This window comes from Salmo trutta, chromosome 31, assembly GCF_901001165.1.
Source record: "Salmo trutta chromosome 31, fSalTru1.1, whole genome shotgun sequence".
In the NCBI taxonomy this organism is placed as follows: Eukaryota; Metazoa; Chordata; class Actinopteri; order Salmoniformes; family Salmonidae; genus Salmo; species Salmo trutta.
Genome location: NC_042987.1, coordinates 8,089,058 through 8,232,365, shown reverse-complemented (window position 1 = coordinate 8,232,365; position 143,308 = coordinate 8,089,058). Strand labels below are relative to the sequence as shown.

Genomic DNA, 143,308 nt, shown 5'->3' with positions numbered 1-143,308 from the left:
ATGGTGGCGGTGGGGTTATGGTGTGGGCAGGCATAAGCTACAGACAATGAACACAATTGCATTTTATCGATGGCAATTTGAATGCACAAAAATACTGTGACCAAATCCTGAGGCCCATTGTGAGGTGCATGTTTTTTAACGTGTCTGTGACCAACAGATGCATATCTATATTCCCACTCATGTGGAATCCATAGATTAGGGCCTAATGCATTTATTTCAATTGACTGATTTCCTCACATGAACTGTAACGCAGTCAAATTAATGAAATTGTTGCATGTTACATTTATATTTTTGTTCAATATAATTACACTTTGGATGGTGTATCAATAAACCCAGTCAAAGATACAGGCGTCCTTCCTAACTCAGTTGCCGGAGAGGAAGGAAACCATTCAGGAATTTCACCATGAGGCCAATGGTAACTTTGAAACAGCTACAGAGTTTAATAGCTGTGATAGGAGAAAAATGAGGATGGATTAACAACATTGTAGTTACTCCACAATACTAACCTAAATGGAAACCTGTACAGAGTGTAAAAAATATTACAAAACATGCATCCTGTTTGCAACAAGGCACTAAAGTAATACTGCAAAGAATGTGGCAAAACAATTAACTTTAAGTCCTGAATACAACGTGTTATGTTTGGGGCAAATCCAAAACAACACATTACTGAGTACCACTCTCCATATTTTCAGAAACAGAATGGAGCTAAGGCAAAATCCTAAAGGAAAACCTGCTTCAAACTGCTTTCCAACAGACACTGGGAGATTAATTCATCTTTAAGCTCCCGAGTGGCGCAGCGGTCTAAGGCACTGCATCTCAGTTCTAGAGGCGTCACTACAGACCTTGGTTTGATCCTGTGCTGTATCACAACCGACCATGATCAGGAATCCCATAGGGTGGCGCACAATTTGCCCAGCGTCATCTGGGTTAGCGTAGGCCTTCATTGTAATTAAGAATTTGTTCTTAACTAACTTGCTCAGTTAAATATAGGTTAAATAAAAAACGTAAAAGACAAGGACAAATCTAAACTGGAGTTGCTTACCAAGAAGACAGTGAATGTTCCTGAGTGGCTGAGTTACTGTTTTGAATTAAATCTACCTGAAAATCTATGGCAAGGCCTGAAAATGATTGTCTAGCAATGATCAACAACCAATTTGACTGAGCTTAAAATCCAGGTGTGGAAAGCTCTTAGAGACATACTCAGAAAGACTCTCAGCTGTAATTGCTGCCAAATGTGCTTCTACAAAATATTGACTCAGGGGCGTGAATACTTATGTAAATTAGATATTTCTGTATTATATTTTCAATAAATTTGCTAACATTTCTAAAAACATGTTTTCACTTTGTCATTATGGGGTATTGTGTGTAGATGGGTGAGAAAAACAAATATTTAATCAATTTTGAATTCAGGCTGTAACACAACAAAATGTGGAATAAGTCAAGGGGTATGAATAGGAAGGCATTGTTGATGTATCTGGTTTTCGAAACACAATATGTTCTCCAGATGGTCACACTGTATGTATGGTGAACTTATTTCATACTGTATGTGCTGTGAACTTCTTTCATACTGCATGTATGGTGAACTTCTTTCATACTGTATGTACTGTGAACTTCTTTCATACTGTATGTACTGTGAACTTCTTTCATACTGCAAGTACTGTGAACTTCTTTCATACTGTATGTACTGTGAACTTCATTCATACTGTATGTACTCTGAACTTCTTTCATACTGTATGTACTGTGAACTTCATTCATACTGTATGTACTCTGAACTTCTTTCATACTGTATGTACTGTGAACTTCATTCATACTGTATGTACACTGAACTTCTTTCATACTGTATGTACTGTGAACTTCATTCATACTGTATGTACTCTGAACTTATTTCATACTGTATGTACTGTGAACTTCTTTCATACTGTATGTACTGTGAACTTCTTTCATACTGTATGTACTGTGAACTTCATTCATACTGTATGTACTCTGAACTTTTTTCATACTGTATGTACTGTGAACTTCATTCATACTGTATGTACTCTGAACTTCTTTCATACTGTATGTACTGTGAACTTCATTCATACTTTATGTACTCTGAACTTCTTTCATACTGTATGTACTGTGAACTTCATTCATACTGTATGTACTCTGAACTTATTTCATACTGTATGTACTGTGAACTTATTTCATACTGTATGTACTGTGAACTTCATTCATACTGTATGTACTCTGAACTTATTTCATACTGTATGTACTGTGAACTTATTTCATACTGTATGTACTCTGAACTTCATTCATACTGTATGTACTGTGAACTTATTTCATACTGTATGTACTGTGAACTTATTTCATACTGTATGTACTGTGAACTTATTTCATACTGTATGTACTCTGAACTTCATTCATACTGTATGTACTGTGAACTTATTTCATACTGTATGTACTGTGAACTTATTTCATACTGTATGTACTGTGAACAAAATAATGGGCTCCCCTTTAGAGTCTGGTTCCTCTCACGGTTTCTTCATCTTTTTATTTTATCCAACCTCCAAGGCCTATAGTAGATAGGTTTTCCTTGCAATTGTCTCCTTTGGCTTCTCTTTCATTAGTTGCCTGTGAACTGTGGAGGATACATGTAATTGCGTGTTTGTGCTCTGACAATACTTTCTATTTTCCCCTCAGGGGATGAATCAATTCATATTGAATTACACCTAATGCTGATAGATTTATGTAGACTGTGTTAGATTTTATATCACACATATCACTGTAGAGAGAGATTACCTTTCATGTGCGATAAAACAGTATTCAACAATATAAACAATAAAGATTAGGGAGGAAACTCTTCCTTAGTTGTTGTGCTTTATGTGTACAGTACATAGAGTACATATCCCTTGGCATAACATAGTGTTATCCCCACACTCCTAGGCTTTTAACTAGTGGAACTTGACAGGTATGGATTGCCCATGAAGTAAAAACCGAGGTGATGGCAAGCAAGCAATCAGGAAATACTGTATCTTATCCACCAACGTGTGTGTGTGTGTGTGTGTGTGTGTGTGTGTGTGTGTGTGTGTGTGTGTGTGTGTGTGTGTGTGTGTGTGTGTGTGTGTGTGTGTGTGTGTGTGTGTGTGTGTGTGTGTGTGTGTGTGTGTGCGTGTGCGTGTGTGCGTGTGTGTGTAGGGTGGTGTTTCTACTGCTGTCGTCAGGGTACATCGGCCTGCGGATCTTAGCGCTGGAGGAGCAGCTGAGTTCCCTAGGGGCCCTGCCTGAGTTCTCCATACACCACAGAGAGTGAGCAAACACACACTCACCATGGGGTAGTTTTCCACAGATTACTGTTCCCTGTCGTGATACTATCAAGCACCTCAAAAGAACTCCAAACTTTTACATGAAAAAAGGAAGCCACTTCTCAAATGAAAAACCATTCAACTATTTATGGTGAAGCATGCACGCATGAGGATAAGGCAAGCTAGCTCAAACTGGTTGTGTAGACAGAGTGTTCCCAGACATCACGGCTACAGTACATCAGCAGCAGGAATCTCAGGAGATTAGAAGATAAACGGCCCTGGAGGAATGCCACTTGTTTTTCCAGAAGTCACTCCACTATTATTATACATAACCCTAACTACAGGAACACCCCTTGTGTGAATTTGAGTCTTCCCTTTACTAATATGTGTCCTCTCACTGCTCCTTCCTCATTCACAGATACAGGTACAAGGAAACGTAGTCTGAAGAAACATACAGCAGGAAGAATAAAGAGTGTCCAAAGCCACAGTACAACAAACTACGCAGATCCACTTACTGTATAAAGGGTCTCAATTTCACGTCATCTTGTGACTTGTGAGATGGACCATTGTTAATATATTCAGTATTTATTTGTGGATCCTCCCGATCTGTTGAGGAGACAGATCACTTAGAATCTACGACTCTAGCGCCCCCTAGTGGTGTTTCTCAGAAATGTGGAAAATATTGACTTCACACAAAGAAACATGCCTTTTTATCTTTTTCTTGGTAGCCTATATTTCGTAGAATTTGATTTCAGGCCGTCGCAGTCCACTCCTAAAATAAATTGTCTTCCTGCTTTATATGTTTGTCTCAGCTCAACTGTCTTGCTTATTGTCTTGCTGTAAATTGTGTTATTTTTTTAAGTAATTAAAGTCAGCAATTACTTTAATCTCAAATTTGCTTGCAAATTCATTTTAGAGAACTTGTCTAACTTTCAGTGGCACAAACAGGCCAGCAGGGGGCATATTCTCCTCAAAAACAAATAAAACCTACTGTACACAATTATTAGTGTAGTATACTTCCAATCTATAAAATCATGTATTTGAAAAGAGGCTACTTGTAAACATTCAAAGTATATGTTTTCTTCTTAATACCGTTCTTGAATGTCACCCTATTAACTAAAATGGATTGATCACTGGCCTAAAGCAGTTTCTCTGGACCCCTGCAAGGTCGGAGTTCCGCCCCTCCCCTCCCTAAAATAAAATAGAATGCGTCAGCCAGACAGCCACTCACAAAGTATAGACTACTAATTGCTGTCCATGGTGCTGAAATTTCAACATGTCTATGCAGCTGCCTATCGAATCGATTCTAGGCTTTCTGAGGTGCCAGGGCATGTTGCCTAGAGCTTTGCTTTAGCTAATGGATATTATTGTTAGTCCTATTTGGTCATCATTCTCTCATACTAAGCCTAAACATTTCATGAAGCTATAGCCTCCTACATGGTGTCTGTTGGCTGGAGGCAATGTCTCTGTTGGCTGGAGGCAATGACTCTGTTGGCGGCTATAATGTAATTACTTATTCTATAATTAAAGTTGGAAATTCTAACATTGCAGATTGTAAAATTGATTTCCGATGCAACAGCATACTAATCAGTTACCAATATATTTTTAAAATATACAACTGTCCTGTATAGCCTAACTGAACATGCTGACATGAATTGTCCTTGCGCTCTCTTCCGGCTTGGATAGAAAGTTGTGCAAAACCAGTCTATTACCCCTTAAGAATCATACCTTTTTTTTCAATTTTCGCCTAAAATGACATACAGTACCCAAATCTAACTGCCTGTAGCTCAGGACCTGAAGCAAAGACATGCACATTATTGATACCATTTGAACACTTTGAAGTTTGTGGAAATGTGAAATTAATGTAGGAGAATATAACACATTAGATCTGGTAAAAGATAATACAAACAAAAACATCATCTTTGAAATGCAAGAGAAAGGCCATAATGTATTATTGCAGTTTAGGCACAATTTAGATTTTGGCCACTAGATGGCAGCAGTGTGTGTGCAAAGATTCAGATAAACTAACTTTCACACATCTAGATGGCCGGTGTGGTGGGTGTGGAGCCAGAGACAGCAGGGGTTCAAACTGTAGAACCCAGTTCCTACATTTGAATATAACATTTATTTTATCCAACAAAACTATACTACATTTTATCTTTGGGACCCTCAGAATGACAAATCAGAGCAAGATTATCTAAGTACATTATTTACCTTTAGAGGTGAATGTATCAAACCAGTTGCTGTGATAAAAGTTTTTTGTTCTTGTGCACTCTCAACCCATTGCATGGTATTTTTTGACTGTAATAGTTACTGTAAATTGGACAGTGCAGTTAGATTAACAAGAATTTAAGCTTTCTGCCCATATATACGACATGTCTATGTCCTGGAAAGTTTGCTGTTACTTACAACTGTCACGCTAATCACATTAGCGCACGTTAGCTCAACCGTCCCAGTATAAGGACACCCATCATGTAGTGGTTAATGCCAACTAATACAGACCTGATACAGGACAATGACCCAAAACACACCTCCAGGCTGTGTAAGGGCTATTTTACCAAGAAGGAAAGTGATGGAGTGCTGCATCACATGACCTGGCCTCCGCAATCCCCTGACCTCAACCAAATTGAGATGGTTTGGGATGAGTTGGACCGCAGAGTGAAGGAAAAGCAGCTAACAAGTGCTCAGCATTTGTGTGAACTACTTCAACACTGTTGGAAAAGCATTCCAGGTGAAGCTGGTTGAGAGAATGCTAAGATTGTGCAAAGCTGTCATCAAAGAATGGGTGGCTATTTGAAGAATCTCAAATCTGAAATATATTTTATAATTCCATGTGTTATTTCATAATTTTGATGTCTTCACTATTATTCTACAATGTAGAAAATAGCAAAAATAAAGAAAAACCCTTGAACGAGTAGGTGTTCTGAAACTTTTGACCAGTAGTATCTGCTGAGCACCTGTTGGCTGCTTTTCCTTCACTCTGCGGTCCAACTCATCCCAAAACATCTCAATTGGGTTGAGGTCGGGTGATTGTGGAGGCCAGGTCATCTGATACAGCACTCCATCATTCTCTTTCTTGGTCAAATAGCCCTTACACAGCCTGGAGGTGTGTTTTGGGTCATTGTCCTGTTGAAAAACAAATGATAGTCCCACGAAGCACAAATCAGATGGGATGGCGTATTGCTGCAGAATGCTATGGTAGCCATGCTGGTTAAGTGTGCATTGAATTCTAAATAAATCACAGATAGCGTTACCAGCAAAGCATCCCCACACCATCACATCTCCTCCTCCATGCTTCAAGGTGGGAACCACACATGCAGAGTTCATCTGTTCACCTACTCTGCGTCTCACAAAGACATGGCGGTTGGAACCAAAAATCTCAAATTTTGACTAATCAGACAAAAGGACAGATTTCCACCGGTATAATGTCCATTGCTCATGTTTCTTGGCCAAGCAATTCTCTTCTTTATTGGTGTCCTTTAATAGTGGTTTCTTTGCAACAATTTGACCATGAAGGTCTGATTCACACAGTCTCCTATGAACAGTTGATGTTGAGATGTGTCTGTTACTTGAACTCTTTAAAGCATTATTTGGGGCTGCAATTTGACACTGGTAACTCTAATGAACTTATCCTCTGCAGCAGAGGTAACTCTGTGTCTTCCTTTCCTGTGGCGGTCCTCATGAGAGCCAGTTTAGCACTTGATGGTTCATCATAGCGCTTGATGGTTTTTGCGACTGCACTCGAAGAAACTTTCAAAGTTCTTGAAATGTTCCATATTGAGTGACCTTTATGTCTTAAAGTAATGATGGACTGTCATTTCTCTTTGCTTATTTGCGCTGTTCTTGCCATAATATGGACTTGGTCTTTTACCAAAAAAGGCTATCTTCTGTATACACCCCTACCTTCTCACAACACAACTGATTGGCTCAAACGCATTAAGAAGGAAAGAATTCCACAAATGAACTTTTAAGAAGGCACACCTGTTAATTGAAATGCATTCCAGGTGACTACCTGATGGAGCTGGTTGAGAGAATGCCAAGAGTGTGCAAAGCTGTCATCAAGGCAAACAGTGGCTACTTTGAAGAATCTCAAATATAAAATATATTGTTTAACACTTTCTTGGTTACTACTTATTTCATAGTTTTGATGTCTTCACTAATATTCTACAATGTAGAAAATAGTAAAAATAAAGAAAAACCCTTGAATGAGTGTGTCCAAACCTTTGACTCGTACTGTATATATAGATATAATTGTAGTTCTTGTTGTTGCCTGTTTTGCATATTATTTTGGCATTAGTACGTATCACAAAATCAGTTTGCAAACAATGTAAAAAAAAAAGCATTGAGTTAATAAATCTGCATACAAACCTGGTCTAGTTTTTGTTTTCCTGAGTAAGGCAGCTCCAAAATGCAGGTGTTTCAGCGTAGCTCAATGTTTTCTGTGGTGGTGGGGCAGCCAGTGGAAAATACAGAGCATTGGGGTTGGTAATGTTCTCTAGTTGCGTCGTGATTGGCTCAGTGTTTGGAAGGAATTAGTGGCTAACTGCAAGAGTTGCAAAGCAATCACAAGCCTGCTATTCAGTGGTCTGGGTTTAAGGGTCTCTTTTCCAAGCTTAAAAGGTTTAACATTTACATGCCATGGGCCAGAAAAGGTTGAATACATTGTCCATGCTGTCAATCCAGCATGACTTCTGCCGTGTTCAAAACAACTAGCAACTCCGGAACTGGGAAATCTCAGACTTCAGTGAGTTCAAGAAAGCTGGGAACTCGAAAAAAAATAGCTCAGACTGGGAAAATAAGTTTTCAACGGTCATCCAACTCGGAATTCCAAGTTGGGAACTCAGGCCTCTTTCTAGAGCTCCGATCTGAAGATCACTGACGTGATGATTTGACCTTTTTTTCAGAGTTCCCAGTTGTCTTGAATGCACCATAAATCCATAAATCCAAACAATATTTTACCACAAGAAGGACAGCCGTGACACCTTCCTGTTCAAGTGAGCACAGCACAAGGTGAGTCCAAACATGTATTGTATGCTGCTGCATAAATTATTTAATATGCCAGAGAGATATGTATACTGTAGCTAAGAAAGTAACACTAAGTGTATGTTGTGTAGTAAGCTGTTAGTAGCCCATGTGCCTCACCCTAATAATTTGGTCTTTTTCCCACACATAACTTAGCCTATAGCCTGTTTTAGAGAAATGCAATCAATGAATATTGAAAGAGTTTCATTGTCTGCTTATATGCCCTCTTTATTTATCCTACGGTTCTGACTTGGTGTACTGGGAGAATACTGTAAGAACAGCCCATGTTCTGAATTCTGTCGCTGTACATTTCAAAAGTGCTGAACAAATAGTTATATTGATTACGTCCGTCCTAGCTCGCTCGTTGTCTTAATCGAAATTACAGATTGCCCCTTATGCCATAGTTTGTACATCTCAAACGCCAGTAGAAAGCGCATTTGTTTAAGCAAGTCAGCCATATCAGCTATGTTTTTTAAAAAGGCAGTAAATTCGGGTGAATGAACTGTTTCAGTTATAGTGTCACCGTTATAGTGCAATTATGTATAGTTTAGTGTTGTGTTGTGTAGTGGCTTTGCTGGCATGCATCTAAAAAAATTGTTGGGAGTATTTCCCATCAAGATTTACAATAAAGTGGTGATCCTAACTGACCTAAGATAATTTTTACTAGGATTAAATGTCAGGAATTGTGAAAAACTGGGTTTAAATGTGTTTGGCTAAGGTGTATGTAACCCTCCGACTTCAACTGTATATATAACTAGGAATAAAGTGACCAGGTAACAGGATAGATAATAAACAGTAACAGAAGTGTATGTGATGAGTCAAAAAAAGTCGGTGCAAAAAGGGTCAATGCTGATAGTTAAAGAGTTATCCAAACAGCTACCCGCACTAACTATTTAGCAGACGTATGGCTTGGGGGTAGAATCTGTTCAGGGTCCTGTTGGTTCCACACTTAGCAGAGAGAACAGTCTATTACTTGTTAATGAACAATGCACTGTAATTACGACATTCATTCACAAATTATGTGATTTGTTTTTACAACCTAGAGTCATCAAATGATCAACGCAGGCTCATATTTTTGTACATAATTGTTCTTTATTGTTTTTTTCCCCCCATTGTCAATAAAAAGGTCAAGGTTCAGTCCCATTAATTAATGTCATTACATAGTTTCAATTTCAAAAAAAGAAAAGATAAAATTACAAATCATAACAAACATAGAATAGGTGAAGTACAACATCCATGTATAAACCACTTCCACATGTTCTAACCCCACCCAGCATTTTCCCTATCCAAACTCTAGCACAAAACTCAAATCAATACTTTAGTTTCAGTAATAAAAAAAACAATCAATACCCCAGTTTAAAAAGCACTATATCGTGCAATGCCTTGAGTTCTACTTTGTCCTCTGGCATCACACACACAAAGTTATATTCCCCACCCAAACATTTGCCCAGCAAAACACAAATAATGGACATGCATACAGTTGTCAAGGTATCGCTACCTCACTTTCATTATCATAGGGTCAAGAGAGACTATTCTCTATTCAGTCTCAAGTCTCAAAGAACCACCATATTCATTATTCCCCCTTATATTCAGACACCTTCTTAGCAAGAACCACCTAGGGTACAATAATGAGAACCGGAACAGATCTAGCCTCATCCTAGAACCCTGGCAAGTCTAGAACCCTGGTGAGTCTAGAACCCTGGCAAAGGAGGCTGAGGAACTTCCACCACCTTAGGTTGGGTGACACACAGCATACAGTGAAAATGGAATAGATCCTTGTTCAAAATGATCATGGAAAAGCAGCCCACCTACAAAGTGCCACTTTCACCCAGGATGACTGCAGTGTTAAGTAGTGTTGTTCAGCATACACTAGCCTTTGTCCCTTCAATAGAGAGGTACTATTTTAGACAGTAACTGCAGTTTTCTATGACTAGATCATTCCTAGAGTCCTTGCTTCGGGTCTTTCTGGTGGGAGGATCAGTTAGTCAACAATACTAAAATAAACACAAATGTACATATTATATTTAACTACACTTTGGATGCTTTGTACAATAGTCCTGAACTTAAGACCTGCTTATCATGCTTGCTTGTGCCGTGTGGTTGTTTGTGGACTGATGTGGTGGAACCTGCACCACACTAACAGTGAGAAGCTCGTTTACGGCTTGGATCAGATGTGAATAATTCTGGCACCATAGAAGAGCTCCTATACACCACAGATATCATACCATCAGTTCATGAAACCGGCATTCCTGTTGGCTCCATCTATGTTATGGAACCTATTTATGATTCGACGTTTCAAACAGAGTTTAAGTAATGGCTCGACTCAATCCGTAGTGCTGGAGACCTGCGTTACAGCCCGATAGAAACGTCCAAGTAATGTTCCTGCGCTTGCGGAGACCGCATTCACAGTAAAAGCGGCATATGTCGGCTCCAATCGGAAATGACCTTCACATTTCAACCGTGCTACAGCGCTGAACCACAGTGATAAGGATTGAATCAAGCCCTAACTCTGTGTCTATCTGTGGCTCTGCTATACACTATAAAAATGTTATTACTTTGAGAGAAAATGCATTAGCAAAGATTGAGGATAAATGTGAATTAAGGAATGTGTAATCCTTTCAGATCTCAGAAAGTCAGTAAAAGTGTTATATTTATAAGACTCGATAACACAATTTCTTTACCATCAGGAATAGAAAAGGTCTGTCATCCTGTGTTTGATACAGATAAGTAGCAGCAAACCAAACAACCATTTCGTACATGTACGATGTAAAATGTAAGACGCATGAAAAAACATGTTACTTTGACAGAAAATGACAGTTTAGATGGCTTCGCGGACATCATCCACCGCAATTGATCATCAGTCCTGCTCTCTCCATCCTCAAAACAGTAAACTGAACCATCTTCTCAAGAGCTACAGAGAAGACCGTTTCTAAAATGAAAACTAAAAGATTTTCCAAAGGCCTCTCAAACCTGTTTTGTTGTATAGGCTTGATTGATCTTCATTCACAATCTATCAAGACAGACACAGAGGTCTCCTTACAAAAACAAACTTTTTTTTTAATGGTATTTTCTAGCCTGATTCCAGATGTGTTTGTGACTACAAATCTATATTCATCTAAGGCTTCAGAGACATCAAAGTCTCCACAACCCGTAGACTTCAGACACATTGGATAATATGGATGGGCAACAGTCAAACAAATTGTAAAATTAATACTGCGGTAGATCTTCATTCCTTGCCCTCACTCAGTTATCAAAACCTTAAACTAAGAAGTTAAAACACAGGCTCACAGGAGAGAAGACTTTCTCTCCTGCGAGTCTGTTTTAACTTCTTAGCAAGCGGACAGGGGCAAGTGGACAGAAAATAACTGGAATTTGAGAAAATATTATTTCTCAAATGACTCTAAAGGCCAGTTCTCCCCCTCTCTGGATTGGTGAAAGCAATCCAGAGAGGGAGATGTCTCTTTTAAGAGTGACGGGGAGAAATACAAACAAAAGCAGACAGACAGCTGTCCACTGTAGACACAGGGAGGAGTAATGACAACTCAGGTCCATACAGATAGCATTTTCAACTGAGTTGTACATACATACATACATGTAACTGCCAAAAGAAAGGAAACACTTTAGTAAATGAGGGATACAAAGTATTTTGAAAGCAGGTGCTTCCACACAGGCGTGGTTCCTGAGTTAATTAAGCAATTTAACATCCCATCATGCTTAGAGTCGTATAAAAATGCCCAGTTGCCCATTATTTTGGCTACCATAGCTAGAAGAGATCTCAGTGACTTTGAAAGAGGGGTCTCAAAGAAGCATAGGTTTCTTTTTTATTTAACTAGGCAAGTCAGTTAAGAACAAATCCTTATTTACAATGACAGCCTACCAAAAGATAAAAGGGCTCCTGCGGGGACGGGGGCTGGGATAAAAAAAAAATACAAATATTGGACAAAACGCATTTAAAAAGGGGTTGTGGTTGTGTGTTCCAGACACTTGTAGAATCTTTGCCAAGGCGCATTGAAGCTGTTCTGGCGGCTCGTGGTGGCCCAACGCCCTATTAAGACACTTTGTTGGTGTTTCCTTTATTTCGTCAGTTACCTATATGTACACAGAGAAGACAGTTTGTAGGTGCGCACACATATTCAGCCTCAGGAAGTCTCAAGGAACACGTACCCAAAGTCGGACAGTCGTGTCCATATCAAAGAGGTCATTCATTTCCATGAGTCAACACACATACCCTAAACGCACACACAGATTTACAGCATACTGGATGCTCCTCTTCAGGTACTGTAGGTTGATGACTTTGTACAGCTCCTGACAGACACAGACACACACACACACACACCCTCTCCTCCTCTCTCAGGCGTGTGCTGCAGCCAGGTCTTGGTTGATGAAGCGCCGTAGTCTCTCCAGGTATTGGCTGTAGACCTCTATGTCGTTGTGTCCCGCCCCCTCCACCCAGAGAGGCTCCACGGCCTTGGGACAGCGCTCAAACAGAGCCAGGCCGTGGGAGAAGTCGATCACCTCGTCCTCCGTCCCGTGGATGATCAGCACCGGGGATGGGATCTTAGACACCTTCTCTATGCTGCAATACATCGGTTATAATCAGTTAGTAAGCAGTCTACGAGACCTTGTCCTTGTTTCTGCGATTGCATTTGTGTATGATCGTTTTGTGATGTGTTTTTTGGGTGAGGAGTCCAAATATTTATTTAATCCAAAAGATGTGGGCCTTTATGACAATTTCTTTTGTCCTGGATCTAAATTAAGCATTCTAATGTTTTTTTTGTGTGTGCATGTGTGTCTTACTTGGGGAAGGCATCAAAGCAGTAGGTCTTCTTGGTGTCAGGGAAGGCCACTCTCATGCCAGAGGTGAGAGGGGAGTGGAGCACCACAGCAGCACACTCAAACCTGGACGCCAGGTCCACCGTGGGTACCGTGCCAATACTCTGCCCATAGAGGATGATGTTCTCTGGGCTGATGCCATACCTGACACACATACGCACAGAGACAGAGAACGGAGTAAACAAATACAGAGAGGACCAAAATAGGCCTACTTGCTTTTCCAACAAGCTCTCACAGTCGCACATCGGAATTAGACGTTCACCCATGTTTCTTAAATGTCAGGGTTAAGGTTAGGCATTAACTCCAAATGGTTAAGATAAGGGTTAAGGTTTAGGGTAGGTTTTAACAAGATTCTATCGCTGGATTCAAACTTCCAACATTTGGAATCAAATGCAGATTCTTACGCCCATCCGGCATCCCCTTCCTCAATGCTCAAGCAAAACCAATTTGAAGGTAACAGTGCCCCTAGTGGCCAGCTTCCAAGTCATCGCTCAACAGCCTCAGACATGGATGGATGTCGAATACTGACCTGTATCACGGGTGACCTGGCTGTGGTATTCACAGTGTTTGCTAGGGCTGTCCCCGACAAAAAATTGATATCGTTTGACCGATAGTCATCTGTTATTTTGACCAATCAATTGTTAAAAAAAATGTAAAGTATATTTTTTCCCTATATAGACAGATCCTATGTGTTTTAATCTAATCAACTATATGCTTGTCTGATGCTTTAAGTGCTCTGTTTAATAAAATAATTAAGCCATACAGATGAATGAATAGAGGGAGTCCAACCACAATTGATTTGATTGTGGTGGTCTCAGAAATTCAGATGGCAAACTCGGAAAGGGGGAATGTATGGTTGCTCAGGAGGTAACGGGGAAGTCAGATGTGCACCAAACAAGTGCTGTTAGATTACAATATCATTTTTGGACCGTTTAGAACAATGAAAACATGAAATAAATTTAAAGCGGAACCAGAAAGTCTGTTGTAAGGTCATTTTTTGGGGGGGAAAGCCTTTATTACAGCAAAGACTAAAAACAGACACATGCATTCGTGAATGCAATCGCCGGCATGGAACGATATATTTATTGTTTACACTAATTATATAAAGATGGCTTTGTCATTTTATTTGAAACCTAAAAAAAAAGGCTTGATTGCATTTCAAATCATGAATGACTCGTATGCTGTGTGATGTCATGAACGAAAGAATGAATGATTGATACAGTAGCCTATATAAGTATTGAAATATAGGCCTAAGTAAGTTACGGCATTAAGCCTAAACAGGATGCGCTCTTAGGCCGACAACTTGATGGTGGTTATACAAGGCCGCTCTAATAAGCCCACGAATAGTAATGACATTACTTAATATTATAATGATGATCCTACTGGTAATAATAACAATAAGGTGATCAAGAAAATATCATTATTATAAATATTGTTTTTCTGGCAATTTGGAACAGTGTAAACAACGCTAAAAAAAATAAGTAATGCCAGAGAGGCTGTTCTGATGAAAAAAAGTTCAAAGCCTTTATTACAGCATAGCAAAGATTAAAAAGAACCACATTTGTGAAATAGTTTATCCAACATCTTGTGGTTGCGTGAGGCTCGGTGCTCACGGGATCAGTAGGCTATTAAAACAAACACTCAAACAGGCAACAGAAGCAGGATCTGTCTTACTTCTGTAGATATGGATGATTTATAAAGCCAGGCACATTTAACAGTTAGGCTGTTGATTACAGACCTAATTAAGTTGGGGTTTCCTCTCGCTTCACTGTTCTTAGACAATTAAGTTAAGGGCTGTTTTCTCTTCTCCTAACTCTGCTGCTGCTTCCGCCGCATCGTTCTCAACACCAATATGCTGGGTAACTTTGCTATTATGCGCATAGCAACAAGGTCTAGGAAAAGGCAACAATTTAACAGCGCACTGATGTGTTTCAGAACAGCGGACAGCGACCGCTACCCGACGTGGAAGAAAGCGCATTTGTAATAAAATTATATAATTTTTTTGTGTTGCACCATTGTTCTTACGTAATATAACCATATACAATTTCAGTAGCATGTCTTAGAGTGATGGACTGTGCCATCCCCACGGCCTCCACAATGGATTAGTTAACTCAGGCAGACGCGAATTAGACATGAAAAAAATATATATATTTTTGCTACTGCTCGACGAAAGAAATCTCAAATCTCAGACCAACAGCCTATCGACCAAACAATCGACCAGTTGACGAAATGGGGTCAGCCCTAGTGGGTGCAGCCTCAGCCCAGCACTATATAAGGAAGTTTCACACAATTTTGAGCTACAGTTTCATTCAGAGTTTGATTATTTGTTACATCACATTTTTTGCCTCCCATTTGGTCCGGTTCATTTCACATTGCCAAATATCAAACAAAAAAATCCTAAACAAAACCATATGTCCATGCAAGTCATTTGTTTATTTGACAAAAACGCTCACGTTAAATCCATCTACTGTGCCTTCGGAAATTATTCAGACTACTTGACTTTTTCCACATTGTTAGGTTACAGCCTTATTCTAAAATTGACTACATCGTAAAATTTTTTCTTATCAATCTACACACAATGACAAAGCAAAAAACAGGTTTCAGAAAAAAACTGAAATATCAATATTACTCAGTACTTTGTTGACGCACCTTCGGCAGTGATTACAGTCTCAAGTCTTAGGTATGACGCAACAAGCTTGGCACAACTGCACAGCTTTTTTCAGGTCTCTTTGAGATGTTTGTTTGGGTTCATCCGGACTCTGGCTGGGCCAGTCAAAGACATTCAGAGACTTGTCCCGAAGCCACTCCTGCGTTGTCTTGACTGTACTTAGGGTCGTTGTCCTGTGGGAAGGTGAACCTTCACCCCAGTCTGAGGTCCTGAGCCCTCTGTAGCAGGTTCGTCAAGGATCTCTCTCTGTACTTTGCTTCGTTAATTTTTCCGTCGATCCTGACTAGTCTCCCAGTCCCTGCCACTGAAAGATGTCCCCACAGGATGATGCTGCCACCACCATGCTTCACCGTAGGGATGATGCCAGGTTTCCTCCAGACGTGACGCTTGGCATTCAGGCCAAAGAGTTCAATCTTGGTTTCATCAGACCAGAGAATCTTCTTTCTCATGGTCTGAGAGACTAGGTGACGTTTGGCAAACTCCAAGCGGGCTGTCATGTGCCTTTTACTGAGGAGTGGTTTCCATCTGGTCACTCTACCATAAAGGCCCGATTGGTGGAGTGCTGCAGAGATGGTTCTCCCATCTCCACAGAGGAACTCTAGAGCTCTGTCAGAGTGACCATTGGGTTCTTGGTCACCTCCCTGACCAAGGCCCTTCTCCCCCAATTGCTCAGTTTGGCCGGGCAACCAGCTCAATTAAGAGTCTTGGTGGTTCTAAACTTCTTCCATTTATGAATGATGGAGGCCACTGTGTTCTTGGGGAACTTCAATGCTGCAGACATTTTTTGGTACCATTCCCCAGATCTGTCTCGACACAATCCTGTCTCTGAGCTCTATGGAAAATTCCTTCGACCTCATGGCTTGGTTTTTGCTCTGACATGCACTGTCAACTGTGGGACCTTATATAGACAGGTGTGTGCCTTTCCAAATCATGTCCAATCAATTGAATTTACCACAGGTGGACTCCAATCAAGTTGTCGAAACATCTCAAGGATGATCAATGGAAACAGGATGCACCTGAGCTCAATTTCGAATTCTCATAGCAAAGGGTCTGAATACTTATGTAAATAAGGTATTTTTGTTTTTAATATATTTGCTAAAAACTTGTTTTTGCTTCATCATTATGAGGTATTGTGTGTAGATTGCTTAGGATTATTATTATTTTTAACATCCATTTTAGAATAAGGCTGTAACGTACCAAAATGTGGAAAAAGTCAAGGGCTCTGAATACTTTCCGAAGGCACTGTATGTTTATCTTGAACCATCACTTGTGAGACCCAATCTTCATATTACTTATGCTTTGGTCTTCCAACAACATGCGGGATGAAACAGCGCAAAAGCCCCCGTAACTGCGGCATGAACGGGCTATATTCAATAGCCTATCCGCGGTATAGTCCCCGTCTCCCCTAATCTACATATACTCACAGAATGTTTCAGAGATATCAAGTTATAATGCTGTGGGCTGCATTTCAAAACGCTCACAGTGAAACAACCAATAACACTGTGCGACTCTGGTTCCTTTCCTTTGTTTGGTCCGGACTGCGTTCTCACCTGCAGCGAACCGCATCATGGTACGAATTGAAACGGACCAAGACCACCCTTTCTGAGCAAACCAGTGTGTTGCTTAGTGCACTCCGGAGTGCGGGTAGTGTGTTCCCACCAGTCCAAACGAACAAAATTAAGGGGGAAAACGCAACAGGGTTTGGGGGAAAAAAACGCTCCAAACAAATTCGGTGTGAAAGCCCCCTAATTCAGCTGATCAAAGGTCTTGATGATTAGTTGACAAGCGGGTGTGGCTGTGTGTGTGTGTGTGTGTGTGTGTAACAGCTGTTTACCGGGAGCGTAGGGCGTGCCAGGCAGCGTCTATGTCAGCGTAGAGGTTCTTCTCTGAGGGTTTGCCGGTGCTGACACCATAGCCAGAGTAGTCGTAGGAGAAGATGTTACAGTTGATACGCGTGCCCAGGCCAATGTAGAAGCTACTCATCTGACCCAAGTCTACTGCATTGCCATGGGAGAATAGCAATGTGAACCTAGGAGAGAAGGAGGTGGGGGGGTGAGAAGGTGATGAGGGAGGGAGGGAGGGAGGGAGGGAGGGAGGGAGGGAGGGAGGGAGGGAGGGAGGGAAAATGAAAAAAAGGTACAATTTAAGAGAACGTAAAATAGAAGGATGATTTACTATACAATAGAACTTAATAGAACACTATCATACTTAATGCATTTCTATAAAACAGAACAACCTGCACAGATGTCTATTTTTAGGGATAGACACTATGCACAGAGAGAAACAAACGCCATCTCTTTGAAAACAAACAAGAGAAATGTCACAGCCCACCAATTGATTAACACTGTTCTAACTTCTTCTTCCTCCCCTCCACTCACTCACTCACCTGGCATTGGGGGCACAGCGGATGTACATGCAGCCCACCCTGTTCCCCCGGCTAGACCTTGTCAAGAACACGTCCGTCATGTCCAGCTCTCTCTGGGTGTACTGGAACTCTGCCCTCTCTGTCAGGTGGAGCTTCCACCTGCCCTCTCCTCCTCCTCCCCCTCCTCCTCCTCCTCTGTCTCCCCCACTGCCACCGAGCCGGGAGCGCAGGCCCGGAGCCCCCAGAGAGGGGGGTGCACCCCCAGGTGTGGTCCCGGCTGCTGCCGCAGCTGTAGCCTCCGGGTCAGGCAGCATGGAGTAGGTAGGCTCTGGAGGGAGGAAGGCCAGCTTGGCTGCGATGCGGCTGGGGCAAGGAGGGCAGCAGAACAGGCAGCATAGCTCTCTAATAGACAGGCCGTTCATCTTCTACTGGGGGGAAAGAGGAAAGTGTGTGGGGGGGGTGAGTGTACTAAACAGCTTGCCTAGCCGTATATATGACACACTGATGGATGGAGCATCTGATGGTGAAGAGAAAATATTCTACCTGTATTAAAGTTCCGCAGGGACTTGGAATGAGATGGCACAAAGGTGCCAACACCACCTGATCAGGTCACTCAGCAGGCTGGATCAGTGGGCAAAAAGAGTACCATGAACACACAGTACAGACCTGCTCAGTTAGCTAGCTTACTACCACATTATTCTGTAAGGTGGGACAATCAAAGTGAGGTTTGAACCAGTGACCCTGTGGATACATGCTATACGGTCCTGACCTCAGTCTTGGCTGACGTTGGATGCCAGCCTTGCATACATAGGAAGCCGTAGCTACTATTTAGTTAACAATTCAAGACAATTTCAGAATTCACAAGCTAACGTTAACTAACTATAGTAACGTTAGCTCATTTACAATGTCCTAAAAATGCACATATTGTGTGTATTCACGTTAACTAGCAAGCTACAGCAAGCATGAAAGGCAATATAATATCTAGGTAACTTTAACTTCGATATCATACTGCATATTATGGTGAAGTACTCAGTAAAACACTGATGTTCAACAATGAGGATAGTTAAAGCTAGTTAACATTAACTGACTAGCGAATTAGCTTGCTAAACTAGCTATATTGATTGTGATGCGCCCTAGCTAACCCTGCTAGATAGCTACCGGTACATAAAGTTAACGTTATGTGTCGAAAAATATAGCTTGGGAAACGAGACGATATTTAGCCAGCTAAATATGCGGCTAATGTTAATGCAATAACGTTAGCTAGCTATCGGTAAATAACTTGCCAGGTGGTGTAGCTAATGCTAGTTGGTTAAGCTAGCTAGCTATGTCAAAACATCAATTAGCTAGCTAACGTTAGCTAGCTTAAGGTTGATTTACCTCTTCACGATGGGTTTGCGGACAAGATAAAATATTCCTGTCTATCAAAAAAGAGCTGCACAATACCTCGAAAATTCTTCTTGAGCCCTGACATGGGTAATGTACTCTGTATAATTTGATATGCGTCTGTCATTTGTAGATTGGCTAGATAAATATCATGACAACTACTTATTTTTTTCCACAACCCTGTCCGACTAGACCCGGAAGTGACGGAGGAATAGGGCGTAGCCCATTGCGTTCATTTAGCGCTTACAATGTTACATTTTACAAACTTGTCGTTTTCACTGATTACATTGTGATACTATATATTTGCACTGGAAAAGAGCAGACCGTGTGTGTGTTTTACTATCCCTGTGGGACTTTTGGGGTTAGTAAAACAAGGAACATTTTCCCTAATGGGGTCTTTTCCCAAATCCCCATGAGGACGATGGCTATTTTAAGATCAGGTGTTAGGTTTAGGGTTAGAGTTAGGGTTAGAATTAGGGTTAGTGTAAGGGTAAGGGGTTATAGTTAGGTTTAGGGTTAGGAATTAGGTGTGAGGGAAAGAGAGAGCGAGAGGGTAAGAACCTTAGGTTTGGTCAGTGTGTTTCCTCTGGGACCTTAATTAGAGAGGGACAGGTCAAAAAGTACAAAACTGCCCCTTTTTGCTAAGAAGGGTTCAGCATTTGTCAAAATGTACTTTTGTAGCAGGTTTAGAAGAACACACACAGCAGGTTAGGATAATTAGGTTAAGGTTAGGGAAAGGGTTAAGTTTAGGGTTAGCTAAAGTGCACAAAAAGATATCTGCTTTTGACTTCAAATTTAAAAGCTGTTTCCCATCTAGATATGACCCTTAGACAAGTGCGTGGATCAGAGCATTTTACCCGAAGGGTGTGGTGTCATTGCTTTGCTGTGTCTGTTGGAGAACTAAACACAGCCCCCCAAATAACCCAATTGTGTTTTTTCCATATCCAATCTTTTCTTCTGACTATCAACGCTCAGTTTTATATGTGACCCACTATCAGATGTGTACATTCACACCGATGTAGACTCTGAAGTAGCGTTTAAGATGCTGATTTCCTGTTACTGTTCCTTTACATTTTGGGGTGGTTGTCATGCTAATGAAAGGTCATGTGTAACAAACAAAAAACACTTCAGAACAAAACAAATCAGATTTCAGTGTCCATACTGCATGAAGTTACATATGGAACATCAGAATTGTATCAGGATTGAGATCCGTATGGATGTGGTATACAGCACCAGTCAAAAGTTTGGACACACCTACTCATTCAAGGGTTTTACTTAATTTTTTACTATATTCTACATTGTAGAATAGTGAAGACATCAAAACTATTGAAAAAAACACATAGAATTATGTAGAAAGCAAAAAAGTGAAATAAAATATATTTATATTTTAGATTATTCAAAGTAGCCACCCTTTGCCTTGATGACAGTTTTGCACACTCTTGGCATTCTCTCAACCAGCTTCATGAGTTAGTCACCTGGAATTCATTTCAATTAACAGGTGTGCCTTGGTAAAAGTTCATTTGTGGAATTTATTAATACGTTTGAGCCCATCAGTTGTGTTGTGACAAGGTAGGGGTAGTATATAGATGATAGCCCTTTTTGGTTCATATCATGACAAGAAAAGCCCAAATAAGCACAGAGAAACTTTAGTCCATCATTACTTTAAGACATGAAAGTTAGTCAATACGAAACATTTCAATAATTTTTTACATTTCTTCAAGTGCAGTCGCAAAAACCATCAAGCGCTATGATGAAACTGGCTCTCATGAGGACCGCCACATGAAAGGAAGACCCAGAGTTACCTCTGCTGCAGAGAATAAGTTCATTAGAGTTACTAGCCTCAGAAATTGCAGCCCAAATGAATGCTTCACAGAGTTCAAGTAATAGACACATCTCAACATTAACTGTGCAGAGGAGACTGTGTGAATCAGGCCTTCATGGTCGAATTATTGCAAAGAAACCACTCCTAAAGGACACCAATAAGAAGAAAAGACTTGCTTGGGCCAAGAAACACGAGCAATGGACATTAGACCAGTGGAAATCTGTATTTTGGTCTGATGAGTCAAAATTAGAAATTTTTGGTTCCAACCGGTGTTTCTTTTTGAGACGCAGTGTAGGTGAACGGATGTGCATGTGTGGTTCCCACTGTGAAGCATGGAGGAGGAGGTGTGATGGTGTGGGGGTGCTTTGCTAGTGACACTGTCTGTGATTTATTTAGAGTTCATGGCACACTTAACCAGCATGGCTACCACAGAATTCTGCAGCGATACGCCATCCCATTTAGTTTGCACTTAGTGGAACTATCAATTGGTTTTCAACAGGACAATGACCCAACACACCTCCAGGCTGTGTAAGGGCTATTTGACCAAGAAGGAGAGGGATGGAGTGCTGCATCAGATGACCTGGCCTCCACAATCACCTGACCTCAACCCAATTGAGATGGTTTCAGATGAGTTGGACCGCAGAGTGAAGGAAAAGCAGCCAACAAGTGCTCAGCATATGTGGGAACTCCTTCAAGACTGTTGGGAAAGCAGTCCAGGTGAAGCTGGTTGAGAGAATGCTTAGAGTGTGAAAAGCTGTCATCAAGGCAAAGGGTGGCTACTTTGAAGAATCCAAAATCTTAAATATATTTTGATTTGTTTAACACTTTTTTGGTTACTGCATGATTCCATATTTGTTATTTCATTGTTTTAATGTCTTCACTATTATTCTACAATGTAGAAAATAGTAAAAATATTGAAAAACCCTTGAATGAGTAGGTGTGTCCAAACTTTTGACTGGTACTGTATATCGGATGTCAAAAGATCAGATTCCATGTATGTTTTTGCTGTTTACACATGGGGAAAAGATCAGATGTGTATCAGATATTAAAATAATTGGCAAAGTATCTTAATTGGGCTGCCTGTGTGAACACAGCCATGGTGTCTGTTGGATAACTATTTTGAGAACCATCCGCTTTTGAAGAAATGTGTGGTCAATTGAGATATGTGTTTATTTTCTTTAAAAGTGTTTATGTATTGAAATTTGACAGACTATGTATTGCTTTGAAAGTTATGCCACTGCAGTAATGTCTTTTAATTTTCAGTTTATTCTAGCCTATGTGTTTGGAGAGATTTTAATGGGGGGTCCAAGCAGTATATTGAACCCTTCCTCCGCTGAGGTAATTGACTTTCAATGAACCTATATATTTGTATTTCTAAAATATTTACTGTTTATGTTTAAATGTGGCCAACTGTTTTCTCTGTCTTTCAGTATGTAGTTTTAATTGTTACTGTTTTTGGTCTGTTTTTGTTCAGTTGTGAACTCAGTCAAATAGTAGTCTTTGAAAGCACTGCAGCACTACAGACATTCAAGTCATTAGTGTTGTGTTTTACTGTAGCCTATGTAAAACAAGCCAACCTAAACCTTTATTCCTTCAATAAACTTTGCTTATTTTTTTATACCGCATCTGCCTCTGGCTGTGTTTATGGGCCTAGAACGTGTGATACCAATAGATTTTACAGATGGATAAGACTATTTACGTAATTAGGAAAAGCATCATTTACAACAATGACTTTTGTCTGTCCTACCTCACAGAATAGTATGAATAGGCTATAACACATTTGATTGAGTGAATATATAATTACTGTACACAATTATAGAGATACTCTGCTCTTATTTGCTGAGATCCTTCTTTGGAAACATCTGCCACTCAGCCGCTCCCTTGTGCCCCCCTTTCATTTTATTTCTTTAGTTTTGACAGCTTCCACTGATGGCATGGAAGTCGATGACAGCAACATCACCTAATTCCCTGTGGTAAATGATCACACTCATCTTTCCTCTCGCACGGTTCATTCCTACAGCAGTGGTTCCTTTATTATGCAGTGTTTTAACCTACCTTTGACATTTTCACACCCAGATTTATCCTTCATGGGTTATGTTTTTTTTAAATTAGATTACATTTTATTGGATCCTAATCTGAATGTCATCCTTTCTCCAAAATAGACATTTGAGGTTTGTTCCATATTTCTAGCCTAATGATATGCTACAGTGTTCAAAGACAAAATGATTTTTTTAAATCATTTTGTAATTCTTTTTTTGTTTGTTAGATTTTTCATGATGAAAATAAGTGATTGATTTGAATATGCAAGAAAAAAACCTAACTGTATTGGTGCGAGTGAAAGAGCGAGAGAGAGCGAGAGAGCCAGAGCGCGAGAGAGAGAGAGAGAGTGAGAGAGCGAGAGAGCGAGAGAGCCAGAGCGAGAGAGCGAGAGAGAGAGAGAGAGCGAGAGAGCGAGAGAGCCAGAGCGAGAGAGAGTGCGAGAGAGCGAGAGAGCGAGAGAGAGAGAGAGAGAGAGAGAGAGAGAGAGAGAGAGAGAGAGAGCGAGAGAGAGCGAGAGAGCCAGAGCGAGAGAGAGAGAGAGAGAGAGAGAGAGAGAGAGAGAGAGAGAGAGAGAGAGAGAGAGAGAGAGAGAGAGAGAGAGAGCGAGAGAGAGAGCGAGAGAGAGCGAGAGAGAGAACAAAAAAAACTATACATTAATTGGCCTAAACATCAGCGCCACAGGTAACTTCCACAAAGCTGTGAATGATCTGAGAGACAAGGCAAGAAGGGCATTCTATGCCATCAAAAGGAACAGAAAATGTGGCATACCAATTAGGATCTGGCAAAAAATACTTGAATCAGTTATAGAACCCATTGCCCTTTATGGTTGTGAGGTCTGGGGTCCGCTCACCAACCAAGAATTCACAAAATGGGACAAACACCAAAACTCTTCATGCAGAATTTTGCTAACATTTCCCCCGTGTACAACGTAGAACACCAAATAATGCATGCAGAGCAGAATTAGGCCCGTACCCGCTAATTATCAAAATCCAGAAAAGAGCCATTAAATTCTCAACCACATAAAAAGAAGCAATTCCCAAACCTTCCATAACAAAGCCATCACCTACAGAGAGATGAACCTGGAGAAGAGTCCCCTAAGTAAGTTGGTCCTGGGGCTCTGTTCACAAACACAAACACACCCCACAGAGCCCCAGGACAGCAACAAAATCAGACCCAACCAAATCATGAGAAAACAAAATGATAACTACTTGACACATTGGAAAGAATTAACAAAAAACAGAGTGAACTAGAATGCTATTTGGCCCTAAACAGAGAGTACACAGTGGCAGAATACTTGACCCACTGTGACTGAACCAAACTTAAGGAAAGCTTTGACTATCTACAGACTCAGTGAGCATAGCCTTGCTATTGAGAAAGGCCACCGTAGGCAGACCTGGCTCTCAAGAGAAGACAGGCTATGTGCACACTGCCCACAAAATGAGTTGGAAACTGAGCTGCACTTCCTAACCTCCTGCCCAATGTATGACCATTTAAGAGACACATATTTCCCTCAGATTACACAGATCCACAAAGAATTCTAAAACAAACCCGATTTTGATAAACTCCCATATCTACTGGGTGAAATTCCACAGTGTGCCATCACAGCAGCAAGATTTATGACCTGTTGCCACAAGAAAAGGTCAACCAGTGAAGAACAAACACCACTGTAAATACAACCCATATTTATGCTTATTTATTTTCCCTTTTGTACTTTAACCATTTGTACATCCTTACAACACTGTATATATACATAATATGGCATTTGTAATGTCTTAATTATTTTGGAACTTCTGTGAGTGTAATGTTTACTGTTCATTTTTATTGTTCATTTCACTTTTGTATATTATCTACTTCACTTGCTTTGGCAATGTTAACATATGTTTCCCATGCCAATAAAGCCCCTTGAATTGAATTGTGTGAGTGAGAGAGAGAGAGCGCGAGCGAGTAAGAAAGGAAGAGCGCAAGAGAGCAAGGACGTCCCCATTCATGCACTGTGGGGTGCTGTGTCGTTTTGCAATGGGCCCCTGCCCTGAATATTTCTGTATCGGTCTTGGTTTGGTATTTTGATGTATTATTGGCTATGGAGACATTCTGCGTTGGTGTTCTTCCTGAACCAAGTATTGTCTAGGAATATATATATGCAATACAGCCTGTGATAAGAGCTTGACAAGTGCCGACTCAAATCAGGGAGGAGAGCCGTTGTTTCGGACTGACAGTCCTGGAAAGACTGCACAACTGTGTGAATGAATTAAAACTGAATTGAAAGACTGGTGAGTATTTTACCTGCACATATAGCCTAAGCTTTCTAGTCATTTGATGGTGATGCTTGCTTACCCCTCTACACCGATTCTACTTTAATTTTGTGATTTGCAGGGGTGTCCGCAAAATATTCACATTTTCAGCCAAGTCACTGGAACGTAGACTACAAAAACCACTGCACCTGCATGTACCGTATTTCGCTTTCATCCGGGAAAGGTTTATTGGAAAGGTCCGGACTGGTCTGGGCGCATTCTCTGAAAGATAACGGAGATGCCACGGGTACGCGTAGAAGCCACTCGATGAAGAGACAGGTGCGATGGAGAGGATTGATATTAGGCTAGCTGCGGGGATAACGGTTCTCAACAAGGCATTGTGATTCAAGACCCCCAGAGTGAGCTCGGTGCTGTGCTTCACCCTTTGTGTTGATTTGAGAGTTGTAGAAAACCCGATCTGTATAGGTTACGAGAAGACGGCTGGTACCCAGCCAGACATAGCCCGCATACCTGTCGGTCTCGCACAGTCAATGGTGAGTGAGCTAAGAGGTATGGCGACGATGGTGAACAGGTATTGCGTTCGACCGTAGAAGCGTTTTTGTCGCGGCCGCACCTTACGTTGCTGGTTTGGATGTGCATGCTTTGAATACACGCATGTATGTTTAATTAGCTGCCTGCCATTGAATGCTTTGGGTTACTGATAATGACAAAATACTCGTGTGGCATATTCATTTGACGTATCTGTCTCCCGGGGTTGCTACTGTCTGGGCCCTGTGCTCTTTGTGTTATTCAATGTATCATTGTTTTCATGATGGATTCATTGATTTTGTATTATTTTGTCATGTTTTGCATCACTTGATGTCGTCCAGTATTCGGATGTGGGCCTATTGGTATAGGATCATAAATGTTTATAACTGCTTTCAATGTCAACATGCAACACCAGTAAGAATTCTGATCATAAGGATGACAATATAGTGAAGACGATGAGTTTAATCATGCTGTCAACTAGTCTACATAGGCATACTGATCCTATATGGAACCTCAGCTCTTATTCACCGCTATGCACGAGGCACATGATGCTCCTTTTGTTTAATTCCTTGGGTCATTCTTGTACAGTGTGACTCTGAACCTGGGGAATGACCTGAGGTAAGTAATTGGCATGAAACAGTGACATTGAATAATGATGTTTTCTCAAGGTTTTCAGTGATTTAGACCAAAGGGTCAGACATGGTGATTTGACTTATGTCACTCCATTGATTGGCTCATTATTCTTTCAGTGATGGAATTACACTAGTTCCATGGTTTATGGTCTAAGTGTAGTATAATGTAAAACACTGGCCTGTACTTTTAACTAGACTAATTATATTGGTAGTAAAACAAGTCTGCCCAGACTGCCGCCCCCTGTTGTTACCCTGTTCATTCCAAATGGCCTCTGGATTGCCTGTGATTGGTCCATAGGGTTTTCGATGGGAGCGGGAGCAGAGCCATGCACACACGGTGCAGCAAACATGACATTCTTTAAAAATATCTATTTTATTTAAACTATTCTTGCTGCTTTTCCCAACATACATTGGCAAAAACAATAAAGGACTTAACATTCACATACATACAGCACATTTCCACAAACATCATTGACGCCACACTTGCTCAGACCCACACGTTCCCACCGTATCCACACCCAATGTGCTTTCCAACACTTGTCAGACTAGTACATGTAACGGCTGTCGTAGAAAGTAGACCAAGGTGCAGCGTGTCGAGTGCTCATGATGAATATTTATTTTAACTCAGAACACTAAAGAAAAAATAACAAAGTGAAAACAAAAGCACACAGTTCTGTCAGGTACATAAACTAAACAGAAGACAACTACCCACAAACACAGGTGGAAAACCCCTACTTAAGTATGATCTCCAATTAGAGACAACGAGGACCAGCTGCCTCTAATTGGAGATCATCCCAAAAAACAACAACATAGAAATAGAAAAACTAGAACCTAAACATAGATATACAAAACATAGAAAAACACAAGACACCCCCTGTCACGCCCTGACCTACTCTACCATAAAAAATAACATCTTACTATGGTCAGGACGTGACAGTAAGACTCTTGTAAGACTTGCAAAACATGACATTCTATTGTGTATTTTATTGTGTACACTTGCTGGAATGTAATGGCTTTGGAACTTGAGATGAGATGACAGGGTTTGCTGAACTCTATATCTCTGACTGTGAGTGGGAGGTGACACTAATGTCTCTAAGGGAAGTTAGCAGGGTCATAGCATTCCCATATAGAGCTGAAAGTGTGAAGGAGAAGGAGGAGTAGACACCAGATGGCCATGCTTGAAGGGACATTGAATGGACAATTGGATGAGCTTTGTGGTCTTTATTAGGGCTAAGGTTAAGGTTAGTGTCTATAATCACATTTATGACAAGATAAAGTTGTATTTATGTCCTTTCTAGCAGGGCCAAGTAGTATGACCAAAGAGAGGCTTCAGAGAAGAGGGATCAACATCAGGGAGCTTATTTGGTCTAAATCCCACAGGCAGGCAGGCAGGCTGAATATACTGTACACTAAAACCTGGGCTGCCAACACACCACCCACTCTCTGTGTTTGTGTCCATCAGACTTACAGCCCACTGCGGCTTCCTTAAAGAACCCAACACTGCTCACTTACTGCTGGACTTTCTGGGGCTGGCAGATTGATTTACCCGTTATGTATTATTTATTGTTTACAACTTCCCCCTTTATGTTCAAGGCCAGCGAGTTCCAGTAGAGGACTTTAAAGGCATCCGAACAGATTGTGCATATATTATGCCGACATTTTGTGATGCTTTTGTGCGTTTTGGTCTTTGGCAAAGTTTTTTTCGGCTATTTGTGCACGCAACATTTTTTCTCGAGGCGACCCGAAGTTCGGTAGCCGAAGTCTACGCCCCTTCGTCGGTGATTGGTTCTTCCCGTTTCAGCCCGGAACTCAGTGTGGATTCAACGTGGCGAACGACAACTTTGAGCATCGCTTGGTCCTAGGAGGTACAGAAGTACCTGCACCTCTACGATTCTAGCTATGCATGTAAAGACCAGCATGTATAAGCCAATTCATGGAGGGAGATTGTGGAGTTGCTGGGTTCTGACCAAATTACTTGTTGGGTAATGTTCACACCGAGTTTGTCAAGGCAAAGGAAAGCCTCTGGTCGTAGAGAGGGGGAGGAGAAAGAGAGGGGGGGAGTAAAGGGACATGGAGAGAAGTGCAGAGAGAGATGGGGAGAGAGGGGCTGAGAGAGAAAAGGGAGGGAGAGAAAAGGGTAAGAGCAAGGAGGAGAGAGTGAGACAGAAAGTAGAAAGAATCGAGAGATAGAAATGGAGAGACAGAGTATGAAAAGAGAGAGGGGAAGGCATGCAGTCTAAGGGAGTGTGAATGGTTTCCCTGTTTTCCCTGCTTTGGACACAGGCAGCCACACAGCAGCCCTGTGAGCAGGTGCTCACCCCACTACAGGAACAACATGTGCAGCCAGTGTTTCCCCTAGGCGCTCTTCAGACAGCACCCAACCGGTTCATGTACTAAATAAGTCTTGGTAACAGACGTGTAGACTCTTCATTCTGTTCCTCTATGACCAAGAGGGCAATTGCAAACTATTTGTTCTTGTTTACTTCTGAAATAAAATGAAAAAACAGACATAGCCGCCAGCTGCGCAGGGAGAGAAATTTGGGCAAATGCATCACCCCCCACCCCTAAACATCTTCCCACGGCCATGCTTCTTTTACACTGGTAAACACTGATTGATTGGTTTCAAAACTGCAGAGTGTGAGAAATGCTGTTTCACTTTTAGCTGTAAAATGAGTAAACACCATTTGCCTGTGTTATTCTTCCTAAATGCCTATTTGGGAGGAAAATGGAGGTTGAGTAAAAAGTGCTGCTTAATTATTTAAACTGCTTCATTATTTAAACATGAATAATAAAATAGCACTTTTTTATTGTCCAGTACCTCCATTTCCTACTAGAGTAGGTGAGGATTTCTCACACATTCCGTTTGCTCTAGTTCAATACACGAGTAACAGAGGTTGGCCAGTGAACCAGTCGTGCATGACGAGTAGCTTTCCCTGAGACCTGAAGTGGCAGTACTATGTGGCAGTGCATGTGTTAATCATAATTTATGATCCAGGTTTGAAATATCCAGATGTGACACAAAAAGGATATGTAGGCTACTGAGGCCCCATAACTTATATGGTGCAAGCTGATGTTCTTCTGTTGGATGGACCAGTATGGAGTGTGTCCCGATGTCCTCCTAACCGCCCAGACAGTCCAGTCTTTTACTTCCTCAGCACTACATCAACACTCTCAAAGCAACCCTGTGAAGCCTCTGTATACCCCAGGGTCTATAGGATCAGAGGGCCCTGGCTGTGCAGGCATCTGCTCGGTGACCTATACCAGCTGGGGTCCTGGGAGCAAGGACGTCAGGGAGCCATTCTTCAGCATAAAGAGGGCAGAGGTGCTGGGCTCCCGGAGGCAGGCCATTGTACTGCCCATCAGAATGTAGATCTTGTTGTGAGGAGAGGAGGTACCAAAAACAAACCAGCTCACGCCGAAAAACCCCCCCAACTATTTGGCCCAGTTCCATTTAGGTTGCTTGCTCTGGTGGTCGCCGACCTGAATGGGTGGAATCTGATTCCTGCATGGGTCATGTATAGATAAGTGCTTATATATATAAGCACTTATCTATACGTGATATATTGCTTTAGATAAAAGGCTCTGTGCAGTGATTTATTACACATTAGGAACGTATTTGAGTATTTATGTTTTAAGTTGTATGCTCTTCTTTCATCAATAATGTCTCCCCTGAGCCCTGCTCATTATAAAGAGAGTCTGATGCCCAGCATGAGGTCTCACACAACCGTCGAGTGATGCTAACATGTGTGTTCACTTCTGCAACACATGCCTCTCAGATCCCTCAGCCCTGGATCCCCTAGTGTAGCGAAGCCTTTGCTACGCTCGTATTAAAACGAACCGGGGTCCTAATAGCACGTAGGTTCAGGACGGGTGTGTGTGTGTGCGTGTGTACAGAGCATGTGTTTAGTGGATATTTGATGCTGAACCCTTTCATGTTTCCCACATGTTGCCATATTAACTAGAGTTGATGGGAGATGGTTATCCTTTCAGGATGAGATTCTGATTAGAATCAATCTAGGGCACTTTTTCCCAAATGGTGTGTCTGAACCCATTGACGAGTGACAGTTAGGTCCTATTTGAGGTGTGGATTAAATGGGCTGTGGCTGGAAAAATTGTTTGTTCATCTTGAGGGGGATAATGAAATTCTAAAGACTTTAGGCAGGTCATCATAGCACCAAAATAGTTTGGGAACGGCTGATCTAGGACCTGCACTTGAATATTAAAGCAAAGTTGATGTGTAGGGCCTACTGTAAATGACAGGAGAGGAGTGAGAACTTTAATATAGAACAGGGTGAGGTTCTTATAAACACTTCTAGACATAGGAAGGAGAGTTAGATTACTCCTTTTGTAAACCACTTTTGTTTTAGGATTTGCAGTATGTAGCCGTTCGGTCACTTTCATGGGCCTATTTGCTTTCTTATCTAGTTTACTATAACTCCATTATAGCACAATAATGCAAATATATACAGACAGTGAACAATTGTTCCTATACTGTGAGTTTGAATACGATAACTTTATCTTTGCCTTTTCTGCCCTCTGGAAAGATGACGGTTATTCCTATGTCTGTATCTTGTCTCTTGTGCTCGTTTGCATTAAAGCAGCCGTCCACTTTGTGTGCCTCACACTGACTCAAACAACCTTTTCAAAATCCTAGTTTGTCTGCTCCCCTTGACTTCTTACTTCTTATGGAGAGTAGCTGGGAGTTTCTTGGAAGTACACTCTTTTTGTTGAAGTGTTTGCTGCTTTACCCGTCCAAGAGAAAGAGTTCACAGAGCCTGTAAGCCAAAGAAAGCCATTTAAAAGGCATCGTAGCAAAAAGAAAAAGCTGGATGAGGATTTTATTGGCAGACAGAGGCACAGTAGAGTCTTTTGTCTGGAGATGCTGGTTATATTCGGATTTTGTTTTTGCTGGAGATAATCTCCCTCTCCTCCTCTCTCCTCTTCCCTCTCTCCTACCTCTCTCCTCCTCTCTATCTCCTCCCTCTCTCCTCCTCCCTCTCGCCTCCACCCTCCTCCTCCCTCTCTCCACCTCTCTCCTCCTACCTCTCTCCTCCTCTCTCTCTCCTCCTCCCTCTCGCCTCCACCCTCCTCCTCCCTCTCTCCTCCTCTCTCTCTCCTCCTCCCTCTCTCCTCCAGTTTCAGACGCCAAGGGTCTCTCTTAATTATGTATTTTCATCAGGGGAGAGTCAAAATTGAGAGAGACGCAAAGGAGTAGAGCAGCAACACAATTATACCTGAGAGAGAGGAAGGGATCACGTTCAGTGGAGAGGGTGTGTGTGTGTGTGCGTGTGCTCACATGCATGCATAAGTGTGTGCACATGTTTGAGTGTGTGTGTGTGTGTACATGTTTTGAGTGTGTCTTTACACACGTGTAGCCTGGTGCACATGCAATACCTGTACAGACCCCATATGGTCATAGTGTACAGCAATCATCTCTGCTCTGCTATGGCAAAGATTATATTTATCTTAATTACAAGCAATCAAACACAGAGTATGGCATGTTCTATACTGTATAGGTATAGGTGCTCAGGGAGTGTGTTTGTGTGTGCCTGTCTGCACATGTACACTTTCTTGTGATTATGTGTTTATTGTGTGTCTGTGTATGCTGCATACCCTATGTTAGGGTTTCCCAACTGGTGGCCCGCAGGGGATTTATTTACAGTATTTTCGGAAAGTAATCAGACCCCTTCCCTTTTTCCACATTTTGTTATGTTATAGCATTATTCTAATGGATTAAATATATTTTTTCTCCTCATCAATCTACACACAATACCCCATAATTACAAAGTGAAAACAGGTTTTTAGAAATGTTTGCAAATGTATAAAAAATTAAAAACAGAAATGCCTTATTTACATAAATATTCAGACCCTTTGCTATGATACTGGAAATTGAGCTCAGGTGCATCCTGTTTCCATTTATCATCTTTGAGATGTTTCTACAACTTCAATGGAGTCCATCTGTGGTAAATTCAATTGACTGGACATGATTTGGAAAGGCACACACCTGTCTATATAAGGTCCCACAGTTGACAGTGCATGCCAGAGCAAAAAGCAAGCCATGAGGTTGAAGGAATTGTCCGTAGAGCTCCGAGACAGGATTGTGTCGAGACACAGATCTGGGGAAGGGTACCAACAAATTGAATGTCCCCAAGAACACAGTGGCTGGCCTCTATCATTATTTAATGGAAGAAGTTTGGAACCAGCAAGATCTTCCTAGAGCTGGCCATCCGGCCAAACTGAACAATCAGAGGAGAAAGGCTTTGGTCAGGGAGGTGACCAAGAACCCGATGGTCACAATGACAGAACTCCAGAGTTCCACTGGGGATATGGGAGAACTTTCCAGAAGGACAACCATCTCCGTAGCACTCCACCAATCAGGTCTTTATCGTAGAGTGGCCACTCCTCAGTAAAAGGCACATGACAGCCCGCTTGGAGTTTGCCAAAAGGCACCTAAAAGACTCACACCTTGAGAAACAAGATTCTCTGGTCTGATGAAACCATGATTGAACTCTTTGGCCTGAATGCCAAGCGTTACGTCTGGAGAAAACCTGGCACCATCCCTACTGTGAAGCATGGTGGTGCCAGCATCATGCTGTGGGGATGTTTTTCAATGGCAGGGACTGGGAGACTAGTCAGGGAGACTAGTCAGGATCAATGAAAAATGAACGGAGCAAAGTACAGAGAGATCCTTAATGAAAACCTGCTCCAGAGCGCTCAGGACCTCAGACTGGGGCTAAGGTTCACCTTCCAACAGGACAATGACCCTAAGCACGCAGCCAAAACAACGCAAGACTACGCAAGAGTGGCTTCGGTACAAGTCTCTGAATGTTTTTGAGTTGCCCAGCCAGAGCCCGGACTTGAACCTGATCGAACATCTCTGGAGAGACCTGAAAATAGCTGTGCAGCGACGCTCCCCATCCAACCTGACAGTGCTTGAGCGGATCTGCAGAGAAGAATGGGAGAAACTCCCCAAATACAGGTGTGCCAAGCTTGTAGCGTCATACCCAAGAAGACTCAAGGCTGTAATCGCTGCCAAAGGTGCTTCAACAAGGTACTGAGTAAAGGGTCTGAATACTTATGTAAATGTCATGTTATATTATTCTTATTTTTTTTTACATTTTCCGAAAATGTCTAAAAATCTGTTTTTTCTTTGTCTTTATGAGGTATTGGGTGTAGATTGATGAGGAAAAAAATATATTTCATCGAATTTAGAATAAGGCTTTAATGTGGAAAAGGTCAATAGGTGAATACTTTCATGAATGCACTATATATTTAATTGTTGAACATGAAAGACAAAAACACCGGCAAATTAGCTTCAAGTGATTTACATTTTTGAAATCTGTTTTAAATGATTCCCACACTTAATAGAGAGATATACGCTGAGTATACCAACCATTAGGAACTGCTGAGTTACCGTTGAGTTACCTTTGAGTTACCGTTGAGCTACAAGGTGTCAAAAGCGTTCCACAGGGATGCCCATGTTGACTCCAATGCTTCCCACAGTTGTGTCAAGTTGGCTGGATGTCCTTTGGGTGGTGGACCATTCTTGATAGACACAGGAAACTGTTGATGTGTGAAAAACCCAGCACTGTTGCAGTTCTTGACACACTCAAACCGGTGCACCTGGCAGCTACTACCATACCCCATTCAAAGGCACTTAAATCTTTTGTCTTGCCCATTCACGCTCTGAATGGCACACATACATAATCCAATGTCTCAATTGTCCCAAAGTTTAATCTGTCTCCTCCCCTTCATCTACACTGATTGAAGTGGATTTAACAAAGTGATATCAATAAGGGATCATAGTTTTCACCTGGATTCACCTGGTCAGTCTATGTCATGGAAAGAGCAGGTGTTCTTAATGTTATGATCGTATAAGAACCTAAGCAAAGTTTGAAATGGTATGTTTTAGTCAAATTGTTATATCTGTTTGGGCTTCTTCATGTTTCGGTCTACAAATTATTTGTAATTATGTTCCGGCCACCTGACCGTTCGCTCAAGAAAAAAAATCATCCCACGGCTAAATCTAGTTGATGACCCTTGCTCTATGTGCTCGACATCCCAGTGTTGTGCTGTGAATGCATATGGGTTTGCTGCAGTTGAGCTCTGTGTAATAGCTAACGTTTGCCCTTGCTGCAGCTCAGTACTGTGCGCGTGCGTGTGTCTAATCCGGCTGTAGCGTAGTACTGCACTATAAATAAACACATACATCTGCTGCAGACCCAGCTCCAAGTTCTAAAATGTGTGTGCAATGCAGTCGAACATGTGCATGTGTTCGGTGTGCATGTGTGTGCATGGGTGTCTGCCTATGTGGGTGTGTGTGTATTCGTGCGTGCGTGTCTGCCTGTGTGTGTGTGTGTGTGCGAGTGTGTGCGTGTGTGTCTCCCTATGTGTGTGTGTGTGTTTGGGCTGCGGCTTTCTGTTGCTTGGGGAGATATTTCACTCAGGACTCAAAGACAAGCCAAGGGTACTGCTAAACACTCCCCATTAGTTAGACCAGAATAACATGTACTGTCTGAGAGAGGGGGCGGAGGGGGGGGTTCCAGGGAGGTCGAGAGGAAGAGAGAGAACGGGTGAAGGAGAGAGAGAAAGATGCAGAGCGAGAGATCTGAATGCATTCAACTGAAATGTGTCTTCCGCATTTAATCCAACCCCTCTGAATCAGGGAGGGAGAGAGAGAGAGCATGAGATCGGGCCAAGTTGAGGATGAATATGCAAAAAAAGGCAATTAGAAGCTAAGGTATTATGTTAATAAGAATAGAGATCTCGGCTGTGTGACCTCTTCTAGCTCTTATCTGCCCCTTTACCACCTGGATAGGCTGTCTAACCACTCCTATAGGGCACTTTTCTTCTCGACTTTCCTCAATAACTGACCTAGGATAGGCTGTCTAAACACTCCTAGGGCTCCTCAATGATCAACTCTCCTTATAACTGTTTTTAGATCAGCTGTTCCTAAAAGACAGTAACTCTTAAAACTACACCATTATTTTTTATTTACCAAAACGTTTTTTCAGAGATGTTGAATAGTTTGATTAGTTCTATATTTGACAGTTTCCAGACGAGTTGCATGTAGACATGTTCACCCAACACTGGACCTCCAGAGAGTGGGACCTGTGAGAGAGGGATAGAGGGGGAGAGAGGTGCTCTCTGACTGGCTACTCTCCAGGTCTGACCAGCCTCTTTATAATTACATACTGGCATAATAGACCCAGGGGAAAATTCTCTCTCTCTTTCTTCTCTTTTTCACTCTCTCTATCCCTTTCTCCCTCCATCCCTCTCCATGATAACGTTCAGCACTCTGCCAGGGAATCTAATGCAGACATAACCTGGGCATTAGCATATAAATTACTCTGCAGATTGAAAAGTGCATTAGGATATTTAACAGAGAAAACGCCATATTCCCTTAACTGGGATTGGCCCCCAGACAGTTACACACTTAAGGGAAGGCTGTGGTATCCAATAACACACCCTCCTTGATTAGATAAAGACCTTATCTCATTGATTTCTATGCTTATATCTTTGTGTTAGTGTGTGTGTGTGTGTGTGTGTTTGTCTGCATACGTTCGTAACTAATTTGCCTGCCCTTTTGCCATCTACCTCCATTACCTATGCCGTAACACTCAACCGTTATCATTGTCAGTGTCAGTCCGTTCATGTTACCAGTGAATGTAGTGTACTGTAGACACATTGATGGTGAAGGTGACCCAGTTATCCCAGTTTATCCCCCATCCCCTCAGGCCCCGCTACTTTCTTCAGGGATTTTAACCTGCATATGGGCTCTTGAAAGAAGAGCAGAAGAGAGAGAGTAGAAGAGAGAGAGAGTAGAAGAGAGAGAGAGTGGAAGAGAGAAAGAAAGAGAGAAAGAAAGAACGAAAGAACGAAAGAACGAAAGATGACCATTTCAGAAAGAAATAGTGGCAGGTGATTGTTTGCCTCCTGCATATCTTTCCATCTCTCTCAGTCAACCTGACATGACACTGACGTTGTATAGAGTTGGAACATGTTGTGTTCCCTAAAAGCCTGTGATTTCAGAGAACTGCTCAGTGTCCACTACAATCTAGATAATGCCACGGAACACTTAGACCACAGCACAATAGAACACCTCCTTTAGAATGACAGGCTAGGAGCGGAATCAGAGCCATAATTATTGGTAATCCACTTCCTTTGCTGGTAGAAGTGTGAATATCAAACTCATTAGTGGACTCATCTGTGGCTGTGTTTTTAAAGTGGATTTAAAATGGCACGACTTATCACATTGTAAACAGGTTATTTCTCATCGGCTAACTTCCTGTCATTTACTCATCCCCATTCAGGATTACAGTCATGTTTTCCTTTCGAGAGAGTACGCTTAATTGAATTGGTGCAGTGATTGCAGTTATTCGGCAAGTTAGATTCATTTCCAATTGCTATCGGTTGCTATGGTAACAGGGCACAGGGAAGAGTGGCTGCAGTGGAGAGAGAGAGAGAGAGAGGTGCAGGAGAACGGTGATAAAGTCCTCATCATCCCTCCGTTCCCAGACCCAAACACAAGGACACGTTTTACACTAATAGAACGCGCGCCACAACGTATTGGAATAAGACGGATCCAAAAGAAACACATTTTCAAGTTTCAAGTTTTATTAGTCATAGGATACACATACCGCGTCCAACTAAATGTTTACTCGCAGGTTCCTTCTCGACAATGCAACAACAATAAGAGATAATAAAAGATAAAAACACAAACATAAAGTAAATGGCTCAGTAGGATAGAATTAACATTTTAGCATAAGTATAATACAGGAAGCCACTATTTATAGTCCAATATTTACAGTGTATGTCCTTGATGGGTAGGAGTACGGTCCCACGGATATACTGGGCCGTCTTCACCACCCATTGGAGGGCCTTGCGGTCGTAGATGGAGCATTTCCCATACTAGGCCGTGATGCAACCGGTCAGGACGCTCTCGATGGTGCAATGGTAGTATTCTGGAAAGGACCCCCGTGTGGCATGTCGAATTTCTAAAGTTGCCTTAGGAAGTAGAGGCACTGTTGCACACTCTTGGCAAGAGTGATGGTGTTGTTGGTTCATATCAAGTCATCGGTGATGTGGACGCTGAGGAACTTAAAACTGCTGACTCTCTACTGCAGTCCTGTTGATGTGAATTGGGGTATGTTCCCTCCTCTGACTCCTGAAGTCAAAAATCAACTCCTTTGTTTTGCTGAAGTTGAGGGAGAGGTTGTTGTCCTGGCACCAGTTCACTTGCCTCCTCCCTGTAGACTGACTCATCATTGTTGGTTATCAGGCCTGGCGTCGTCAGCAAACTTGATGATGCAGATGGTGTCGTTCGAACCTCACAGTTGTAGGTTGACAGGGAGTACAGTAGAGAGCTGATGATACACTCCTGGGGGGGGGGGCCCTGTGCTAAGACTCAGTGTGGCGGAGGTGTTGTTGCGAATCCTCACAGCCTGTGGTCTGCCCGTCAGGAAGACCAGGATCCAGTTGCAGAGGGTGGTGTCCAAACCCAGGGCTCCTGAGCTTGGTGTCGAGCTTGGAGGGAACAATGCTAAACTGTAGTCAATGAACAGCACTTGCACATACTTTAGGTGTTCCTCTTGTCCAGATGTGTTACGGCCGTGGATCTGTTGGAGTGATGACCGGGGTGAGTGCAAAGGGGCGATAGTCATTTGGGCATGTCACTTCGTTTTTCTTGGGCACTGGGACAATGGTGGTCTACTTGAAGCAGGTGGGGACTACAGCCTGGGACAGGGACAGGTTGAAGATATCCGAAAAGACGCCCACCACCTGGTCAGCACATTCCGAGGACACGGCCAGGGATGCCATCTGGGCCAGCGTCTTTGTGAGTATTCACTCTTTTGAGAGTTTTCCTCACATCAGCTTCGGAGAATGAAAGCACCTGGTCATCCAGAGCAGCAAGAGTTGTCCTCGATAGCGCAGTAGCAGAAAGTAATTACCTTCTCACATTCTGCAGTAATTGTGTAGCTCACGACCTGATAAGAAAGTGCAGGTCTATATTTATTGTGTATAAAAAATGCTGTGGGCCAAGATATGGACTATTCTGTGTTTCTCATACATTAGAATGACCTAGTCCTCCACTGTAGTTCAAGTGGTATGTACCGAATCTACCAGGGGATCCATTAAAATGCTGTTTCTCTATTCTGCATTTGAAATGCAAATGCAATGAGTATTGATTTTGGTTAGGGGGTCCTAATAAAGGCATGATCACCTGCAAATCTAAAGTGGTATTTATCAGACTGAAGAGTTGGATGAAAAAAAGACTCCCGTTCACATGTTTTGGTCAATCCTTTTCAAGATGAGAGTCAGCGGCATATGTGATTCTACTCTTGATATATCACAAACGCTATCTACAATTTAACTATGTATTTATTTTGACAATGAATGCAGTTGGCCCTCAAGAGAGTCATTGAGCCAGTCAGGTGATGAACACATTCAGTTAACCTCCTGATTTGGGTAATGCTGTGGGAGTGATGTGAAGATAACATTTCACTGTCGCTCTCATTAGATCTACTGAATCCCACAGTTGGTTACCGTAGAAGCCATGTCACTTCATTATTCTCTCTCTCTCTCTCTCTCTCTCTCTCTCTCTCTCTCTCTCTCTCCCTCTCTCTCTCTCTCTCTCTCTCTCTCTCTCTCTCTCTCTCTCTCTCTCTCACCCCATTTAAAAGCGGGTTCAATTAAGGCAGGCTCAGACTTCAAAGGAATCAACAACAAAAACGGTGCCCCTTTTTCACATAGATAACCGATCACCTGCTGTGACATACAGTAGCCAATAGTGGTCTATATATTCTCCTAGACCTATCGTCGATAGCCAATAGTGCTGTGCGATATAGTCTGCCCTTGGCCCAGATCTGGAGTGGGATTTCAAAGATCAATAACTGGCCTTATGAGGCTGCTTCATCATTTGAGTTGTGTGTGTGTGTGTGCACGTGTGTGTACGTGTGTGAGATTCATCATCAGCATACTTCGGTGTCAATGTGACTACCTGTGACAATCTGGTGTCACTCAAATTGCTTTCGCTCTGTTGTGTTACAGAGTTTACAATGTGTGTGTGTGTACATGGCTATATGTGTGTATCAAAAAAACGGTCATTTTATCACCTTAGCAACAAACCAAGGTTCCTATCGACGTTCCATACTGTCTCACCTATCATAGTTTCTGTATTGGGCTACGTTCTGAGAAAAATCATAGGAGAGGGGGAGAGAGGAATGAGGGGAGGACATGACAGGGGGATGGGGGAAGAGTGAGGTGGGTCGATATGATTGAAACAGCATAGATATTGAGCTGTTATGTCTCTCTGTTCCCCTCTTTCTCATTCCCTCTCTTTCTTATCGTATCCCTCCATCCACCCTTCCATCACATTCTCATTCAAATTCTTCAAGATATTGTCTACCTCAAGCTTTGAGCCCCCTCTCCTTTCCCCCCCTCTCATTTCCTTTCATGTCTTCTCCTTTCGTCTCCTCTTCTGCTCTTTCCTTTCATTTCCTTTTCAGTTTTCTCCTCTCTTCCTCCATCATCCCTCCTTATATCCCTCAATTAGTTTCTCAGACAAAGAGAACTTGTTCTTTCCACAGCACTGAATATATCTCCCGTCGTGGTACAAGTGTGAAACAGCAGAAGGTGAGGACTGTGTTTAGAGAGTTGGAGGGGGAGTTGTAGCCCCGTACAGGATCGGGTTCAGCTCCATTACAATTCCAATTCTAATGGGAAAAATCTTGAATGAAAATACATGTTGCTACAATTTTCCCTCAATAAAGAATTTCACAAAGAATTGACTGAGTTCAAATGAAAGCGCTCCCAACCCGGAATGCATGCGCAATACTGTAGCTCAGTGGGTGTTTATATAGGATAGGCCATAGCCTCTGAGGAATCGAAGAAAAACAATGACATTTAAACGTCTGGGTGTGTAGAGAGTGTCAGACAATCTTTCTCATTATTTATGCGTGGCAGTAAGTCAGCCCTGCTGTTATTTCACTGTGTTGGTTTTATAGAGAGCAATGTGTTGATTGATGCATGGGCTTGTGGATGCCCACATTTGACTGTTTCACCCCTGTGCTGTGGGGGTTGGGTGGGGGTGGGGGTGGGGAGGGGAGGCGATTGTGTGTGTGTGTGTGTGTGTGTGTGTGTGTGTGTGTGTGTGTGTGTGTGTGTGTGTGTGTGTGTGTGTGTGCGCGCGTGTGTATGTGTGTGTGTGCTCGCATCTGTTGCATATGTGTGTGTTTGAGGGAGAGAGGGTGAAAGAGAGGTTCGGCTGTATGACCCTCTGATGGCCTTTTATTGTTTTGTTAAGACCTAAATCTGTTTCCTCCCTCGGCCTACCCACAATTCACTGCCTTCTTGACCCCTGGTCGGGAGGTCACTGTGGTTCAGGAAGGCACCAGTTGAAATGTGTCAGAGAGATGGAAGATTGTTCTACTCACACGCTGTGCTTACAGTATGCACTGACTGTAAATCACCCTCAGACAGGAGACTTTACTGCAGCTGAATGAATGACTAGGATTGTTGTGCGTTACCAGTCACTGGGCTCTATTAAGTGCATGGCGATTGTTCAGCTTGTGTGTGGCTTCCCTCGGCTAGTCTGTTGTTCTCCAGCTGCCCTCAGTCTTCTCTGTTATATAGGATGTTATGGTGTATGCCCCCCTGTAGGGTTCCCTGTATGGCTTCAGTCTCTATGTATGACTCTCGGGTGGTATATGGCTTAGGTCGTCACGTTCAGCTGGGAGTGCTCAACAATGGATTGCCATTCTACACAATAGAGGGAACATTACACCTCATTTGACACAATGGTCACTCTGCTAAAGCCAGATTGGTGGCAGCATGTGTGAGTGTGTGTGACTGTGTGACTGTGTGTGTGTGTGTGTGTGTGTGTGTGTGTGTGTGTGTGTGTGTGTGTGTGTGTGTGTGTGTGTGTGTTATAGTGTGTGTCCTGCCCCAGCCCTCTCTCACGCCTACACTGCTCTGTGGACCATACTTTATGTCTCAACTGTTTAATTGCTGTGTGTGTGTGTGTGTGTGTGTGTGTGTGTGTGTGTGTGTGTGTGTGTGTTATAGAGTGTGTGTGCTTGCAATCTGTTGCAATCAGAATCTGTACGAGACTATAACATTTGTGGTGTGATTTGTACCTGTAGGACTGGTCACTGATTATTTTCTTCTCCCTCCTCTCTTTCTTTCCGTGTCTAGTGCCCGTGCTGTGCTGCCATGACGACCATGGCCCCTCCCCTCATGTTTCTCCTCCTGCTCCTTCAATTGGCTCACAGCTCTTTCCCAGAGGAGCCTGGTCCTCTAAGCTATGCTCCCTTAGAGGGTATGTGTCGTTCTCCGTGCATGCGCATGTGTGCGCGTCCATGCGCGTGCCTGCATGTTTGTTCATTTGTCAGCTCGTGCGCTGACATTTGCGCATAAGTGTGTGTTTGTGCGCTTGCTTGCATACTTGAGTGTGTGTTTATGTATGTATGGTATCAGTAGCATTGATGAATGGCCCAATGGTGAATCTCAGTATTCCATCAGGACAGAAAGGTTAGAGGTCACAGCCTTGGTCTGGAGCTGTTTTCACACAAAACAAGCGTGTCACAGGGATAGATAGCAGCACTGAAAAATGTGTTTCTCCTTGAGCGTGCAAGAATGAAAGATTTAATGCTCTCCTCTCCTCGCCTCTTTGATTTAATATTATGGCGCTGCGATCTGAGGTCATTGCTTTGTCGTTGTTTTTATTGCATTTCTGATTGAGCATCAACCTAGTTCAAGGGGAGGGGAGTGAGAGAGATGGAAAGGTAGATGGAGAGGGGGCTGAAGAAAGAGGGAGCAAGAGAGAGAAGAGAGAGAGAGAGGGAGGTAGATTGAAGAGAGGCAGAGAAAAAGGAGAGAGGACAGATAGGCAGATGTAGAAAGGGAGAGAGGGCAAGGAGGTGGAGATAAATAGATGGATGGATGGATGTGTATTATTATGTGGCTCTCTGCAGTCAAGGACAATGAGACAGAGGTCCCACTCAATCTCCTGAAGAGGAGTCCCTATGGTAATGACACTGTGTCCTCTCCACCCTCCCCGCAGTGTGTCCTGTTCTTCCATGCTGTATCTAACTGGGTCTATCCCCCATCTCTCTCTTCTGTCTCCCTCCTGTATGTTTCTCCCTCTGCTACTAGCTCCCTCTAACCCCCCTTTTTCTCTCCTCACTGTCTTCTTCAACCCTTTACGTCTTTCTCCATCCCCTGGAATATAAGAGTACAATAAACCACCTCTCTCTCTCTCTCTCTCTCTCTCTCTCTCTCAGTGGTGAGGAGGTACCCTGTGTTTGTGGGTAGAGCTCATCGTTCCTCACAGAGACAGGAGCTGCACATTCACACAGTGCTCCAGGTCAACCGCACACTCTACATAGGAGCCAGGTAACCAACAACATCAACAATCACCTCTGAGCCATGATCCATACCACACCCCTAACAATCCTCACTTTTATCTTTCAGCAGTTATGTCGACTGGTTTATGATAAGGTCACTGTGAAACCATTTGATCCACTCTGCTTCCCCCCCTGTTTCTCTCCCCTCCTGGTGTATATTCCAGAGATGATCTATATAGAGTGGAGCTGGACAATATGTCAGGGGACGAAATATTCTACAGCAAGGTGAGAGACACACACACACACACACACAAAACACACACACGCTGTGTGACCGCACTGGTGTCACATACATCTGATTAAATCATACCCCAGTGTGATAACCCTCCGGTCATGTCGTTTTGTGTTCTTCTGCTAGAAGCGGACGTGGGAATCCAATAAGAATGACATTCGAGTCTGCAGGATGAAGGGAAAACACGAGGTTAGTTCCCATCCCTGTGTCAGCCGACATGTGTCAGCCTACACACACCCAACACTGTCACACACACACGCACTCCTTTAGAAATCATATACCCCGACAGATATCTGCACACGTCTGCCCACCCACACACACACATAAGAGAACTTTATATGTCCGACTCACAATCATTAGCCATGACATGCACGCTCTCACCCATGCACACTCACAGGGAAATGTTCTCTACAATACACACCTGCATCGCTGCCAACACAGAGAAACTCTATCCCCACTATACACACCTGTAACCCTCTCTAGCCCAGAGTGAAGCATGTGTCAGTCAGAAACTTCCATTCAGGGAAACTCTCTCTAGGCTACTCTTTCCTGTGTGAGGGAGCTATTGGTTATCTGTTCTAATATCACCAATAACATGTTTTTCCAGTGAGAATGTGATACCAGCAATTGATCAGAGTAATATGTAGTGTCCGAAAATGCGCTTTGGTGACGAAATTTCACTTCCTTATGTTATAATAAAAAGCATGAGCTGGAGCACACCCTGATAGGGCTCCTGAGTGGCGCAACGGTCTAAGGCACTGTGTCTCAGTGAGAGAGGTGTCATTACAAACCCTGGTTCAATTCCAGGCTGTGTCACAACCGGCTGTGATTGGGCGGCGCACAATTGGCCCAGCGTCGTCCGGGTTAGGGTTTGGCCGGGGTAGGCCGTCATTGTAAATAAGAATGTGTTCTTAACTGACTTGCGTAGTTAAATATATATATATTTAAATACAATTATTTTGTGTAGAAATAGTGTAAGCTGTGAACTGTAAGCTACAAAACTAAATAAAGAGTGGGTGACTCTATTTATTTTTATAACTTCCTTATGTTATAAAATACAATTTACCAAGAGAAATATGTTTATTCATGTTCTGAATCGTTCAGTGGGGTCTTTCTCTAACATATCATTAGCATTATATCCAAAAAGTCCGATTTCATAACCTAATGCATCCGAAAATAAGCACTGAGCTCTGACGTAGTGGTGCAGGTTTCTCGTGACAACTTTTGAGGATTTTACATTTTGTGGTCTTCGTCTTCAAAGTTGTTTACGTGGGTCGCAAAAATCTAAATTAGCACGGCACGAGCTGAATTTAAAATTAAATGCTTTGAAAAGAAATAGCTTAGTATACGCTCAGTGCGCCGTTGACATTTCACAGAGATACTTGTTTTTGTGAGAAATCTTTGAAAAAGAACAGGAATTTTCTAATTAATATGAAATGCGTATATGAAAATACGTCTCAAAAACAATATCCATCTTACCTCTGTATTGTTTTATGTCCCGCGGAGTCGAAAATAAAGATGACTAGTTTAACAGGAAAGTGAGCCTGTCAGGTAGCCAGTAGCCTAAATTCTTGCACAGAATCCAGCCTAGCTGACGCGATGCAATTTTCCAGATTTTCTACCACTTTTTTTTCTATGGTCTCCATTGATTAAGTCACCCTAATTCTGGCCGTCCTACAAAGGTAAAAACTCTTAAGAACATTTGAAAGGATTATGATGGGGACATGATGTTTGAGCCATTGGTTTTCTTAGAGGAGTGTCTACACAATTAATGTTTTTTTTTTTTACCCATTGGTCAAAATATGCGTTTTTGATTGGGCACTCTATGAGTACTATGGGGTGATATGACCAAAGTGAATAATGAAGGCAAAAAGAGACCTAAGAGATAAAGGAAAGAGGGTATAGAGAGAGAGACTTGACTTGTATCTGTCTTTTTAGCAGAGAAGGGGAGAGAGAAAGAGAGAATGGGGGAAGGAGAACATCAGGACAGGAGGGAGGGAGTAACCGCTGGAGATAAATGGAGGGGGTAGAAGACCACACAGTCACAGATCAAATGAGAGAGATAGAGAGAGACAGTGGCGGTAAAGAGAGCGTGGGAGATAGAAAGAGGTGGTATGACATTAAGGCAGACAGATGAAAGGAGAGAAAGGGAGAGAAAGAAGCAGAGAGAGTAAATACATCAAAGGTGTGAGAGGCCGTCAGGCCGAGCGAGGGTAGGAGGAAGGAGAGTGAGGGGGAGCTGAAAGTGAGAAAGAGCAAAAGTGTACGGGAGAAAGAATGAGTAAGATAGAGAAGAAAAACTAGAACATGTAGAGGTACTTCTAGCTGACATGAACCCGAGGGGAGCTCATAAAGAGTGAACGTTGTGGTGAGCTCAGGCTAAAGCTCGGGGATACATCTGAACGGTGTGATGTATGTTAAGGGTGTAAAAGAGACTTAGGTTCGGTGTAATTTCCCTAAGGCTTACTTACGTTAGTGGTTGTTTTCACCTAAGCCATCCCACAGTTCAGCCTAGCTCATCATATTCCAGCCATGACACATATAGTGTGTAAAGTAAACCAGACCTGTTCTGTACACTAAGAAGTGATTTATGCACTACTTTTGTCATGTGCATATGACATTAAACTAATTTATCTGCCTAACCAGTTGAGGGATGGGTTTGAAATACGCACACACACACACTTGTATGCACACTGTGGCGTTCCTAGGATTTAATGGCATTTGGGGCTTAGCCCAAAGCCAGTAAATTTCAACCGCTAAATGCATGAATTTGATGCACTTTGAGATGAACATTGAGAGATTGGAACATTGAAAGATGAGATATTTTTCAGGTAACTTGCTCCTTTCCACCTGCCACAGCAGACACTGCCAGTACTCAATTACAATAGCTACTGTGGGTCTCTCTACCTGGAACACTCTCTACTCTGGAACACATGCATCTACAGTGTATTGGCAAAAACCTCCATACTGATCAACAACTTCAAACATGGACTCTGACCTGTCCAATGAGTCAAACTGATTAAGAATCCCACAGTACCAAAACACACACACGCGCACACACTCACACACACACGTACGGTGCAGTAATTAGAATCCATAGAGCAGCTTTAATTGTTACAGTCTGTGTGCTCACCCCTCCTCTGCCTCTCTCCATCGCTTTCTCTGTGTTGTCTGCTGCTGTCTCTCTTGTCTTCCCTCTTCCCTTACTGTCTCTTAGTCTTCTATGTTGCGGTCTCTTTTGTCTACCCTCCTTTCTCGTCCTGTCCTGGTTGTAAGAAGTGTAAAAGGAAGCTATTGTTTTAATAGTCATTTCACCGGCTTTTTCACCTCACCTGCAAATTCTTTGTAAACCATGTTTTACCTTTTCACTGCCTGTTATAATTTGTGCAAATAAATACAATGAATTAGAATCTATAGAACAACTTGAAGTCATACAGTCTACTGTGTGCTCAACCCTCCTCTGTTCTCTCTCTCCATCTGCCCTCGGTCACTTTCATCTGTCACTTTCTCTGTGTCTTGTTAGTTGCTGTCTGTGTCTTGTCTCAGGTTCTTGTTTGTTACTCTCTCCTTTGTCTAATCTCTTTTGTTATGGCCTGTTCTGTTCTTCTGGTGTCTCTCTCCATCATCTACTCTTCTGTTGCTGTCTCTGTGTCTTGTCTGTTGTCTCTATCCATCATCTACTCTTCTGTTCCTGTCTCTGTGTCTTGTCTGGTGTCCCTCGCCATCATCTACTCTTCTGTAGCTGTCTCTGTGTCTTGTCTGGTGTCTCGCTCTATCATCTACTCTTCTGTTGCTGTCTCTGTGTCTTGTATGGTGTCCCTCGCCATCATCTACTCTTCTGTTGCTGTCTCTGTGTCTTGTCTGTTGTCTCTATCCATCATCTACTCTTCTGTTGCTGTCTCTGTGTCTTGTCTGGTGTCTCGCTCTATCATCTACTCTTCTGTTGCTGTCTCTGTGTCTTGTCTGGTGTCCCTCGCCATCATCTACTCTTCTGTTGCTGTCTCTGTGTCTTGTCTGGTGTCTCGCTCTATCATCTACTCTTCTGTTGCTGTCTCTGTGTCTTGTCTGGTGTCCCTCGCCATCATCTACTCTTCTGTTGCTGTCTCTGTGTCTTGTCTGGTGTCTCGCTCTATCATCTACTCTTCTGTTGCTGTCTCTGTGTCTTGTCTGGTGTGTCTCTTTAGTTTTGCAATCCAAAACGGTCAAGGGGATACTGGGTTACCTTAACTTGTTTTGGGCCTGTGTCATCCTCTTCCCTTCCTGTTGCCCCTGGCTGCTGCTGTTCTAAGGGCTCCACTGGCATGCTGTTCTCATCTGTCGTCCTCCTTGGCTCATCTCCAAGGTAGCGAAGTAGATGTGCAACATATCATTAGTTAGTTTTAAAGTAACTGTATACTGACATGACCAGTGCTGTAAAGTACTTAAGTAAAAAATACTTTAAAGTACTACTTTAGTAGTTTTTGGGGGTATCTGTACTTTACTATTTATATTTTAGACTTTTACGTCACTACATTCCTAAAGAAGGAATGTACATTTTACTCCATACATCTTCCTGACGGCCAAAAGTACTCATTACATTTTGATTGCTTAGCAGGACAGGAAAATTCCTGGTCATCCCTGCTGAATCTGATCTGGTGGACTCACTAAACACAAATGCTTTGTTTTTACAGTGCCTTCGGAAAGTATTCAGACCCCTTGACTTTTTCCATATTTTGTTACGCTACAGCCTTATACTAAAATTGACTAAATTAAAAAAATCTTCAGCAATCTACACCAAATAATAATAAGGACAAATCGAAAACAGGTTTTTAGACATTTTTGCAATTGTATTCAAAATAAAAAAGAGAATAAGTATATTTACATGTATTCAGACCCTTTGCTATGAGACTCTAAATTGAGCTCAGGTGCATCCTGTTTCCATTGATCATCCTTGAGATTTCTACAACTTGATTGGAGTCCACGCCTCCAATTGTCATACAGGGGCACACTTCAACACTCAGATTCAGACATAATTTACAATGCCCTCGCAAAGTATTCAACAGCTTTATTCTAAAATGTATTAAATTGTTTTTTTCCCTCATAAATCTACTCACAAAAAACCCCAACTGAAATATCATTATTTACATAAGTATTCAGACCCTTTACTCAGTACTTTGTTGAAGCATATTTGACAGTCTCGAGTCTTCATGGGTATGACGTTACAAGCCTGGCACACCTGTTTTGGGGAGTTTCTCCCATTCTTCTCTGCAGATCCTCTCAAGCTCTGTCAGATTGGATGAGGAGCGTTGCAGCTCAGCTATTTCCAGGTCTCTCAAGGTATGTCCGCTCGGGTTCAAGGCTCTAGCTGGACCACTCAAGGACATTCAGAAACTTGTCTCGAAGCCACTCCTGCGTTGTCTTGGCTTAGTGTCGTTGTCCTGTTGTAAGGTGAACATAACAAGTGACATCCTGAGCCAAGGTGGGCCACCAGTGATGCACTGAATAGAAGGGTGATACCTGGATGTCCAGCAACGACAGCTGTGTGCGCCCAGGTCAATAGCTGATCCCTTATCTCCATGGGAACGTAGGTGCGCTCAGGAGGACAGGTGGCAGGTACGGGTTCCCTCTCCAGGGCCTGGCGAATGTCCACATCTATGTTCCAGAGCACGGGGGCTATGACTCGAGAGGGCGGATTATGGAATCGTCGAAACGGGACGGGGCGATATGTCAGCGTGAAATCAAACCTGATGAAGAAAAGGGCCACCTGGCATGTCGCAGGTTCATTCGCCTAACTGTCCGTATGTATTCCAGGTTCCGATGGTTGATGAGGATCGAAATGGGTCCTGGGTGCACTCCAGCCAGTGTCTCTAATGCCAACTTCACCGCCAGGAGCTCCTGATCACGAACATCATAGTTCCTCTCTGCAGGAGACAGTTTTTTTTGGTAATATGCACATGGATACAATTTCTGTGGATTACCTTGATGTTGGGACAGGACAGCCCCCACACCTACTTCTGAAGCGTCCGCCTTGCCGTGACTTTACTTTCATTAATCTGATCACTGTTATATATATCGAATCGGCTAACTATGTTTAATTGTTACCCGATTCAATTAATCATGTCACAATTAATTCATTAGGAATTTGGGGCACCTCAAGGGCGGTTATTTAAGGAGTTACCATCTCCCTAATTAAACTCTAAAAGGTCTTTACCTATCACATCCATAAAACAGTCAACATATTAAACATAACCTCTTATCATATCATCATTCTGAACAGTCGTAACCTTCTTGGATCTGCAAAAACCCCAGCCTTACTTATGATTCAGTACTACACAAATTGGTTTAATTGTTTATTTACTAGCTAACTAAATAATACACAGAATAAATATACACACTTAATACATGGGGAAAACGGTATTAAGGCAGCTTAATACACTGAAAATGAAGAGGGTGGGAGAGAGAAAAAGGGACACTTGTCATTGATACATTTTAGAACTATTCTCACAGTAATCATATTTTTGCACACGAACCGCCACCCGTTTGAAGTAAGAAATCATGAATGTATTTACGTTTGAATGCCTTTGTTCACCGTTTATCTCTGTCGGAACAGCCCTCCTTTCAGTGGCACGCTTGTATGGCTCTGATTTTCCAAAAGGGGTCTCCCCTTTCCCATCTTCTACTGTTGTTCACTCTGGAAGATGCTCCTCGGAAGATAGGCTAGCCAGCCGTGTCGACGGTTCCCGTTGGTGATGAGTATAGGAGAATATGGTGAGTTGAGAAGAGTAGTATCATGGTTTGAAGAGTTTGCTTTTCTAGATATTTGACAGCTAATCAGCCATACCAGTGATTTTCCGAGAGGGGAGTTTTCGCTTCTCTCCACCTCGTGTTGATAGTCAGAGTTTTAACCACTTTACATGCGCAGCTGCAGCCTGGCGATGTTCGGGTCTAGTCTGGAAGGTGAGTTTATTTTCTTCACATCGTGTTGAGGTTCAAAGTTTCAACCATTTCAAACGTTTAGCTACCGGCTCCACGCTTTTCTGGTCTAATGTTAATCTTTATATCAATCCTTTTATGCACTCTGGTCAAAGGGGATGGTTCCGTCAGTCTGACACACTCTCTGACCTCACTCAGGGCGTGACTACTTACTATGCACAGTTTATAGGCGTCTCCTAAAATCACATTCACTATCTTAACAAAAATACTTTCATCATTTTTCATATACAATGTTAAGGATGGACATTTGACAGATAAAGGGGATATACTTTCCAAGTTACAGTATTTCCTTTTTAACCTTTTTAATGACATCACTAAATAAAAACCAATATGACATTAGTTTTCTATAGATCATCGCTGACCATTCCCCACATTCTTATGTTAGAAATATTGTTCCAGTGTTCACTTTTTGAACGTGTTAAAGTTTCGGCGGGAAAAGCCTGTTAACAAAGACATGCCTTTGGTTCATACTGGAGGGGAAGAGTGAGAGTCCTCTTATCCTGTAATTTACAACAGGGTGTGAACTGTCAACCCCCAGCAGCTCACTCCCCCTCTCTGTGGGTGAGGGAGGGCCTGGTTACTGTCATCCACCGCCAAACTGATCTGACCAATTCTGATCCTCACAGGACAATCATGATAACCTCCACCACAAAGGGCACCGCACGATCTGGATGTTTAAGAAACGGGGCGGAAGTGAATGCGACCCTTCAGTAGGCGGAAGGCATGTTAGCTGCATAATTCCATCCCAACTTCCGGGGACCACCCTTGAGGAGAGAACTTAGAGGAGAGGCGATCAAGCTACAGTTCTTAATGAATTGACGGTAGAAGTTGGCAAATCCCAAAAACTGTTGTAACACCTTTATGGTGGTTGGGACTGGCCATGACCTGACAGCATCCACCTTCCTCTCATCCATCATGACACCTTGCGGGCCAATCTGGTAACCCAAAAAGGAGACCTCCTCCTGATGGAATTGGCACTTCTCCGCTTTAATGTACAGGTAGTCAGCAGGCGTTCCAGGACTACTCGGACATCAAATCAAATCAAATGTATTTATATAGCCCTTCTTACATCAGCTGATATCTCAAAGTGCTGTACAGAAACCCAGCCTAAAACCCCAAACAGCAAGCAATGCAGGTGTAGAAGCACGGTGGCTAGGAAAAACTCCCTAGAAAGGCCAAAACCTAGGAAGAAACCTAGAGAGGAACCAGGCTATGAGGGGTGGCCAGTCCTCTTCTGGCTGTGCCGGGTGGAGATTATAACAGAACATGGCCAAGATGTTCAAATGTTCATAAATGACCAGCATGGTCAAATAATAATAATCACAGTAGTTGTCGAGGGTGCAACAGATCAGCAGCTCAAGAGGAAATGTCAGTTGGCTTTTCATAGCCGATCATTGAGAGTATCTCTACCGCTCCTGCTGTCTCTAGAGAGTTGAAAACAGCAGGTCTGGGACAGGTAGCATGTTCGGTGAACAGGTCAGGGTTCCATAACCACAGGCAGAACAGTTGAAACTGGAGCAGCAGCACGGCCAGATGGGCTGGGGACAGCAAGGAGTCATCATGTCAGGTAGTCCTGAGGCATGGTCCTAGGGCTGAGGTCCTCCAAGAGAGAGAAAGAAAGAAAGAGAGAAAGAGAGAATTAGAGAAAGCATACTTAAATTCACACAGGACACCGGATAAGACAGGAGAAATACTCCAGATATAACAGACTGACCCTAGCCCTCCGACACATAAACTACTGCAGCATAAATACTGGAGGCTGAGACAGGAGGGGTCAGGAGACACTGTGGCCCCATCCGATGATACCCCCGGACAGGGCCAAATAGGAAGGATATAACCCCACCCACTTTGCCAAAGCACAGCCCCCACACCACTAGAGGGATATCTTCAACCACCAACTTACCATCCTGAGACAAGGCCGAGTATAGCCCACAAAGATCTCCGCCACGGCACAACCCAAGGGGGGGCACCAACCCAGACAGGAAGACCACGTCAGTGACTCAACCCACTCAAGTGATGCACCACTCCTAGGATGGCATGGAAGAACACCAATAAGCCAGTGACTCAGCCCCTGTAATAGGGTTAGAGGCAGAGAATCCCAGTGGAGAGAGGGGAGCCGGCCAGGCAGAGACAGCAAGGGCGGTTCGTTGCTCCAGAGCCTTTCCGTTCACCTTCACACTCCTGGGCCAGACTACACTCAATCATAGGACCCACTGAAGAGATGAGTCTTCAGTAAAGACTTAAAGGTTGAGACCGAGTCTGCATCTCTCACATGGGTAGGCCGACCATTCCATAAAAATGGAGCTCTATAGGAGAAAGCCCTGCCTCCAGCTGTTTGCTTAGAAATTCTAGGGATAATTAGGAGGCCTGCGTCTTGTGACCGTAGCATACGTGTAGGTATGTACGGCAGGACCAAATCGGAAAGATAGGTAGGAGCAAGTCCATGTAATGCTTTGTAGGTTAGCAGTAAAACCTTGAAATCAGCCCTTGCCTTAACAGGAAGCCAATGTAGGGAGGCTAGCACTGGAGTAATATGATCAAATTTTTTGGTTCTAGTCAGGATTCTAGCAGCCGTATTTAGCACTAACTGAAGTTTATTTAGTGCTTTATCCGGGTAGCCGTAAAGTAGAGCATTGCAGTAGTCCACCCTAGAAGTAACAAAAGCATGGATTAATTTTTCTGCATCATTTGTGGACAGAAAGTTTCAGATTTTTTAAATGTTACGTAGATGGAAAAAAGCTGTCCTTGAAACAGTCTTGATATGTTCTTCAAAAGAGAGATCAGGGTCTGAGTAACGCCGAGGTCCTTCACAGTTTTATTTGAGACGACTGGACATGAGTGATGTACTCTTCCAAGGATGCCGAGTAAACCAGGATGTCACCAATATACACGTCCACCTGGCGTCCAAGCATGTCCCAGAACACCTCGTTGATGAATGCCTGGAACACTGACGGAGTATTGGCTAATCGGTGGTGGGGGCTCCCATCTGATGAGTGAAATAGAGGGAGCACTGGAGTAGGAAGCCATGGCATTTCAATGGAGTCCCGTCATATTTGTCTGGGAGGGACAATCAGGCATCGCTGACCAGAACGGACTGCTGTATGGGCCGGGGTACTGGCTCGACTTGTAGTAAAGAATCCTCCTCTGTTTGGAGATGACACCCCTTGAGTAATGTTGACTCGTTGAAGAACGCAGAGGACCTTATCAATAGCCGTCCCCAAATGAGCCAGCTGGTCATGGTGTTGATGAAGTAGGTGTCCCTGTTCGCCGACCATCTGGAAGATGTCTTGGTTAACTGCTGCTTCCATTCGTGGAGGAAAGAGTAAGTAATCAAAGGAATAATGAAGTCCAGGTGTGACTGATGATGAGACGCAGGTGTGTGTAATGATGGTTTCCAGGTGTGCGTAAAGATGGGTTGTAAAGATGGGTTGCCAGGACCGGTGGTTCGTAGACCGGTGACGTTGAGCGCCGGAGCGGGAGTGGACGTGACAGACACCATCAGAAAGCACACATTGTGTCCTGACTGCCAAATAGTTCTTAAACCATTTGCAAGACTACTTATCCAGGCCCATTTCAGACAGTTTTTGAATGAGTAGTGAATCGTCAACCGTGTCCAATGCCTAACAAAAGTCTTTAAATTAGGTAGCACAATGTTTTTTTATGTTCTAGCCTATTTAAAACATCATCTAAAATAAGCATAGTTGTCCAGATGTCCAGAGTTGGTCAGGGTTTCTAATACCTTGGCTAGGCAAGATAACTTGGAAATTGGGCAGTAACAATCTAAGTTAGAAGGATCTCCACCTTTATGTAGGGGGAGGACATGTCATTTTCCAAATCTTAGGGATAACACCAGAAGAAATTAAAAATACAAGTTAAAGGTTCAATAATGAGTGGGGCAGAGCGCTGTAGTAAGAAGGGGTCAGGTGAATCAGCCCCTGTGAATTTCTTTACATCGATCTTTAGCAAGGCCCTTAAATACATCGTAGACATCAAATAATTTAAATAAAAATAAAGTATGGGAGTCTTCTGAAATGACTAAACACATTTTCATAGACTAACCTTTCAAACAAGTGCAAAACAAATTGTTTTCGTTTTTTTGGCTAGTATGGGACCAGAGGCTGTCGAAACCTTCTGGAGCAACGAGGCGGTGAATTGCTGTTTCAAAGATTTGACCACTTTCCAGAACTTGGCTGGCTTACCACCACTCGCCGATATACAATTCAAGAAATATGTTGATTTTGCTTTTCTAACCAGAGATAGATATTTATTTCTCAAATTTCTGAATGACTGCCAATCAGACGTATAATCAGTCAGTCTAGCCTTAGCCCAAGCTAAATTTCTTTCCTGTAATTTCTCAGACAGTTCATACGTGAACCTTAGTCTTTTGTATGGCGCATATTTATCTGCAACAGAGTTAAACAAGGAAATAAAATAATTAAGGGCCTTATCCCAGTCACTACAAGTTGGTATAACCCACCAGTCACTCAAACCCAGCTCAAAACATTTTGCTCATTAAAATTCCTATAATTTATCGTTGTAATAGTGTGTGAGCGAGATTTAGGTAGCTTAACATCTTTTATGCAGGGAGTATAAATATATTTCATCCTATCAGATACTGGCATCAACCAATCCAGATTAAGATCACCCACTATTAATAATCTTGATATAGCATAGTTAGACAGCAGGTCAGACAATTTGCTAAGAGCACATAAGGAGGCCGAAGGAGGGTGATAAATTCCCACTAGCGTCAGATGGGCATTATTACCAAGGCCCACATTTAAGACTAGACATTCACATTGCTTAGGTAGAGAGGCAGTAATGGATACATAAACATTTAAGTTGCTCTTTATGTATACGGCAACACCCCCTCCTCTGTCAACTCTGTCAGATATAAAAACATTACAACCAGTCAGAGACACATCAGCCAAGATTCCGTTATAACCAGAATGTCTGCGTTGGTTTGAGAAGCAAGAGTTACAATAAGATACATTTTCTAAATCAAACTTCTTCGAAATCAAACTTTCAGATCAGATGGAGTTTGAAATACGAACGTGCCATGTTAAGTAGGTAACCCCTTATTAGAAAATAGCATGGAGGCTTGAATTGGAACAGATACAAGATTGCCTAGAACTGATCCATTATGCCTATGCGTTGAACAAGGAAATAGATTAAAACAAGACTCAACCTGTTGTGGGTATGGACTGACATCCCATCATTTTTGTAGCACCTCTTCAATATTAGCACTCAGCATTCTACCTCCTCTCCTGTTCGGGTGCAAGCCGTCCCTTTTTAAGAACTGAGGATGTTCCCAAAATAAGTTGAAATTGGTAATAATATCCAACTCTCTTTCAGGGCAGTTTTGACATCATCCAAGATTCCACTGAAAATAGCCAGGAGAATGATCAACTCCACGATCGTGTGTAGGAATAGGGCCAGAAAGGATCATCTGCTTGCCGGTAGCCAATAACTTGTTCTTCAGGTATTCTAAATCCTGTCTCAACTCCCTCCCATTGCCGCAGCCTGATGTTGCTAGTACCGGCATGCACGACCAGCGTGTGAAGCTCTGTGTTTCGGTCTAGGATGACCATAAGCTCCAAGTAATTGTCACGCACCGTGACTCCAGTAATTCCCCGGCAACCACTACATCCTGGACAATGGAACTCCCGACTGTAGCTACTGTTACGAACCGGCTCAGAGTTCGCAACAAAAGGGAGACAACGTGGAGACAAGGAGTATCAAAAATATATATTTATTCGATACCATAACTAGCACAACCAAAAACAAGGTGTCTGCATGGAGAGAGTCTCCCCAATGACTGTGGAAGAGGTGTCTTTATCCTGGGACACACCCGAGCCCAGGTGTTTCCCATCAAGCTGACGACCCTTCCAACTCCGCCCACTGGCATCCTAATAAGGAACAAGAGCAAAGAGAGAAAATACAGCAGACAGAGTGGGAGGGTCGTCACACACCCCCCATAAAACCGGGGACCAACAAAGGCCCCGGAACAACGTACCAGCCTCTGCGTCCCAAATTGACACAGGCCTCTGCGTCCCAAATTGACACAGGCCTCTGCGTCCCAAATTGACACAGGCCTCTGCGTCCCAAATTGACACAGGCCTCTGCGTCCCAAATTGACACAGGCCTCTGCGTCCCAAATTGACACAGGCCTCTGCGTCCCAAATTGACACAGGCCTCTGCGTCCCAAATTGACACAGGCCTCTGCGTCCCAAATTTATGAGAGGTTACATGTTCACCTTCCACTTGCCCCAGCCAACCTCCTTCTCCCCAGACCTCAGCAACCTTTGCGCACAGGAAGCAACATTTAAGAGGAAAGGAGAACACAAGACCAGGAGGGAACAGACAGGAATGTTAGAACATGACAAAACAATGGTCAGTCACATAACACTCAGGAACAGGGCACACAAGAGACCGTATCAGCTACAAACGCAAACAACATCTCCCAACGGTTCATAGTCACTTCTCAACGGTTCAGTCATTTCCCAACGATTCATAGTCACTCCAACGATTCATAGTCACTCCAACGATTCATAGTCACTCCAACGATTCATAGTCACTCCAACGATTACTCCAACGATTCATAGTCATTCCAACGATTCATAGTCACTCCAACGATTACTCCAACGATTCATAGTCATTCCAACGATTCATAGTCACTCCAACAATTCATAGTCACTCCAACGATTACTCCAACGATTCATAGTCACTCCAACGATTACTCCAACGATTCATAGTCACTCCAACGATTACTCCAACGATTCATGCTGAGCACACCAGACCACAACAAGAGAATACAATCACACCGGGCACCACAGAAAAGAGATGAGAAATGGAGCTTCCCCAAAACCTACAATAACTCAACCCTAGTCTTCATGCAGATTTGCGGTGGGTAATTATGCACTGTAGCCCGCTGGCGAGGAAGTAACCCCCCAGCACACTGGTGGATTCCACCAAGCCACGGATGTGCCCCCGAGACAACTGCTCAGTCCACAGACACCACACAAAAACAACAAACATTAACAATGCCCAACATATTCCAAAATGAAACACGTCGCTAATCCTATCAGGGGAAAAAGGCTATAGCTCCGGGTAGTAAGTTTCACTACCCTACCCAAATCTCCCACCGAGGTACACAGCTGATTGCACTCACCTCCTCAGACCAACGTCCCAACAGCAAGTAGAACAAGCGTTTCCAGGCTAGGCAGGGGCCTGGAAACTAACCAATGTATTCTCTCCAACACAGCACACAAACCAAACAAACAAAGGCAACCAGTACTGAGCACCAAACTCAAACTAACAAACAAGCACCTCAATTTAACATACCTCCACGTTTTCTCCCAAACACAAGTTCAAGATCCCGGATGAGCTCCCACTTGTTACGAACCGGCTCAGAGTTCGCAACAAAAGGGAGACAACGTGGAGACAAGGAGTATCAAAAATATATATTTATTCGATACCATAACTAGCACAACCAAAAACAAGGTGTCTGCATGGAGAGAGTCTCCCTAATGACTGTGGAAGAGGTGTCTTTATCCTGGGACACACCCGAGCCCAGGTGTTTCCCATCAAGCTGACGACCCTTCCAACTCCGCCCACTGGCATCCTAATAAGGAACAAGAGCAAAGAGAGAAAATACAGCAGACAGAGTGGGAGGGTCGTCACACTACCTTGAGGAGAGGGGGTCGTGGATTCCCACTCTCAAATGTTGTTTTTTGCCATCATTGTAAGCCTGCCACACACACACACACACACACATACACACACACACACACACACTATACGATAGATTTATAAAACATAAGAATGAGTGTGAGTTTTTGTCACAACCTGGCTTGTGAGAAGTGACAAAGAGCACTTATAGGACCAGGGCACAAATAATAAAATAGTAATAATAAATAATTTTGCTCTTTATTTAACCATCTTACATATAAAACCTTATTTGTTCATCGAAAATTGTGAATAACTCACCACAGGTTTATGAGAAGGGTATGCTTGAAAGGATGCTCATAACTCTGCAATGTTGGGTTGTATTGGAGAGAGTCTTAGTATAAATAATTTTCCACACACAGTCTGTGCCTGTATTTAGTTTTCATGCTAGTGAAGGCCGAGAATCCACTCTGACATAGATACGTGGTTGCAAAGGGCATCAGTGTCTTAACAGTGCGATTTGCCAAGTCAGGATACTATGAGTGCAGCCCAATCCAGAAATCTGGCAGTGGCTTCTGATTAAATTACATTTTCACAGAACTGCTTGTTGCAATTTCGATGAGGCTCTCTTGTTCAGATATCGGTAAGTGGACTGGAGGCAGGGCATGAAAGGGATAACGAATCCAGTTGTTTGTGTCATCCATTTCAGGAAAGTAGCTGCGTAATTGCGCACCCAACTCACTCAGGTCCTTCGTTATATCACATTTGACATTGTCCGTAAGCTTGAGTTCATTTGCACACAACAAAATCATACAATGATGGAAAGACCTGTGTGTTGTTAATGCAGACAGAGAAGAGCTCCAACTTCTTAATCATAGCCTCAATTTTGTCCCGCACATTGAATATAGTTGCGGAGAGTCCCTGTAATCCTAGAATCAGATCATTCAGGCGAGAAAAAACATCACCCAGATAGTCCAGTCGTGTGAGAAACTCCTCATCATGCAAGTGGTCAGACAAGAGAAAATTATGGTCAGTAAAGAAAACTTTAACCTCGTCTCTCAATTCAAAAAAACGTGTCAATACTTTGCCCCTTGATAACCAGCGCTCTTCTGTATGTTGTATAAGCGTTACATGGTCGCTGCCATATCGTTGCATAGTGCAGAAAATACACCAGAGTTCAGGGGCCTTGCTTTAACAAAGTTAACTATTTTCACTGTAGTGTCCAAAACATCTTTCAAGCTGTCAGGAATTCCTTTGGCAGCAGCAGCCTCTTGGTGGATGCTGCTGTGTACCCAAGTGGCGTTGGAAGCAACTGCTTGCACGCGCATTACCACTCCACTATGTCTCCCTGTCATGGCTTTTGCGCCATCAGTACAGGTACCAACACATCTTGACCACCAAAGTCCATTTGACGTCACAAAGCTGTCCAGTACTTTAATAATATCCTCTCCTGTTGTCCTGGTTTCCAGTGGTTTGCAGAAGAGGATATCTTCCTTAATTGACCCCCCATAAACGTAACGGACATATACCAGGAGGTGTGCCAGACCCGCCATGTCTGTTGACTCATCCAGCTGTAACGCATAGAATTCACTGGCTTGTATGCGAAGCAGTAATTGTTTCAAAACATCTCCCGCCATGTCACTGATGTATCGTGAAACAGTGTTGTTTGATGAAGGCATTGTCTGTATAGTTTTTTTGGCCTTTTACCCCAGCATTGTCCCAGCCATATCCATGAAGAATGAAGTCCTCCACAATAGTATGGGGCTTGCCTGTCCTAGCCACTCGGTAGCTCACCATATAAGACGCTTCTAGACCCTTCTTATTAATGGTACCTGTTGCTTTTATACATGTCTTACTACTCGAAAGTCGTCTTAATTCTCGCTCCAAAAACTCCTGTGGCTTATTTTTCAAATTGCCATGTTTTGTTTCTAAATGTCTGCTCAAGAGTGAAGGTTTCTTTGAGTTGTGAGATAGTACTTTTGCACATATAACACACTGTGGCTGAGGAAAGGTACTACTCCCAATATAAGTGAACCCCAAATCAATGTAGTTCTCTTTATATTTGCGCCTCTTCGATGGTCCAACGTCCCTGTCTGTTGTTCGGTGCTTTCCCGGGTAAAGGGGCAGTAGCTCTTCGCTACGTCAGATTCACAACTGTCAGTGTCCATGCTAGCTGGGCTAACAACAAATGTAGAATTACTGATGCTAGAATTGGATGTGCTCGTGGAAGCAGAACAACTTGTGTCGTCTACAGGTGCAGTAGAGCTGGTATGTGTCTCTACCTTACTTTTTTTAACCATTTATCAATTTTCAAGCAAACGGAATGAGCAACAGCTACGTTTGGCTACATACGGACCGTTAATGGAATTCATTAATGTGATTGGATGTTAATTATTTGACTTGGCTACCTGTATTTGACATTGTGTTGTTATTTTGCTGAACACTAGATGGTTTAATTTTATTTTTGGCAGTAAAACAAGGCTACTCAGGCGAGAAAAAAACCTCACCCAAATGTATAGCCCTGTTGGAAAATATAAATGGACTGTTTGAAATTTGTTTAGTTAAAAAAAAAGGTGAATCACATTTTATTTGGCGTACCCCAGTTTGGGAATACCTGTCGTAGAGCACCCTGGATTTTCACCTCGGTCATTCAGAATTGTCGCATTAAAAACAGCGTGCAGTCTTGAAGTCTCTTTAGCCAGAGCGAGACATTCTCTTAGGACCTTATTCTCCTCTAGTAGCTCAATGATCCTCTCCTTTGAGGCACAGAGCTGTTTGCATTTATCAAAAGTATATACAGTGCATTCGGAAAGTATTCAGACTCCTTGACTTTTTCCACAATTTGTTACATTACAGCCTTATTCTAAAATTGATTCAATTGTTTTTTTCTCTCATCAATCTACACACAATACTACACTCCTGCGTTGTCTTGGCTGTGTGCTTACGGTCATTGTCCTGTTGGAAGGTGAACCTTCACCCCAGTCTGAGGTCCTGATCGCTCTGGAGCAGGATTTTATCAAGGATCTCTCTATACTTTTCTCTGTTCATCTTTCCCTTGATCCTGACTAGTCTCCCAGTCCCAGCCACTGAAAAACATCCCCACAGCATGATGCTGCCACCACCATGCTTCACTGTAGGAATGGTGCCAGCTTTCCTCCAGGCGTGACGCTTGGCATTTAGGCCAAAGAGTTCAATCTTGGTTTCATCAGACCAGAGAATCTTGTTACTCATGGTCTGAGTGTCCTTTAGGTGCCTTTTGGCAAACTCCAAGCGGGCTATCGTGGCCTTTTACTGAGGGGTGGCTTCGGTCTGACCACTCTACCATAAAGGCCTGATTAGTGGAGTGCTGCAGAGATGGTTGTCCTTTTGGAAGGTTCTCCCATCTCCACAGAGGAACTCTGGAGCTCTGTCAGAGTGACCATCGGGTTCTTAGTCACCTCCCTGACCAAGGCCTTTCTCCCCCGATTGCTCAGTTTGGCCGGGCAGCAAGCTCTAGGAAGAGTCATGTTCTCGGGGACTTTCAATGCTGCAGAAATATTTTGGTACCCTTCCCCAGATCTGTGCCTCGACACAATCCTGTCTCGGAGCTCCAGGGACAATTCCTTCGACCTCCTGGCTTGGTTTTTTCTCTGACATGCACTGTCAACTGTGGGACCGGTGTTTGCCTTTCCAAATAATGGCCAATCAATTGAATTTACCACAGATGGACTCCAATCAAGTTATAGAAACATCTGAAGGATGATCAATGGAAACAGGATGCACCTGAGCTCAATTTCAAATCTCATAGCAAAGGGTCCGAATACTTATTTCTGTTTTGTATTTTTATACATTTGCAAAAATGTCTAAAAACCTGTTTTCGCTTTGTCATTATGGGGTATTGTGTGTAGATTGATGATTTTTTTTTTTATTTAATCCATTTTAGAATAAGGCTGTAACATAAAATGTGGAAAAAGGGAAGGGGTCTAGCCTGCTGCTGTCAACTCCAGGAGAAGGTAAAATCCAGCCGAACACGATGTATTAAGAACATCACCAACACCGTGGTCCCTAAATAAAAAACTTAAAACAAAGTTTTTAAAGGTATAAAATGTATACTTAGAAATATAAAACATATAGCTAAGTGTTTCTAAAAATTAAAACACTGAAGCGCTCTATCACCATATTGCCACACCGACATGTCTGTTGAGGGATTGTGATTAGAATTTTTGATTGACTGACATCCAATAGCGTAAGGATTCTGAGCACTAAAGCCATCTTAATAGCACCAGCCAACCCTTATGCTGAGAAAGACTAGCTAGTTAGCTAAAACCAAACCTGTGGCTAACTCTGCTGCTGCTGCACTTTGACTTTCTGGTTGTTCTGCTCTCTCCACCTCATTCACTGCTGCCTGGTTATGCTCAGCCTGCTCACTTTTTTTGCCTCTCTTTCTGGAAAAAAAAGTTCACAATATCCATATTCATAGCAAACTAAAATTGGTTCTGTGAAAGTTCCCAGAACATTCATAAGGTCACAACAAATATTTCATAACACAAAAACTGTCCAGTCATGGTGATGATTATAGAATGTTTGTATAAAACAATCGCCTGATGTTGCAAGAACGTTCCTAGAACACATTTAATCTGTTCTTTAAAAGGTTCCCAAAATGTTTCATTAGGTTGTGGGAACAGTCTGGTGGGAACATTGTTGGGACATCAGAAACGATATGTTCCCAAAACACAAAAGATTTCCAATTGTGTGGATGATTCTACAATGTTTATTTTAGAGTGCAAAAATGTGCAACTGATGTTACAACAACATTCCCAGAACACATTTTGTCTGTTCTTTAAAGGTTCCCAGAACATGTAATTAGGTCGTGGGAACAGTGTGGGTACATTACAAGAGATATGTTCCCAAAACACAAAATATACTCAGTTGCGATGACATTCATACAAAGTTTGTCTTTACTAAAGACTCATCTCTTCAGTAGGTCCAATGATTGAGTGCAGTCTGGCCCAGGGGTGCAAAGGTGAACGGCAAGGCACTGGAGTGACGAACCGCCTTTGCTGTCTCTGCCTGGCCGGCTCCCCTCTCTCCACTGGGATTCTCTGCCTCTCACCATATTATGGGGGCTGAGTCACTGCCTTACTAGTGCTCTTCCTTGCTGTCCCTAGGAGGGGTGCCTCATGTCGTGCCAGGCTTTTATCGCTATACTCGACTTGAGTAGGTTGAGTCATTGACATGATCGTACTTTTGCGCCCCCTCGTGCTCATGCAGTGGAGGAGATCTGCGTGGGCTATAATCAGCCTTGTCTCAGGGTAGTAAGTTGGTGTTCTGTTGATATCCCTCTAGTGCTGTAGGGGCTGTGCTCTGGCAAAGTGGGTGGGGTTTTATCCTGCCTGGTTGGCCCTGTCCGGGGGTATCGTCAGACAGGACCACAGGACAACCTGGCCTGATGACTCCTGGCTGTCGCCAGTCCACCTTGTCGTGCTGCTGCTCCATTTTCAACTGTTCTGTCTGCAGCAATGGAACCCTGACCTGTTCACCGGATGTCCTACCCTGCTGTTTTCAACCCCCTCCCTCCCTCCCTCGCTTGCTATCTCGACCTCTTGATGCTCGGCTATGAAAAGCCAACTGACATTTACTCCTGAGGTGCTGACCCGCTGCACACTCTCTAAAACCACTGTACTATTTGACCCTGCTGGTCATATATGAACATCTTGAAGAACAATCTGGCCTTAATGACCATGTACTCTTACAGTATAATCTCCACCCAGCACAGCCAGAAAAAGACTGGCCACCCCTCAGAGCCTTGTTCCTCTCTAGGTTTCTTCCTAGGTTCCTGCCTTTCTAGGGAGTTTTTCCTAGCCACCGTGCTTCTACATCCGCATTGCTTGCTGTTTGGGTTTTTAGGCTGGCTTTCTATATAAGCACTTTATGACATGTTTTTGAAAGAAAGCACATTTTTTATCCATTAAAATAAAATAAAATTGATCAGAAATACAGTGTAGACATTATTAATGTTGTAAATGACTATTGTAGCTGGAAACGGCAGATTTTTAATGGAATGTCTACATAGGCGTACAGAGGTCCATTATCAGCAACCTTCACTCCTGTGTTCCAATGGCACGTTGTGTTAGCTAATCCAAGTTGATCATTTTAAAAGGGTAATTGATCATTAGAAAACCCTTTTGCAATTATGTTAGCACGGCTGAAAACTGTAGTTCTGATTAAAGAAGCAAAAAAACTGGCCTTCTTTAGACTAGTTGAGTATCTGGAGCATCAGCATTGGTGGGTTCGATAACAGGTTAAAAATGGCCAGAAACAAATACATTTCTTCTGAAACGCGTCAGTCTATTCTTGTTCTGAGAAATGAAGGCTATTCCATGCGATAAATTGCCAAGAAACTGAAGATCTCATACAACGCTGTGTACTACTCCCTTCACAGAACAGCGCAAACTGGCTCTAACCAGAATAGAAAGAGGAGTGGGAGGCCCCGGTGCACAACTGAGCAAGTGGACAAGTACATTAGAGTGTCTAGTTTGAGAAACAGACGCCTCACAAGTCCTCAACTGGCAGCTTCATTAAATAGTACCCGCAAAACACCAGTCTCAATGTCAACAGTGAAGAGGCGACTCCAGGATGCTGGCCTTCTAGGCAGAGTTCCTCTGTCCAGTGTCTGTGTTCTTTTGCCTATCTTTTATTTTTATTGGCCAGTCTGAGATATGGCTTTTTCTTTGCAACTCTGCCCAGAAGGCCAGCATCCCGAAGTCGCCTCTTCACTGTATGATCACTCGCAAACCCCAGAGTACACAGCCTTGATCTTCAACCAACTCCCATTTACAGTGTAGCACACTTTTCTGAGTAGCAGATATTTTCTTGCTTTGCTCAATGTCTTTTGCACACATTGGCAGCTCATCCACTTATCCAGTAGAATACGCTTCCCTCCTCAGCTGTGAAGTCATTCTCTTCTCTTGGTAGTCTGCGTTACTGTGATCAGTTGACACTTGGTATTTGATGTCGTAGTTGTACGCAACGAGAATGAGTGCCCATCTTTCCATTCTCAATGCTGCTGGGGTTGGAACCACAGATAGCCAGCAAGATAGCCAGCAAAGGCTTGTGATCTGTGATTAACGTGAACTTCTTTACTCCAAAGATGATTGACATAGCCTCTTTTTCAATCTGGGCGTAATTCTTTTCTGCGTCTGATAGCGTCCACGAAGCAAAGAAAATTGGTTTTTCTTCTCAATTGTCCATGATGTGGGAGATCACGGCGTCCACGCCATATGATAATGTGTTGCAGACAAGCTTCAGGGGTCGTTGGGTGTTGTAATGCACCAGGACATTACTCTGTAGAAGCAGCTGTTAGCTTTTCTCAAACGCTGCGTCGCATGTGGCTGTCCAACTCCATGGTTCTTCTATTCTCAGAAGTTTGTGCAACTGCTGGAGCAAGGTCAACACGTCCGATAGGAATCTGCCATAATAGTTTAGCAGGCCTAGGAATGACTTCAATTCTGTTACGTTGGTTGGCTTGGGTGGTTTGACAATGGCTGTAACTTTTCCATCTTTGGGATACAGTCCTTCCTTGTCAATCTGATGACCCAAGTATTCCACACTGCTTTGTAAAAACGTGCACTTTGAGAGTTTCACTTGGATCCCACTGTACCTCTCCAGACGTTTGAACACTTCATCCAGCTTTTTCAGATGTTCCTATGTGATGAAGGTGTAATCATTGAAACAGGTGGCATGTTCGATTCCCTATAGGATATGTTCCATGACTGACTGAAAGATTAAAGGAGCACTTGAGACACTGAAGCTGAGGCGATGATACCTTTACAGCCCACGGTGAGTGTTGATTGTCTGTTACTCAGAGCGGAACAGGGGAACCCAAGAGCAGACTCAGTTGAGGAGACTGGGATGAAGCAGCCAAGGTATTTATTGAAACACAGGGGGAAGATGGAGTTCAGGCCAGGGGAAGCTTGGGAAGGTTGCAGGAAACCAGGTGCGGAGGCTGAGGCTGGAGCGAGAGGGGTTGGGACAGGGTAAGCAGGTCCGGAGGGGAATCCAAGGGAGTAGTCGAGTGGGGAATCCAGGACAGAGTAGCAGGATGATGAGACGTGGGACTGGAGACAGGGACCAGAGTCAGAGCGAGCAGAACTGTAGTGGAGAGGAAAACAGTGCCAGCCAAATGAAAGCAGGGACAACAGGACAACAGGATCTAAACAGGAACAAATGGCTAGAAACATAGACTGACTGAGCAGAGATTACGATCTGGCAGCGTGGAAGTGACAGGGCTGAGTATTTGTAGAGGTCTTGATTATGGAACAGTTTGCAGCTGGTGGGGATCTGCTCTGACTACAGCACACCTGTATCTGCCCACACAATCACACACACAGAGAGAGAGAGAGGGAGAGCAGGAGAGTACTGGGGGAGTGGCGACAGGTCAAGGAGACACAGGATGAGCAGTAGAGGGCATTGCTGGAGCAGATGTGACATTGTCAGATATTTCTCAGAGTCTGTGTCCAACTGGAGCTGCTGGTAGGTGTGCAAGAGATATAATTTGCTGAATGATGTACCCTCCAGCTAGTGTAGTGAATAAGTCTTCCGTGTTTGGTAAGGGGTAAGTCTCCTCTTCCACGCTGTGGTTGATGGTGACCTTATAATCGTCACATATCCGAATGGATTTGTCACTCTTTGGAATGATGTGATGCATAGCTTCAGAGCACGGTCCACTTACAAACTGATCTTTTACTGCCTCTCGTAGATATTGTCCAAAAACACAATTAGCTGACAGCTGTCTCAAAGCCACTGCACAATCAGACAGACTCTCCTTCCTTCTGGCTATATTTTTATAACAAAATTGCTCCGCAATCAGCAGAGGTTTTGGTTTGTTGTTAGCTAGCAAAACAAGTTTCAGTTTGTCATACTGCGACGTACTTGGTGTACCAGGTGTGATCAGACTCTTTAATAGTCCATAGGTTTCCGCATTGATCACACAAAGAAACACACTGACCTTCTTGTTGTCTTTAATGTCATTTGGAAACGTCCATAGCTCCAAACGCTCAAGATAACTTTCAAAATCCTCCCGTGATTCTTTGTACTCTTCCACTCGTCCGACTTGCATAGTAGCCATTTCTCCATTGCTACTGTTATCTGGGCTAATATCCTCGGCGGGAGCTAGCTCACATACCTCGGTCCGTGAAATATCAGTTTCTTCGATATTTTCTTCCTGCCAGGTGCACACGTGCTCCATTTACAATCCACATGTTTGTTATTTTGAATCCATCGTCACCATTTGTTGTACTTTTAATTTGTATCACCTAACAATAACCAAATAGGCGAGAGGACCTCAGTTGGGAAACTTTACTAATCCTAAACATGGTAGTACAACACAGGGGCATGTTTGAGGCCGCACGTTCTATCAACGTATCAAAGTTAAGAGGTCACAGGATTAACCAATCAGGTAAATGATAATTGTATCTAGGCAGATTACCATGTTAATAGACCAATCTATTACAGTCAACATATGAAGTCTAAAGAAAAATGTTTTGTTTGTATGATTAAATGCTGTTCAAATGTACTATGAATGAAATTAAATTGACATGTGTCTCTCTGTTACAGTACATACAATTCAGTCCTCAAATGTGAATTGCCATTAAATCTGGAGAGAAACATAAAGGGGATGTACTCCAATCTGCTTTCATTTTCATTTCTGAGAATGTTAGGTATTAGGTAAAACTTAAAAATAACATTTTCTAAATGTTCTTGAAATTTTGCGTGAACATCAATGGAATATGATGTTAAATAAAAAAAAACTATGCTATGAACATCATAAAAAGGGACATTTCATTCTTACAACATTAAGGAAATGTCTTGTGCAACTTAACTTAAGCATTGTATGAATGTCATCACAACTGATCATATTTTGTAATGTACCCACACTGTTCCCACAACCTAATTACATGTTCTGGGAACATTTAAATAACTCAGAAAGGCTGTTTTGTCAACATTCTGTCAACACCAAATGTTTTGTGAACCCTAATACAAACATTATCTGAATGTCAGCGCCACTGGACAGTTTTTGTGTTTTGGGAACATATCTCGTTACCACAACCTAATGAAACATGCTGGGAACCTTTAAAGGACATACAAAATGTGTTCTGGGAACGTTCTTGTAACATCGGGTAAATGTTTTTTTGCAACCTAAAAGGAACATTGTATAATCATCAGCACAACTGGACAGTTTTTATTTTTTGGGAACATTTCTTTGTGATGTCCGCACAATGTTCTCACCTGACTGTTCCCACAACCTAATGAAACATGCTGGGAATCATTAAATAACAGATTAAATATGTTATAGGAACGTTCTGGCAACATCAGGCGAATGTTTTATACGTTATGAGAACCTTTGCCATGACTTAACGAATGTTCTGGGAACTTTCACAGGACAAATCTTGGTTTGCTGCGAAAACATTACTGGTACATTGTGTACCATTACCTGGAAACCTAATGAGTGTTCTGTGGTGCTCTCACAGTCTCACGTCACCTCTCACAGTCTCAGGTCAGAATTAGACTTTCATCCATGTTTCTCAAACGTAACATTTTGAAAACTTAAGGTTAGGCATTCACTCTGAATGGTTAAGGTAAGAGTTAAGGTTTGAGATATTGTAGGCTTAAAACAAAAATCTCAAAAACAACTTTCTATCGCTGCATTCGAACTTGCAACCTTTGGAATCAGAGGCAGACGCTTGAAGATTGCAGCACTTACTGTTGCCCCTAGTGGCCAGTTTCCACGTCATCTCCCAATGTCTTCAGACATGGATGGAAGTTGAATACTGACTTGTATCACGGGTGACCTGGCTGAATGGAAACTGTTTTTTGAATAAATTATGATTGACCAATAATTTTAAAGGAATGTGGGGCATGTGATGTCATGGCCCCAGTTGCATTTGCAAACAAATACTTTTATGTAGGAATTCTATGGCCTAATTTGTAGTCCTAAACATAGGGTGAAAGTGAGCAATTGACAGTGAGCTGTGAGCAAAATAACCAGACCGGATGTTAAAATATTGAATTGTATTGAATCAAATTAATCAGATCCAATGATTTACCGCCCGTAGGTTGTGGTGCCACTCGTTTAATTTTAAACACCTAGGCCTACTGCCTGCAAAATCAAATTTTTCATATATTAAATTAATGTTTCTTTGCAGGACAAGGATTGTCCTGATTTTCAAGAATGCCTGAATGGCTTCAACTTGCTTTTATTGTTGGCTGATGCAAGTTTCACCATCCTATAATTTCAGATCTACAGGGGTGCAAATTTCACCATGGCACGGTCCGTGGCAATACGTTGGCACATGACAATTATTAGAATTGTAAATTCTTGCATTCTATCCATGCTGGCTTTTGCAGGCTACCTGATATATGGAACAGATAGGCGGGAGGGAAAACAAGCTGGGGCCATTTTATTAACGCACAATTTGCCTAAAAGAGTAATGGTTTCACTTCTATCACTTCATTCTTATTCCACGCTAGATTTTTACGTACAGGTTTTTTTTGGGTGTGTGACGTCATTTAAAAAAAACCATTATTTCACCTTTATTTAACCAGGTAGGCCAGTTGAGAACAAGATCTCATTTACAACTGCGACCTGGCCAAGATAAAGCAAAGCAGTGCGACAAACAACAACACAGAGTTACACAGGATAAACAAGCGTACAGTCAATAACACAATAGAAAAATCTATATACAGTGTGCGCAAATGGAGTAAGGGGGTAAGGCAATAAATAGGCCATAGTAGCGAAGTAATTACAATTTAGCAAATTAACACTGGAGTGATAGATGTGCAGATGATGATGTGCAAGTAGAAATACTGGTGTGCAAAAGACAAAAAAGTTAATAAAAACAATATGGGGATGAGGTAGGTAGATCGGATGGGCTATTTACAGAGGGGCTATGTACAGCTGCAGCGATCGGTAAGCTGCTCAGATAGCTGATGCTTAAAGTTAGTGAAGGACCTATAAGTCTTCAAGTTCAGCGATTTTTGCAATTCGTTGCAGTCATTGGAGGCAGAAAACTGGAAGGAAAGGCGGCCAAAGTGAGTGTTCGCTTTGGGGATGACCAGTGAGATATACCTGCTGGAGCACGTGCTACGGGTGGGTGTTGTTATGGTGACCAGTGAGCTGAGATAAGGCGGAGCTTTACCTAGCAAAGACTTATAGATGACCTTGAGCCAGTGAGTCTGGCGATGAATATGCAGCGAGGGCCAGCCAACGAGAGCATACTGGTCACAGTGGTGGGTGGTATATGGGACTTTGGTGACGGATGGCACTGTGACAGACTGCATCCAGTTTGCTGAGTAGAGTGTTGGAGGCTATTTTGTAAATTACATCGCCGAAGTCAGGATTGGTAGGATAGTCAGTTTTATGAGGGTAGGTTTGGCAGCATGAGTGAAGGAGGCTTGTTGCGAAATAGGAAGACGATTCTAGATTTAATTTTGGATTGGAGATGCTTAATGTGAGTCTGGAAGGAGAGTTTACAGTCTTACCAGACACCTAGGTATTTGTAATTGTCAACATATTCTAAGTCAGAACCATCCAGAGTAGTGATGCTAGTCAGGCGGGCGGGTGCGTGCAGCGATCGGTTGAAGAGCATGCATTTAGTTTTACTATCATTTAAGAGCAGTTGAAGGCTACGGAAGGAGTGTTGTATGGCATTGAAGCTCGTTTGGAGGTTTGTTAAATCAGTGTCCAAAGAAGGGCCAGATGTATACAGAAGGGTGTCGTCTGCGTAGAGGTGGATCAAGAAATCACCTGCAGCAAGAGCGACATCATTGATATATACAGAGAAAAGAGTCGACCCGAGAATTGAACCCTGTGGTACCCCCATAGAGACTGCCAGAGGTCCGGACAACAGGCCCTTCGATTTGACACACTGAACTCTATCTGAGAACCAGGCGAGGCAGTCATTTGAGAAACCAAGGCTATTGAGTATGTCGATAAGAATGCGGTGATTGACAGAGTCGAAAGCCTTGGCCAGATCAATGTAGACGGCTGGACAGTACTGTCTTTTATCGATGGTGGTTATGATATCATTTAGTACCTTGAGCGTGGCTGAGGTGCACACGTGACCAGCTCGGAAACCGGATTGCACAGCAGAGAAGGTACGGTGGGATTCAAAATGGTCACTGATCTGTTTGTTAACTTGTCTTTCGAAGACTTTAGAAAGGCAGGGCAGGGTGGATATATGTCTGTAACAGGTTGGGTCTAGAGTGTCTCCCCCTTTGAAGACGGGGATGACCGCGGCAGCTTTCCAATCTTTAGGAATCTCGGATGATACGAAAGAGAGGTTGAACAGACTAGTAATAGGGGTTGCAACAATGGTGGCGAATAATGTTAGAAAGAGAGGGTCCAGATTGTCTAGCCCAGCTGATTTGTACGGGTCCAGGTTTTGTAGCTCTTTCAGAACATCTGCTATCTGGATTTGGGTGAAGGAGAAGCTGGGGAGGCTTGGGCAAGTAGCTGTGGGGGTAGCCAGGAGGAAAGCATGGCCAGCCGTAGAGAAATGCTTACTGAAATTCTCGATTATCGTGGATTTATCAGTGATGACAGTGTTTCCTAGCTTCAGTGCAGTGGGCAGCTGGGAGGAGGTGCTCTTGTTCTCCATGGACTTTACAGTGTCCCAGAACTTTTTGGAGTTAGAGCTACAGGATGCAAATTTCTATTTGAAAAAGCTTGCGTTTGCTTTCCTAACTGACTGTGTGTATTGGTTCCTGACTTCCCTGAAAAGTTGCATATCCCGGGGACTATTTGATGCTAGTGCAGTACGCCACAGGATGTTTTTGTGCTGGTCAAGGGCAGTCAGGTCATTACATCCAGCTGTTTCTATCAACACAAGATAGTTAAATGGAAACACATTGCTGTAGGCAATTGTCGCATCTATTTTCCATGCAAACTTTCTCAATGGACGACAAAAAAAATCACTGGATAAGTTCATGGAAGCATAGCTACAGTAGTGACATCAAACTGGCGCTGTATGGGTAGGGGAGGGGTTAAGGAACGTAAGTGCAGTGGTGTAAAGTACTTATTAAGTAAAAATACTTTAAAGTACTACTTAAGTAGTTTTTGGGGGTATCTGTACTTTACTTTACTATTTATATTTTGGACAAATTTTACTTTTACTTCGCTACATTCCAAAAGAAAATGGTGTACTTTTTACCCCATACATTTTCCCTGACACCCAAAAGTACTTGTTACAATTTGAATGCTTAACAGTACATGAAAATGGTCCAATTCACACACTTATCAAGAGAACATCCCTGGTCATCCGTACTGCCTCTGATCTGGCAGACTCTGTAAACAAATGCTTAGTATGTAAATGAGTGTTGGAATGTGCCCCTGGCTTTCAGAAAATTATAATAAGGAAAGTGTGCCGTCTCGTTTGCTTAATATAAGGAATTTGATGCATAGCATTTACTTTTACTTTCTACTTTTACTCAAGTATGACAATGGATAACTTTTTCCACCTCTGCGTAACCGGTCCACTGCGTTGTGAAATCTCGATGAATCGCATCATGTATCGCGTCACTCCAGAGGCTTCTTGCAGTTTTGTTTATTTTTGTCTAACATTTGTCAGTAAAATGTTTTTTTTTTTTTATACTGCGCATAGCGCCAGAGATGCATGATTATGAAACTCATATCAGCCTGAAATATACTGAAATATAAACGTAACATGCAACCATTAAAGATTTGACTGAGCTACTGTTCATCATTAGGCCCTAACCTATGGATTTCACATGACTTTACCTGGCAGCCAGGCCTACCCACTGGGGAGCCAGCCCCCCGAAGCCGGATGTGGTGGTCCTAGGCAGGCTGGAGGTCCAAGTGTCCTGCGGTTGTGACGGTGGTTGGACATACTGCCAAATTCTGGAAAACGATGTTGGAGGCAGCTTGTTGTAGAGAAATGAACATTGAATTATCTGGCAACAGCTCTTGTGGAATTCCTTTAGTCAGCTTGCCAATTGTAATCTCCCTCAAAACTTGAGACATCAGTAGCATTGTGTTGTGTGACAAAACTGCACATTTTAAAGTGGCCTTTTATTGTCCCCAGCACAAGATGCACCTGTGTAATGATTGTGCTGTTTAATCATCTTCTTGATATGCCACACCTGTCAGGTGAATGGATTATATTGGCAAAGGAGAAATGCTCACTAACAGGGATATAAACAAATTTGTGCAAACCATTTCTGGGATTTTTTATTTCAGCCCATGAAATATGGGACCAGCACTTTATATGTTGTGTTTATATTTTTGTTCAGTATACAGTTGAAGTTGGAAGTTTACATACACCTTAGCCAAATACATTTAAACTCAGTTTTTCACAATTCCTGACATTTAATCCTAGTAAAAATTCCCTGTCTCAGGTCAGTTAGGATCACCACTTTATTTTAAGAATGTGACATGTCAGAATAATAGTCGAGAGAAGGATTTATTTCAGCTTTTATTTCTTTCATCACATTCCCAGTGGGTCAGAAGTTTACATACACTCAATTAGTATTTGGTAGCATTGCCTTTAAATTGTTTAACTTGGGTCAAATGTTTCGGGTAGCCTTCCACAAGCTTCCCATAATAAGTTGGGTGAATTTTGGCCCATTCCTCCTGACAGAGCTGATGTAACTGAGTCAGGTTTGTAGGCCTCCTTGCTCGCACACGCTTTTTCAGTTCTGCCCACACATTTTCTATAGGAATGAAGTCAGGGCTTTGTGATGGCCACTCCAATACCTTGGCTTTGTTGTCCTTAAGTCATTTTGCCACAACTTTGGAAGTATGCTTGGGGTCATTGTCCATTTGAAGACCCATTTGTGACCAAGCATTCTGACTGATGTCTTGAGATGTTGCTTCAATATATCCACATAATTTCCTGCCTCATTATGCCATCTATTTGGTGAAGTGCACCAGTCCCTCTTGCAGCAAAGCACCCCCACAACATGATGCTGCCACCCCCGTGCTTCACGGTTGGGATGGTGTTCTTCGGCTTGCAAGTGTCCCCCTTTTTCCACCAAACATTACGATGGTCATTATGGCCAAACAGTTCTATTTTTGTTTCATCAGACCAGAGGACATTTCTCCAAAAAGTACAATTTTTGTCCCCATGTGCAATTGCAAACCGTAGTCTGGCTATTTTATGGCGCTTTTGGAGCAGTGGCTTCTTCCTTGCTGAGAGGCCTTTCAGGTTATGTCGATATAGGACTCGTTTTACTGTGGATATAGACACTTTTGTACCTGTTTCCTCCAGCATCTTCACAAGGTCCTTTGCTGTTGTTCTGGGATTGATTTTCACTTTTCGCACCAAGTACGTTCATCTCTAGGAGACAGAACGCGTCTTCTTCCTGAGCGGTATGATGGCTGTGTCATGACGTTGGCCTCTTTGGGTACAGGAAGGACAGTTGACCCCCCCCCCCTTTGTACCATCACCCAACCTACCTTCCCCCCCAACCCAGGGTTGTAAAAATTCCAAGAGGAGAATCTACTACAACATGTTTCATAGAGAGACAAAGGAAATTCTTCCAACTCATAGAATTGGAGAACCTAGCGACATGTGTGTTCTGGAGAAGATATGGAAGATTGATGAAGACTCCAGCTACGAACTGATCCGCTTGGTACAATTTTGTGATACTCAGAAGAGACAATATAGCCATATTACCCTAAAACGGTCTACATGATAGCCTCAGCGATGAGACTGAATCCACATGGGTGTATACAATGTATTATTAAGGATAAAGCTATTTGTAATACATTGAGATGCTATGTACTGATGTTAATGTGATAGAATTATATTTCTGTAACCAAGTCTAGCTCAGTCATAGGCACGCCCCCAGGGACACATACAGGACCAGGCGTCATTTGACAAGCCTGTTCTCTGGGTACTATAAAAGACCCCCTGATTTACATTTCTACAGACCAGGCCTACACTCCATCGTGAGTTTGGCCCAGAGGTTTGACCAGCCAAGTACTCTACTGAAAGTGAACTATACCACGTGGTTAACTTTTACTATCGAGACCGACAGAATAAGAACAAGTCTTTGATATTAATTATTAGTCTGCAGCTAAGTAAATTATATCATCGAACGCGAAGACCAACCACATCCATTCTATGACGACATTCATGAATGTCACTCTGAACGATCCATTCTAACCGAGAGAGAGAGAGAGAGAACGCTGACAAACTCTCCATCAGAACAAAACTCTCCAACAAGAATCCCGACGACACATGAGCGTAAATATATATTGATATTGCATTTGTTCCCGAATGAGTGAGCCTTCAATTGTCAATTGTTAATATTAATGAACTCTGTGTAACTTCTCAGCTTACCGTTTTATGACCCATTGTCTAACAGACCAGCCATGCTTGTTAGCCAGTAGGGCACATTCCTCTACCAATCCTGTGTGACGATAATTACTGTTTGTATGTTTTCTGTTAATTACTTAGTGTAGTAAATAAATGATTTTAAGACAATTGATGTATGGATGATTTTAGTAAAGACTGGGTTCGTGCAGATACAACAATTTACGACGTTTGGAATGAGACTAACGTGAGGTAAAATACACCATTGAAACTAGAAGATAATCGGCCTATACTATAATAGAATATTATAGTACAGGAAAGTTATATTAGGAAAATTATAGCTTTGTAATCTGAATATTCTCCTTGGTGCCCCGATCTCCTAGTTAATTACAGTTAAACGATTAATCAGTTTAATCGCGTGATAATAATTACAGGGAGCTAATTGATAAACGTATCTTCAGTTTAATGGTACCCAAAGACACGACATATATGGTGCCCCCGTGTGAGGACTCAAACTAAAATGCACGTTGGCTCATTTTGATAATACATATATGGAGCCCCCGTGCGAGGAATCTAAGATAGAATTGGACTTTGCTGTGAAATTCTATATATCAATTGTGCAAACAGAATTGTACAAACAGCCTGCTATCTAAACAAAGTGATTGTGCATTTTCCATTGAGAGAAGCTATTTAAAATAGCCCCGGTCTTATATCGATAGCAGTGAGGAATAAATTCCAGTTTTAGTCCGTTAGGCCAAACGGTACTATTTCTGTCGGTAAATATTAACTTCTAGAGTAAGGTTAGAATTTAGAAGTTAACTGTCCGGTAACCGAGCCGAATAATTTGCCTACCGCACTAGGACAGTGTGGGCAGACCGTATGCGTATCTGTATTTTAGTACCGTGTCGCTCCGGTCAGCAGAAACGCTAGCACAATATGCTGAATGGGGTTAAGGTGAGACGTCACTAGAAAACCCACCCTTTCCATAAGTGAAAGGATCCTATTTTGGTGCTTGGAAGGATACTTCTGAACCAAGTAGCAATAGCTTAGCATTACGGGCAAGCTAACAGAGAGGGAACATTTCCTCTCTCCGTACCACGTTTAAAATTCCTCCGTAGCGCGACGGAAGTCCGACCTTTGTACTTCCGTTTAAATTTCATCATTCTGCACCCTGGTGGTGAGGAATTGCCAGCACATCTCTAGGGGAAATTCAAACGTGGAGCACGGGATATGACGTCTCATTCAATTTAACTAACAAGTGAAATTGCCAGATTTACCTTTTCAAGTGGATCTTTTTAAAAAAATATCCAAAATTGATTGGGCGTCCATAATGAGACATTATTAACTTTTTCCAAACTTAACTTAGATGAAGCAAGGCTCTCAGGTTAATTGAAAGTTAATTCCCAGATAGCCTATACAGGTTTGATATATCATAAATAGATTAATCAGTAAAATCTGCTTTAGCAAGGCACAGTCAGTAAAACCCATTACTGACGGGAGTGAATCCCATGTGGCTTCGGCCTTAAGGGAAAGTATAGTGGTGAATGTACCCTAAACATTTAAACTACATTACTGTTAGGATAACTCCGCAATCTGAATTGCTTGGGTATCATTGCCTCATTCAATTTATTTAGTTAAATTGTCGAACATACCTTTCTAGGTTCTTCCAACTAAATGAGACAACTTAAACTTTGCATATTAACCTTGATGAAGCAATCTCTCAGGTAATTCAAAGTTAATTCCCAGATAGCCTATACAGGTTTGATATATCATAAATAGATTAATCAGTAAAATCTGCTTTAGCAAGGCACCTTCAGTAAAACCCATTACTGACGGGAGTGAATCCCATGTGGCTTCGGCCTTAAGGGAAAGTATAGTGGTGAATGTACCCTAAACATTTAAACTACATTACTGTTAGGATAACTCCGCAATCTGAATTGCTTGGGTATCATTGCCTCATTCAATTTATTTAGTTAAATTGTCGAACATACCTTTCTAGGTTCTTCCAACAAAATGAGACAACTTAAACTTTGCATATTAACCTTGATGAAGCAACCTCTCAGGTAATTCAAAGTTAATTCCCAGATAGCCTATACAGGTTTGATATATCCTAAATAGATTAATCAGTAAAATCTGCTTTAGCAAGGCACAGTCAGTAAAACCCCTTTACTGACGCTCAGCCCAGGTAGGAGCGTACCCTAGTGGTGAAGGGTCCCAACATTTGACCTTCGGTTTACACTTATGATATCCAATCAATGGAGATTGTAGGAACCAATCGTCTCATTCAATTTAATAAGTTAAATTGTCGAACATACCTTTCTAGGTTCTTCCAATTAAATGAGACAACTTAAACTTTGCATATTAACCTGGATGAAGCAAACTCTCAGGTAATTCAAGTTTAATACCCAGACAGCCTACCCAGGTAGGACTAATCATTGGCATTGATTAATTCAATTTGCTTTTGCAAATTCATTCACGCCCAACTTCCACAGTACTGTACAGTACTGATGGTTCATTAACGTCTATAAATAGATTAAAATCGTCTTTGCAGCTCCCCACGTTCCAAAACCAAATTTTGGAAAATTAGGAAAAACATTTTTCCTTTCAAATGTTCTAATAATGTGCAAGCTATCAGAGGGGGTGGTCCCCACTCGCCCGCTAATTAGTGAACCTCCACCCGTAAATGGATTGATCTCTGACCTCAGCAGCGATAACAACCCTAATTATGCCATTAGTGGAAAAGCAGACAACAATGTTTTCCAAAATCAACCATCGGGTGCAGGCCTCGTAAAGGTTCTCTCCAGTCTAGCTCTGATGTCTTGCCATCCGAGATTGCCATCTGTCCAATACCGCAGTGCACAGCTGAAGCACGAGCAGGTAATGGTAGACATAAAGGGACAGGTGGAGAGAACCGGGAAACCAATGACCAAGGCAGACAAGGGAAAAATTCTGCTAGCTATGGAACTGCGTTCGAAAACTGAACAATTAAATGTAATTGCAAAAACGTATGACGATGAACAAGCACAAGCTCTTCAACAAAATCGTTTTCTACAGGAACAAAATCATAGGCTACAGGAACAACTCGATTTAGCCAAAACTAAATACGATGATGTCCACGCCAAACTAGATAAATCTGAAGAGTTATCTACAAACAGGAGCGCTCAACTTGACAACATGCATGCTGTTTTGTTGAATGTTACTCAAAATAACACGGTGCTCCTCAAAGCGCTGCAGACCAAAGACGATCAGTTAATGAACACAATGACAAAGTTGGATGATAAATCAGCAGAACTTATTGAAGTCGCTGACCAAATGAATGATGAGAGAACTCAGGTGATGAGGTTGGAAATATTGATTTCTAAGCAAGCAGAGGAAATCTCATCACTGAATCTCTCGCTCCGTACTCAAGACCTCTATCTGCAAACCATGACAGATAAGTTTGAGACCGAAAGGAGCAGGTGTGACACTCACGTGTCCAAAATCAGTACTCTAAGCGCTCAAGTGGACTCTGCAATGCAGCAGAATTCCACCCTTAGGTACCATCTGGAGGAAATCCAGAATGGTTACGCTCTACAGCGCGACTTCCCATCCAAGCAACCGGAGCCCTGTACTCACAGGAGTGAAGACAATAGGTTTCAGACATTGCCTCCCTCATGGGTCCCTCAGTCTTCTCCTCTTTGCCCTTCGGCACTGAGTTATATGGCGCCTCTTGGCCAACAACAACAAGGCTTGGCTTCCTCTCTTGGCCTTTCGGCCCCAATCTCTCCACAGGATGAAGCCAACCCTCTCCGCCCGCTTGGCGCGGAATACCTTGACAAACTCGTCAAGAATTTCCCCACCTTTGACCCCATTCCAGGTCAGCCAAACGATACTGAGACGTTCCTAGCTGACATAGAGGATGCGTTGGATGGCTACCCAAACGCTACGGGTTCTGACAGGGTTTACCTGTTGAAGCGAATGTCCATAGACACGTGACAAGGTTCATTCGTCTACAACAGCAACACGTGCTAAATGACTACACTAAACTTGCCACAGCTTTGAAATTAGAATTCAGTGGTTCTGCGACTCGCAAACACGATAGCTCACTGGCTAACACCGTCAAACAAGCTCGGAACGAACACCCACAAGCTTACTATCATAGGCTTCGTTCAGCTTACTTTGGCCTACTCACAGAAACAGGAATGGAAGAGCTTTTACCATTCAAACAAATGTTTCTGTCGAACATGTATCCCACCTTCATTACCTACTTGGGCCCTGCCGCCCACGTTGGCTTGCCTATCTTACAACTCAGAGAGCTTGCAAGCACAGCTTTTGAGGCATCAAAAGTTCACAACGCTAAGAGCCCTGACCACTCAGTTTTGAAGTTTAACCAGGAGCACTCACTCCAGTTAGAGGGTGCATTATCAGGTATTGGAGCGTCGAGTGATGACGCACAACAACAGTTTCTACCACGAAACCATGATTCCAATAACCTCCGCGGTCGAAATAACTGTAAAGTACGTAGCCATCAACATGACTACCGCTACAATCGACCCGTTCGCTACGTTCCTGCACCCAACCCACAAAAAGTGTCAGAGCACAAGGGTAACAAAGGGTTGAAGGACGATCAAAACGTAGACCAATGTTCTCCAGAAGTCCCACTACGGGAAGAACTTAAGCGAGAACAATTTGAGAAAAGGGTAAAAGATAAGTCACAAGGACTAGACGGGGAATTACCGGACACCAGGTCCACAGGAATTAACACCCATAGCAAGGACGTTAAAGTTCAAATTTCTCCCGCTCTCATTCAAGACCCTATCCAGGGCCCGCTTGATCAAGAAACAAGCCCCCGGGCTTTGTCTATAGACTCTGATACAAAAGTTGCGAAGATAAAGGTCAAACGCTTCGTTAAAGCCAAGCCCACTCAAAATCGGAAAAGTCAATCTGCTTCCATCTTGAACAGACATGGCACATCACGTCGTTGCGAACGACCACTCCACTTTGTGGGGAATATGTCCACTAACCACGAATCTAAACGGCCATACCTGGAAACAGTCCTGGAGGACTGCTTAGCTTGTCATGCGCTAATTGATTCGGGTGCGACAATATCACTCATCTCTCAAACATTGTTTGATGATCTCAAAAGGGCTTTGAAGCCAACTAAACGTTGGTTAAAAGTGGAACGATGCGACACTAAACTTCGAGGGGTCACTCAGACTACCTCGCCTCTCACATTGAGAGTCATGCTGAAACTACACTTCCAGGACGTATCGCTCGTTCACCCTGTGTATGTTACCAGCCTCGAAGCTGTAACCCTCCTACTTGGAGCAGACTTGATGGATCGGTTACTCCCATTGATGGATTGGAAAACCAACCAGGTATGGTCACAGGCCACAGTGCCTTCTCCACTGACCACACTGTCTTCCCCTAACGCTAGCTGCAACGCAGTCCTTCACGAGGGGTATCTGTCGAAAGCACCCCTTGGGAAAAAGACGTTTAGAAACCTCTTGGTACAAAATCCGATCCATGGAGATATTACGATATCTCGACACATTCCATCAGCCAACCCGATTGACCATTATTTTCATGATTTCGAGCCAGCTGTCTCTGTGAATGAACAACTTCCCTCCTCCTTGCAGTCGTGCAATACGGTAGTTGAGTTGAACTTCTCTTGCCCTTTGGACACTTCCGCAAGCACTGCGGCCGTCTCAGCAAGTAAAACATTGATGCACAGAGTATACTCTGCTTCCGATGATACACCTTCCGCTTTGTTCGGGACTGTCACCCCTTACAATGACACTAATGGCGTCAGTCCAGCAACTGACCCGATGACCCCCACTGGTGAAACACTTTGCGATATCACAGACCGATATCCTCGTCTCAGTTCGCAGGTAATGAAGAGGTTGCCACACGCGGACGCGATGGGGACTGACATGCCTCGACAGCCACTGAGCGTTTTGAAGCACAAACACCAGGAGATTTGGTTGAAAGGTTACAGCCATTCTCATAACAACGCGGCCGCTGAAAACTCGTACGTAGGGTCCGATCTTCTTGTTTGCGCATCGGACACCAACACCACCCGCTGGTGGGGGGGTCCTGAGGCACAAAGGGGGGGAATAGTAGCCCAGACCCATGATGAGCCTCATCGAGGCCGGTGGGGGGGTCAAGACTACGGACAACACCGTACGAGGCCGCCAGAGCATAAATCAAATCTAGTTGTAAACTCTCCTATGAGAACAGTGAGGAGCAGACAGGCCCCTAGACGGGGATTATCTTAGAACACATCTAAGATAGTACTGAGGTGTACCACACTGGTCGTAAAGGAAGTCCAGTGGACTTGTCCACCTCCAAAACAAATGGCATCAGTAATCATTCTTTGCCATGTGTAGGTTCAACTACCATACAACTAGTAAAATGCTCCAATCATGTGTTCCGGTAGATAATATTTCAGAATAAATCGGTAGGATAACTGGTCCCCTTGAGTACCAGTACCAATACTAGCAACAGTCAGTCCAGCTACAATCAGTAAGAAGGTTAGCGATTTTTAACCAATCAAATTACCATTGACAACAGCGACATAGGAGTCACTCAGAGTGCAAAACGTGGAGGGGAATCTCCAGTGCACTCTTCCAATGGTTAACACACATGCCACTAATAAATAGGACCCTCCATTCAGGAGGAAAATTATTAGAAGTCATGAACCATGATCACACCACGTATGACTGGTCCAATACTTAAAGAGTACTTCCGTCGTGAGGTTAGCTCCTCCGTGGATAACATAGCTATGAAATAGACTTCATACCTATCGCCACTACAAAAGTGGAAGAAACAGTGACTTGTAGAAAAACTACTACAGACTCCCTTGACACCAATTCTGACTGACCTCCAGGCATTGACCTGAAAATTACCTGACTACGTCAGACTCATTCTGAACAAGTTGTAATCTGCCCGGATACTTGGTTTTCTTCCCTTGACATGCGCGCTTGTGTAAGCAGAAGCGCACATGCACAACGGAACATCCAATTAGGATTTATGCTAGGACCACTTAAGGGCCCAAGCAATATACCAGCCTTAGTAAAGGTGAACATTTACTTCAAGGCCTTTGACTCTACAGCACTCACCAGTTTTCTTCCCAGAAGTCCATAGGTCATCCCTGTAGACTGCCCAAAACTAGTGCATTACAGCTGTAGACTTATCATATAGTTATCAACTTAGGATAGCGCCTAAGCAACACACCAAGTAGGAAAACCCTAGATATGGCATTAGAGACAATGCCATGATAATCATTTTGCCAGAACATTGGACTTATATAGAATACAGTCCAATTAGATGATTTTTTTTTTTTTTGTGTGAGAACTATATTTTGTATATTTTTGTTTTGTTTATGCTTTCATTCCTTTTCGGTTCAGTTCCTTTGACACATAGGAAGTGATAGAGCCATAAACAAAGTCCCCATACAACCATCACTTAGTGCCACAACGCCGCTCATTGGGGAATGAATGTAATCATATATATTTCATGAGTGTGTGTGCGTTGTTAACATCTGCCTAAGTTACTGCCCAGATCTTCCAGTCTGGACGACGGGTCCGGAACGGCGACCCCAAATCCGGACACCCACAACCTATCCTTGTGGCGGCATGCCCGCTGTCAGAGAGACTACCAAGGTAAACCACCAGAGGGGGGGACCGCAACGGCGATCAACAACCAGGACATCCCCTGGCCCTCCCTGGGGTACTTTACAGCTTCCAGGGAACCTACCAAGGTACGCCACTAGAGGAGACCGCATCGGCGATCACCAACCGGACCTCAACTGCCCATCCTTGTGGTGGACGGCTCCGCTTTCAGAGAGCCTACCAAGTTCAACCACCAGAGAGGACTGCAACGATGATCTACCAATGGGACATCACGTGGTCATGATTTTATGTTGATTTGTAACTTGCAGGATAAACAAGATCCAAACCACCAGGGGGGGTATGTCATGACGTTGGCCTCTTTGGGTACAGGAAGGACAGTTGACCCCCCCCCCTTTGTACCATCACCCAACCTACCTTCCCCCCCAACCCAGGGTTGTAAAAATTCCAAGAGGAGAATCTACTACAACATGTTTCATAGAGAGACAAAGGAAATTCTTCCAACTCATAGAATTGGAGAACCTAGCGACATGTGTGTTCTGGAGAAGATATGGAAGATTGATGAAGACTCCAGCTACGAACTGATCCGCTTGGTACAATTTTGTGATACTCAGAAGAGACAATATAGCCATATTACCCTAAAACGGTCTACATGATAGCCTCAGCGATGAGACTGAATCCACATGGGTGTATACAATGTATTATTAAGGATAAAGCTATTTGTAATACATTGAGATGCTATGTACTGATGTTAATGTGATAGAATTATATTTCTGTAACCAAGTCTAGCTCAGTCATAGGCACGCCCCCAGGGACACATACAGGACCAGGCGTCATTTGACAAGCCTGTTCTCTGGGTACTATAAAAGACCCCCTGATTTACATTTCTACAGACCAGGCCTACACTCCATCGTGAGTTTGGCCCAGAGGTTTGACCAGCCAAGTACTCTACTGAAAGTGAACTATACCACGTGGTTAACTTTTACTATCGAGACCGACAGAATAAGAACAAGTCTTTGATATTAATTATTAGTCTGCAGCTAAGTAAATTATATCATCGAACGCGAAGACCAACCACATCCATTCTATGACGACATTCATGAATGTCACTCTGAACGATCCATTCTAACCGAGAGAGAGAGAGAGAGAACGCTGACAAACTCTCCATCAGAACAAAACTCTCCAACAAGAATCCCGACGACACATGAGCGTAAATATATATTGATATTGCATTTGTTCCCGAATGAGTGAGCCTTCAATTGTCAATTGTTAATATTAATGAACTCTGTGTAACTTCTCAGCTTACCGTTTTATGACCCATTGTCTAACAGACCAGCCATGCTTGTTAGCCAGTAGGGCACATTCCTCTACCAATCCTGTGTGACGATAATTACTGTTTGTATGTTTTCTGTTAATTACTTAGTGTAGTAAATAAATGATTTTAAGACAATTGATGTATGGATGATTTTAGTAAAGACTGGGTTCGTGCAGATACAACAATTTACGACGTTTGGAATGAGACTAACGTGAGGTAAAATACACCATTGAAACTAGAAGATAATCGGCCTATACTATAATAGAATATTATAGTACAGGAAAGTTATATTAGGAAAATTATAGCTTTGTAATCTGAATATTCTCCTTGGTGCCCCGATCTCCTAGTTAATTACAGTTAAACGATTAATCAGTTTAATCGCGTGATAATAATTACAGGGAGCTAATTGATAAACGTATCTTCAGTTTAATGGTACCCAAAGACACGACAGCTGCGTGGTCCCATGGTGTTTATAGTTGTGTACTATTGTTTGTACATATGAATGTGGTACCTTCAGGCGTTTGGAAATTGCTCCCAGGGATGAACCAGACTTGCGGAGGTCTACAATTTTTTTCCTGAGGTCTTGGCTGATTTCTTTTGATTTTCCCATGATGTCAAGCAAAGAGGCACTGAGTTTGAAGGTAGGCCTTGAAATACATCCACAGGTACACCTCCAATTGACTCAAATTATGTCATTTAGCCTATCAGAAGCTTCTAAAGCCATGACATAATTTTCTGGAATTTTCCAAGCTGTTTAAAGGCACAGTCAACTAAGTGTATGTAAACTTCTGACCCACTGGAATTGTAATTCAATGAATTAGAAGTGAAATAATCTGTTTGTAAACAATTGTTGGAAAAATGACTTGTTTCATGCACAAAGTAGATGTCCTAACTGTCACGCTCTGACCTAGGAGAGCTATGTTTTCTCTGTTTAGTTAGGTCAGGGTGTGATAGGTGGGTGGGCATTCTGTTTTGTGTTCTATGTTTTGGCCAGGTATGGTTTCCAATCAGAGGCAGCTGTCTATCGTTGTCTCTGATTGGAAGCCATACTTAGGCAGCCTGTTTTTCCCTTTGTTATCGTGGGATCTTGTGTGTGTGTGTGTGTGTGTGTGTGTGTGTGTGTGTGTGTGTGTGTGTGTGTGTGTGTGTGTGTGTGTGTGTGTGTGTGTGTGTGTGTGTGTGTGTGTGTGTGCGCGCGCAGCCCCAGAACGTCACGTTTGTTTCAGTTTTCACCTGTTTCCTGTTTTGTTCGGGATCACTAAATAAATATGTGGAACTACCGGCACGCTGCGCCTTGGCTGATCTGTGACAGGGAATTTGAAGATAGCACTCGTGACACTAACCGACTTGCAAAAACTATAGTTTGTTAACAAGAAATTTGTGGAGTGGTTGAAAAATGAGTTTTAATGACTTCAACCTAAGTGTATGTAAACTTCCGACTTCAACTGTATATTTTAAAAAGTGCCGTGGAAGCCCAGGCCTGATGACGCCACTGTGCACACACCCAATCATATACGCACGCACACTTCCTCTCCTCTCTGACTCTCCAATCATTTCTCATCCTTTATTGTCTCTGTCTTCAGGGGGAGTGTCGTAACTTCATCAAGGTGTTATTGAGCCAACATGGAGAACTGTTTGTGTGTGGAACTAACGCCTTCAACCCTCTATGTGCCAACTACACTGTGAGTATCTGTCTATTCAATTACATTTATTGAAGCTTTATTGGCGTGTGTGTGTGCGTGTTCATACAGTACATATGTACAATTGTGTGTGTTGCAGAGGGACACTCTGGAGATGGTAGGAGAAACGGTCAGTGGGATGGCTCGATGCCCTTATGATCCCAGACACGCTAACGTGGCTCTTTTTGCAGGTACAGGAGTTTCTCTCTTTCTTTTTACTTTCACTCTCTTTCAATATATTGGAAAGTAATGACGTAGCACTTTTCACTAGGTCTGTAAATGTCCAGGGGAAAGCATTCAGATGACGAATCAGTCTCGAGACTAGAGCTGTGCGAAGGGACTTGACTAACCTTGTGTTCATGATTAATACAGTGCATCGTTGTTCTCGCTCTGTCTTTCTGTTTCTCTCTCTCTCTCAGAGGGCAGTCTCTTTACTGGTACTGTAACAGACTTTCTGGCGATTGATGCTGTGATCTATCGTAGCCTAGGCGACAGCCCTGCTCTCCGCACCGTCAAACACGACTCCAAGTGGTTCAGAGGTACACTGAAATGACGTACTTGCATGTGAGTGAATGGGTCAAACACATCTCCGCTGGTGAAGAACAATATTTCCTTAGATCACGTAAACACTGCGGGCTAACCCAAACACTCTAAAGTGGTCTCCATTCCTACCTAAATCCTTGTATCCTAAGAGTGGATAGATAAAAGCGATAGGCTAGCTTAGTGCCTGGTTAAATTTATTGCTTTCATCCCGTCCTGTCAAATCAGAGAGGACCAGACCAACAGATCAAGGACATGAAATCCCCATCAGACTGAAGCAGAGCGTGGAGCCCTGGAGGTCATAGACAGAGATTAGTAAATAACTGCTCTGTGCTTGTCACTGATGATAAATTAAACAGGACATGAATTATTAATGGGTGACCCCACTGAAGTGCCATATGTTGTTACAGAGAGGTGTCAGATTAGGTATCGGCAATAAATATAGAGCTGTGAGGGGTGGATGGGGATGTATGCGTGCATGTAATGGCGGGGGGGGTTAAATGAATGTTTGTAATGGCATTTCTCTCTACTCTTTCTCAGAGCCCTTCTTTGTGAGCGCAGTGGAGTGGGGGCCTCATATTTACTTCTTCTTCAGGGAAATGGCAATGGAGTTCCATCACCTGGAGAAGGTACACAGTACTCACAAACACACATAAATACACATCCATGCACACACAAACGCATGCACACGGAAATGGCAATTTGTACAACCCATTTTGTTTATATTGTTAGTCTTGTTTATACTGTGTGTGTGCAGGTGATGGTGTCTCGTGTGGCGAGGGTGTGTAAGGGGGACCAGGGTGGGTCTCAGAGGGTGTTGGAAAAACAGTGGACATCGTTCCTGAAGGCCAGACTGAACTGCTCTGTCCCAGGAGACTCCCACTTCTACTTCAACCTGCTCCACGCCACCAGCCCCATACTCAACATGAACGGCAGGGACGTCATACTAGGACTGTTCTCTACACCGCCCAACAGGTACACACACACACATACTTGCCTAGTTAAATAAAATAAAAAGTATGCGCGTATGGACATGGATCTTTCTATAAATAATGGGTCCAATAGGTGACATTGGGATCATAATATTAAGTTCCATATGTGTACTTAAAGGAATACAGTGCCTTTGGAAAGTAATCAGACCACTTGACTTTTTCCACTTTCTGTTACATTACAGCCTTAATCTAAAATGGATTAAATAAATACAAATCTTAGCAATATACTCACAATACGCCATAATGACAAAGTGAAAACAGGTTTTAGACATGTTTGCAAATGTATAAAAAAACAGAAATACCTTATTTGCATAAGTATTCAGACCCTTTGCTATGAGACTCGAAGGCTACCCAAAACATTTGACCCAAGTTAAACAATTTAAAGGCAATGCTACCAAATACTAATTGAGTGTATGTAAACTTCTGACCCACTGGGAATGTGATGAAAGAAATAAAAGCTGAAATAAATCATTCTCTCAACTATTATTTCGACATTTCACATTCTTAAAATCAAGTGGTGATCCTAACTGACCTAAGACAGGATTTGTTTACTAGGATTAAATGTCAGGAATTGTGAAACTGAGTTTAAATGTATTTGGCTAAGGTGAATGTAAACTTCCGACTTCAACTGTATGTAAATAGGATATTTCATTTTTTTTATTTTCATAAATAAGCTAAAATGTATTAAAAACATTTTTGCTTTGTCATTATGGGGTATTGTGTGTATTTAAAAAAAATATATTTCACCTTTATTTAACCAGGTAGGCCAGTTCTCATTTACAACTGCGACCTGACCAAGATAAAGCAAAGCAGTGCGACACAAACAACAACACAGAGATACACATTGAATAAACAAGCGTACAGTCAATAACATAATAGGGGAAAAAAGATTGATGGATTGATGTTACAGATTGATGAGGGGGGGAGTTTGTACATTTTAGTATAAGGCTGTAACATTACAAAATATGGAAAAAGAAGGGGTCTGAATACTTTCCTGAAGGCACTGTATATGCAAATTGGCCCATAATTCTACCTATACAACAGCATAAGCCTAGGACATCCTTTTAGCAGAGTTCATACAGATATTGGCAAGTCAAATTCAAGGACTTTAAGGGACTTTTTCAAGCACTTAATTGTTATTGTCAAGGACCTCAATTGTATAATGTATATAATTGTACATACTGTATAGGGCCTAATATAGACCCCCCGCCCCCCCCCCCAACACCCCCAAAAAGCATGCAAAAAGTGTAAATAAAAAAATAAAAAGTAGGCCATGACCACTTTAAGAATAATGCATTTTTTTGGCCTTGCTGATGCATTGATATTCAAATTATTATTACATTCTAAAATATATGTGGACTTGCCTGACTAAATAAATGTAATGCATGCGTGGCCATTTCTGTAGCCTTTGTGGCCGATGCAGGCACACATAATAAAGCCATGAATAGCGGTACAATGAATCTCACCATCGCTGTTGTTATAATGAGAATGCAACCAAAAACGAGGTTATTTTTGTAATAGAAGTATTAGTATGGAAAGCCAAGTTGAAACCAGCGTTAGATGTTGTCATCCTCATAATCACTGCACGTGATCTTACCGCAACACCGTTCAATTGAAGCGGCAGGAAACAAACTAAAGTTGCCACATCTCTCACAAAACAGATCAAAAATGAAATCAAAGATAATTATAAGGGAGCAGGAGAACTTATATATTGGCTACAATAATTACAGACTTTTTTGAGTACCAAATTGAGGAAATGTCTAATTTTCAAGCTAGGCCAATTCCAATACTTGAATTTCTGAGCTCCAAATTCAGGACTACCTAGTTAACTAGCTAGCTCACAATACCAGCCAACTTAGCTTCGTTGTTCCTTGCATGCGATTGGCTGTGGTCTTGGAGACGGCACGCGGCCTGGGAGACAGAGCTGCCTGTCAGGCATCGTTCGGGGCTTAAATGCCCCATGAGAACATTGCATGCAATGTAGCAACAGGGCTCCTTGAGGTCGTTATGGTGCATCTGAACAAATTAATGGATGATGCGTGGTACTTTTTATTATCTTGTGATCTTGACAAAACAACTTTTATTGTGTAGTGATCAAGAGATAAATCAAGTGTGATCTCGACATAACGAGAGATTTATTTGATTTTATTAATATGTCCTCTCTGGACTTCTGTAGTAACAAGTTGTCCAGCTTATAAAACCCTCACTGGTACCCTAGTTTTTAGAAAGACCCACATGCACGCACACATGAACACACACAGGCACACATCATATAGCTGATCCATATCTAATCCTTTCTGCCCCACCTCCTCTCCTTCTCTCTCCCTGTCCCTGACAGTATCCCTGGGTCTGCAGTATGTGTGTTTGACATGCAGCAGTTGGCTAGGGTGTTTGAGGGAAGATTCAAGGAGCAGAAATCTCCAGAATCCATCTGGACACCTGTATCTGATGAGCTTGTGCCCAAACCCAGGTACTTTCAACAATAACTCATATTTATCTTTGTGTTGTATTGTAATGCGATGTTCTATCATATTATTCTGCCTTATTTTGACCCTGTTCTCTCTCTGTAGGCCGGGTGGCTGTGCGGTGCAGGGGTCTCAGTTCAGCTCGTCCAAAACTCTGCCGGATGAGGTGTTGAACTTTGTGAAGACTCATCCCCTGATGGATGAGACCATACCCCTGGTGGGGCACAGACCCTGGGTTGTCAAGACTATGGGCAGGTATAACTAAGGATACCCATGGTTACCACTGATTGTTCACTGAAATCAATGTTTGCCCTACGTTGTATACCTCAAGTGTCCTGAAATTGAGCTCACCAACTTCCTCGCTCCCTCTCCCTTCTCATTCCCGCCCTCCCTTTCCCTCTATTCTCCCCCTCAATCCCTCTCCCCAGGTACCAGTTGACAGCCATGGTGGTGGACACAGAGGCTGGTCCCCATAGAAACCGTACGGTATTGTTTCTGGGGTCCACGCGAGGGACCGTCCTCAAATTCCTCATTGTCCCCAGTGGAGACAACTCTCCCACACACAGCAGTGTGTTTCTGGAGGAGGTGGAGGGCTTCAACCCTGAGAAGTGAGTACAGGAAGGGAGTTTGGCCACAATCCCTTGTTCTCGCTGCAGTCCTGTGTTTTGTCAGCTCATTATTGTGGAGATTAACTGTTTAAGTCACTATGCTTGTTGCGCCATTGTTTTTTTTAAAACCTCTCTGTTTGCAAAGGCAGCGATCACCCTAATGTGAATCCCTATTTTTCTCTGCTGTAACAATAGAAATTAATGAAAATACTCTGAACATGCATCTATGTCTCTCTCTCTCGCTCGCTCTCTTTCTTTCCCTTTCTCTCTCTCTGTCTCCAGGTGTGGAGAGGACTCTGTCCAGGCCAGACAGTTGTTGTCTCTGTCCTTGGATCGTCCCAGTCACACTCTACTGCTGACCTTCCCTTCCTGTCTGGTCAGACTGCCCACAGCACGCTGCCACCTACACTCACGCTGCATGAAGTGAGTAACACACACACACACACACATTCACAAACACTCACACACAGGGTTTTATTTATGGCTTTGGCTACCCTAACCCTAGCTTGATGTTCACAACCCGGATCAACCCTAACCCTAGCCATAAATAACCCTAACCCTAGCTTAATGTCCACACCCTGAATCAACCTAATCCTAGCCATAACCCTAACCTTAACCCCATGTCCACATCCCGGTTCAACTCTAGCCTCAACAACCACCCTAACCCTAACCCTAGCTTTATTTCTACATCCCAGTTAACCCTTACCCTAATCTAACACACACACACACACACACCATCTCCATCAGGCTGATCAGATCTCCATGTGTGTGTGTATTTAGGAGCTGTCTGACTTCCAGAGATCCCTACTGTGGCTGGACCAGAGGCAGCACCTGCTCCTTCCTCAGACCAGGCACACGGTGAGACAGCTGCCCGTATAGACACCGATCTAGGATCAGATGAATCAGTTAGTTGTGTATTCATCTATTATTATCTTTTGATGTTGATGTGCTGTGTAATCGGGTAATCTAGCATCCATGTCCTATTGCAGACTGCCTTTTCAGCAAGACATTGAGTATGGCAACTTCTCCCATCTTGGAGACTGTGGTGGTAAGTACCTTGTCTTTAGCCCTGTAGCTCTGTGTGTAGAAACTGTTCTTTATTTCACTTAATGCATGCTCCCTCTAGTGGCTCAATCATGCCTTACAAGCATTTGCTACACCGACATCAATGCAGTTCAAGTGTTTGTTATTACAAAGTATACTTTTTATTTGTCATGGTCTCAGTTAAAATCTCAATCACAACCCAAGTATACATAACATCACAATGATACTGCAGTTCATATACTGTATATTGTATGTTTCTGTATATGTGTGTATTGAACTTGCATTTACAGTGGTGACGGAAGAAGACTGTCATTTGTAGTCTGTCAGCAAGGTGATTAGCTAGTGTGAAATGTCAGGGCTTTGATTTCCCGCTCCTCAGATCAGTGTCCTTCAGAAGCCTCCCAGTATGACTGCTTTTAATTGGTTGCTGGCTTCAATAAATGCATGTTGATTGTTTGACAGAGGAGTGAATGTCTTGATCAGTGAAGTAAAGCCTTCTGGTTCACAACCCCACAATCCCACAGGACTAAGCCATATTCTGAGTGCTCAGCTGTCAACGACTGTCTGCTACAGTTTGACAAATAGTTGCCACGAAAACATGTACAAAAGAAAAATGAGGACAAAACTCAGTATGCAAAACTTTGTGGTGCTCAAAGCTGAGATTCTGGCAGGGCATAAGATAACGTCTTCTCCTAACAAGCACATCTCAAATCTGTCTTGGTGTCTATCAGGATGTCTCTTTCTCATCAGCAAACTGTTCCAGGACCTGCAATCTGTTCCAACTCAAATTATACACTACAATATCATCTGTTTTATCGCAAATCTATAATCTGGGGAGTGTTCTGATTCCAGAACACTACAGTACAATCTCATCTATTGTATTGTAGTCTATAACCTGCAATCTGTTCTAAAGTCTAAGTCCATAATATTACAATATCATCTAAACTCTCTATCATAGATCTATAACCTGCAATGAATTAGTTCCTCTACCAGAACATTGCAATCTCGTCTGTTATACAGTGCCTTTGGAAAGTATTCAGACCCCTTCCCTTTTTTCACATTTTGTTACGTTACAGCCTTATTCAGAAATGTATAAATAAAATGTTTTTCTCATCAATCTACACATAATACCCCATAATGAGAAAGCAAAAACAGGTTTTTCAACATTTTTGCAAATGTATTAAGAAATAAAAAGTATTCATACCCTTTGCTATGAGACTCGAAATTGAGCTCAGGTGCATCCTGTTTCCGTTGATCATCCTTTAGATGTTTCTACAACTTGATTGGAGTCCACCGGTGGTCTCACAGTTGACAATGCATGTCAGAGCAAAAACCAAGCCATGAGGTCGAAGGAATTGTCCATAGAGCTCTGAGACAGGATTATGTCGAGGCACAGATCAGGGGAAGGGTACCAAAACAATTCTTCAGCATTGAAGGTCCCCAAGAACGAAGTGGCCTCCATCATTCTTAAATAGTAAGCCGTCATTGTAAATAAGAATTTGTTCTTAACTGACTTGCCTAGTTAAATAAATAAATAAATAAAAATAGAAGAAGTTTAGAACCACCAAGGCTCTTCCAAGAGCTGGCCGCCCGGCCAAACTGAGCAATCGGGTGAGAAGGGTCTTGGTCAGGGAGGTAGCAAAGAACCCGATGGTCACTCTGACAGAGCTCCAGAGTTCCTCTGTGGAGATGGGAGAACCTTCCAGAAGGACAACCATCTCTGCAGCACTCCACCAATAAGGCCTTTATGTTAGAGTGGCTAGACGGAAGCCACTCCTCAGTAAAAGACACATGACAGCCCGCGTGGAGTTTGCGAAAAGGCACCTAAAGGACTCTGACCATGAGAAACAAGATTCTCTGGTCTGATGAAACCAAGATTGAATTCTTTGGCCTGAATGCCAAGCATCACGTCTGGAGGAAACCTGGCACCATCCCTACTGTGAAGCTTGATGGTGGCGGTATCATGCTGTGGGGATGTTTTTCAGCGGCAGGGACTGGCAAAGGCAAAGATGAATGAAGCAAAGTACAGAGAGATCCTTGATGAAAACCTGCTCTAGAGCAATCAGGACCTCAGACTGGGGCGACGGTTCATCTACCTCTCCGCTGGCCTCCCCAGGAAGGCTACATCCTCAGCAGCCAGGGCGTGGTCCCCGCACCTCCATCCTCCATGCCGACCCCCAACGGCTAGCAGTATGTGGCCCAGCACTACACCTCCGGGCAGGGCTCAGCTGAGAGGGGAACTGAGGAGAGGAGATATAGCACTTCTTACATCAGCTGATATCTCAAAGTGCTGTACAAAAACCCAGCCTAAAACACCAAACAGCAAGCAATGCAGGTGTAGAAGCACGGTGGCTAGGAAAAACTCCCTAGAAAGGCCAAAACCTAGGGAGATACCTAGAGAGGAACCAGGCTATGAGGGGTGGCCAGTCCTCTTCTGGCTGTACCTGGTGGAGATTATAACAGAACATGGCCAAGATGTTCAAATGTTCATAAATGACCAGCATGGTGAAATAATAGTAATCACAGTGAAATGGTTGCAGACGCCACAAGTAGAACAATTGAAACTGGAGCAGCAGCACGGCCAGGTGGACAACAAGGAGTCATCATGCCAGGTAGTCCTGAGGCATGGTCCTAGGGCTGAGAGAGAGAGAGCGAGAGAGCGAGAGAGTGAGAGAGAGAGAGAGAGAATACTTAAATTCACACAGGACACCGGATAAGACAGGAGAAATACTCCAGATATAACAGACTGTACAGAGAGATCCTTGATGAAAACCTGCTCTAGAGTGATCAGGACCTCAGACTGGGGCGACGGTTCACCTTACAACAGGACAACAACCCTAAGCACACAGCCAAGACAACGCAGGAGTAGATTCGGGACAAGTCTCTTAATGTCCTTGAGTGGCCCAGCCAGAGCCCGGATTTGAACCCGATCTAACATCTCTGGAGAGACCTGAAAATGGCTATGCAGCAACGCTCCCCATCCAACTTGACAGAGCTTGAGAGGATTTGCAGAGAAGAATGGGAGAAACTCCCCAAAAACAAGTGTGCCAGGCTTGTAGCGTCATACCGAAGACTCAAGGCTGTAATCGCTGCCAAAGGTGCTTCAACAAAGTACTGAGTAAAGGGTCTGAATACTTATTTAAATGTTATATTACATTTCTTTATTTTTAATACATTTACAAACATTTCTAAAAACCTATTTTTGCTTTGTCATTATGGGGTATTGTGTATAGATTGATGAGGGGGAAAAAACAATTGTCACGCCCTGACCTGAGAGAGACGGTTTGTTTCTCTATGTGGTTAGGTCAGGGTGTGGGGTGGGTTTTCTATGGTGTCTATTTCTTTGTGTTGAGCCGAGTATGGTTCCTAATCAGAAGCAGCTGTCTATGATTGTCTCTGATTAGGAACCATACTTAGGCAGCCTTTCCCCCACCTGTAGTTGTGGGATCTTATTTTTGTACTGCTTGTTAAGCCTGCAAGACGTGACGGTCGTTATCATTGTTTATTACTTTGTTTGTAGTGTTCTGATTTAAAATAAATACAAAGATGAACACTCACCACACCGCACCTTGGTCTACTCCTTTGGACGGTCATTACAACAATTTAATTTAATTTAGAATAAGGCTGTATGTAGCGTAACAAAATGTGGAAAAGGCAAAGGGTCTGATTTACTTTCAGAATGCACTGTATATCACTCTCTAGAACCTCACCTCTTCTAGTTCCAGAACTTTTGCTTTCTAACTCAGATATAGGCCAGTTTACTGCAGTCAGCCTATTCCATAGAGAGAGGTGAAAGCATGAAGCCAGACCCAGAACTATGGGTCCAGGGCCTGGCAAACATCTGCTGTGTCTGTGCAGATGGGAGTGATTAGAGCGGTGGAAATATTTACCAAAATAAATGATGTATTTTAGGGAGAAACTCACTGACCAGCCCAGATCCTTCCTGAACACAGAATGGAAATTTTGAGCGGAGTCTGTTTTAGTGTTTTTCCTTCTTACTGATGACAAGTGCAGCTTTCAGCCCAGCCAGCAGAACCCCAAGGGTGTGCTGGAGAAAGCACCAAAAAGGAAAAGGAGATGCTTATCTTCTGCAATTTTACAATGTTATGATAGATTACTGTAACACAGAATAAGATTATGCTCTTGGATAATAAAATATAGCAATATCATCTTTGAGATCAGGCAAATCATGTTTAGATCTAAACGTGACAATAACAAAAGCATGGAGAGGGTCATAAAGGAGAATGGAAACGAAAAAGTAGAGGAGAGTGAAGGACTGTCGAGTGAGAACCTGTTCATGCTGTAACGTTAAGTGGATTTTATCTTCTCTCTCGCCATTAACTTTATGATTCCTTTCATCTCCCCTCTCCCCTTCAGGTGTCATACAGCAGAGTCTGCTGGTCGAGCCGGAGAGTCTGGTCTCCCTCAACCTGCTGGTGACGTCTGCAATCTCGGCCTTCACCATCGGGGCGATGCTATCAGGCCTGGCCGTCTGCTGGATCATGGCCCACAAGCCCAGCAACCGACGCCACGCTAGCAACACCAGCCAGTCCAGCATTCAGCGCCGGGAGAGGGGGATGTTGACGTCAGGAGGAGGGATGGGAGGATCGGTCCTCAGTGTGACCCGTCAGGGAGGAGGAGATAGACCTTGTTCTCAGGGCGGGGAGACCCTGTTTGTGATGCCCAATGGATGGGTGAAGTCAGGGGAGCTGGACCCAGGGTTCTTGCCCACGCCAGAGCACACGCCCCAGCAGAAGAGACGCGGGCTCAGGCTTTCCGATTCTGGATCAGGGGGGTGGGACAACAGCCAGACCTACCTGGGAGGGAGCACCATGGGGCTGGCATCCCCCTGCCCTCTCCCTTGCCCCCCACACCCCTCCACTGCTGTCTACCTGACCACCAGACTCTTCCAGGGTGGAGGAGGTGGGAGACATGGTGGTGAGGACCGAGGAAGAGAAGGGGAGACGCCTCGCCAGCACTACGTGTGCCTCAGCAAGCCCTGGGGGGAGAAGGGGAGGAGTGGGACCCCAAAGTCGGCACTTCGCAAGTCGGCAGGGGAGTACGTGTACCCCATGACCCCCCAGGACTCCCCGAATAGGAGGAGGGTGGTATCAGCCCCCAGCGCCCACATGGAGTTTGGGGAGCCCCTGCCTCTCCGTTGGCCTCCCCAGGAAGGCTACATCCTCAGCAGCCAGGGCATGGTCCCCGCACCTCCATCCTCCATGCCGACCCCCAACGGCCAGCAGTATGTTGCCCAGCACCACACCCCCGGGCCGGGCAGGGCTCAGCTGAGAGGGGAACTGGGGAGAGGAGAGCTGGGGGAGCTGGTGGATCTCAGCCAGCTGCTGAGTAAGAAGAGTTCCAATGAGAGGACTCACAACGGGCAGTGAAAAAGAGAGTGAAAAGCAGGGAAGGACCCCGGTCACTGCTTAAGACCATATCAGTCTCTTTCTACATCTCTCTCCTTCTCTCTGTTCTACCTTTTCTCTCCCTCCCTCTCTCTGCCTCTCTGTCTCTGTCCCTCATTGTCATTCAGTCCTCCTGATATCTCTGTATCTCACTGGTGGACTCCTGAGGCTGTTCTTTCTGTGACTGGTTACTACTGCTGTCACTCAGATCCTGCTTGGCTGTGATTAGCCAGAGAAAATGAGGTTGTTGCTGTGTCTGACTATCCACTCAAGCTGCTTAAAGAGGGGAGGAGGCGAGAAAGAGAGAAAGGAGAGCGAGAGATAGGAATTGAAAGAGAGGTGAGAAAGAGGGAAAGAGAGAGGGGAGGAGGCGAGAAAGAGAGAAAGGAGAGCGAGAGTGAGGGATTGAAAGAGGGAAAGAGAGAGGGGAAGGAAGGACGGAAGAGTTTGCTAGACAGGGAATTCTTACAAAGAAAACATGCTGAGAGAGAACCATAAGCAGGAAGCAACATGCAATAGAGACCCAGAGACAGACACTTGCCGACAGCCTTACCTGTGCTTCAAACAGGCCAAAAAGGACTAACCAAACAACATGGCCACTTTCAGGTGCCAGAAGACGAGACCTAGGAGACATCATTCCTACACAATGCACTCTGTCCACCTTCCAGTACAGACTGAGTGGCACTCACACATGAATTAGAAAGATATTACTTTTAGGAATCTTAGGTGAATGAAACAGACACTGTTCAGCCTCAGTGTGCAGGAAAACACTGAGGTTATTCTGACTCTGAACTGAAGAGAATACCTGATGAAGAGTGTCGAAAGGAAGCGGCAATGAAGATTTAATAGCCTGCCCTCCAGCAGCCTCCTGACACAACACACACACACACACACACACACACACACACACACACACACACACACACACACACACACACACACACACACACACACACACACACACACACACACACACACACACACAGAGAGAGAGAGAGATTTACAGCTCAGTTTTAATAAGCCTGGTCAGGGGACCATATATTCCCAGTGTGTGTGAGGTGAGAGGGGCCATACTGTACTGCTCGTAACCTGTCTCACTGGAACCATGGGACTATAACCCACTTTTACTGAGAAAGGAGGAGAGTCGGACTGGAATGTCAGCAGTATTTCTGCCAACCAGGCGTTCTCTCTAATGACGCCATTTCATCCATCCACCCATCCCTTCCACTCTATGTTTTTCTTTAATGGCATAGAGAATTAGGTTGGTGTGTGTGTGTGTGTGTGTGTGTGTGTGTGTGTGTGTGTGTGTGTGTGTGTGTGTGTGTGTGTGTGTGTGTGTGTGTGTGTGTGTGTGCGCGTGTGCATCCTGCGCCCTGTGTCTGTATGCGGAGGTGCACTGACTATGCATGTGTGTGACAGTCACTGTTGTTGTGATTAAACAACTGTCCTGCCGCTTACTCATCAATGTTCATGGTTATTTTCATAGAACTCAAATGGCACCATATATTCTACCCATCAAAGTGTGTAATAAAAGACTTGCCATTACGTTAAGCGGACATGGGGAGAGGGATAGATAGAAAGACAGAGAGATAAGTAGAAAGACAGGAGGGTAGAGACAAACAGAAAGGCAGAGTGAGAAAGAGAGAGGCAACGTGGAGACAAGAAAGAAGATCGGATCTGCCATTCTCAAGTCGTCAGAGACACAGCTCCAGTCACATTCAGAAAAACGTTTTGATCAGTTCTGTTGTGAACCTGAGCAGCAATGACTTGTATATAAAGACACTTGTGACTCAACCCCAGATGTCTGTGTTACCATTGGAGGAGCACAATGATGACAGCACTCAGACAGGTCATGACTCAAATCACACCCTATTGTCCATATAGTGGTCAAATGTATTGCACTGAATGGGAAATATGGTGTTATCTGAGATGCAGCCACAGTAACAAACACACTCATAAACACCATGCCGATGTCTTTTCTCCCTCTGTGTCAATACAATGTGTGCCAATATTCTGAACTGTACTTTTGGGTGACATATCACGTGACCACTGAAACAAAAAGGAAACGTTTTCAAGTGCCATAAAAACCATGTCAATTCATTTTATACCTTATATATTTGATACTGTGATGTTGTATAATTTGTTCAAATGTGTACAGTCTTACTTCCTGTGTGCAATGATGAGGAACTTCACAATGTCGCCTTCAGGTAGCCTACTGAATGTTTGTTTTCTTTCATAACTCTTTTGCCTTTGCTGCTCTTGTGCATTTTAGGCATATCCATTTCAAATGCTAGAAACACTGAACATCTGTTTATAAACCACTTATGAACATAGTACAGAATTTGGTTCAGTTGTTACTGAAATGTGCTAGCATTGTATTGATTGTTTTCGCCCACACCAACAAACAGCCATACTGTGGAACCTTCAAGTCAAAGGCTACTTCCTGAATGAATATATATACTAATTTGCTCATAAAACTGTGCAGTAATAATACATCATGGAAAAGCACAACTTTTATTTTTCTTATTTGAAAAGGAGTTGTACTGTATCTAATGCATATCCTTGTAAATAATTGATTTGAATGTATCTTACCCATTTGGTTTTAATGATTCTTGTTTTCTTACTTGACATGGGCCTTTCTCTTTGACGTGTGAGTTTTTGTTGACTATGTTGTGAATGATCTGTAAATACACTAAGTACAGTATTTACCTTTGACTAAATGCTGAGGCTAGCTGTTTTCTTTCTAAAGAGTAGAATCGCAGGCTTGTCCTGTTGAGCTGAATTAAAAAAGGTATCCAGTTGACTTGTGACTTACGGCTGTGCACACACACACACACACACACACACACACACACACACACACACACACACTTCGAATTAAAGGCAGACAATTCAGGAAGTAAACTAAAATTACAATTCAATAATCGAAAAATGGGCATTCATTTTCAATGACTTCTCAATAAAATGAAAAGTAGAAGCTATTTCTTTCAAAAGGTTTTCCATTTCTGAATGTTAAAGATGTCCTCCAGTGACTTTTATAAACTTTTACTTTTGAAAAGCGATATATCCCAAGTATAAATACAGTGAACTACACACACTAAAGGGTAAAAAAAAAATACTGCAAACTTCAAGGAGTAGGGCGTTCAAAGAGTTGGTCTGATGGGAATCTGTGATGTCATCGGCCTCCCCTCTTGCTTGAGGAACAATAGAGGAGCAATAGAGAACAAAACAGGAAAGGCACACTTGTGCTATGTCATGACTGGACCACCTATTTAGATGTGACTTTTGTTAAGTAAATCCGATGTTAACTGAGGTGAAAAGGAGACTGGATTGCCACTGTAAATTCAAATCACTTCCTGAATTGACTGCCGTCAACTCGAATTGAGCCCAACCCTGACACACACTAAACACTTCATGTGAGAGTATAAAGCACTCAGTCAATATGGAGACCCCTGTCAATATATTCTTTCTTATTCTAATAAACCATTAAGATCTATTCATCTCTGTTATATCTTTACATATTGTTAATCTTAATCTTGACATACAGTAGAGGGGACTTTCAAGCAACCATTTTTATCACCCCTAGATGGCGCTCGAAACTAGTCTTTGCAAGAGAGGAAGCCATCTGTGAAAATAACTGCATCTCACATGTCTACAGTGGCCTCCTCTCATTTCTTTACCTTCAGATGCACTGATGTGAAAGACCTAGATTGGTGAAAACAAATTCACAGTAGGAATCCACCTAATTATCTTAATCTATCATGTGTTTTCAGATCATCGCGAATGAAGGAAAGAAGGCCAAAATGATCTAATTGAGATGCACCCAATATGATTCCACTGTTGCCAAGGAGATGTAGGTGGTGAATCATTGCTTGTTAGAGGTGATGCCATTATCAGCTGGAACATTGCCTTTGTATTAGAAGCAGTCTTTTTCATGATGATCAATGTGTCCTTGAGGGCCGCAATATGTATAGGCTTTTGCTCCAGCCCTGCACTTCAACTCAAATCATCACCTTATGGTTGTGGTCTTTAGACCGCTATTAGTTTAATCACAACAAGATCTCACAGTTTCACTTCAGTATTCAGTGTTTGTTCTTAAAGGCCCTGTGCAGTCAAAAACATGATTGTCCTATGTTTTATATATATTTCCACACTATGAGGTTGAAATAAAACTGTGAAATTGTGAGAAAAAAAAATTATTATGCCATTTTAGTGAAAGAGCTGTTTGAAAAGACTGCCTGAAATTTCAGCCTGTTTTGGTGGGATGGAATTTTGGCCTGCCTGGTGACATCACCAGGTGGTAAATTAGTTAATAGACAAATAGGAAAGAGAGTTCCAAACCTCTCTGCCAATAACAGCTGGTTTTCAGTTTTCCCCTCACAACTCAGATCACTCCCAGACAGTCCTATCAACATTTTTGCTTGAGAAATTGCTCTTTGCTAAGAAGCAATTATTATATTTTTATTTTATTTTATTTTAATTGAAAACAACAACAGTAGGGTACTTAATTGTTACCCAGAAATTATTTGATATTGCGATACAAACGTCTGCATTGGACCTTTAACTAAATCATGGTTTAGTGTTTCTGTTTCAAAATTAACTTTTTTTAAAATCAAGTCCTTCGGGGGCATTTTGACCTCATCCAAAAACACCTAATTCTGCCTATAGTAATTTGATAGATAGGACCTTTATTTTAATCTAGGTTTCTCTGGAGACATAATAACAAGTTATCTATACCACCAGAGGGTGGAGTGGGATCTGTATTAGTGATTTTGACCAGATAGACTGATCACCTACAGAGATATAACTCCCCATATACTTGTCTAAGATTGTACTTTTCTATACAACGTATCATAGGACTGTGTACAAAACCAAAATTACCTTATTTTTGTGCTTATACAAATCTGACAATGGTATACAAAGTCTGCCACTGGTATAAATACTTGATAGAACTGCAATACAGAACTCTGATTGTACAACTCTCTCTCTGGTGCCAACATAGAGGGTCGCCTCGCTTCTAGTCCTTAGGAAACTATGCAGTATTTTGTTTTTTTATACATTATTTCTTACATTGTTAGCCCAGAAAATCTTAAGTGTTATTACATACAGCCGGGAAGAACTATTGGATATCAGAGCGACGCCAACTTACCAGCACTACGACTTTCCCAAAGGGGATCCTTTGTTCAAACCAGCCAAGGCATTCAAACTGTTTCCAGAGAATGACCCAAAACAACGTCGCCGCAGGAGAGGTAGACGGACCACCCACCGCTTCCAAGTATTTTACTCGCTAATGTCCATTCTCTAGATAACAAGGAAGACAAAATTAGGGCTAGGGTTGCTTTCCAGAGACATGTGGATTGTAACATACTCTGTTTCACGGAAACATGGCTCTCTGGGGACATGCTGTCGGAGTCGTTACAACCACCGGGATTCTTTGTGCGTCGCGCCGACAGGAATAAACATCTCTCAGGGAAGAAGAAGGGCGGGGGGTGTATGTTCCATGATTAACGACTCATGGTGTAATTGTAACAACATACAGGAGCTCAAGTTCTTCTGTTCACTGGACCTAGAATTCCTCACAATCAAATGCCATCCGTATTATCTCCCAAGAGAATTCTTGTCGGTTATTGTCACTGCGGCGTATATCCCCCCCAAGCCGACACCACAACGGCCCTCAAGGAACTCCACTGGACTCTATGCAAACTGGAAACCATATATCCGGAGGCTGCATTTATTGTAGCCAGGGATTTTAACAAAGCAAATTTGAGAACAAGGCTACCTAAAATCTATCAGCATGTCAATTGTAGTACCCGAGCTGGCAAAACACTGGATCACTGCTACTCTAACTTCCGCGATGCATACAAGGCCCTCCCCCGCCCTCCGTTCGGCAAATCCGACCACGAATCCATTTTGCTTCTCCCCTCCTATAGGCAAAAACTCAAACAGGATGTACCCGTGACAAGAACCATTCAACGCTGGTCTGACCAATCGGAATCCACGCTTCAAGATTGTTTTGATCACACGTACTGGGACATGTTCTAGGTAGCCTCAGACAATAATATAGATTTATATGCTGATTCAGTGAGTGAGGTCATAAGGAAGTGCATAGGAGATGTTGTTCCCACTGTGACTATTAAAATCTACCCTAACCAGAAACCGTGGATAGACATTCGGACAAAACTGAAAGCGCCAACCACCGCATTTAACCATGGAAAGATTACTGGGAATATGGCAGAATACAAACAGTGTAGTTATTCCCTCCACAAGGAAATTAAACAAGCGAAACATCAGTATAGGGACAAAGAGGAGTTGCAATTCAATGGCTCAGACATGAGACGCATGTGGCAGGATCTACAGGCAATCACGGACTACAAAAAGAAAACCAGCCACGTCACAGACACCGACATTACGCATCCAGACAAATTAAACACCTTCTTTGCCCGCTTTGAGGATAATACAGTGCCACCGACGTGGCCCGCTACCAAGGAGTGCGGGCCTCCTCTCTCCTTCTGTGTGGCCGACGTGAGTAAGACATTTAAACGTGTTAACCCTCACAAGGCTGCCGGCCCAGGCGGCATCCCTAGCCCAGCTGGCTGGGGTGTTTACGGACATATTCAATCTCTCCCTATCCCAGTATGCTGTCCCCACATGCTTCCAGATGGCCACCATAGTTCTTGTACCCAAGAAGGTAACTGAGCTGAATGACTATCGCCCCGTAGCACTCACCTCTGTCATCATGAAGTGCTATGAGAGACTAGTCAAGGATCATATCACCTCTACCTTACCTGTCACCCTAGATCCACTGCAATTTGCATACCGCCCCAATAGGTCCTCAGACAATGCAATCGCCATCACACTGCACACTATCCCATCTGGAAAAGAGGAATTCCTATGTAAGAATGCTGTTCATTGACTACACCATAGTACCCTCCAAGCTCATCAATTTGTTTGAGGTCCTGGGTCTCAAACCCGCCCTGTGCGATTGGGTCCTGGACTTCCTGTACAGGCCGCCCCCAGGTGGTGAACATAGGAAACAACATCTCCACTTTGCTGATCCTCAACCCTGGGGCCCCACAAGGGTGCATGCTCAGCCCCCTCCTGTACTCCCTGTTCACCCATGACTGCGTGGCCATGCACGCCTCCAACTCGATCAACAATTTTGCAGACGACACAACAGTAGTAGACTTGATCACCAACAATGACGAGACAGCCTACAGGGAGGAGGTGAGGGCACTCGGAGTGTGGTGTCAGGAGAACAACCTCTCACTCAACGTCAACAAAACAAAGGAGATGATTGTGGAAACAGAAGAGGGAGCACCCCCTTATCCACATCGATGGGACAGCAGTAGAGAAGGTGGAAAGTTTCAAGTTCCTCTGCGTACACATCACTGACAAACTGAAATGGTCCACCCACACAGACAGTGTGGTGAAGAATGCGCAACAGTGCCTCTTCAACCTCAGGAGGCTGAAAAAATGTGGCTTGTCACCTAAAACCCTCACAAACTTCAACAGATGCGCAATTGACAGCATCCTGTTGGGCTGTATCACCGCCCGGTACGGCAACTGCACCGCCCACAACCGCAGGGCTCTCAGGAGGTTGGTGCGGTCCGCACAACGCATCACCGGGGGCAAACTACCTGCCCTCCAGGACACCTACAGCACCCAATGTCACAGGATGTCAAAAAGATCATCAAGGACAACAACCACCCGAGCCATTGCCTGTTCACCCCTCTACCATCCAGAAGGCGAGGTCAGTATCTGTGCATCAAAGCTGGGACCGAGAGACTAAAAAAGGCTTCTATCTCAAGGCCATCAGACAGCCATCACTAACACAGAGAGGCTGCTGCCTACATACAGACTTTAAATCATTGGCCACTCTAACAAATGGATCACTAGACACTTTATTAATGCCACTTTAATAATGATGTTTACATATCTTGCACTACTCATCCCAGATATATATACTGTATTTTATACCATCTATTGTATCTTGTCTATGCCGGTCGGTCATGGCCCATCAATATTTATATGTACATATTCTTATTCCATCCCTTTACTTAGATTTGTGTGTATTAGGTAGTTTCTGTGGAATTGTTAGATTACTTGTTAGATATTGCTGCACTGTCGGAACTAAAAGCACAAGCATTTCGCTACACATTTCGCAATAACATATGCTAACCATGTGGATGTGACAAATAACATTTGATTTGATTTGATACACTCTGAATCTACACAGAGAGCTCTAATGGTGTGAATTCCCCTGAAAAGTATTTATTCTAGGGCAAACCTACAAAAACATCTTTATTTGAATCCAGGTTTCTCTGGAGACATAATATTAATTTATACATATCCTCAGTGGGTGGAGGGGGACCTCTGTCAGTGATTTTGACCAGATCACCTGCAGCAATTGAGCTCCTAGTGTACTCACCTATGGTTATAACTGGTTATAACTAGGTATGACTTTGAAAGAAATAAAAATGACCTAAAATACTGTTTATGCTTAGTTGCAGTCAAAGCAGCTTATAAAAGTATGTCAGTGGTATGAATACTTGCTAGAACTGTAATACAGAAATCAGTTACCCTCTGAATGTACACATAGTGCTGTATTGGTGTGTATTCTCAGAAAAATAAATATTGTAAGGGAAATGTTACATAAATACCAGAATTCCTATAATATGCTCCAATATTCTATATGTGCAACTTGTTATGGTATTTGGGTTGCTATAACATTAGGTGTGAAGTAACATTGAGGATTTTAGCATGCTTTTTGTAGCATCCTGCCATAGGCAATCCCACTCCCATTGTCTCACCAGAAGTGATGCTAATGCTGGCTGTGGGGTAAGTAAATAAAGAAAGCCATATTTTTTGTCATTGTCTCTCAGGATCAATGGCTTAATCACTTTTTGTCAATAAAAATACAATTGAAATAAAATGTTGGTGTACCGTCCCTTTAAATGGCAGTCGTATTTAACCACATAAATATGGAAATGTACAGTACCAGTCAAAAGTTTGGACACCTAGTCATTCAAGGGTTTTTCTTTATTTTTCTTATTTTCTACGTTGTAGATGTCACGTCCTGACCAGTAAAGGGGTTATTTGTTATTATAGTTTGGTCAGGACGTGGCAGGGGGTATTTGTTTTATATGGTTCGGGGTGTGTGTGTATGTAGAGGGGGGTTTGGTTAATGTATTGTTCTATGTTAGTGTATTTCTATGTTCTGTCTAGTCATTTCTATTTCTATGTTTAGGTAATTGGGGTTGGGGCCTTCAGTTGGAGGCAGCTGTCTATCGTTGCCTCTGATTGAAGGTCCTATAAATAGGAATGTGTTTGTCATGGGATTTGTGGGAGGTTGTTCTTTGCATAGCTGTGTGTTGCCTGCAAGACTGTTTGTTGTCCGTTTTCTTGTTTTGTTTATTAAGTGTTCACATTAAAAGTTAAATATGAGCACTCAACCCGCTGCGCCTTGGTCCATCCATTACGACGACCGTTACAGTAGAATAATAATGAAGACATCAAAACTATGAAATAACACATGAAATCATGTAGTAACCAAACTGGTGTTAAACAAATCAAAATATATTTTATATTTCAGAATCTTCAAAGTAGCCACCCTTTGCCTTTATGAAAGCTTTGCACACTCTTGGCATTCTCTCAACCAGCTTCATGAGGTAGTCACCTGGAATGCATTTCAATTAAGAGGTGTGCCTTGTTAAAAGTTAATTTGTGGAATTTCTTTCCTTCTTAATGCGTTTGAGCCAATCAGTTGTGTTGTGAAGGTAGAGGTAGTATACAGAAGAGAGCCCTATTTGGTAAAAGACCAAGTCCATATTATGGCAAGAACAGCTTAAAAAGCAGAGAAACGACAGCCCATCATTACTTTAAGACATGAAGATCACTCAATACGGAAAGTTTCAAGTGCAGTCGCAAAAATCATCAAGCGTTGGTGATGAAACTGGGTCTCATAAGGGCCGCCACTGAAAAGGAAGCCCCAGAGTTACCTCTGCTGCAGAGGATAAGTTCATTAGAGTTAACAGCCTCAGAAATTGCAGCCCAAATAAATGCTTCACAGAGTTCAAGTAACAAACACATCTCAACATCAACTGTTCAGAGGTGACTGCGTGAACCAGGTCTTCATGGTCGAATTGCTGCAAAGAAACCACTACTAAAGGACGCCAATAAGAAGAAGAGACTTGCTTGGGCCAAGAAACACGAGCAATTGACATTAGACTGGTGGAAATCTGTCCTTGGTCTGATGAGTCCAAATTTGAGATTTTTGGTTCCAACCGCTGTGTCTTTGTGAGACGCATAGTAGGTGAACGGATGATCTCCGCATGTGTGGTTCCCACCATGAAGTATGGAGGAGGAGGTGAGTCTGGGGTGCTTTGGTCTGGGGTGATGGTCAGTGGTGACACTGTCAGTGATTTATTTAGAATTCAAGGCACACTTATCCAGCATGGCTACCAGAGCATTCTGCAGCGGTATGCCATTCCCATCTGGTTTGCACTTAGTGGGACTATAATTTGTTTTTCAACAGGCGTATTCACCTGGAGCTGGATCCAGTGAAAGATGGAGTAGCCATGGCTAGAAAGCCGGTGACGTCGACCTCCGAACGCCCCTCAAACAAGGAGAGGAGCCGACTTCGGCGGAAGTCGGGACACAAAGAGAGGGATGGAGTGCTGCATCAGATGACCTGGCCTCCACAATCACCCGACCTCAAACCAATTGAGATGGTTTAGGAGGAGTTGGACCGCAGAGTGAAGGAAAAGCAGCTAACAAGTGCTCAGCATATGTTGGAACTCCTTCAAGACTGTTGGAAAATACTTCCTCATGAAGCTGGTTGAGAGAATGCCAAGAGTGTACAAAGCTGTCATCAAGGCAAAGGGTGGCTACTTTGAAGAATATAAAATCTAAAATATATTTTGATTTGTTTAACACTTTTTTGGTTACTGCATGATTCCATTTGTGTTATTTCATAGTTTTTATTTCTTCACTATTATTCTACAATGTAGAAAATAGTAAAAATCAAGAAAAACCCTTGAATGAGTAGGTGTGTCCAAATTTTTTGGCTGGTATTGTATATTTACTTCAAAATTCAAAAAACGAAATGATACTACAATCAAATTATGTTAAATCAGCTTTTTGTACTGATGCTGATTGTACTTTGGAAAAAAGCTGCACATTATTTAATGGGACATTTCACCACTGCTCTTTCACTTTATACGCCTATGAATATTAATATGTTTCTAACATATAATATGTAAGCAAACCACAATATTCAGAATTCATAGTGATTTCAGGACGTAGTACCACCCCTGTCGAAGTGGATCTAGTTGAGAATGGGAGTCAACAGGTAGCTAGCTAACATTACTCACTGGGCCTACCACTCATTCAAAGATCATCAGCTTCTGAATAACTATTTATTTGTATTTTTGTGACCATAACAACTGTAAAGTTAGGTAATGGTGTGGTGCTCAGTACCTGGATGAGCAAACAGGCAAGCATAGGCTGCTGGGGTAATGTTTCATGATTTATCTTAGAAGTTGAGCAGAGGCAGAGGCAGAGGCTAAGGTGACTGGCCTATGTGTTCTATTTACAGAGTCCGGTCCCATCAACATCTGCAGTGGCATCAACATCAAGCTCAGCACAAGGAACTAGTGTCAGTCACCTAGAGCTAAATAAATATACTGGAGCTGGGCGTACAATGTATTCGGAAAATATTCTGACCCCTTGACTTTTTCCACATTTTGTTACGTTACAAACGTAAAACAATCTACACACAATACTCCATAATGACGAAGCAAAAACAGGTTTTTAAACATTTTTGCAAATGTATTAAAAATAGCATCACATTTACATACAGTGATGGAAAAAAGTATTTGATCCCCTGCTGATTTTGTACGTTTGCCCACTGACAAAGAAATGATCAGTCTATAATTTTAATGGTAAGTTTATTTCACCAGTGAGAGACAGAAAAACAACAACAAAAAATCCAGAAAAACGCATGTCAAAAATGTTACAAATTGATTTGCATTTTAATGAGGGAAATAAGTATTTGACCCCCTCTCAATCAGAAAGATTTCTGGCTCCCAGGTGTCTTTTATACAGGTAATGAGCTGAGATTAGGAGCACACTCTTAAAGGGAGTGCTCCTAATCTCAGTTTGTTACCTGTATAAAGACACCTGTCCACAGAAGCAATCAATCAACCAGATTCCAAACTCTCCACCATGGCCAAGACCAAAGAGCTCTCCAAGGATGTCAGGGACAAGATTGTAGACCTACACAAGGCTGGAATGGGCTACAAGACCATCGCCAAGCAGCTTGGTGAGAAGGTGACAACAGTTGGTGCGACTATTCGCAAATGGAAGAAACACAAAAGAACTGTCAATCTCCCTCAGCCTGGGGCTCCATGCAAGATCTCACCTCGTGGAGTTGCAATGATCATGAGAACGGTGAGGAATCAGCCCAGAACTACACGGGAGGATCTTGTCAATGATCTCAAGGCAGCTGGGACCATAGTCACCAAGAAAACAATTGGTAACACACTACGCCGTGAAGGACTGAAATCCTGCAGCGCCCATAAGGTCCCCCTGCTCAAGAAAGCACATATACATGAAGTTTGCCAATGAACATCTGAATGATTCAGAGGACAACTGGGTGAAAGTGTTGTGGTCAGATGAGACCAAAATGGAGCTCTTTGGCATCAACTCAACTCCCCGTGTTTGGAGGAGGAGGAATGCTGCCTATGACCCCAAGAACACCATCCCCACCGTCAAACATGGAGGTGGAAACGTTATGCTTTGGGGGTGTTTTCTGCTAAGGGGACAGGACAACTTCACCGCATCAAAGGGACGATGGATGGGGCCATGTACCGTCAAATCTTGGGTGAGAACCTCCTTCCCTCAGCCAGGGCATTGAAAATGGGTCGTGGATGGGTATTCCAGCATGACAATGACCCAAAACACATGGCCAAGGCAACAAAGGAGTGGCTCAAGAAGAAGCACATTAAGGTCCTGGAGTGGCCTAGCCAGTCTCCAGACCTTAATCCCATAGAAAATCTGTGGAGGGAGCTGAAGGTTCGAGTTGCCAAACGTCAGCCTCTGCAGAGGAGTGGGACAAAATCCCTCATGAGATGTGTGTAAACCTGGTGGCCAACTACAAGAAACGTCTGACCTCTGTGATTGCCAACAAGGGTTTTGCCACCAAGGACTAAGTCATGTTTTGCAGAGGGGTCAAATACTTATTTCCCTCATTAAAATGCAAATCAATTTATAATTTTTTTGACATGCGTTTTTCTGAATTTTTTTGTTGTTATTCTGTCTCTCACTGTTCAAATAAACCTACCATTAAAATATAGACAGATAATTTCTTTGTCAGTGGGCAAACGTACAAAATCAGCAGGGGATCAAATACTTTTTTCCCTCACTGTAAGTATTCAGACCCTTTACTTAGTACTTTGTTGAAGCGCCTTTGGCAGCGATTACAGTTTTGAGTCTTCTTGGGTATGACGCTACAAGCTTGGCACACCTGTATTTGGGGAGTTTCTCCCATTCTTCTGTGCAGATCCTCTCAAGCTCTGCCAGGTTGGATGGGGAGCGTCGCTGCACACCTATTTTCAGGTCTCTCCAGAGATGTTCGGTTGGGTTCAAGTCTGAGCTCTGTCTGGTCCATTAAAGGACATTCAGAGACTTGTCCTGAAGACCCTCCTGAGTTGTCTTGGCTGTGTGCTTAGGGTCGTTGTTCTGTTGGAAGGTGAACCTTCACCCCAGTCTGAGGTCAAGAGTGCTCTCGAGCAGGTTTTCATCAAGGATCGCTCTGTACTTTGCTCCATTCATCATTCCCTCAATCCTGACTAGTCTTCCGGTCCCTGCCGCTGAAAAACATCCCCACAGCATGATGCTGCCACCACCATGCTTCACCGTAAGCACGGTGCCAGGTTCCCTCCAGACAGGATGCTTGGCGTTCAGGCCAAATAATTCATTCTTGGTTTCATCAGACTAGAGAATCTTGTTTCTCATGGTCTGATAGTCCTTTAGGTGCCTTTTGGCAAACTCCAAGCGGGCTGTCATGTGCCTTTTACTGAGTAGTGGCTTCCGTCTGGCCACTCTACCATAAAGTCCTGATTGGTGGAGTGCTGCAGAGATGATTGTCCTTCTGGAATGTTCTCCCATCTCCACAGATGAACTCTGGAGCTCTGTCAGAGTGATCATCGGGTTCTTGGTCACCTCCCTGACCAAGGCCCTTCTTCCCCAATTGCTCAGTTTGGCTGGGCGGCCAGCTCTAGGAAGAGTCTTGGTGGTTCCAAACTTCTTCCATTTAAGAATGATGGCGGCCATTGTGTTCTTGGGGACTTTCATTGCTGCAGAAATGTTTTGGTAACTTTCCCCAGAGCCGTACCTCGACACAATCCTGTCACAGAGCCCAACGGACAATTCCTTCGACCTCATGGATGGTTTTTGCAATGACATGCAATGTCAACTCTTATATAGACAGGTGTGTGCCTTTCCAAATCTTGCCCAACACAAGACAATGTTCACCAGCTAAAGAACATTCAGGATCCTGCCTGGAACATTCAGCCAACACAACATCCATATTCAGTTAGACTGATGATGTAGTATAATATTAGCTAACAACTGCATTGTGCAATGGAGGCTCCTCACAGGAGGAAGGGGAGTAACATCCTCTTCAGTGAATTTCATAAAATAAAAATGGTAAAACATTGAAAAGTTATGCTTTTTAGATAAAACTATGTTAAATACAGTTGAAGTCGGAAGTTTACATACACTTAGGTTGGAGTCATTAAAACTCGTTTTTCAACCACTCCACAAAGTTCTTGTTAACAAACTACAGTTTTGGCAAGTCGGTTAGGACATCTACTTTGTGCATGACACAAGCAATTTTTCCAACAATTGTTTACAGACAGATTATTTCACTTATAAATCATTGTATCACAATTCCAGTGGGTCAAAAGTTTAAATACAGTAAATTGACTGTGCCTTTAAACAGCTTGGAAAATTCCAGAAAATGATGTCATGGCTTTAGAAGCTTCTGATAGGCTAATTGACATAATTTGAGTCAATTGGAGGTGTACCTGTGGATGTATTTCAAGGCTAACCTTCAAACTCAGTGCCTCTTTGCTTGACAACATGGGAAAATCAAAAGAAATCAGCCATGACCTCAGAATAAAAATTGTAGACCTCCACAAGTCTGGTTCATCCTTGGGAGAAATTTCCAAACGTACCACGTTCATCTGTACAAACAATAGTACGCAAGTACTACTATTGGGCAGAACTGATAAAGCGTGTGCGAGCAAGGAGGCCGACAAACCTGACTCAGTTACACCAGCTCTGTCAGGAGGAATGGGCCAAAATTCACCCAACTTATTGTGGGAAGCTTGTGGAAGGCTACCCAACCACCATGGGACCACGCAGCTGTCATATCGCTCAGGAATGAGACGTGTTCTGTCTCCTAGAGATGAACGTACTTTGGTGCGAAAAGTGCAATACCAGAGCAACAGCAAAGGACCTTGTGAAGATGCTGGAGGAAACAGGTACAAAAATATCTATATCCACAGTAAAACGATTCCTATATCGACATAACCTGAAAGTCCGCTCAGCAAGGAAGAAGCCACTGCTCCAAAACCCCCATAAAAAAAGCCAGACTACGGTTTGCAACTGCACATGGAGAAATGTCCTCTGGTCTGATGAAACAAAAATAGAACTGTTTGGCCATAATGACCATTTTTATGTTTGGTGGAAAAAGGGGGAGGCTTGCAAGCCGAAGAACACCATCCCAACCATGAAGCACGGGGGTGTCAGCATCATGTTGTAGGGGTGCTTTGCTGCAGGAGGGACTGGTGCACTTCACAAAATAGATGGCATCATGAGGCAGGAAAATTATGTGGATATATTGAAGCAACATCTCATCAAGACATCAGTCAGGAAGTTAAAGCTTGGTCGCAAATGGGTCTTCCAAATGGACAATGTCCCCAAGCATACTTCCAAAGTTGTGGCAAAATGGCTTAAGGACAACAAAGTCAAGGTATTGGAGTGGCCATCATAAAGCCCTGGCCTCAATCCCATAGGAAATTTGTGGGCAGAACTGAAAAAGCGTGTGCGAGCAAGGAGGACTCAGGTACACCAGCTCTGTCAGGAGGAATGGGCCAAAATTCACCCAACTTATTGTGGGAAGCTTGTGGAAGGCTACCCAAAATGTTTGACCCAAGTTAAACAATTTAAAGGCAATGCTACCAAATACTAATTGAGTGTATGTAAACTTCTGACCCACTGGGAATGTGATGAAAGAAATAAATGCTGAAATAAATCATTCTCTCTACTATTATTCTGACATTTCACATTCTTAAAATAAAGTGGTGATCCTAACTGACCTAAGACAGGGAGTTTTACAAGGATTAAATGTCAGGAGTTTTGAAAAACTGAGTTTAAATGTATTTGGCTAAGGTGTATATAATCTTCCGACTTCAACTGTATATCATTCACATTTACAACCACACATGGACAGACAGACAGACAGACAGACAGACAGACAGACAGACAGACAGACAGACAGACAGACAGACAGACAGACAGACAGACAGACAGACAGACAGACAGACAGACAGACAGACAGACAGACAGACAGACAGACAGACAGACACACAGACAGACAGACAGACAGACACACAGGCACACAGTCTTGTATTACTAACCTTGTGGTGACACACAATTCAGTACAATTTAAAATCCTATTTTCCATAACCCCTAAACCTAACCTGTACCCTAACCTTAACTCTAACCTTAACCCGAAAACCTAACCTTAACCCTAGCTCCTAACCCTAACCCTAAAGCTAATGCTACTGTAGCTCCTAACCCTATCACTAATTCTAACCTTAATCCTAAACCACCACACCTGTGTTGGGGACTTCTGGTCCCTCTCTCTCACACACACGCAAACACACCCATACACGCACACACACATATACACACTTTATTTAAAATATGATTTTAATAAAAGAGATGTCAAAAAACATGATGATGTTATTCTGGCGGTGTAATACATGGAGGGAGGGAGGGGTATGATGCATCATTATCGGGGTAGGTTTGTGTGTTCACAGTTTGATTGGTGGTTAATGCAATCTCTGAGCCTCTGTCAACTTCTGCTGATCTACTTGCTTTAGAATAAAACTGTTTCAACAGAAAGTAATAACTAATGGAATCCAAGAAGCAGTTTGTGGTAGCGATCCATTCACAAACCTGCCAAAAACCATCCCAGTCTAACGTTTCCCAGTGGTTTGTTTTGGCCAGGTATTTCAGCAGAAACCCAAGATGGATGGGGGTGTAGCAAACCACAAAGACGATCAGGTTGGCTGTTATAATGCCAATGATGTTCCTCTTCTCCACAGTGGTTTCTTCCTGATCCTTCTCCTTCAGCAGAACCATTATGGTCTGTGTGGAAAAAAACACTATAATCAAGAGTGGGAGAAGGTACCCCAGCACTTCTAGAACCGCAAGGAACCCAACAGGCAATGGGATTTCTTTACATCTCTGATAGCATGTCAATAGTTTTTGGGGATGGTTGGCATCACTGAACACACCACAAATCATTACTACCATGACCCATATGGCCCCACACACCGCCACAGCCACCTTCTTTGATCGCCACGCTCTGGTCTGGAACGGGAACTTGACCACCAGGAAGCGGTGGACGCTGATGGCGGTGACGGTGAAGATACTGGCGTACATGTTGATGTAATGTGTTGAGATGAGAAACGAGCAGAAGGGCGTTATGGGCAGACTCTGGAAGGCATCATAGATGCGGAAAGGGAGGAAGAGGATTAGGGCACAGTCGGCAGCGGCGAGGTTCAGCATGAAGATGTGTGTGTCCGTCCACGTGGCCCGTTTGATGAAGAAGACACGTAGAGACGCCATGTTGAGTAGCAGGCCCACCAGAAACACAGAAAGGTAGCTCACACCTTGGAGGATGTGTATGTGGATGGTGTTCGTGTCACACATAGCTACCTAAAGAGAGATTATAAAAACATCATTTACTGTTCTTTTTCTCTGAGTGTAGAAAGTTTTTTTTGCAGAGTTCACGACCTGCTACACTTGTGAGAAGCAAGACAAGCCACACCCCCAAGACAACTCTCGTTTGCCTTCATTCATGGCCGCTAGCATTTCATAATGAGCACAGATGAAAAACTAAGCCATATCAGGAAGTGCAGTTGCCTTTTAATCTGCTCTAAAGTGAAGTAAATTGAGGACAAACCTGCACCTTAATCCCATTTCTTTCATCTCTGGTCTCTTTTCAGATGATTTTATATATATTTTCATTTAACTAGGCAAGTCAGTTAAGAACAAATTCTTATTTACAATGACGTTCTACCCCGGCCAAACCCGGACGACGCTGGGCCAATTGTGCGCCGCCCTATGGGACTCCCAATCACGGCCGGATGTGATTCAACCTGGATTTGAACTGTAGTGATGCCTCTTGCACTGAGATGCAGTGCCTTAGACCGCTGCGCCACTCAGGAGTCAAGAATGAAGTAAAGGCAAGGAGAGAATCCACTTCAGACTATTGAGCTGCACTCACAGTAGTAGACTCTTGGTCTAATATGAGTATTTGTGTGCACCAGATCTACAGGAACCATGCGGTTCCTCAGTGCATAAACATACCTTATTTAGCCAGACAGTCATATAAACATAATCATACCTGTTATTTCCCTGCTCTTCTTTCACTTTCACTCTCAGGGACTGATGTTATATTACTCCTTCCAACGAAAAGGCTTTAGAATAAGTTGCTTTTTTATTTTTGTCACTTGTCAGGGTAAAACTGCAAGTCAGGCGTCTACAGTTAAAAGGAAATGAGAGTTCTGTATGTTACTGATTCATAATGGTGTGGGTTTCCCACTAACTGACTAACATCTCTGCAAAACCACAAATAGGTTATCTTTTAAAATTGTTCACCAAGGCACAGTATTGCACGGTGAAATACATCTTTGATACATTGCAAATATTGTCAGTAGATTGGATTATCACAATATACTGTTGTTGTTAAAGTGAAAATGTGACATTTACAGTATTCATACAGACTTATTCCACATTTTGTTGTGTTACAGTCTGAATTCAAAATGGATTAAACAAAAATCTCACCCATCTATACACAATACCCCAATTTTAGCAAATTTATTGAAAATGAAATACAGAAATATCTGATTTACATAAGTGTTCACACCACTGAGTCAGTACTTTGTAGAAGCACCATTGGCAGCAATTACAGCTGTGATTCTTCCTTGGTAAGTCTGTAAGAGCATTCCACAGCTGAATTGTGCAGCATTTGCCCATTATTCTTTTCAAATGTCTTCAAGCTCTGTCAAATTGGTTGTTGATCATTGCTAGACAACAATTTTCAGGTCTTGCCATAGATTTCCAAATAGATTTAAGTTAATGCTGTAACTCAGCCACACAGGAACATTCATTGTCTACATGCTTATATATGTGTAGTGATTGGGTGTATTGATACTCCATCCAAAGTGTAATTAATAACTTCACCATGCTCAAAGAGATATTCAATGTCTGTTTATTTTTATCTACCAATAGGTGCCCTTCATTGCGAGAAATTGGAAAACCTCCCTGGTCTTTGTGGTTGAATCTGTGTTTGAAATGTACTGCTCGACTGAGGGACCTTACAGATAATTGTGTGTGGGGTCCAGAGATGAGGTAGTCATTTAAAAAGTATGCAACTTATTATGTGACTTCTTAAGCACATTTGTACTCCTGAACATATTTAGGCGTGTCATAACAAAGAGGTTGAATGAATATTTGTTTTATTAATAAGCAACAAAAAAAATCCACTTTGACATTATGGGGCATTGTGTGTAGGCCAATGACCAAGAACATCAAAACGTAATCATTTTTAAATTCAAGTTGTAACACAACGAAATTTGGAAAAACTCAAGGTGTGTGAATACTTTCTGAAGGCACTGTGTCAGAAATACTCCATAAATAGCCATATGTGTAGCCTACATCATTTAATATTTTTAAGACCAAATATTACTTACCTTTCAATTGAACTTTTCTATTGTCAGAACTTTAGAATGCCCGATTTAGGATCTGAAACTCAGTTCTATGTTACAATTTTACATATTTTGCTAAATGCTCATTTGGGACTTCTGTAAAGTATGGTCTATCTTCCTAGCTTCTATCTAAACCTTGATAGAGGAAGTCACATAAAAAGACTATGTGGGGTGATCCAAACCTCAATTTGCATGTTTTGCTTTGTGACTGGTTAGGGAGGAAGCAGTGTTGCTATGTCAACAGGGCTGTGGGAGAGTGAAGTATAGTTTGGCCAGGGTGTACAGTATTGACCTGTGTCACGTACAGTAAACCACTGGCTGCTCTTTGTACTCAAACAGAATGATGAAAGTAGAAACAAATGCACTGAGGGTTGTGTACATGACACTGCAACAAAATTTCCCCATGGGGACAATAAAGTCAGTAAGTTAGTAAGGGTGTTGTTTCACCAGAATATGTTCAGACGAGAGAGTTTTACTTTACTCAACTCCCTCCTCTGAAACTGAAATGTTGAAATAATCACTCAACTGTGACAGTTTTTTGGTGGTATTCATGTAACTGTATAGGTCATTAGACACTGTAGCCAAGATTTGTGTGATTTTGAAAGGCAAAAAATAATGCAAAACTGTATTTTCATCTTGACCTTCTCACCTCTCTTCAAATTGAGGCATTTTTCTTCCATTCCTTTTTGTCTTACACAATATCTCATCAAGGGACAATTTCCGTCAGGAGTGTTGAAGGGGAAAAACGGGTCAGCGGGGAGACGGAAGTAGAGGTCGGAGGTCATGACTGGAGCACCAGGGGACTGATTGGACAAGAAGAAATTGATTGTCTTCTTCTGAAAGACTGTCTTTCCAGCTCCAATCATCCCGAAAAGCAATGTTGTAAATGGGTCAGTGTTTCATTCTGAGAAATTTAGAGAATGAAAAGAGAGGTAAATTGCTGTTTTGACAATTGGAGTGAAAATTGGACCAAGAAATGACCTGTGACAAGCAGCCTTGAAGGAAATAGGTCACACTTTCAAATTGTGTCATTGTGATATTTTCTGGTACTTCTGATTGGAAACAAGTCTCCCATTCTCTCTTCTCTTTCTCATATTTTTCCATTTCCTTTGCCTTCTTATTTTCCTTATCTTTCTTTCCCTCTCTCTCTCCCCCTCCCTTTCTCCTCTGACGCTTGTTCAGCCAAACAGCACCCATCAACAACAGACTGACATTATGAATCCAAACCACCACTCGCCATGGCTGACTCGCTCCTCCATCACTCCATTCTCCATTCTTTTTAGTGAGATTTATTTTAGCATTTAATTTCACCATAATTTCAGCTCTTATAGCTTCATCAGGGTGGCATGGTATTTTACAACCAAGCCAAACAAGATGAGGGGAGCAGGACTAACCAGACTAACCAGCCTGTTGATCTGGGATCGTATTCATTAGATTTTTTTAGCATTTTGGTCATTTAACAGATGCTCTTATCATTGTCCACCTTTCTCACTCTATGTTTAAAGCGTCTCGGAGTATGAGTGCTGATCTAGAATCCGTTTTGCCTTTTACAGTAGATCGTGATGAGTAACATTACATGGAGCTAGATCAGCAATCCTACAATTGAATACAGCCCTTAAACTCATTTTAATGAAGATGCAACTCGAACCAGGAGAACACAACAACAACAACACCAGAGAATCAGAGCTGGTTACATTTGGCAATAGTGTACCCTCCAGGTATGTCAGCACAGTACAGTCCAGTCTGTGTCAAGAAGTCTATACCTTTATGGCACAGGTCAGTTTACACGGTTCAAGCCGGTTTGTCAGCAAAATGCCTGGGAAGTACTTTTCAGTACCTACACGACCCTCGGCTTACTTTGAAGTATTATTTAACACATTTCAGAACAAATCTCTCTCTCTCTCTCTCTCTCTCTCTCTCTCTCTCTCCGCATGTGTACGTATAAACACAGTCAGCCCTGCGGGTTGTTTGTGGACATGTAGATAGGTAATTGCCGTTCCCTGTGTAAACCCTATTATAAAGCATTTAGAGGCCATTTGGATGAACATTAATGACACATGGACATGGGCCTCTATATGCTGTAGATAGGTGGACCTTAACCCTACATTTAGGTCACCTTCACATTGTTCCTGGAAGCATTACCTCAGGCCAAACCACTGAAATTGAGGTTTAGGTGCTGTCAGTGTTTCATAATGTCAACTGGTAGCTTTTACTAAACCTAACACTGTAAGGCTTTAGGGAGTGTGGCTGACTGGATAACCTTGAACCCCACGGCACATACACTCTCTCCCACTGGGCATAGACGTAAATTAAACATCTTGTTTTGATTTACATTTGGTTGAGTTGTCAACTAACCTGAATTCAACGAGAAATCAACCAAAAATTTCCAAATTGTCAATCAGTTTTCCACGTTGATTCAACGTCATCACATTGAATTTACTTGTTGAAATGACATGGAAACAAAGTTGATTCAACCAGGTTTTTCCCAGTGGGCTGTGTGTCAGTCACATCAGGTCAGGAGGTGAGTAACCATGGAAGGAGTGACTATGCATAGATAATAAACAGCGAGCAGCAGCAGTGTAAAAACAATTGAACGGTGTTGTGCTAGCTACTCTGTTGCGTTAAAACCACATGAAAATATTTACTAAATAAACTAAAGTAAAAAAATCGAATCAAATCAAAAAGTAACACAAGAAAATTGCATAACAATAACAAGGCTATATACAGGACACCGGTACCGAGTCAATGTGCGGGGGTACAGGTTAGTCGAGGTCATTTGTAAAGTGACAATGCATAGATAATAAACAGCGAGTGGCAGCAGTGTAAAAACAAAGGGGGATCAATGAAAATAGTCTGGGTGGCCATTTGATGTTCAGCAGCCTTATGGCTTGGGGGTAAAAGCTGTTATGAAGCCTTTTGGACATAGACTTGGTGCTCCGGTACCGCTTGCCGTGCGGTAGCAGAGAGAACAGTCTATGACTTGGGTGACTGGTGTCTTTGACAATTTTTTGGGCCTTCCTCTGACACCGCTTAGTATATAGGTCCTGGATGTCAGGAAGCTTGGCCCTAATGATGTACTGTGGCATACGCACTACCCTCTGTAGCTTGTTTGGCCCTGTCCGGGGGTATCGTCGGATGGGGCCACAGTGTCTCCCGACCCCTCCTGTCTCAGCCTCCAGTATTTATGCTGCAGTAGTTTGTATCAGGGGGCTAGGGTCAGTCTGTTATATCTGGAGTATTTCTCCTGTGTTATCTGGTGTCCTTGTGTGAATTTAAGTATGCTCTCTCTAATTCTCTCTCTCTATCTCTCTCTCGGAGGACCTGAGCCCTAGGACCATGCCTCAGGACTACCTGGCCTGATGACTCCTTGCTGTCCCCAATCCACCTGGCCGTGCTGCTGCTCCAGTTTCAACTGTTCTGCCTGCGGCTATGGAACCCTGACCTGTTCACCGGACGTGCTACCTGTCCCAGACCTACTGTTTTCAACTCTCTAGAGACAGCAGGAGCGGTAGAGATACTCAATGATCGGCTATGAAAAGCCAACTGACATTTACTCCTGAGGTGCTGACCTGTTGCACCCTCGACAACCACTGTGATTATTATTATTTGACCCTGCTGGTCATCTATGAACATTTGAACATCTTGGTCATGTTCTGTTATAATCTCCACCCGGCACAGCCAGAAGAGGACTCGCCACCCCTCATAGCCTGGTTCCTCTCTAGGTTTTTTAGTTTTTCCAGCAAGCAATGCTTCTACACCTGCATTGCTTGCTGTTTGGGGTTTTAGGCTGGGTTTCTGTACAGCATGCCAAACCTTTTTAGTCTCCTGAGGAGGAAAATGTGTTGTTGTGCCCTCTTCACAACTGTCTTGTTGTGTTGGGGCCATGATAGTTCGTTGGTGATGTGGACACCAAGGAACTTGAAACTCTCGACCAGCTCCACTTCAGCCCCGTCGATGTTAATGAGGGAGTGTTCGGCCCTCTTTTTCATATAGTCCACCATCAGCTCCTTTGTCTTGCTCACATTGAGGGAGAGGTTGTTGTCCTGGCACCACACTGCCTGGTCTCTGACCTCCTCATCGCTGTCGGTGATCAGGCCTACCACTGTTGTGTTGTCAGCAAACGTAATGATGGTTTTGGAGTTGTGGTTGGCCACACAGTCGTGGGTGAACAGGGAGTACAAGAGGGGACAAAGCACACCCCTGAGGGGCCCCAGTGTTGAGGATCAGCGTGGCAGATGTGTTGTTGCCTACCCTTACCACCTGGGGGCAGCCCATCAGGAAGTCTAGGATCCAGTTGCAAAGGGATGTGTTTAGTCCCAGGGTCCTTAGCTTATGGATGAGCTTTGAGGACACTATGGTGTTGATGCTGAACTATAGTCAATGAACAGCATTCTCACATAGGTATTCCTTTTGTCCAGGTGGGAAAGGGCAGTGTGGAGTGTCATTAGGTTGTGTCATCTGTGGAACTGTTGGGGTGGTATGCGAATTGGAGTGGGTCTAGGGTTTCCGGGATGATGGTGTTGATGTGAGCTATGACCAGCCTTTCAAAGCACTTCATGGCTACCGACGTGAGTGCTACGGGGCAGTACTCATTTAGGCAGGTTACCTTCACTTTCTTGGGCTCAGGGACTATGGTGGTCTGCTTGAAACATGTAGGTATTACAGACTCTGTCAGGGAGAGGTTGAAAATGTCAGTGAAGACACTTGCCAGTTGGTCCGCGCATGCTTTGAGTACACATCCTGGTAATCCGTCTGGCCCCTCGGCTTTGTGAATGTTGACCTGTTTATAGGTCTTGCTCACATCGGCTACGGAGAGCGTGATCACACAGTCGTCCGGAACAGCTGGTGCTCTCATGCATGCTTCAGTGTTGCTTGCCTCGAAGGTCTGGTAGGCTCGCATCACTGGGCAGCTCTAGGCTGGGTTTCCCTTTGTAGTCCATAATATTTTTCAAGCCCTGCCACATACGACGAGTGTCAGAACCGGTGTAGGATTCAATCTTAGTCCTGTATTGACGCTTTGCCTAGTTGATGGTTCGTCTGAAGGCAAAGCGGGATTTCTAATTAGCGTCCAGATTAGTGTCCCACTCCTTGAAAGCGGCAGCTCTAGCCTTTAGTTCAGTCCTGATGTTGCCTGTCATCAATGGCTTCTGGTTGGGATATGTACGTACGGTCATTGTGGCGACGATGTCGTCGATGCACTTGTTGATGAAGCCGGTGACTGAGGTGGTATACTCCTCAATGCCGTTGGATGAATCCTGGAATATATTCCAGTCTGTGCTAGCAAAACAGTCCTGTAGCGTAGCATCCGCCTCATCTGACCACTTCCGTATTGTGCGAGTCACTGGTAATTCCTGCTTTAGTTTTTGCTTGTAAGCAGGAATCAGGAGTATAGAATTATGGTCAGATTTGCCAAATGGAGGACGAGGGTGTCACGCCCTGACCATAGAGAGCCATTGTTTCTCTATGGTGAAGTAGGTCAGGGCGTGACTGGGGGGTATTCTAGTTTATTATTTCTATGTGGGGTTCTAGGTTATTATTTCTATGTTGGTGATTTGTTAGACTCCCAATTAGAGGCAGCTGGTAATCGTTGTCTCTAATTGGGGATCATATTTAAGTAGTTATTTTTCCCACCTGTGTTTGTGGGATCTTGTTTTTGTGTAGGTGCCTATTTGCACTTCACTGTCTTCACGGTTCGTTTGGTCATTTATTGTTTTTGTATTTTGCTAAAGTTTCACGTTATAATAAAGATTTGGAACGCTACTCACGCTGCGCCTTGGTCCAATCACTATGACGATCGTGACAGAGGGAGAGCTTTGTATGAGTCTCTGTGTCTAGAGTAAAGGTGGTCTAGAGTTTTTTTCCTCTGGTAGCATATGTGATATGCTGGTAGAAATGAGATAAAACGGATTTAAGTTTGCCTGCATTAAAGTGTGGGTCCCACTGTACTGGTGTTAAAATAACACATTTGAAAGTGTTAACGATTTAACTCAGTTGCAGAATGTTCCCTATTTTACTCTTAAAATGTTAAAAGGAACTCATTTGTGGTGATTGCATATCTCTACTGTAGAGTAATGTGCAACACCTACCGTGTAAAAGGGAAAGGATATACCTTGTCAATTGCACAACTGAATGTTGTATTCAACCGAAATGTGTCTTCCGCATTTAACCCAACCGCTCTGAATAAGAACACTTGATTTAGAATAAACTGGACTACTTTGCTTAGTGTTGATGCTGTTCCACCCTTTTCAGTGTAAGAAATGAACACCTTCAGTGTTACCCATCCAGGTCATTTACTCAAAACGGTGCCTGAGGAAGCCTCGCAGCATCATCAAGGACCCCACACACCCCAGCCACAATCTGTTCACTCTCTTACCATCAGGCAGACGGTATTGAGCATGAGGTCTGATACCAACAGGCTCAGAGACAGTTTCGATCTACAAGCCATCAGACTGATGAACACTTGAACTGGACTGACCACCGGCTCTGATTTTCTGCACCTTAGCACACATGCACTCACTCACTCACTCACTCACTCACTCACTCACTCACTCACTCACCCACCCACACACACACCTGCTGCTACCAGACTCTTATGATTGCTAAGTACTGCACAATTTAAACACTTTCCCCCAATCCCCCCTTCCCCAAAACACGTGTAAATATTGGACTATAAATTGTGATGTTCATATTCTTACATTTTATTATTTCTTATTGTTGTTGCATTGTAGAGAAGGAACCTCCAAGTAAGCATTTCGTTGGATGGTGTATACCATGTGTATTCTGTACATATGAGTAATAAAACTTGAAACTTGAAACAAATAATTATTTTTGGGGTGTTGTTTTAACAGTGTATGGTGTAAAGCTTAATTTGCATATTTCCCAGAGATCATTTTCTTTTTAGTAAATTGTAGAGTTAAAACTTATGACTGTATTTGTTAGTGACAGAGACATGGTTGTTGAATTATTTCCTTTTAAAGGCCTGTGGCTTTCACCAAGTGAGCTCCTAGGCGAATATTATCATTAAAATGTTGTCACTGACGTGATCTTCCTGTCCGGTCTTGCGCCCCCTTAGGCTCGTGCGATGGAGGAGATCCTCTTGGACTAGTAAATTGGTGGAATTTTGATATCCCTCTAGTGGTTTGTGGGCTGTGCTTTGGCAAAGTGGGTGGGGTTATATCCTGCCTGGTTGGCCCTGTCTGGGGGTATCATTGGACAGGGCCAATAGCGGGAACGTTTGAACATCTTGAAGAACAATCTGGGCGAATGGCCACATACTCTTATCATCTCCACCCGGCATAGCCAGAAGAGGATTGGTCACCCCTCATAGCCTGCGTCCTCTTTAGGTTTCTTCCTAGGTTCCTGCCTTTCTAGATAGTTTTTCCTTAGCCACTGTGCTTTTACATCTGCATTGCTTGCTGTTCGGAGTTTTAGGCTGGGTTTCTGTATATGCACTTTGTGACATCTGCTGATGTAAAAAGGGCTTTATAAAAATATTTGATGATTTGATCAATACATTACATACAGTGCCTTGCAAAAGTATTCATCCCCCTTGGCGTTTTTCCTATTTTGTGGCATTACAACCTGTAATTTAAATTGATTTTTATTTGGATTTCATGTAATGGACATATACAAAATAGTCCAAATTGGTGAAGTGAAATTAAAAAAATAACTTATTTCAATTTTTTTTTTTTTTAAACCCGGAAAAGTGGTGCGTGCATATGTATTCACCCCCTTTGCTATGAAGCCCCTAAATAAGATCTGGTGCGACCAATTACCTTCAGAAGTCACATAATTAGTTAAATAAAGTCCACCTGTGTGCATGATCTGTCACATGATCTCAGTATATATATACACCTGTTCTGAAAGGCCCCAGAGTCTGCAACACCACTAAGCAAGGGGCACCACCAAGCAAGTGGCAACATGAAGACCAAGGAGCTTCCCAAACAGGTCAAGGACAAAGTTGTGAAGAAGTACAGATCAGGGTTGGGTTATAAAAAAATATCAGAAACTTTGAACATTCCACTGAGCACCATTAAATCCATTATTAAAAAATTGAAAGAATATGGCACCGCAACAAACCTGCCAAGAGAGGGCCGCCTACCAAAACTCATGGACCAGGCAAGGAAGGCATTAATCAGAGAGGCAACAAAGAAACCAAAGATAACCCTGAAGGAGCTGCAAAGCTCCACAGTGGAGATTGGAGTATCTGTCCATAGGACCACTTTAAGCCGTACACTCCACAGAGCTGGGCTTTACAGAAGAGTGGCCAGAAAAAAGCCATTGCTAATAAGATAGAAATAAGCAAACACGTTTGGTGTTCACCAAAAGGCATGTAGGAGACTCCCCAAACATATGGAAGAAGCTACTCTGGTCAGATGAGACTAAAATGTAGCTTTTTGGCCATCAAGGAAAACGCTATGTCTGGCGCAAACCCAACACCTCTCATCACCCCAAGAACATCATCCCCACAGTGAAGCATGGTAGTAGCAGCATCATGCTGTGGGGATGTTTTCATCAGTAGGGACTGGGAAACTGGTCAGAATTGAAGGAATGATGGATGGTGCTAAATACAGGGAAATTCTTGAGGGAATCCTGTTTCAGTCTTCCAGAGATTTAAGACTGGGACAGAGGTTCACCTTCCAGCAGGACAATGACCCTAAGCATACTGCTAAAGCAACACTTGAGTGGTTTAAGGGGAAACATTTAAATGTCGTGGAATGGCCTCTTCAAAGCCCAGACCTCAATCCAATTGAGAAACTGTGGTATGACTTAAAGATTGCTGTACACCAGCGGAACCCATCCAACTTGAAGGAGCTGGAGCAGTTTTGCCTTGAAGAATGGGCAAAAATCCCAGTGGCTAGATGTGCCAAGCTTGTAGAGACATACCCCAAGAGACTTGCAGCTGTAATTGCTGCAAAAGGTGGCTCTACAAAGTATTGACTTTGGGGGGGTGAATAGTTATGCACGCTCAAGTTTTCTGTTTTTGTGTCTTATTTCTTGTTTGTTTCACAATAAAAAATGATTTTGCATCTTCCAAGTGGTAGGCATGTTGTGTAAAATCAAATGATACAAAGCCCCAAACAAATCCATTTTAATTCCAGGTTGTAAGGCAACAAAATAGGAAAAAATGCCAAGGGGGGTGAATACTTTAGCAAGGCACTGTATATCACAAGGCCTTACTTGTTGGCCTAGTATTACCCTAACACAGTGGTGTTAAGAAACTGCTGGTATACAGGCCACATCTGGCCTGCAAGTCACATTTTGCTAGTTTGCAAAGTTATGTGTAATTCCTATTGGAATCCAGCCAGAGTTAGGATATCCAACAGTTGGAATTTTTATTCACCCGTAACCTGCTTTTAGAATGACTGTCAGAGTTAAGAAACTTGAAGAAAAATAATACTACCTAAACCATTTAAACCAGAACAACCATTTCAGTAACAGGTGCAATAAATCTAACTGATTGGATTAGTTTAGAACAATATATGTTATCTATCTTTATGTAGCATAAAATGTATCAATCAATGTACATGCAAAAACACAGATATAAAAAACAATCCCCCCCAAAAAAATCGACCTGCGGTAGAGCATGCTGGGAAATATGAAAATGATGGGTGTGGTTTTGAATGGACTGTTTTACTCTCCACAGTGTAAAACAATACTCTGGTTATCAACACCAAAACTTGGGGATCTTTTACACCACCAAGTGTTCATTTCACTCTTATAGAGTGAATTTAATTCCTGAATCTACACTAGAAATGTTACACTGAAAATCTACACTGGCCAATTTGCTTTGTAGGGAGAGAGGGGTGGGAACAGTGAATGAGAGAAGGAGAGAAGGACAGATTTAGGGAGGGAGAGAGTGACACATTTAGGAAGTGAGGGATGAGTGGATTTAGGGAGAAAGGGATGAGAGGAGTGGAGTAGAGCAGAGGATTGAAATTATGGGATTACGGTTTGACTTGGCTAGTACAGTACAGTGGAGATTAGGATTATCACAGGGAATGTTGCTGCGGGATTAAGAGTCTAATGACATAACAACAATCGCAATAGGCATCAACACACTGTATGGTCAAACAGTAGCAGATGGCAGTTTGCTATTACCTAATTGCTAAACCAAAGACTTTCTCTTTTACCAACAGCATAACAACAAACATATCAATGGCATTCAGACTTTATCTTATAAAAGGTGATTGTGAAATGCAAAGCAGAACAAATTTCAGTAGTGTAGCCTGCATGCTTGCAACAATAACCCAAAATATTCAATATCAATGTTGATATTCTGTATCTGTGGTGAATGTATGGCTGTAGTCTTATCTTTATTTATTTTTATTTTATTTAACCTTTATTTATGCAAGTCAGTTCATAACACATTTTTATTGAAAATTACAGCCTACCAAAATTATCTGTTTGATTGCCATGCCTTTCTATCTTTCTTAGATTTTCTCTATACCTGTCTAAGAATATGAATGTTTGTCTTTCTATGTCACTTGTCTTGTGGATCTGTTTTTCTGACTACCGCTCTCCCTTCCTGCCGCTCCACACATGTATGTCTGCCTGTTAGCCTTCCTGTGTTTGAAAGTGCCCTTTACACATCAGTATTGCAGTATGGGGGGGCTTTCCACCGCTGTATCTAGGTCAGTTGAGAGAGACACACCCTTATCTCCCCTTTTTGTGCCTCTCACCCTCCCTTTCCCCTTCTTTACCCCTCTCCCTCCGTTTTCTCAGTTTGCTGACTGTGACGCAACGCAGACCTGCTGCAGACTCACGATTCTTCATCTTCTACAAATGTTTTACTCCCTCATTCACAATGATGCAAAAGAGTATGTTATTTAGTTACATTTACCATGCTACACCTGACAATGTTTTTCTAAAAAACGTTTTTTTTCTTTCTTAAATCTAGAAAAAATCCACATTTAGAACCCTAACTAAAAGCATTCCTAATTTGCATTCTACTCTAAAAGGAATTTTCATCCCTACTTTTCCGTGTATTTACATTGTTGTATAGTTGAAAAAATGCCATAGTCTCCACCTCCATCATCCATGGGTGTGTGGTAGTGACATCATTAGGCCTGGGCTTCTGGGGCTTCAGTCCTGAATCTTTTGATGGTTCAATAATAACAATAATTATAACTATAAAAATAAAATAAAAATTCTGTCTGATTTGAGTTTCCATAACCACACATCACTTGTGCTATGCAGTATTTACTGACAAATTTTCATGACAAAAATAAACAGCACAATACACTGAGCTAGGCATTAGTAGGTACTGCAAGAAGCAGTACCTACTAAGAAGAAGCCCACAACTGGGCAACTCAAGTCCTGAGGGCCTGATTGGTGTCACATTTTTTCTCCATCCCTAGCAAACACAGCTGATTAATCAAATTGCATTCTAAACTGAAGATCATGATTAGGTGATTATTGGAGTCAGGTGTGTTAGCTGGGGCTGGGGAAAAACTGTGACACCAATCAGGCCCTTGAGGACTGCAAATGCCCACCCCTGCAGAGTGACGTGGTGCCTGCCGTGATTGGTCAAGATTTCACAACGCAGTGGACCATTCACGTCCCTTGACCTCTCCCCCACAGCGCCTGTTAGATGTCAATGTCATCATTCAGCAAAACGCCTGTCACTTAGTCGGAGTCTGCATCATAGAACAGAGTAAATACGGAACTTCTTCCAAAACCGAAAGAGAGGCAAAAAAAAAGTGAGCAGGTTGAGCACGAGCAGGCAGCAGTAAATGAGGTGGAGGGCAGAACAGCCAGAAAGTCAAAGTGCAGCAGCAGCAGAGTTAGCCACAGGGTTGTGCAGGGTTGGTTAGCTAACTATCTAGTCTTCCTCAGCATAATGGTTGGCTAATGCGAATAAGAGTGTTTAGCGCTCAGCATCCTTAAGCTATTGGGTGTCAGAGTTATTTAACAGTATATTTAGTGAATGGGCAAGCTAAGGATGTTGATCTGTCTGTCCTCTCTGTGACAGCGTTGTACAAGTCACAGCAGAACCCCATGTCCATTATTTTATTCTTCATGCACACAGCAAGCCCACGGTCGTGTGGGAGACGCATCCCTAAGGCCTCCTTCGGTTCCATTTTCACACTGACATACAAAGTAATTCCTATTACTATTACACCTACAAAGCAAAAGTCAATGTCCAAGATTTGTAAAAGCCTGGGTAAAAGGTATTATTTGGTAATGAAGTGGACAGTCCCGTACTCACTGTTCGCCTGCCCGACAGCTAGCAGTGAGGGAGATGGTGGTTGCCTGTCATGTCACGTCTTGTAGAGCTCCTGTATGCTGCCTCTCTCTGGTCTTAACCTGCCCAAAACCTAGCAGTGTGGCAGATGGTGGTTGCCTATCATGTCACGTCTTGTAAAGCTCCTGTATGCTGCCTCTGTCTGCTCTTAACTTTTGGCTCAGTGCAACGAATGAAGCTACTTTAAGCTAGGCAAAGCAGTAACGTCTACGCTGACCCTGTCCATTAACAGGGACTGGAGTCAGGAACGGCCGAAGCGTCAACGATTTGAATGGCTGAAAAGGAAGGCATAAATAACCTGGCTCCTTTCCTGAGATTTTGAGCATACAAACCATCAGAATCATGGAGAAAAAAACATTACATAACAAAACATAACGACAATATTTATATCATTTTAATTTAATTTGGCTTTTCATAACAGCTTTTTAAAATTAGATTATCACAGGGTGAGCACTGCCTACACTTCCTACCCTGACTGCACATCACTGCTGTGAACCCAGAACAGAAAAACGCGAAGTGAAGCAAATCAAATCAAATTTTATTTGTTACATGCGCCGATTACAACAGGTGTAGTAGATCTTACAGTGAAATGCTTACTAACAAGTCCTTAACCAGCAGTGCTTTAAGTGTTTAAGAAAAATAAGTACTAGGTAAAAAAATGAAAAATAGAAGTAACAAACAATTAAACAGCAGCAGTAAAATAACAATAGTGAGGCTGTATACAGGGGGTACCGGTACAGAGTCAATGTGCAGAGGCACCGGTAAGTCAAAGTAATTGTACATGTAGGAAGAGTTAAAGTGACTATGCATAGATAATAACCAGAGTGGCAGCAGCGTAAAAGAGGAGTCTGTGTAGCCCTTTGATTAGCTGTTCAGGAGTCTTACGGCTTGGGGGTAGAAGCAGTTAAAAAGCCATTTGGACCGAAACTTGGCGCTCCGGTACCGCTTGCCTTGACAAGGGTGGCTGGAGTCTTTGACAATTTCCCTCTGACACTGCCTGGTATAGAGGTCCTGCATGGCAGGAAGCTTGGCCCCAGTGATGTACTGGGCCATACACACTAGTGCCTTGCGGTCGGAGGCTGAGCAGTTGCCATACCAGGCAGTGATGCAACCAGTGAAGAATGCTCTCGATGGTGCAGCTGTAGAACCTTTTGAGGATCTGAGGACCCATGCCAAATCTTTTCAGTCTCCTGAGGGGGAATAGGTTTTGTTGTGCCCTCTTCACAACTGTCTTAGTGTGTTTGGACCATGATAGTTTGTTGGTGATGTAGACACCAAGGAACTTGAAGCTCTCAACCAGCTCCACTACAGCCCCATCGATGAGAATGGGGGTGTGGTCGGTTCTCCTTTTCCTGTAGTCCACAATCATCTCCTTTGTCTTGGTTACGTTGAGGAAGAGGTTGTTGTCCTGGCACAACATGGCCAGGTCTCTGACCTTCTCCCTATAGGCTGTCTCATCATTGTCGGTGATCAGGCCTACCACTGTTGTGTCATCAGCAAACTTGATGATGGTGTAGGAGTCGTGCCTGGCCATGCAGTCATAAGTGAACTTGGAGTACAGGAGGGGACTGAGTTGTGTTGAGGATCAGTGTGTTGATCACTGTGTTGAGGATCAGCGTGGCGGATGTGTTGTTACCTACCCTTACCACCTGATGGCAGCCCATCAGGAAGTCCAGGATCCAGTTGCAGAGGGAGGTGTTTAGTCCCAGGGTCCTTAGTTTAGTGATGAGCTTTGAGGACACTATGGTGTTGAACTCTGAGCTGTAGTTAATGAATAGCATTCTCACATAGGTGTTCCTTTTGTCCAGGTGGGAAAGGGCAGTGTTGAGTGCACTAGAGATTGCATCATCTGTGGATCTGTTGGGGCGGTATGCAAATTGGTGTGGGTCTAGGGTTTTTGTGAAAGTGGTGTTGATGTGAGCCAAGCCTTTCAAAGCACTTCATGGCTACTGACGTGAGTGCTACGGGAAGGTAGTCATTTGAGCAGGTTATCTTAGTGTTCTTGGCCACTATGGTGGTCTGCTTGAAACATGTAGGTATTACAGACTCAGTCAGGGACAGGTTGAAAATGTCAGTGAAGACACTTGACAGTTGGTCCTCGCATGCTTTGAGTACACGTCCTGGTAATCTGTCTGGCCCTGCGGCCTGTTTAAAGGTATTGCTCACATCGGCTACGGAGAGCGTGATCACACAGTCGCCCGGAAGAACTGATACTCTCATGCATGTTTCAGTGTTACTTGCCTCGAATCGTGCATAGAAGTAATTTAGCTCATCTGGTAGGCTTGTGTCACTGGGCAGCTCGCGACTGTGCTTCCCTTTGTAGTCTGTAATTGTTTGCAAGCCCTGCCAGACAATGGTGTTTCAGTGAGCAAAGAGGTTGAACGATTTGAAGTGAGAGTTAAAGAGAGGTGATGAATAGAAAAAAAGATGTGAGAGACGGAGAGTCCTTTTACTGTGTCTGTGACAAAGGAAAAACAAAATGTCATGAAGGGGAAGAAAACTAGTACGGTGTGCAGATTAGAGGGAAGTCTTGGATGGCTACCCCGAGGACCTTCACCTACACTTCCAGGGCTTGGCCCCGGAGGAGGGGGGAAAGTAAGGAACTCATCATCAATGATGATGACGGTGAGGGCATGACTGAGCTCCTCCCCTCTCGTACCGTCCCAGGCAAGCGATTCCTCCCAGCCATACCAGTTTCCATGGTGAAAGCCAAATGTAACTGGGAGAAACCCTTGACCAGCAAGGTTTAAACCAGACTTTTGTCCAACATGAATGTCAAGGACACGGAAGAGCTGGGCCTTGGCAAGCCACTGGTTACTGGCCAACCACCTCAGCCCCTGTGCCTCATCGCTGACAGGCACTTCCCTCCCTGGTAAGATGGGTGTACGTGTCTGCTTGACATTCTGTACGTTCGTTGAATGTTACATCCTTAATGCTGGCCGATTAAACCGATTTGATGCTGGAGATACATCATCTCCTAGCTATCGGCAAGCCTAACCCAGACCTTTGGGATGAGATCTGTGTCATCACAGACCTCAACATCCAAGTCGCCAGAGGTGCCATTCAAGGCTGTTGCCATGCCGTGAGCTTTGCAGTGGTGGGGAGAGAGTCTTGTGGCTCAACTTGTCCAGTCTGTTGGGCAAAGAGAAAGGGGATTACCTTGACCCTCCTGTCGTGCCGAAAGAACTGTGTGTGCCGGCTATCACCGCCATGTGCCAGAAGTGCAAACTTCAGAAGATGGAGGGTAAAGCCTTCAACTTCTGGCTTCCTCGTAGACCCGGGAACACGGGAACCCTAGCTACTCGCCTACCACTCCAAGAGCCAAGGCTTCCCAGCAGGGAGAGGGCAATTTGCTGGCACCAGCGATGGCACCAGCGATGGCAAAAGTGATGCCCCCAGCGACGCAGCAGACACCGACCCCACAGTTCGGGTGCCCGAACAGGGGCCAACAGTGGGGAAAACAGTCCCTCGCTGCAGCTGCATCAAGGTTCCGCCCAGCTGATTGCCCTATGGGGAAGACAGGGCACCTGACCTAGGGGTACGCCCCCTGCTGCAGAGATGGGCAGCCAACCGTTCTCACCATGTTCTGGCCTACCTCCTCTCGGATGGAGTACAGACTTCCCCTCCATCACAATGGGGGAGAGGAACATCTGCGCTCCTTGAGCCCGTCCTTTTGTGCTGCGACCCATTCCCATGCTTTCACTCTCAAGGAACACAGAGGGAATCCACTCTACCCCGAATGCCCTTCGTGCCATGGCTCTCCCCCTCTTCCCTCTTGTTCAAGCAACCAGGGAAGGAAGACAAATTGTCAGTCACCACCAACACAGCCCTTTTCAATAAAAAAGTATCTGCTGTATGCAGGCTTCACGCCAAGGACACAGAGCAAAAATACATTAAAAGGGTGACTCGCTCCATCGCGTTTCGACCTGTGGACTACTAGCCACAAGAGCAGGGAACTGTTGCGCATGCACAGTCCAGTCCCGGATCACCACCCTTTTTCAACTGAGTTTTGGAATCAGTAGCGATTGGCGACTCGGCACGCATACTAGAGCAGGACATTAAGCAAAGGAGCGACAGAGAGCCACCTTAGCTTCTACTCCCGGTACTTCCTGGTTCCCAAAAAAGGGGGAGGGGTACGCCCCACTCTGAACCTATGGGTCCTCAACGGCTATCTGAAAAAGTTCAGTTTACGTATGCTTACATGCCCGTCTGAAGTTTGCTAATGAACATCTGAATGATTCAGAGGATAACTGGGTGAAAGTGTTGTGGTCAGATGAGACCAAGGTCGTTGAGGTCAACCTGCAGGATGCTTATTTTAACACATAACCATCATGCTAGCACACAAGGTTTGCTTTTCCAGTCACAACCTACAAATACTTCACTGTCCCATTCGGGCTAGCACTAGCTCCCCTGAACATTCAGCAAATGTGTAGCTGAGAGTGTCTGTCTACATAGATGATTACCTGCTTTGCTCCCCATCCCGGGAGTAAGTGGTACAAGACGCAAGTTCCCTTTTAACCTATCTAAGGTTCAAGATCAATCCAAAAAAGAGCTGTTTGGTGCCAACACAGAGAATAGAATACATAGGAGTAATGCTGGTTTCTCTCTCTTATCAGGCAACACTCTCGGATGACCGCATTGCATCGTTCCGCCAGTTCCTTTCCCTGTTCCACAGGGGGGCGTTTTGATTTTCATTTTATTAGGATCTCTTTTAGTCCTCATTTGGACTAATCTTCCAAGAATCCTTAAACATTCAAATATAATTTATAATACTACCATTGACATTTTGACCAGATAAATACTCTAATAGTCTGAAAAGATAGTCACGTTCAGAACGTTTCTCTGAGTGCCGGGGTTGCGTCCACCAACTCAGTAGTACATCTTGGCCTACTGAGGATGAGAGACTTCCAGCGCTGGGTGTCTACCCAGCGTCAGATAAAGGTGACATCCCGATGTCTCTCGGTGTCACGTCCTGACCAGTAAAAGGGGTTATTTGTAGTTTGGTCAGGGCGTGGCAGGGGGTGTTTGTTTTGTGTGTTTCGGTGTTTTGGGGTTTAGGTTCTATGTTATCTATTTCTGTGTTTATATCTAGTTTTCTATTTCTATGTTGGGTTTTTGGCAATGACCTCCAATTAGAGGCAGCTGGTTGTCGTTGTCTCTAATTGGAGGCCATATTTAGTTGTGTTTGTTTCACTTGTGTTTTGTGGGTAGTTATTTTCTGTATAGCCTGGGAGCCTTATGGAACTGTTATCGTCGTTTGTTTATTTTGTTTAAGTGTTTTCTTTAAATAAATTAAGAAGCTGAGCACTTTACCCGCTGCGCCTTGGTCCAATCCTTACGACGCCTATGACACTCGGCTCTCTGCCACTGGAAAATCCCATTGGTCTTTGTTCTTGGGACTCCCTTACGGGTAGTGGCAGTGAGGAAGGTGGTGACGGATACATTTCTGCTTGGCCTCGGGAAGAAATTAGAAGTCCTAACTGTCCTTGAAGTCCTAACTGAGTAAAAATGTATCCCTCACCACCTCATTGCCACTACCCCTAGGGGAGTCACAAGAAAAAAGACTGAGGGGCTCTTCCAGTGATAGAGCCAATAGACATGGGGAGGTCACCTTTATCTGAAGCCTGGTACACAGACAGCCGAGACCAGCGTAGTAAAAAAAAACTCCTAATTACAGTATCAGCTTCCATTCTGTCAGCACATTAAACTGCTTCACCAGACCAAATATCCACACTCCTTTCATGATACTTTACATTTACATTTACATTTAAGTCATTTAGCAGACGCTCTTATCCAGAGCGACTTACAAATTGGTGCATTCACCTTAAGATATCCAGTGGAACAACCACTTTACAATAGTGCATCTAAATCTTTCGGGGGGGGGGGGGGGGGGTAGAAGGATTACTTTATCCTATCCCAGGTATTCCTTAAAGAGGTGGGGTTTCAGGTGTCTCCGGAAGGTGGTGATTGACTCCGCTGTCCTGGCGTCGTGAGGGAGCTTGTTCCACCATTGGGGTGCCAGAGCAGCGAACAGTTTTGACTGGGCTGAGCGGGAGCTGTGCTTCCTCAGAGGTAGGGAGGCGAGCAGGCCAGAGGTGGATGAACGCAGTGCCCTTGTTTGGGTGTAGGGCCTGATCAGAGCTTGAAGGTACGGAGGTGCCGTTCCCCTCACAGCTCCGTAGGCAAGCAGCATGGACTTGTAGCGGATGCGAGCTTCAACTGGAAGCCAGTGGAGAGAGCGGAGGAGCGGGGTGACGTGAGAGAACTTGGGAAGGTTGAACACCAGACGGGCTGCGGCGTTCTGGATGAGTTGTAGGGGTTTAATGGCACAGGCAGGGAGCCCAGCCAACAGCGAGTTGCAGTAATCCAGACGGGAGATGACAAGTGCCTGGACTAGGACCTGCGCCGCTTCCTGTGTGAGGCAGGGTCGTACTCTGCGAATGTTGTACTTTAATATTTTATTGTCTATCAGGGTTTCCCAAACTCAGTCCTGGGGCCCCCTCTGGGTGCATGTTTTGGTTTTTGCCCTAGCACTACACAGCTGATTCAAATAATCTAAGCTTGATGATGAGTTGGTTATTTTAATCAGCTTTGTAGTGTCAGGTTTTGTAAAACCAAAACATGCACCCAGGGTGGGTCCCAGGACAGAGTTTGTGAAACCCTGGCCTATTTGAAACCTGGGCTTCCTACTTTTCGCATAACATTAGTTACCTACTGTCCTTTACATTCATTGAAAAATTTCCTCGCGCTCATCAGAATTTTCTTGATTCATTGATAAGGAAGAGTGGGGGAAATTGTTTGAAATTTCCGCGCTCACTATTAGCAAGGGGAATTGTAACATATTTTGTATTTTTGTCTATTATGGACCTGTTTGCGTTAGTGATAATTTGGCTCTTGATTTGCCCTCAGCGTTCTTTTATGTTTTACCATTCTGAATGTCTAAATAATCCATATGTTCTTCTGAAATATGAACACAGAAATACTAGACATTTTGAACTCTCATTATCCTTTCAAATTCCAAGCCGTTGTGGCTGTGTTAACTAGCGACCATGTCCTTGGCGTACTAAACATAGGGGTGGACTTATTGTCCAGAGGGAATCCCCATCACGGAGAATGGAGACTCCAAGTGGTGAAACTGATCTGGGAGAGATATGGTCATGCATTCATAGATCTCTTCGCTTCGCACGAAAATGCACACTGCCTGCTGTTCTTCGTGCTAGCAGGAGACGCACCATTGGGGGTAGATGGGCTGGCACACCCTTGGCCGAGGGTGATGCTTTACAATTTTCCTCCTCTAAGCCTCATACTCCCTACTCTAGTCAGAGTAAGGGAAGAAGGCTCATCCTTCATCTTATTAGCCCCTCAATGGCCAGGCAAGCTCTGGGTAGCGGAGATCATTCTCCTGCTGTACGACGAATCCTGGCAACTCCCGTTACACAGGAGTCTTCTGACCCAAGAAAACTGAGATTTTTCACCCTCCCCAAGACACCATGGCCCTATAGGCATGGCCCATGAGAGTTTAAATTTGAATGTAACAGGTCAGCGTCTTGTAGTCATGTCGACTATCCAGATGGAAGTTAGCTTATGCTCTTCAAATGGACTTTAGCTGTCAGCGCCGAGATGCCCGTGCATTTACTTTTGTTCGCTATACATGTCAAGGGATGCTATTCATGAGGACATAATGTTCTGTCTCACGATTACCGAGCATGAAACGGCACAGAGGATATTCAGTGTTCTATGTGGCGGGACGGCGGGCAGGCCTCTGCACTCTAGTTATGAATGTGTCTCCCTCTGCCGTATGGACGCATTGTATGATACACCGAGAGCCAGGGACGCAACTTTAGTTTTAGAAGTGGGGGGGACATATATATATATATTACCAGTCAAAAGTTTGAACACTCATTCAAGGGTTTTTCTTTATTTTTACTATTTTCAACATTGTAGAAGTGAAGAACAGTGAAGACATCAAAACTATGAAATAACACATATGGAATCATGTAGTAACCAAAAACGTGTTAAACAATATGACAGCTTTGCACACTTGGTGACAGCTTTGCACACTCTTGGCATTCTCTCCACCAGCTTCATGAGGAATGCTTTTCCAACAGTCTGGAAGGAGTTCCCACATATGCTGAGCACTTGTTGACTGCTTCTCCTTCACTTTGTGGTCCAACTCATCATGTAAGCTCTGTTACAGTAAACTATGATATAGGCCGTTATGTGAACCACTTTAACTTTGAGCCTGTTTCTTATGCTGAGGTCTATAAAGCACTAAAGGTAATAAGCACTAAAGGTAATAGACACTAAAAAGTCTGCAAGTCCAGACTACCTGTATCCCTACCTCTTAAAGATAGCAGCTGGTATTACTACTGAACCTGTGGCTCACATTTTCAACTTGAGTCTCTTCACCAATTCCATACCCAGCATTTGAAAATCAATGTATGTCCTCCCACTGCTAAAGGGTGGAGATCCCTCAGATGCTAATAACTATCATCCTATCTCCAAACTTCTTATCCTGGCCAAAGTCTATGAATCCCTGGTGAACTCAAAGTTAAAAAACTTAACATACTGAGCAGGGTTCAGTCTGGCTTTAGATCGGGGCACAGCACCACAACTGCAGCTATGACATCATAAATGCACTTGATAAAAAGCAACATTGTGCTGCTCTGTTTGTTGGTTTATCAAAGGCCTTTGATTCAGTTGACCATGAATTGTTGCTAGCTAGACTCAGTAACATTGGTCTCAGTGAGGGGGCAGTAAATTGGTTTAGGAACTATCTTTCTGACAAAACACAATGTGTATATACCGACAATCACAAGTCTAGCTTTCTTGAGATTAATAGAGGTGTGCCCCCGGGTTCCATTTTAGCTCCTGTGTTGTTCTCAATTTTTATTAATGATTTGGGAAATGGGATGCAACCGGCAAAGTTAAATCTATATGCAGATGATACAGTCATATATGTTCATGTGCTCCTTCTCTGGTTCAGGCTGTTGAAGAGCTCCAGACTGCTTTACAATCACTGCAGGCCTCCCTTAATGGTCTCAAACTGGTCTTGAATGTACAAAAAACTAAATTCATGATCTTTGCCAGAGCTCGCACTCAGCCAGAGAAGGTTAGCATTGTCACATCTAGTGGCTTATCCATTGAAAAAGTGTCATCCTACAAATACCTAGGTATATGGTTGGATGACAAGTTGTCCTTTAAAGTTCATATGGATAATCTTATGGGAAGGTTAAATTGAAATTGTGTTTTTATTTTCGTATTAAGGCTTGCTTATGGCCAGAAAGAAGCTTGTTCAGGCTACTTTTATCTCTGTAATGCATTATGGTGACTTGTTGTATGTGCATGCAACCTCCTCCGTCTTAGAGAGACTGGACTCTGTTATCATACATCCTTGCACTTTATTACAAATGCCAAGTCACTCACCCTCCATTGCACCTTGTACCTAAATGGTAGGTTGGACCTCACTTTATCTGTGCAGAAAGCTACATTTGGATGTGTTCATCTACAAAGCCCTTTTGGGTAAACTCCCTCTTTACCTCTGTAGTCTGGTCTCCTTCACCACAAGCAGTTACCATACCCGGTCTGCTAGGTGGTTGCTACTTAAATTCCCCAAGACATTCATAGTATTAGGCAAGATTGCCTTCACTTCTAGTTTAACCAGCGGCATGGAATAGTCTACAATCCATGCTTCATCTAGATATGTTAGTGCCACAATGAATTTCAAATATTGATGGGAGACTCTGTTATCGAGGAGTGTAAATGATTGTTTTAGGCTGGATCATGTTGTTCTATTATATTGTTGTATGTTTTAATTCTGTAATGAATTGATTGTTGCTGCCTTCTTGGTCAGGTCTCCCTTGAAAAAGAGACTCTGGGTCTCAATGGGCTTTTCCTGTTTAAATAAAGGTTAAATTAAATAACTCATCCCAAAACATCTCAACTGGGTTGAGGTCGGGTGATTGTGGAGGCCAGGTCATCTGATGCGGCACTCCATCACTCTCCTTCTTGGTCAGTTAGCCTTTACACAGCCTGGAGGTGTGTTTTAGGTCGTTGTCCTGTTGAAAACAAATGATAGTCCCACTAAGCGCAAACCAGATGGGATGGTTTATTGCTGCAGAATACTGTAGTAGCCATGCTGGTTAAGTGTCAGACGGCATCCCTAGCCGTGTCCTCAGAGCATGCGCAGACCAGCTGTCGGGAGTCTTTACGCACATATTCAATCTCTCCCTATCCCAGTCTGTTGTCCCGACTTGCTTCAAGATGTCTACCATTGTTCCTGTACCCAAGAAAGAAAATTACTATCGCCCCGTAGCACTCTTCTGTCATCATGAAGTGCTTTGAAAGGCTAATTAAGGATCATATCACCTCCACCTTACCTGACACCCTAGACTCACTTCAATTTGCATACCGCCCCAATAGATCCACAGACGATGCAATCGCCATCGCAATGCACATTGCCCTATCCCGTCTGGATAAGAGGAATACCTATGTAAGAGTGCTGTTCATCGACTACAGCTCAGATCAACACCATAGTGCCCTCCAAGCTCATCACTAAGCTGAACCCTGCCCTGTGCAACTGGGTCCTGGACTTCCTGACGGGCTGACCCCAAGGTAGTGAAGGTGTGCAAGAACCCCTCCGCTATGCTGATCCTCAACATGGGGTCCCAACAAGGCTGCGTGCTCAGCCCCCTCCTGTACTCCCTGTTCACCCATGATTGCTTGGCCACGCATGTCTCCGACTCAATCATCAAGTTTGCAGACGACACAACAGTGGTAGGCCTGATTACCAACAACGACGAGACAGCTTACAGGGAGGAGGTGAAGGCCCTGGTGGAGTGGTGCCAGGAAAATAACCTCTCCCTCAACTTCAACAAAATGAAGGAGCTGATTGTGGACTTCAGGAGACAGCAGAGGGAGCACGCCCCCATTCAAATCGACAGGCACACACTGGAGAGCGTGAAAAGCTTCAAGTTCTTGGGTGTGCGGGCCACCCGAGTGGCGCAGCGGTCTAAGGCATGGCATCGCAGTGCTTGAGGCTTCACTACAGCAGGTCAGGACCGGGAGACCCATGAGGTGGCATACAATTGGCCCAGCGTCGTCCGGGTTAGGGGAGGGATTTCTTTGTCCCATCGCACTCTAGAGACTCCTTGTGGCGGGCCGGGTGCCTGCAAGCTGACTTTGGTGTCTCTTTTCCTTCACCTGGCTCTCGACCTTCGCCTTTCCCGAGTCCGTATGGTACAGCAACTGCACCGCCCGCAAACCGCAGGGCCAAGAAAATTATCAAACCTCAGCCACCCGAGCCGCTACTTACTCAACCCTGCACCTTAGAGACTGCCCTATGTACAGTCATGGCCAAAAGTTTTGAGAATGACACAAATATTAATTTCCACAAAGTTTGCTGCTTCAGTGTCTTTAGATATTTTTCTCAGATGTTACGATGGAATACTGAAGAATAATTATAAGCATTTCGTAAGTGTTAAAGACTTTTATTGACAATTACATGAAGTTGATTCAAAGAATCAATATTTGCAGTGTTGACCCTTCTTTTCAAGACCTCTGTAATCCGCCCTGGCATGCTGTCAATTAACTTCTGGGCCACATCCTGACTGAGGGCAGCCCATTCTTGCATAATCAACGCTTGGAGTTTGTCAGAATTTGTGGGTTTTTGTTTGTCTATCCACCTCTTGAGGATTGACCACAAGTTCTCAACGGGATTAAGGTCTGGGGAGTTTCCTGGCCATGGACCCAAAATATCGATGTTCTGTTCCCCGAGCCACTTAGTTATCACTTTTGCCTTATGGCAAGGTGCTCCATCATGCTGGAAAAGGCATTGTTCGTCACCAAACTTTTCCTGGATGGTTGGGAGAAGTTGCTCTCGGAGGATGTGTTGGTACCATTCTTTATTCATGGCTGTGTCCTTAGGCAAAATTTTGAGTGAGCCCACTCCGTTGGCTGAGAAGCAACCCCACACATGAATGGTCTCAGGATGCGTTACTGTTGGCATGACACAGGACTGATGGTAGCGCTGACCTTGTCTTCTCAGGACAAGCTTTTTTCCGGATGCCCCAAACAATTGGAAAGGGGATTCATCAGAGAAAATGATCTTACCCCAGCCCTCAGCAGTCCAATCCCTGTACCTTTTGCAGAATATCAGTCTGTCCCTGATGTTTTTCCTGGAGAGAAGTGGCTTTTTTGCTGCCCTTCTTGACACCAGGCCATCCTCCAAAAGTCTTCACCTCACTGTGCGTGCAGATGCACTCACACCTGCCTGCTGCCATTCCTAAGCAAGCTCTGTACTGGTGGTGCCCCGATCCTGCAGCTGAATCAAATTTAGGAGGCGGTCCCGGCGCTTGCTGGACTTTCTTGGGCGACCTGAAGCCTTCTTCACAACAATTGAACCGCTCTCCTTGAAGTTCTTGATGATCCGATAAATGGTTGATTTAGGTGAAATCTTACTGGCAGCAATATCCTTGCCCGTGAAGCCCTTTTTGTGCAAAGCAATGATAACCGCACGTGTTTCCTTGCAGGTAACCATGGTTGACAGAGGAAAACAATGATTCCAAGCACCACCCTCCTTTTGAAGCTTCCAGTCTGTTATTCGAACTCAATCAGCATGACAGAGTGATCTCCAGCCTTGTCCTCGTCAACACTCACACCTGTGTTAACAAGAGAATCACTTACATGATGTCAGCTGGTCCTTTTGTGGCAGGGCTGAAATGCAGTGGAAATGTTTTTTGGGGATTCAGTTAATTTGCATAGCAAAGAGGGACTTTGCAATTCATCTGATCACTCTTCATAACATTCTGGAGTACATGCAAATTGCCATCATACAAACTGAGGCAGCAGACTGTGAAAATTTATATTTGTGTCATTCTCAAAACTTTTGGCCACGACTGTACGTAGTCATTGAACACTGGTCCCTTTAATAATGTTTACATACTGTTTTACCCACTTCATATGTATATACTGTATTCAAGTCAAGGCTCATCTTATATAACTTAACTACTTCTGTACACACCTTTTCTATTCATACAGTGCCTTCAGAAAGTATTCACATCCCTTTACTTTTTCCATATTTTGTTAGAAGGCCAGTATCTTCACTGTTGATGTTAAGACTGGTGTTTTGCGAGTACTATTTAATGAAGCTGCCAGTTGAGGACTTGTGATGCGTCTGTTTCTCAAACTAGACACTCTAATGTACTTGTCCTCTTGCTCAGTTGTGCCCCAGGGCCTCCCATTCCTCTTTCTATTCTGGTTAGAGCCAGTTTGAGCTGTTCTGTGAAGGGAGTAGTACACAGCGTTGTATGAGATCTTCAGTTTCTTGGCAATTTATCGCATGGAATAGCCTTCATTTCTCAGAACAAGAATAGACTGATGAGTTTCAAATGAAAGGTCATTGTTTCTGGCCATCGTGAGCTTGTAATCGAACCCACAAATGCTGATGCTCCAGATACTCAACTAGTCTAAAGAAGGTAAGTTTCATTGCTCCTTTAAATCAGCACAAAAGTTTTCAGCTGTGCTAACATAATTGCAAAAGGGTTTTCTAATGATCAATTAGTCTTTTAAAATGATAAACTTGGATTAGCTAACACAACGTGCCATTGGAACACAGAAGTGTTGGTTGCTGATAATGGGCCTCTGTACGCCTATGTAGATATTCCATTAAAAAAATCTGCCGTTTCCAGCTACAATAGTCATTTACAACATTAACAATGTCTACACTGTATTTCTGATCAATTTGATGTTATTTTAATGGACAAAAAATGTGCTTTTCTTTCAAATACATGGACATTTCTAAGTGACCCCAAACTTTTGAACGGTAGTGTATATATGAAAAATCAAACAGTCATATGTCTTGATTAGATACGTTTTCAGCCCCATGTGTCAATAAATGTTAGATTCACCTTTGGCA

General features: G+C 43.2%; 4 protein-coding genes across 10 annotated transcripts in view; 2 read left to right on the top strand and 2 right to left on the bottom strand.

Annotated features, from left to right (window-relative positions):
* LOC115169432 (GRAM domain-containing protein 2A) overlaps positions 1-4,175 on the top strand; it is a 13,953-nt gene extending 9,778 nt beyond the window's left edge. The window contains exons 12-13 of one of the 2 annotated variants that reach the window (XM_029725025.1): positions 3,175-3,285; positions 3,700-4,175. In XM_029725025.1, the coding sequence (XP_029580885.1) occupies positions 3,175-3,285; positions 3,700-3,721 (133 nt within the window). In that variant the 3' untranslated portion in view covers positions 3,722-4,175. The remainder of the gene's footprint in view (positions 1-3,174; positions 3,286-3,699) is intronic. The other variant, XM_029725027.1, reaches the window with a different exon arrangement.
* An 8,178-nt stretch (positions 4,176-12,353) lies between these two features.
* LOC115169430 (alpha/beta hydrolase domain-containing protein 17A) lies at positions 12,354-19,766 on the bottom strand. Of its 4 annotated transcripts, none has more exons than XM_029725021.1 (6): positions 19,547-19,766; positions 18,713-18,790; positions 18,191-18,597; positions 17,639-17,833; positions 13,101-13,280; positions 12,354-12,879 (listed from the first exon to the last, which is right to left on the bottom strand). In XM_029725021.1, the coding sequence occupies exons 3-6, from the start codon at positions 18,589-18,591 to the stop codon at positions 12,654-12,656; spliced, it is 1,002 nt and encodes a 333-aa protein (XP_029580881.1). In that variant the 5' UTR covers positions 18,592-18,597; positions 18,713-18,790; positions 19,547-19,766; the 3' UTR covers positions 12,354-12,653. The 4 variants fall into 4 exon arrangements, with proteins under 4 accessions (XP_029580881.1, XP_029580882.1, XP_029580883.1 ...); XM_029725022.1 differs by having other exon boundaries at positions 18,191-18,594; XM_029725023.1 differs by having other exon boundaries at positions 19,613-19,766.
* A 5,649-nt stretch (positions 19,767-25,415) lies between these two features.
* LOC115169428 (semaphorin-6B-like) lies at positions 25,416-97,417 on the top strand. Of its 3 annotated transcripts, none has more exons than XM_029725018.1 (17): positions 25,416-25,684; positions 42,022-42,145; positions 43,110-43,221; positions 43,397-43,457; positions 43,591-43,653; positions 85,925-86,023; positions 86,121-86,211; positions 86,440-86,559; positions 87,101-87,189; positions 87,318-87,535; positions 89,891-90,022; positions 90,123-90,272; positions 90,446-90,625; positions 90,908-91,048; positions 91,406-91,483; positions 91,615-91,673; positions 96,047-97,417. In XM_029725018.1, the coding sequence occupies exons 2-17, from the start codon at positions 42,040-42,042 to the stop codon at positions 97,057-97,059; spliced, it is 2,712 nt and encodes a 903-aa protein (XP_029580878.1). In that variant the 5' UTR covers positions 25,416-25,684; positions 42,022-42,039; the 3' UTR covers positions 97,060-97,417. The 3 variants fall into 3 exon arrangements, with proteins under 3 accessions (XP_029580878.1, XP_029580877.1, XP_029580879.1); XM_029725017.1 differs by lacking the exon at positions 25,416-25,684 and adding an exon at positions 25,916-26,199; XM_029725019.1 differs by lacking the exon at positions 25,416-25,684 and adding an exon at positions 26,030-26,064.
* Positions 97,418-114,060: 16,643 nt separating this feature from the next.
* On the bottom strand, positions 114,061-117,384 carry LOC115169429 (G-protein coupled receptor 55-like). The gene is made up of 3 exons (XM_029725020.1): positions 117,132-117,384; positions 115,784-115,918; positions 114,061-115,092 (listed from the first exon to the last, which is right to left on the bottom strand). Exon 3 carries the CDS (start codon positions 115,084-115,086, stop codon positions 114,112-114,114), a length of 975 nt encoding a protein of 324 aa, XP_029580880.1. The 5' UTR covers positions 115,087-115,092; positions 115,784-115,918; positions 117,132-117,384; the 3' UTR covers positions 114,061-114,111.
* Positions 117,385-143,308: the final 25,924 nt, after the last annotated feature.

Coding starts and splice junctions, on each gene's coding strand:
- LOC115169430 (XM_029725021.1), bottom strand. CDS start 18,591: ATGAACGGCCTGTCTATTAGAGAGCTATGCTGCCTGTTCTGCTGCCCT. Junction 17,834..18,190: donor CGCTGTGCCCCCAATGCCAG/GTGAGTGAGTGA, acceptor CTTCTCTCCTAG/GTTCACATTGCTATTCTCCC. Junction 13,281..17,638: donor TGGCACGCCCTACGCTCCCG/GTAAACAGCTGT, acceptor TATGTGTGTCAG/GTATGGCATCAGCCCAGAGA.
- LOC115169428 (XM_029725017.1), top strand. Junction 43,458..43,590: donor ACGAAATATTCTACAGCAAG/GTGAGAGACACA, acceptor TTCTTCTGCTAG/AAGCGGACGTGGGAATCCAA. Junction 90,023..90,122: donor GAGCTTGTGCCCAAACCCAG/GTACTTTCAACA, acceptor CTCTCTCTGTAG/GCCGGGTGGCTGTGCGGTGC.
- LOC115169429 (XM_029725020.1), bottom strand. CDS start 115,086: ATGTGTGACACGAACACCATCCACATACACATCCTCCAAGGTGTGAGC.